At 37.0% G+C, this 144,179-nt stretch overlaps 1 protein-coding gene across 2 annotated transcripts; it reads left to right on the top strand.

Moving 5' to 3' along the window:
* The first annotated feature begins 59,440 nt into the window (after positions 1–59,440).
* Bche (butyrylcholinesterase) lies at positions 59,441–135,785 on the top strand. 2 transcript variants are annotated; one of them, XM_042279161.2, is made up of 5 exons: positions 59,441–59,676; positions 64,589–64,694; positions 66,937–68,464; positions 123,409–123,575; positions 131,528–135,785. In XM_042279161.2, exons 3-5 carry the CDS (start codon positions 66,945–66,947, stop codon positions 131,650–131,652), a joined length of 1,812 nt encoding a protein of 603 aa, XP_042135095.1. In that variant the 5' UTR covers positions 59,441–59,676; positions 64,589–64,694; positions 66,937–66,944; the 3' UTR covers positions 131,653–135,785. The 2 variants fall into 2 exon arrangements, with proteins under 2 accessions (XP_042135095.1, XP_006972718.1); XM_006972656.4 differs by lacking the exon at positions 64,589–64,694 and having other exon boundaries at positions 59,544–59,676.
* Positions 135,786–144,179: the final 8,394 nt, after the last annotated feature.

The raw sequence follows: 144,179 nt of genomic DNA, 5'->3' as shown, positions 1-144,179 counted from the left end.
ACAGTCTACTCATTACTTCACTAGTTTCTATAGGCCTGTGTGATTTAATGACTCCACAATGCAACAGATGTACAGAATTTCTTCCCTAACTCCTTTTACATATCCTTCTGCCATTTATATAATATCAGAAAGCTGATGAAAAAAATGATTAACAGTGGAAAAATAGAAAAGTCGTTTTTAGACTTTCAAACCTTGCCACTATCTCAAATAAACGTTCTTAAGTAACTAGACATTTTGTTACCAAAGGTCAAAAACTCCCACTCTTTTGAACCCTTTCTACTTTGAAATATTCACATATTTTTTTTCTCTGTGACCCTCCTTGGATTTAAATTTATCATTTTCGTTGACAACAGCATATTTATCTTCAAGTTTCTACCTAGCTTTCCTCTCTTCCCCAACCACATTTTTACAGGCCTAATCTAAAAGTCTTCTCCAGGTTATGCATTCATAAGGGATAGCTCTCTGAAGAACCATCACAAATTGTTTCTTTGATGTTTTATTTTGAAATTCAGGATGGCATGTAGAACAATGACTCCCCAATGCTGTGTGAACTCTAACTCTGCGATGTGAGGGCAGTTATTTTATGTTGCATAGTTTCTTAGGTAGGGTTACTAATACTGCGATGAAAAACCATGACCAAAGCAACTTGAGGAGGAAAGGGTTTACTTTACTGCCCGTTGCATGTAATAGTTTGTCAGCAAAAGCAGTGACAGCAGGAACTGAAATAGCGCAGGAAGCTGGAGACAGAAGCTGATGCAGAGGCGATGGAGCAATGATGCTCACTGGCTTGTTCCTCATGTCTTGTTCACCCTGCTTTCCTACAGAACCCAGGGCTATCAGTCCAAGGACGGTACCACCCACAATGGGCAGGGCCCTTGCCCATCGATCATTAAGAAATTGTCTTATAGCCGAATCTTATAGAGATCTTTTCTCAATTGAAGTTCATTCCTTTCATATACTTCTAGCTTGTGGCTAGCTGACATTCAACTATCCAGCACACATGGTTAAGGGTTCGAAGTTATAGCTGTCTTGAGACAGAGAGACACTGCTTGATACATGTGGTTCTCATTTTATCACATGGTTCTCAAAAAGGAAAAGCTGAGGATTCAGTTAAAAAAAAAAGAGACTATAAAGATGGAAGTTGAAAAACTATTTTCCCCAGAACATTTCCTTAAGAAAAGAGAAAGCAGAAAAGAATACTTTGACTTTGGCCCGTCCCATTCTGTCACTTTGGTCATCCAGAATTGCATGGTACAAAATTGTATTGCTTTAGACCATCCAGTTTGTAATGATTTGCTGTGGTGTTAATAAGAAACAGGCTTGTGAGGTTCATCGCAGACCACAGAGAGTAGGAAAAGACACACATGGGAAGTAGATGCAGTAGCTAGTCAACCATGGAGCTCTGTGTCTGGTATCAAGGCATACGGACATGAATAACCACCACAGCTTGACTGGAATCTGCAACATACTCCAAGCTGCTCCAGGATTTGAAAACTGTCTGACCTCATTCCTAAATTTTAAGCAGTTCTTTTTTCCCATTACTTCTTGCATTATTGCTGGGGCTGTCCCAGGCATATATTTTCTTATTCCCTCTCCTTTGGGTCTTCTTAGTGGCTCTAGTGACTTACAAGAGCCTCATGGTTTTCACTGATGCACATACCTGCACAATGTCCTTCCTGCTTATCTTTCAGTTGTGCTTCTGAATCTTGGCCTTTCCTTTATGTCTCTAGTTTAATTTCTATTCAAACAGTCTAGATAATGCCTAACAGGTTTCTTTTGCTGTTGTTTAATTTATGTTCACTTTAATGCCTCTTTATAGGTCAAATTTTGGTGAATGTTTTCTGCACTTAGCCAATTTTGAAAGAAAATTGATTTAAGGTACATTATGCTTACAATTACATTTGTTTCCATAACATGATTATGAGAACTTTGATGTCTGGAATACAATGTTACATAATATATAATATATTATTATATAGAATGAGACCTGTATCATTAGATTGTCATTTGCTGATTCAATGCCAAATAGTGCCACCGATCATGCTAACATCTAAGACGATGAGCAAAAACAGTTTTGACAAGCATCTTAATCAAAACATTTTAATGTAAAGCAGATGGATCCCACAAACTTAATTATGAAATATATTCATCATCTGGGAGAATATATGTCTGAATAAATACACATATTTTTACTTCTCTATGAAGCATGTATATTTTACTTACTGTGTTCCAAGTTGAACAAATATGTATACTCCACTGGATCACTCCACAAAATTATGTAAAATGTCAGCACTGATAAATATTAAATTGTGATATCAATGATGTTTTTCAGAATTTTAGACTCATCTCATGTGCTATGAGTGAGATTATAGATTTCTCTCTGTTCAGATTTCAAGTGATAATGGATTTCTATTATTTCATAAAGAACATATATTTCTCTTGCATAGTTCAAAGATTCTCCAAAGAAAATTCACATTATCCAATGCTGTACACATAGTTCAATGCTTTATCGACAGAAAAAAATCCTTGAAAATAACTTTGATACTGTTTTGTGATCCTTCCCATTTCATTGTTTATGCTACCTTCATAATTAATTGATTAGACAGAAGTAGAATATTTAATGCCTCTTTTAAAGTGAGTAAAGACTAGTGCTGTTTTATCAGCTTTGAAGTTAAACAGATAAGAAAATAATGTCCTTAGGCTGCTGTCTAGTTAGTAAACTACAAAAAGTAATATAGTATTTTTACTCAGAGGGTATTTTAAAAGTATTTTAAGTGAGTGCCTACTTATAGTTGTTTTAAATAACTAAAATAAAAAATGAAAAAAAAGCAAATAGATACTTCAAAAAAGTTCTAAAAATGATAGAACATATGACAAATCTCTTGGGACCTAAGTTATTTTTCCAAGTTTTTTTCTTTCTGCATTCCAGACACAATGATAAAAGACCCAAAGACAAAATAATAGTAAACTAGTGTGTCAACTCCACTGAAGCCCTTCGGGAGCATATGGGAGGACAATCCCCCATTGTGTAGTCTTACCTGCACTCAGCTAATTATATCAGATATTGTTGTCAGTAAGGATGCTTCCTAACAAGTAGTTTCTACTTATTCTAAAAAGGAAACTACCCCATATATAAAGAATGAAAGTGAGATATCAAATAAATGCTGCTAGGACATCTTGCTGGCTGTGACCTCAGTTAGTCATGAAAATCTGAGAACAAAGAGAGCATTGTTTAACAGCACACTTGCAAGGCCAATGACTGTCAGATAGTCAAAGTCAGTAGTTAACAAAGCACATGTTAGGGATGAACAAAATGGGGCTTCAACTGCTGTAACTACTATAACTGGGTGGGCGAAATATGAACAGGACCTGATCATCTCACTGGATGGGCAAGGAATACATGCAAGGGCATGAAGTACTTCCATTGGTTTAGCCCGTGATAGCCCAGCAAAATACCAATCCCAACAGATGCACCTCAACCTCTGTCTGGTTTATGTTATAAATCCTAGAAAATAAAACCTAAATAAAACAATTTCTTTTTTTCCTCTGTTGGAACACGCTCCTCATGCTGTGGGATGTTTTTCTGCATGCCGTGAATATGTGTTGCCCTGAATATTGGTTGATCATTAAAACTGTATTGCCTATGGCTCAAGTTTCTTGCTAGCTTGCTCTTATAGCTTAACCCATTTCTATTCATCTATGGCTTCATGGCTTACTGGTACTTCACATCTTGCTTCTCCTGGCAGCAGTTCACTTATTCCTCTTCCCCTTTCTGCACCCATCTCTTCAGATTGAAAGTACCGCCCAACCTTATTCTGCCTTGCCATTGGCCAAACAACTTTATTTATCAACCAATCAGACAAACACATGTTCAGAGCATACAGAAAGACATACGACAGCATTTCCCCTATTGGTGAAATTATTAAGGCCACTCCATGTAGTTAAAAGAGAGGTTTATTTTGTGGGATAACTCACAAGTGAAGGGATAGGTAACAGGGTCTAGGAAAGGTGTGGTACAATCAGGTGGTGTTCTCTTGAGAGATATGCTTGATCTACCTCCAGCATCCAGGGCCTAGGAACCAAGAGAGCCAGCGCATCCAGATCTCAAGTCTTCAGGGTCCTCTCTCAGCCCCGCCTTGTAGGCATGACAGTTACCGAAGCCTCATTGGGGATTGGAACTTTCCAGATCAAAGCTGGAATGGCTACACTTCCCCCTTTCTGTCTAATTAAAAAAAGATTTTGACTTTAACATAGTAAAATTGCATATCATGGAACAGTTATCAAGCAAGAATTATAGTTATAATATCTAGTCTATTTGTATTTGGCAAAATTAAAGAAAATATTCTATCATTTATCCTATATTTGTGAGTCTAAAGTTTCATATTGAATTTATCTTTTATCATAACCAAGGAAAATTATAATTATCTAGTCTTCAACTATATCAAAAACCCTAAAAGGATGTAATAGTACCTGAGTAAACAGGAAGTGGGTTGCAAGCAACTTCTAAAATTCTAGAAATGACAGGGACATCTAGCTACTTGGACAGTCATCCAAAGTTCCTCTGTAATGTTGGGGCATCTATCTTCAGCCTATAGGTCTAGAGTCTCTGGCATAGCTTTCAGTGAAGCAGGAAATTTTGAGGACTGTTCTGCCCATTCTGGCAAAGTTTGTCAGTTGCTTCTCCGTATGTCCTGTAGAATGTCTGACATTTTCTTCTGCAGAGCAGGAACCCAAAGGACCATCTCGCCTTGCAAAGTTTGGTGGTCACCTTCCTATAGGTCCTGAATGTCCAGTTTATACAGCATCTTGTCAAGCACTTGAGGCAAGGCCACTTTTTTTGCCCAGTGGCTAACTTTTGCCACAAAGAAAACAAACTCCATAATGAGTTTCTTCAATGCCCATGATCCTCTTTGAAGTAATCAGTGCTGCCAGGAGCAGATGTGTCTCATTGTCCTGAAAAGTCCAAGTTCTTAAAACATTTTAAATGCCATAGTTTGTAGGTCATTGAAGTATTTGAAGACAATCTATCTATCTGAAATACATCTCTGCATATCTAGAAAACTTAATTAACATGACTATAAGTTGGAATATCATAGATGACTATTAATTTATATTTTAATTATATATTATAGTTCTAAATGAGCCGCATAAACATAGTACCCTAAACAAGAGTAGAAATATATATACAGTATAAGAAAATTAACTTTAAATTTGCAAAGGATAACTAGATTACAACACACAGCTCCAGAGAAGCTAGCTAGCAAGGAGGACCCTAAGATGGATGAATGGATCATCCTGGGAAGGCGAAATAGATTAGATCTCTATGAGTAAACTGGGGGTGAGAGGGGCAATAGAGGGTAGGGGTTGGGGGATGAGAACATAAGGGAATGAGATGGTCAAACTGAAAGAGGGATGGATTGGGAGAGCAATGAAAGAGATATTATGATATGTGGAGATGTCATGGGGATAGGGAGAAACTTAGTGCCAGGGACATTTTAAAAGCATAACTAACAAATATGAAAGAATCATCTGGGTTTGAATTTTGTTGCCCTTAAAGCATTGTACCCATGTCTAATACTTTTTAATGTATCTGCCAGCTGACGTAAGTGCTGCAAGGGCAGGATGTGTCTGGCTCCATACTTAGTTAAGCCTGCAAACACGCTGAACTCTGTGTCTAGAATAAGGTTATGTAGGAGGTGGGAAGGTGTATTTGGGGAAGCATAAAGGGGAACAATGGGGGTTGTATGAAGACTACAATATATATTTTAAAATATGGTGTATTTTATAAAAGTGAAAAATAGGAACCAACAACAAAACTGTTCATGTAGCCTGGTAGAAAAACTCTTTAAAGTATAATAAAAACAGCTTGAGCTATTCAGGGCCACTTGAGTGTAATCAACTTGGTGGACTCGCTATGTTGACTCGCAGATATCTGCCTGTCAGTGCCTCTTCAGTGCTGGGATTAGGGGTGTTTGCAGCCCCTCCTGGGTCATTATACAATTTTTTTTAATGCTTCAATTTTAGTTTAATACATTTTTAAAACTTAAAGACAAGATTTGTTGTTGTATGCTTAAACTAAATCAGCTTTTACAGTAGAGTATGTGACTAGTGGTTTTGCTTAGCTTTTCTGTTCTGTTTTTGGTAGTGACTTTTCTACTTCCTTCTTTAAGGAATCTGAACCTGTCCAGTGTGTTAATAACTTTCTCATTATGATGACTCAGCGCAATTCTACTATGCTGCTGAAATTTAGATTCCGTCTTTTCATTTCAGAATAATATATTTTCATCTCAAAGTGCAGACTTTAGAAAATAGCCATCCCCAACATGGGGAAAGTTGCTATCTAAATGTCTTCTCATTCCATTGCCTGAATGTTATTTCAATTTTATTCTTTATGACGGCGAGCTGCAATACATACATGCCTTTAGTCTGCCAGACTGGCACCACATTGCTGATGTATTAGGTGAATGAAAAGATCTGTAGTGCTAAAATTCATACAGGCCCAAGCATGACTGAGCTTTCGTTAGTATAATTGTCCAACTCACCAACGGAGAGTTACTGTGACATTTTCCTCGAATGTAACCCAATGGATTAATTTAAAAATTGAAAGAACCTAGGAAGCTTTGTTTTAAAGATTTGCCTCTGAATAAGGAAAATAAATTATCCCAATTTGATTTTATTGTTAAACATTTTATTCTTGGTACTTTGAAAATTGTAGACCATGTCAAAAACTACTAACTTTAAATTCACAAGAACACTACTCTCTTTTCTGTCTCCTTTTCTCAGTGCTCTGAAATTCTGAGGATTCATTCATGTGATGACAATTACATTCCCTATAAACTCAAAATAAGTTAGTTGACTGAAGATTGAGTAAAAATTTTAAATCTGATGTCTTTATCTACAAATAAGTTTGAAGGGAAGAAGAAACTATGGCAATAATTTTACTAAAAGTATTGATGTGTTGAATAAATCCAACAAAATATGGATTCATGAAAGACAAATTTAATTAAGGAAACTTTAGAGCATTGAATATTAGGAAATTTTAATAGTATCTCTTATCTTGTGTTTACACTGAGCATACATGATGCACATCCAGAAGTTCCCAGAAAAGTCCATAAGCTAGCATGTGTAATTTCCCATTCTGATTTAACTCTTTGTGTTGTGCATAGTGAATGACTAACAGATACATTTAGTTATCCCAATGCATTGGTGAGAAGAAAGCTTAGGATCTGTGATGCAGACATAGCCACATGCAACCGTGTTTGTCACATTTTCCTGTTATGAAGACAAATGCTCATGGTAACTAACACTAAATACCCTACTTGTGTGCTGAGAGTTTGTTGAAACTGTGGATCCATACTTTTCTAATGCTTTAATCATGGAAATGGAATACCTGTTCCTGACCTATCTGCTCAGGTTGTGTGGGGGAAAGCAAACTGGGAAAGTCTGTTTTTCAACTGAAAATACGTGATTTGTGAAGTTTGCATTATAGTCGAAGATGAACATGGAGATTTTACTTTCAAAGAGTACCTTCAGCACTATGACAAAGAAATACACAGAGAGGGAGCTGCAACAGAGACAAGGCTTCGAGTTGGTGTCCTGGACAGAGGCTACAAAGAAAAAGAGGTTTTGAACACTTGATTATAGAGCCAAGCAGGTTTATTTATTTATTTATTTAAAATATGCTTAAAAGTGGAGTCAAATCTGTTTCCCCTCCTTTACACTACCAAATGTAACAAAGCTAGAGAAAGAGCAAAGTTAATGTGCGGTGACATATTCAGAACCACAGAAAGCTCAAAGTCAGAAGTAATGACTTAGACTTCACGGTTATGACTTTTTAACATATGGATTATTACTGATTTCTACTTAATTGATCTGATTATTCCCTTGATACTTTGTGGCAGCATTTGTTACAATTATTTTATTTAGAATGAATAACTCAGTGTCTGACATCTTAATTTAGGGGACATCTGTCAGTCTCAGTGAGGGCTGATTATTGATCTTTTTAACATCAAAATGTTTAAAATTTAGAGACAGCATATAAGCATTCTTAACCATTTTCTAAATTATGCCTTTATAACAAATAAAATATGCTATGTTATTATGGATAATATATTTTAACCCCGCTTTTTAATTAAATATTGAGCAAACACTAAAATGTATTACCCATAACATTTTTCCTTGCTGAATTCCATGTGATTGTTAGGTGTTTCCTTAGGTGAAATAAGGTAATACGGATTCAGACCTAGATATTCTGAATGTTCTGCTTCTGGTTCTATTTGTGTAACGTCTGCTCTATACACAAATATTTTCATAAATGTCACCAGTAATATATTTTGAAGATTTGCACCGAAGTTTCAAAACAGGAAGACTTTGGTGAAATTAACACTACTAGTAGGTAGCCAAAATGTCAGTGAGAATTCTCAACTAACACAAAGGATAAGCAGCTTTTGATTCATGGCTCCTCGCAGTGTTCTTTTTTAAACCCCCTCTTCCTACACATTCTTTTGATCCCTGTTTTATCTGCTGCACAGATGGGAGTGTTTTATTGCTTATTTGTTAAATAGGGAGGAAAATGACTGAGGATATCTGTATTGGACTAAATTAAAAATAAGTTCACATTTAATAAAATGCATTATATTCCTTTAATGCCACTATGTTAAAGCAATTTTAAGATAATGGCAGTAGATATGCATTATTTATATCCCTTTCATGATGATACAAACTATAAAATTTGAACAGTTCTTTTTCTTTGTCTTAAAATTTTTCATGTTTTAATATATTTTTGAGAAGTTCATCCAGTATATTTTGCTTTTATCATTTGGCCCAGACAACCCCTCCCGGATTCTCCCCGAACCTGATATCTACCCAACAGGATAGTTTTTATTCTCTCTTCTGTTTTGTAGCATGGTTGCTTGACTCCAAGGAAAACATACACCCTGAAACTGTGCTATGAATTTCAGTGAGTTTCTTCTATTGCAATGATTAGCATTGAACATTAGCACAGATATGTTGTTTTGAGGACCACAGACTGCGTTGCCCACTGAGGCAAATTTTTCATGTCCTGAGAAATATTGGATTTGAACAGAATATAAACCCTAAGTGTAAGATTGTTTTCAGCTGAAACACCACAGGCATTATTTATTTCTTGTAGATAAATCCCAGTTTAAGCTGGGAAGCCACAATAATACAGCGCATTTTAGTAAGGATACAAAGAACTTGTGTTCAAAGTGTTAGCCCATAGGCTGGCACTTGAAGAGAGCTATTAAGGTCTTATATCATCATCATCATCATCATCATCATCATCATCATCGAAGAACAGACATGGTGAGCATTTCATAAGTATACTTAAAAGATTTTCTTACTGCTTATTATTTCTTTTTATAATATGCCACTTAAAAATCATTGAAACTTTGATATTATTTAAAACTCAATTTCCTCTTATGTTTTATTTGAGCTTGCAGTATACTGTTTTGTTTTTCTGAGACCTAAAAGTCTTTAGAGCTGATTTTTCAGTAACAACTTTCATTTTTTAAATATTGCAGATAGCTAAATTATTTGACGATTCCCCCAAAATATTAAGCTATATCTATCTGAAAAAAAAATTCATCTGGGATGTTCAGGAAAAGCAAACATTTTTTATAAAACGTGAATTTAAATTTATATTTCCTGTCTTATAAAAATAAGACCTTTCAAGGCTCCTAGATGCTCCCTAAGAGAGGACCTACGTACATAGTTCTTGATTATCCTGCTGTGTCCCAAGAGATAACTGAAGATCTAAAGTCTACTGCTGGTGTGTGTGTGTGTGTGTGTGTGTGTGTGTGTGTTGTACACTTGTGTACGTGTGTACGTGTGCATGTATGTGTTCATTATGTTCTATCATGATCTACCAATAAGGCAAACTCTACCTAAAATAGAAAATATATTGCCTTCAAATCACATGTGGCTGAATGTTTAAGATTCATGTTTAGTCAGGGTGCATTGAGTGAGAAGTGATGAAATTGTTACATTGCTCCTAGTCTCTGCATTTGACTGTTCTAAAGTTTCAACTCATTTTTTTCTAGGTGGTGTTTTCACTTGCCCCACACATTCCCACAAGTAACACCTAAGGGACCTAAATCACTTTCTCACAGAATTTGTATGGTGGGATATTGTATGCAGTATTCGCAGGCCTGGATATACAGCATCTTTCTCGATATGGGTTATCTCCACTCATAGCCCTACAGGAACCATTTGTAAAGTTGCATGAAGTATACTTAGGTCATGGAGGTGTTTTCTATCCTGATTGTGCTTTGAATTTATGGTTCTCACATTGATCAATTGTTTTTTAGCTCTAAAACTGATGTTATGAATAAATTTGCTGAGACTAAATTTTCTCTATTAAAACACTCATTGATCCATGGCAAGATTTGATATATGTTCTAAAGTAGAGCTCCACATAGGTTATTGTTGTTGACAGAGATATGTTCCAATTTTTTACCTCAACCAAAATGGATTAAATCAGGAGACTTGATGAGGCAGCAACCCTGTTATATAGTTGTAGATAAAACAATTACAAGAACAGGATTGATAGGGAAAATTTAAACACATACATAAAAAATGGAAAAGTAATGTTTTTTCATAGCTTCAAATATCTTGTATTTTGAGAATAGTTCTTTATTTAATCAATATAGAGCATATAGGGTGTAAAGAAAAATTCTATACATTAGTTACCTCACCAACCCTCCTAAAAAGATTGAGAAAAGGGCAAAAAAGGTCAAAATATCAGTTTCACAAATCTAACCTTGGTGGATATAGTTTAAATGAAAACAAATGGACTTATTACTCCTGACCTGTGAATGACTTGGGAATAGTTCGTAGGGTGACTCTGAAGACTGTAGAGCAAATCCTATTACTGTTTCCTGTCTTGAACTTTGAGATCACGATGGAACAAGAGACAAAATTCTCCATATCTTATGTCCTTCTGTGAAACAGAGAAATGCTCTCCAACAGTCTCGCAACTGGGTGAATACTTGCACCTGTTTGAATACAATATGAGGCTGGTGAGATGGCTCTGTAGATAAATGTGCTTGCCAGGCAAGCTTGGCAACTTGAGTTCTCACTCTGAAATGGAAAGAAAATGTAGCCTGTAAATATTCCTGGTCTTGATGGGATTTGAAGATGTTACTGGTCCAAGTCCTGAAAAGCATGTAACATGTACATAGATAAGGTTTGTTTTGTATAGCAGAAGAGTCTTATGCAAACTTCAGACAAGAGTTGTTCCATGTTCCACAATCAAACACCAACATGGAAACCAAATAAAGTCATAATAATTGTTACATGCTGATGCCAAACCCTGTATGCTATGTCAAAAGTTGTATTAAAATAAATGCTGGCGGTGGGAAGAAGGAATCGATTCCCCAAACTTGTTCTTTGACCTTGACATGTATACCACCCTGTGGTGGTATTGTGTTCCCCAAAATATTGTGTACCTTAATAAACTTATCTGGGGTCAGAGAACAGAAAAGCCACTAGTTAGGCAGTGATAGCACACGCCTTTAATCCTAGCATTTCAGAGGTAGAAATCTCTCTGGATCTCTGTGAGTTCAAGGCCACATTGGAAACAGCCAAGCATGGTGACTTACGCCTTTAATCCCAGAAAGAGAGCCTTTAATCCTAGGGAGTGATGGTAGAAAGCAGAAAGGTATATAAGGCGTGAGGACATAGAAGCATTTGGTTGGTTAAGCATGTGGCTGATTAAGCATTTGGCTGGTTAAGCATGTGGCTGGTTAAGCATTTGGCTGGTTAAGCTTTCAGGCTTTGAAGCAGCACAGTTCAGCTGGGATTCATTCTGGATGAGGACTCAGAGGCTTCCAGTCTGAGGAAACAGGACCAGCTGAGAAACTGGTGAGGTGAGATAGCTGTGGCTTGTTCTGTCTCTCTGACCTTCCAGTATTCACCCCAATAACTGGCCTCAGGTTTGATTTTATTAATAAGAACTTTTAAGGTTCATGCTATACCACCCCATAAATACTCACACACACACACAAAATCAATAAACAAATGAAACATTTCTAAGAAGAAAACCAATAGTTATGTTTCTAGAATTAAGGCCAAATATAAGACCAAGGGACTTGGTTAAATGTAATGGAATTGTTGTTATTGGGGGTAGGTAACCAGGAACAGGTATCAGTCATAGAAAACAGCAACTAAAATATACTAGTACATACAGCATACTACTCGGGTTTCAGCTCTCTGTTAGTGGTCTAAGTTCTCCAATGACACCTTTTTGTTCAACTGTAAAGCAAAATCTCCATTATTGATCTACATGGTCCAACAAAGGGAGCCCTTACTTTTACTTTCTGTAGAGCTACTTACTTCTCATTCAGTCTGTCCCAGAAACACTTGCCTGTTTGCTCTCCATTAGGAACAGTATGCTTGACTCCACCTAAATAAACCTTTATCTATAACCCTCATTTTCGTTTGAAATCTATTTTTTACATCAGTTTTGATTATCTCAAGGTTCTGTATATGGGAATGTGGCAGTCTTGGCTAGGTTCCCCATGTAGACTCGCACAGAGTTGGCTGAAATGAGCTGTCACTTGGGCTTAGGAGGAGGGGCAGAAAGAATCTGCTCGTGAGCACAGTGTTGGCAGAATTTAGCTCCTTTTTCTGATGTGTGTAGATGGCCATCTCCTTGACAACTGTCAGGCAAAGGTCACTGTCAGTTCCTAGACGCTACTCCTCATGCCACTCTCTCAGTGTTGAATCATAATAGATCCAATTGTCTATGATTCTTTTCTTTCTTAAAATGTGTGTGGCATGTTTACTTTGTGTGTGTGTGTGTGTGTGTGTGTGTGTGTGTGTGTGTGTGTGTGTGTATCTGAAGAGAGAGAGGTGGGAGCCATGAGTGCCCCATGGTCAAATACAGAAGTCAGAGGGCCGTATTAATTTGTCATTCCTCACTTAAGTCTAATTAGAAAGCTGTGGTTACTACCAAGGTATGTGTGACACTTATACATTCATTGGGCTTTCATGCCATGCTGCTTGTTGATGTTGTTCATAGACATCATAGATATGTAGGATTGTTGTTTGCCTCTGTCCTTTGGAAGCTTACATGGTGCCTTTTGGTTCTATGAAGGCTTGTCCTCAAGGTAGGGGAATTTAGATCAGTTCCAACTCAGTTTCTCTAGGCCCTATGTAGCACGAATTGTTAGAAGGTCTTATTAATAAGAGCAAACCTGGAACCAGGTATTGGGGTGAACACTGGAAGATCAGAGAGACAGAACAAGCCACAGCTAACCTCACCTGGCCAACTTCTCAGCTGATCTTGTTTCCTCAGACTGAAAGCCTCTGTGTCCTCATATCCAAATGGCTCTCAGCTGAACTGTGCTGCTCAAAACCTAAAAGCTTAACCAGCCAAATGCCTCTAATTTCTGGTCCTCACACCTTGTATATCTTTCCTTTCTGCCATCACTCCCTGGGATTAAAGGCTCGCTTTCTGAGATTAAAGGCATGAGTCACCATGCTTGGCTGTATCCTTGAACACATGGATTTCTGCCCCTGCAATGCTAGGATTAAAGGTGTGTGCTACCACTGCCTATCCTAAGTATCTAGTGGCTTTTCTGTCTCTGACCCCAGATAAGTTTATTAGGGTGCACAATATTTTGGGGAACATAATACCACCACATCCCAGAGTAAAACTCCAAAGGCCTTCCTGCTTAGATGTCTCTCTGACCCTGGCTCTGTTCCTAAAGATTTTACCTCAGGTTCTGGTCCCTTAATGTTAGTGGTTACTTTGGGTTATAGTTGGACTACTTGTCTTTTCCAACAAAGGGTATACATTACATCATTTCTAACCATCCACGCAGAGAAAAAAATCTGTCATCTTTCTAAAAAGGAAGAACAGACAACAGCTCACTGTACATTTGAAACCTTAAAAGATTCAGCCCTTTGTGTAACAACTTACCATCTACAATTTAGAACGTATTACCAGGTTTTAAATTAAAACAAAAAGGTTTCTTCCAGGTTTGATATGTGGAAGACAGAACATAAGGGAGAGACATTTCCCTTATTCCTATTTTATTATCTTATTTTCTGTGTTCTGTCCTCTGACTTCTAAATTGCATGCCTTGGGCACATCAGCTTCATGTCGTGTGGGTCTGGTTCCCATGCTTTCCTTTTCTGTATGTTACATTTCCAGAGCAGGTGTGGAGTACAGTATTAAAATGTACCATCTGCCAAAAGGTGCAGTGGTGATCACTGAATGGGAGCCAGGAATGAAGCTAGGAAGGGATGGCTTCCAGGTCCCCACTGGCTCCTGTGTGCTATGGAAGTTAGGAGCCAAGAAAAAGTAACTAGATTTGAACCTTTCATCAAAGCAAGACTGTCATTCTGGAAGCAGGAAAGATCTATTTTTAAATCTCAGTGTCATTTGCCAGTTGTGCTAAGATTTGAGACATTCTCCTACCATTTGTCATGTGACTTAACAATGTTGTTTGCCAGCTTCAGCTAAAAGACTCTGAAACCTTGCCACACTCTTGCGACCATCCCAACCTCTTTGGGTCCTTGATATATATGGAAATCTCTCCCTTTGTTAATAGATAGCTGCGGCTGGGTTTTAATCAGAGAGTTTGTACAGCTGGGTGATGGGACATCACTTCCAGGTTTAGGTTATGCTGTGAAAGACCCACTCCACCTTGCTTGCTCACTTGATTTTGAATAATTCCTTGCTGGCTGGTAAGGTATGCAGACACGTAGGAAAGCCAGCATCAGGAAAAAAGAAACACCTGGAAGAACCTGGAAAGCCTCAGCTGCCTAGAGTGACCTCTGCCCCTGGCTAGCCAGAAACTAGGGCACTCTCTCCAACAGATGCCAGGAGATTAATTCTTCCCAAAGCCAAGGCTCACCTTTGGCTGTTTTTCTTAGTCCTCTGGATGAAAACGCAACCCCAGTTGCTGACTCTTCTGCAGCCTTAAATCCCAAGTGACTAATAGATAAGTTGGGATCCAGACTCCTGACCCAGGAGTACTTGGAGAAAACAAAGTAATAAACCAACAAAGAACAAATACCTAAATGTTTCTCTATTGGTAGGAAAAAAGAGTCAGATTCAAACCAACTAAAATCAACCAATCAATCAATCACCACCTGTCACAGAAAAATCTTAAAGAATGTTGTCATATTATTAATATCCATACTGGGATCTGTAGGTCCTCAGATGTGAGCCCCCAGCCCATGATCGGCCTTTGCTCCCTGGATGTCTCAAGATGCAGAGGAACTGGGGAAACATTGTCTTGGGCAGAAGTAAGCAAGGGCAGAAAAGACCTGGAAGACTGTCAGAAGACAGCTTATTTATTGAAATAATGTACTAGCTTACATATAAAGGACTAGCTTATAGCTCTAGTCATGGGTGGCGAGGGGGCAAGAGACAAAAGAACAGGAAATGCACCTAATTTTCATGTGCGGACCCAATGGAGGGCCGGAAAATGTTAACAATCCACCAATTCAAACACCGTTGCATTCAGGAGGGAGACAGGGAGCCAAGGCAGACACTTTCCAGGCTTATCAGTTTGCAAACTGTTGGTCTGAGGAGCCAATTTTCTGGCAGGGAGATGGAAGCTTAACTGACTTTGTTCCTATGGGGTTAAGTGAGCCCAGGCCTGATTTGGATGGGGAGCAGTTCTGCTTATGCCTTTGTTCTGAGAGTTGTCTGGGGTATGGTCAATGCTCTACCATCCTTTCTCTGTCCTGGGGGCCCACATCTCCTCCTTTGTTTTTGGGGCCATGCCACCAAATGTGTCAGTATAGTCTATGAGAATAGTTTGATATTGTTCCAAAATCTGCTTGGCAGTGATTTTTAGTAACTTGCTTTTTGAGAAACTGTTCAGGCATGAGTCGGGAAGGAAGGGTGATCAGATAGCTGCCATTAGGCGTATCAGGGGCAAGAAGCGTCAGGCAATGAGGGGTTGCAGTACCAGGAGGCAGGGGCGTTGAGGGTGTATTGAGACCTCAAATTGTTGTGGAGGTCGAGGAGGGTCTTAATATTTTGTTCAACCAATCCCGATTCATTTAAATAAAAACAACATTCCTTCCCCAGAATGACACAAGTCCATCCCCCTAATTCTGCTGTCAAGAGGTGGCACATGCCTTTAATCCCAGCACTTTGGGAGGTAGAGCAAGATCCAGGTTAGGAACCAAATCTACACAGAGAAAACCTGTCTCAAAAAAGAAAGAAAGAAAGAAAGAAAGAAAGAAAGAAAGAAAGAAAGAAAGAAAGAAAGAAAGAAAGAAAGAAAGAAAGAAAGAAAGAAAGAAAGAGAGAAAGAGAGAAAAACGAGAAGGAGGAGGAGGAGGAGGAGAAGAAGAAGGAGAAGGAGAAGGAGAAAGAGAAAGAGAAAGAGAAAGAGAAGAAGTCTAGAGCCCTTCTATTTTGTAGTATAACTCCAGCAAGGGTGATCATTGGTCAATGGAGGGCACTCAGGATATAGCCATGGTGGCTGCCATGGCTTCATCTAGTTCGTCTTTGGTGTGCTCAGCTACCCAGCTAGGTGGCAGGTCTGTACCAAATGCCCCTTTAGCTGTCCCCACTGCTTCCAGCAAGATGGTAAGCCCCAGTCTGACTAGCAGAGGGGTGAAAAATTTTTTTGTTGTTTTGTGGAGTTGTAGGGTAGGTGTGCTGCCTCGTCTTCTTCATATAGATATGCCTGGGGAATAATTAAAAGAGGAATGCAACACTCTTTAATTGTGAAGTTGATTCATGAGCTTATAGTCCTCCCCACCCCTACATGCACACATACCAGAGGAACAGGAGAGGACATGGGATGTCCCCAAGCTACCCACAAGGCATAGAGTGGGGGGGGGGAGCCCTTGAAGAAGGAGATTCCTTGTAAGGATTGATTCAAGGGAAGATGTGAGTCTGAGGAGGGAACATGTAAGATAGTGTTAGCAGGTACCGTGGCTAAGAGGGGATGCAGAAAAGAGGCACAAAATAAATATTGAGAGGCATTAAGATGTAAGGGTTAGCCGGGCGGTGGTGGCGCACGCCTTTAATCCCAGCACTCGGGAGGCAGAGCCAGGTGGATCTCTGTGAGTTCGAGGCCAGCCTGGTCTACCAAGTGAGTTCCAGGAAAGGCGCAAAGCTACACAGAGAAACCCTGTCTCGAAAAACCAAAAAAAAAAAAAAAAAAAAAAAAAAAAAAAAAAAGATGTAAGGGTTAGCAGGTCAGTGGCATACTGGACATACTGTAACCAAGACAAGGTGAATTGAGCATTTCTTCTCAATTGTGTTTCCTGATCAAGAATATGTTTATGTGTTAGCTTGGATTGGGAAGCCTGTACCAGCTGCTGAGAAATATGAATATTAGCAGAGGGATTTGTAGCATGACCGGTGGGATGTAGTTTCTGCACAACTCTTGCTCTCCATTTCACCCCAGGAGTCATCTATAATAATGGTGAGATGGTTACTTAGATTTTAAAACAGGCTGTTTCTGTGGGAACTGAGTTTAGTTTTTCAGGAGCAGTTACGGCAGCTGCTGTAATAATCCTGGTTCATGAGGCAGTCCACTTCCCCTTTGTAACTCTTTGTCAATAGGACTTAGGGGTTACAAAGGTAGAGTTAGGATAGACAGGAATAAGAATAGAGCTGTGGCATCCTTGGTTGGAGAACTGACTAGGGAGGACCTGATTTCCTTGACATCATAGGTTCCCGAATAGAAAAACTCCAGTGGTGGAAGTTAGGGAAAGAGTTAGGGGTTTGAGCAGTGATGAAATAGGCTTGTAATATAACAAAGACTGCCATTAAAATAGAGAGAGGTTTGAGGAAGGCACATGTGTTGTGTGGCTGTCACTAGGTCATGAGTGTCCTTCCAGCTGATCTGGTTCCTCTGTCTCCTTTTCTGTCTCCTCTGTCCCTTCCAGATCAATGATAGGCAGGCCATCCTCTTTGCAGGTAGGGAGGTGTCAGACTTTTCATGCTGGTACCCAGATAGGCCAAGACTGATCCTGTGAGAGTCCATAAGCAAAGCCCCTTCCTATTGTGAGGAAATGGTCAGGTCCCTTCCAGATCCCATCTAGGAGGTCCCATCTAGCTTGTCCCTGGGGATTGTAAGGGATTCCCTGTATGGGGAGTAACTTTCCCATGGAGAGAAGGTTTTAAAGTGGATGCTGGTGAATGTGGGGACATCATCAGTTTGGGTTTGTTATAGCAGGCCCACAATGCTGAATGAAGAGTACTTATGATATAAGTTTGCTAGAGCTTTCTCCAGTTCGGGCAGTGGTCCATAGGAAGTGGGGTACATGGGTGACATCAATCTGCCAGAGGGCATTGACCTTGAGGCCTTGGGGGTTAACTCCCATAACACATATTGAGAATCATTAAAAACGTAAAAAGATGCCAGAGAAGTGTGGTGTGCAATGTCGAGAAATGCTGGAACCTTGTCAAGCAGCAATGGTCACCATTTGATCCACATCATCTCCTCTTTTTTTTTTTTATTTTTTAATTTAGACATTTGGAAATCACGGTGAAGAGACCAAATTGGGCTTGTCAGTCATGGGAGTATGACTGGGAGAAGGATGGGAATATGAGCACAACAGCTAGAATAATGCCCAAACTGATAATGAATGACCAAAAAGGTTTTTTTTTATGTCACAAAAGAATTCAAGAAATTTATAAATCTTTGCACCACCATGGATGGTGAGAGATATTGTTAACTTATCATGACTTAATCAGCAATTTGATCACATATGCTTTGTAAATCCCTAAAGAAATCAGAATCATCCCACGTGCTCCAAAGATGAGTCTGGACTTGAGGGCATGCAGCCTCAAAGGATCCACAGGGAAGAGGAATGACACAAATCCATTTAAAATTTAGGGCAGGGCATGGGAGCCATACCCTGTAACAGACAGGGACCTTGGGAGGCCGGAAGAAACTGGCAGCCATGTCCAGCATTGATAGGTTGAATAGGCACCTCAGCCTTTTGTCCCAGGTTTTGAAACAGATATACATTAGGGACAGAAGGTATATTTGTAACTTGGTCCTGGCAGCTAGGAGAGGGGAGTTCCAAGACTAAGAAAAGGGGAAGAGTTCCTACTCCCTCTGGAATGGGCAGGTGACGAAATAGGCTGTTGATCGACAGTACATACCTAGAGTCCACTCTACTGTGAGAAGTGGATTGCCATTGATTGCAATACGTACTGAAATCTGCATAGTAGAAAATGCAGTTAACTGGGGTCTGTAAAACAACTGAAGTAGACTCATGCCTTTGAGTCCTAGCAAAAGCTATAGCTCACAGGCATCCCCGATTTTTTATCACATGAGACCTTTTTTTTTTTTTTCTGTATCCTAGACTATATCATAGGGTTTGCTACAGTGACTTTTTAATCTAAGAGAGGCTGTGAGTTTGTCATTTTGCTGTAAAACTGGGCCAGGCCTACTAGATTTATTTTATAAAGTTGAGGCGAAGAAGTATCTAGTTTATTAATATTTCACTATAGTTATTATGATTTTAAAAACGAAAAATACTCAAATACCTAAATATAGAATAATGCAGTAATCATGTAATAGTCTTTACAATTATGCTTATAGTCTAGTGAGATAAGTGAAAGAATATTTATTACTCTTTACTTTTGCAGTATTAGTCTACTGAGAACTTTTAAGTCAAATCATTTCCTACAAAAAGAAGCAAAGATAGCAATAGCTCTTTAAAACTGTTGAAACATAAAAGTATATTACTAATGGAAAATGTATACGAAATTGGTATTGAAGTTACAGGAAAAGGAATGTGTTAATTTACTGTGGTTAGCCTTGATGGAAGACCAAAGTTAGATTTTAGTAATGGCAGCCACCTACTCTACCTTATGCATTTCCTTGGATGAGTTTGTTTTACAGTACTAGGGATTGAAGCCAGGGTCAAACCCATGATAGATCAGCACCTACCACTGAGCAATGTTCCCAATCCTATTGATTGATTTTAAAATAATATGAATAGTATCTACCATAGACGATGACATATGTTATAGGTAAAGACTTAAATGAAGTTCATGACATATTTCACATGTAGAAAGAGACAATATAAGTATTTGAGTTAGCCCTAATTAATATTAATGTTGTCATTTGTATGCACACATTTTAACTCTCTTGAAAAAATATCTGTATACATATGAGTGAGAAAAAGTATACCCTTTACATGTGTGTATACAGGTGCTCATGATTGCACATATGTGTGTAGGGGCCAGCAGAGGTTATTGGGAGTCTGCTTTATCACTTCCCTTCTTATTTCCTTGAGATGGGGTCTTTCACTGAACCTCATGCTAAGCTGACAAACAGCCAGTCTCGGGAAGTCTCATTTCTCCACACTCTTCACCACACACCCCCAGTGATGGAGCTACATGCATGTATGTGAACATGCCTAAAGTTTTATTTATGTACTTAGGGTTTAAACTCAGGTCCTCAAGCTTGCAAAGCAAGAAAACAATAAATTTTACTTACAGAACTATCTCCCCAGTATGAAAATTTGATATTATAGTAGAATTTATAATCCTGGGACAAGCATTGTCTTTTTAAATAAAGAAGAAGAAACATTCACAAATATCCACATGCTACTTGTCACAAGGAAACCAGAATTCTAAACATAACCAGATATCTTCAGAAAGTTGAATTAAATTTCCTTTAGTATAATTGCCAAAGATCAGTCTGCCTTATAAAAAGATATTTATTCTCATAGCTCCTGAAACTGTTGACTCAGGACTTTGATAATATAAAGATCTGTTTCTAGAAATGCATTACAATTTGGTTGTAGAAAGTAACAGTGATTCATTTAAACTTACAGATTAATTTACTGTCATGATAGTATTGAAATTCAGGTTGTGCTGCAGGCTTCTAGAAATTAATTGGGAAAATAGATGGTGGGTCAGTTATATTTGGGGCTTGAACAAGATATGAAAGCCAAAGAAGCACTATTAAAGGTGCAGAAGTGAAAAATAATGAGTGAAGTGATGATATATACATACATATATACATGTATATACTTACATATACACATATAAACATATATATATACATATACACATATGCATCTATACCTCTATGCATTTACACATTGTCTATACATATATGCACATATACACATGTATGTATATACACATACATGTATGTATACATAAACATACACATGCAACCACACATCATATACGTGTGTATATGTACATGTATGTGTGTGCTTCAGCACTGAATCTATTCAAGTACTCCTTCATCATTGTGTTGAAATATTTTCATTAGTTACTTTCACTTCAATCAACTAATGCACTTTTGCTTTCAAAAAAGGATTAAAGTTATGATGTCATTTTAATTTCACATCCAGTATAAGAAAATCTACATACATATTTTTTATTTAGCACTGTTCAACATTCTGAAACTTGGTTACTTAATTCAAAGTGCTATCTCAGAACAGTTCCAGAGAAGTCATGCACTGCTTATGTTTTTAGAAATGCATAGTCATTGTCTAAAATGGCAGGGTTTGTGTCTATTTATCCAATCAACAATGGATGGAAAATATTTAACAAAACTAACATAGTACTGAGTATTTATCCTCATTTCCTTGTTCTTAGTCCTCAAACAGTTTTGCATCATTATTTATACAGCATTTACATTGCTCTAACTCTTATGAGCATGTAAACTTGGTTTAAGAGCACCAGCCAATCATATTGGGTATAGGAAAGTATTTTCCTATTTTCTGTATGAGTTTGAGATCCTAGATGTTTTTATATTCATGAGAGTGCTGGACATAGTTGCTATAAATATTTGTGCTCCACTATGTTGGCAATTTATATAGGATTCCTCATAGACATAGTGATATATAGGAAAGAAAAGGATATATACATTCCTGGAGACATCAAGTACTGAGAAGAAATCAATAGAGGTGAAGCATGAACAGTTGGGACATGGTGACCAGATATTCAATAAAATGTTCTTTGAAGTGTTTCTGTGAAGATTTTGTTGTTACGATTACATTTACATGGCTGGAGGCTGTAGAAAGCAGAGAGTCTTCAAAATGTAACAGTTGGAAACTTTATGGAAGAGTATCTTGTCTCCTGCAAGAAGGGAGGAACTGTGCTAGCAGGTTGCCTTTAGACTCCTCTCAAAATATTCCCAGCTCTCCAGCCTACAACCTACAACTTGCAGTCCTTGAAGATTTCACTCTTTTCAGGAGAGCCAGTTCCTTTTTCAGAAGGCATGTACATTGTTATCACACACACACACACACACACACACACACACACACACACACACACACACACAGAGAGAGAGAGAGAGAGAGAGAGAGAGAGAGAGAGAGAGAGAGAGAGAGAGAGAGAGAGAGAGAGAGAGAGAGAATTTTTCCTCTGGTGAGCTCTTGTTAATATGATTAGCTGTGTCATCATGAACAACTCATGCAAGATGGATAACAATTCCCTGGCCATAATGCAAAAAAAGGTGGATGAGTGGTTTCATGAAAACCTTACAGCCAGATTTTCTGTGAATTATAGTGTGTGTGTGTGTGTGTGTGTGTGTGTGTGTGTGTGTGTGTGTGTGTGTATGCACACAAATGTCTGTGTGGAGGCCAGAGAAGGATATCAGATGTTCCTCCCTATTGCTCTCCTAATTTTCACAGATCTCTCATTAAACCTGTGGCTAGTCTGGGGACTAGCAAGCCAAAGTTGTCTTCCACTGTGCTGGGGTTACATCTGCAGGCAACCACACCCAGATTTTTAAGAGGTACAAACTTGGGTTCTCATGTTTACATAATAAGCACTTTTACCTACAGAGCTCTCTCATCTCTCCATCCATGTGAACATAATTTTCATGGTGTATTATGAAAGCACCATGAAGTAGAAACTTTGAGATGGCTGCATTATATTTCCATGTTTGACCACTTGTATTTTAATCTTTTGTGCATGCTAAATGACATTTAAATTTATTCAAATTGAAAATATGAAGATTATTACCCATATTATATATCCACATGCATATACTTTGTTTCTAAAGAACCTAATTGATATCTTTATGATACTCTCCTGAATGACTGAAGGCACTCACACATACAATCCTTTTCAACTGAAAATTTATTAAAATCCCTTTTTATGTGTTTTTAAATCATGGGTTGATCATGAAAACTCATAATTGATTATCATCTGGTTAAGGGTTATTTTTTTCAGTTGGTATTCTATTTCTTTTAAATAGTTATTCTATTTGCAATATTATTTTGCTTTTAAAAAAGCAAAGCAATCTATAAAATATTGTCCTGCAAGTGTGAACAAACACATTTAAATAAAGACACAAAATAGTTTATTTGCCTGAAAATCCATCCAGGCTGGCAACCAAGGTTTTTAAGCAGATGGTACTGTGATAAATTATCCAGCACGCAGAAGTCATGGTATGAACGTGAAACTTTGCACAGATGCCTATGATGGGATGTTCATGATCACACAGCACTTGTACATTCAGAGGATGACAGAGCCTTCTGTTAGAAAAGACAGTTAAATGGCAAGTCTTTCTTAGTCACATTTAGTCATGCTCCTTTTGTTCAAGTGCAAAATATTCCCTAGTGAATATATGCACTGTACTTAGTGTTTTCAATACTTAAAGGTAAAACAATACTCAGAGAAAACTTGGTTGAACTGATTCAGAGTTTATGCATTTTAATTAAAAAAAAAGCTAAAAATACTGTGTGCTTAAAGGTAAACAAAACACAGCTTTCCAGATTTCAAGACAATTTTGATTTTCAACTGCAAACCACTCTAGCCTATCAGGAGAAAAAAAAATCCTTTATCTTTTTATGTGAAGGATATATTGTTTCATTTGTAAAATAAATGCTAATATCAAGATTTATGAATTTTGTAGCTACATCAACTCTCCATGAAATATAGGTTACAGATTAACAGATAAAATGGGCCATTCAGAACAGAGAGCTTTTGTGCATAGGCACAAGGCGGATCAGACTTGATATGGAAAGGACTTGGAGATAATACAAACAGGGAGCTAGTGACTTAGACTGTTGAGTGATGGTTCCCAAGGAAGATAAATCACTTGACATAATATGAATAAAAATAACTGGCAGCAGCACTGGTCAAGATGAGTTTCTGGTGCTTTAACACTAAAAATATATAAATCTTAAGTCTGAATGCAGACATTGAGTTTCTTTGGATAACATATGGAGAGCTTAAAGCTTGTAACACATTCCAAATGTTTATACTTACACTTGGTCCATAGTCTTTACGTCTCATGCACTACTATCCACACAACACACCTTTTAAAATATATATTCCGATCACCCATTTTCCTCCTCCAAACTGCTCCCAGATCCTCCCTCCCTAGCCATAACCCACCTCCATGCCCTTGGTTTCACATTCTTAAAAGAGCAAAGAAATAATAGAACATGAAGCACATGTGCACACACACATACCACACACATACATTTAAAAACAACAACAGCTGATAAGAATAAATATTACACTTGATTTTAGCCAAAAGGCTGTATAGCTATCTCCCTGGGAAGGGAAAATATAATAGAATTTGTGGGTGGACTGGGCATAGATGGGGAAGTGAACAGGAGGGAACAGGTAGGAGTGGGTGGGGGGAAAGAGTAGTGGAAGAGACAGTTACAATTGGTGGGGAGGGAGTGGCATTTCAGGGGTGAGATAGAAACCTAGTGCAAAGCAGACTCCCTGGAATCTATGAGGGTGACCTGACTGATGACCGCTAGTAATGGGGGATATGGAGCCTGAAAGATCATCTTCTATAACCAGATAAGGCCTCCAGTAGAGAGAGGGACTGGGATACCAACCCAGCCTCAAAATCTTCAACCTACAAATTTGTCCTGCCTGCAAGAAGTGGTAGGGTAAATGTGGCACAGAATTTCTGGCAGTGGACAACCAATGACTGGTCCAGCTTGAGACTCATGCCACAAGAGGGAGTTCACAAACAAACAAACAAACAAAAAGTCAATGAAGTGATTCTTAATGATATTCTGATATACTAGTATAGACCAGAGCCTAGCTTAATCATCATCAGAGAGGGTTCATCCAGCAACTGATAGAAGCAGATACAGAGACACACAGCCAAACAGTAGTCAGAGCTCTGGGAATCCCAAAGAAGGAGAGAGGAGGGATTGTAGGAGACAGAGGGGTCAAGGACACCACAATAACACAGCATAAGGAATCAACTAAACAGGGCTCATAGGTGCTCACAGAGACTGGGGCCAATATTAGGGAGGCTGTTTGTATCTGGCCTAGGCCCTCTGCATATAGGCTATGGTTGTGAAGCTTGTTGTTCTTGTACAAATACTAACATTGTGAGTGGGGTTTGTTTCTGACTCTTTTGCCTGCGCTTAGGACTCTTTTCCTCTTACCGGATGGCCTCATTCAGCCTTAATATGAGGGATTGTGCCTAGTCTCATTGTGACTGGTTTTGCCATGTTTGGTTGATATCCTTGGGAGGCCTGCCTGTTCTTTTCTGAAGGGAAATGGATGTATGGATCTGGGAGAGAGAGGAGGTGCGGGGGGGGGGGTGTGGGAGGAGGGCAGAAACTAGAGTAGGGATGTAATATATGGCAGAAGAATCAATTAATTAATTAATTTAAAGAACAACAACAAACAAACAAACAAACAAACAAAAGGCAACCACAAAAACAGAATGACACCTTGAAGGAGGATGGGTCCCATAGGCTCAGACCTTTGCATGCATGATCCCCAGTTGGTGAGTTGCCTGGAAGCATTCTAAAGCATGGCCTCCATGGAAAAGGTGGATTCTTGATGGAGGAGGTGTGTCTATGGGGGGGTTGGTTGGTTTCAAAACCCCATGCCAAGCCTGGTGTCTCTCTCAGTGCCCGCCTGCCTGTGGGTGAGGATGTTAAGCTCTCATCTGTTTCACCTGCGCCATGCCTGGTACCATGCTCCCTGCCGTGATGATAAGTCACTAAGCCTAGGAAACTGTAACTTCCCAGTTCAATGCTTGTCTTTATGAATCGCCTTGCTCATGGTGTCTCCTCACAGCAGTCAAAGAGTGATTAAGTCAAACAAAATACACAAGCAAAAGTAAAGGAAATTGGAATGTTCAAATTTCATGATATTTTGTTTCCTCCAAGGCACACTAGTGTTACTTTCGTGTTAGGAAAGTTGTTGTAATAAAAATTTACTGGACAATTTAAAAGTTGTGGGATATATATATATATATATATATATATATATACATATATACACATACACACAATTTGTACTTCAAAGTAAAAATATTTTCTTCAAAATATTTTTTAAATGCTCATAAAATTTATTAGGGGATGAGTTAAATAGGGATGGCAAAAAAAGCAATTCTCTCCTATAGTTTTTTTTTTATTTTGCTGATATTTCCTTTGATAGATTATTCTCATGCAAAAGATCTGTGTTCAGTGGTTTTAAGGAAACACAAAGCCATCCTTGACAGTCTCCCCAATGGTTTTAATTGCATAGTTAGTAACCATTGGATTTTTCTGAGATGTTTTCAGGGACTGAACAAAGTCAATGCTTTCCCTATCACTGAAACCTTGTTTTCCTTTGGGTGTGCATAGCTTATGTAACACATGTCCATGGGCGAGGAGACCAAAGAACCATCTCAAAGGAGTTTCTTTAGGAGCTAGCTACCTTGTTTTGTTTTACTTTGTTTGAAACTGTTTCTTTACCTTGTCAGATGGGGTACTCTGGACAGACAGCAAGCCCTAAAGGTTCTTGTGCCTAGAGCTCCCCAGTCCTCGCATTACAACTGTGCAGCAGTATATCAGCTTTTCTACACCAGTCCTGGGGACATAACTGACGACCTCATGTTTGCAACGCCAGCACTTTCCTGACCAGGCCACCTCCCCAGTTCACATCACAATAAGGATTGCTGACTGTTGACACTCTCCTACAGAAGGAGGGGATGGAAGGGTCACTGGACCTGTGCACTTAGCATCTAGCCTTGTCTTCTTTTCCGCGGTCGTCATCACACAAAGTCTACCTGAATTTCTAAAGGTGCAAGATTTAGCAAAAAAAAAAAAAAAAACTCAAAGGTTGACATGAGATACCAGGTGACTGCCACAGAAATTAGAAAAGAATTTACAAACAAAAAATTTTTCCTCTTTTTCTGTCTAAAATGCTATTTTTTATTAAATACATGTTAATGATAACATACAATTTCAAAATGGTTTAAAATGAATAAAATATTTTATTATTATCTACTTTTTATATTAGTACAACTAATAATGAGCCCAAATCACACACAAAGGAGTTGTATTCTCAATCCTTTGTGAGTGTACAGAGTCCAAAATTCCAAAACTTTTAACATCATGCCTTATTATATTCTAATACTTTAGATAATTGCCACGTTTCTATGTAAGTTTTAAAACTTAGTGACCAGGCTTCCCTAAACTTTGTACTTCCTTCTGCTGCTAATCTAAAAAAAGGAAAATATAGTTAAGAATATTTGATATTGGTATCTTTTCTGATGCTGTAAGAATTTTTCCCCAGGAGAGATATAAACAATATCTACCTGCCTCCCTATAATGTCCCTGTGACAAACCAAAGTATGATTCTAGTAAAGTCCAACTTGGGGAACCCAGGGATTTATTGGGCTCACTTATTTCACATGGGGGAGGGACTGGGGTCAGGAATATGAGTGACCTTCAGGCAGTCCTTCTGGAAGATCTACACTTCGCCTGGACATATGGCTCACTGTGGTCACTCAGTTGGAACCCCTCTCCAATATACTTCCCCAGATGGTATACTCTAGTCTCTTCCTGAAACCACTGAGTATCCAAGTACTAAGGGTAAATTTCATACAAATGGCTGGGAGTAGGGGTTGTACACTCAAGTGAGGATCCAGTGTCCCTCCCCATCCTCCTTTTAGAAGGAAATGCTAACAGTCAACATTTATGGTGGACACTTTCAAGAAGGCATGGTTGATCTCATGAAGATGGCAACAGTTTTGCTAAGAAGACCACATTCTGCTACCCCTGACATGTGTGTATCTATATTAGGAATTTTAATATTCAAGTTATTGTGCTAAATATTAGGGCTAAAGTTTTAATAAAACCCCATGTCAGTCTCAGAAGAACACATTGTCCTGAAGCTATTGCATAGTTCTAAACACAACAGGAGGTTAGGAGTTCATCACTTTATGACATTTCTGACTCAAGGTGATAGAGTGTTTCACCTATAAAGCAGGATTCCTACAAAATCACAAATAGTCTTGCCCAGTCATCCCAGAAAGGAATATTTGCAGAGATAACCTATCTCCCAAAGTAATCTGTCTTCCTTGAAGCAGACAATTCAAGGAAACAGAAACTGCAGAATAAGACTTACTCCACCCCTAGTCTCATGGCTGCAAACAGTAGCCCCTCACCCTGTCCCTGAAAGGGTCACAGCCACCTTTTCCCCCAAAAGACATCTCCTTTCCCAAGGGGGAGTTTCTGTCCTTCTCTCTTTAAAATAAACAGATCAGTCTGCTGAAGTCAGACTTCTGTCTTTTTCTGCCTTCTGTCTATTTATGTTGCCTGAAAAATCCAATACATTATTTATGTACTACTACTTTTCACATAGGATGTTGTACCTCAGCTGCCTTTTCTTTCCAATAACAATGAATATCAGGCCTCGTCTATTTGAGTTGCTCTTCTTAAGCTATGCGTGCTGCCAGAGAATTTTGAAGTTTAAGCCTGGTGTGGTGGTTTTGAGCTCCAGACCATATTCTTTTCCTGGCAACACTAACATGTAAAAATGAGCTTGTTGTTCCTTGGAATTCAAATTACCATATGAACAGTGAAGGTTTTTAGGCTTTCTTCTAAGTTCTTCTGCCAAAGGGGAAAGGGAGCCCCCTTGGAGTTCTTAGTCTTATTAAGAGAATAATTCAAGAATGGACTAAAAAAACTGCTCAAGGACAATTTCACTGGAGTTTAAAAGAAAAAGTGCTCACAGTAGTCAAGCCATAAACCTCAACAGGAGAACAACGGAAGAGGAAATACAAGTACAACCACATCATTGACAGTGGTATGAAGGTCAGGTATGGGTAGAGAAGTAGGGCTGTGACAGAGAGGGAAGTCCAAAACTTCACAGAAACCCGAAGTGTAAAGAATGGGGCTTAAATTAGAGATAGACAAAAAGAAAGAGAATGTGAACTTTTTTCAATAACTCAAAACAAGAACAACAAAGCAGACCTACAAGTCCCATAAGTTGCCTGGCTAGGGCCCAGTAAGATACACTAGGGGCGAAGACTCTCAGAAGAACAAATACAGCATCTCATTAAAGGTTCAACTATTCCACCTATCTTTAGAGTGGCTTAAGGTGAGCCCGCCTTCTTGGGCATGGTCACTCCAGTCCCAACTACAATCTTAGGTCTCCAGCCAGATCAAGGACTCCTTCTCTTGACCAGGAGTTATTTCCATTTACTTATTTTTTTTTCCTACTCTAAAACCTCCCTCGCTCTGGGTGGAAATGTTATATTCCCAGCTAGCCCGCATGGAGATGGGAAGAATTATTATCCCCTCAATGAGATCAGCTGCTTTCCTTCCCAGAAGCCTGTTCTCAATGCAGAAGAGGCTTGTAGCTGCTTCTATATAAGGCAGTGTCCCCATGAAGCCTTTGCCTGGAGCTGTAGAGCTTGCCTACTGTTCTGAGTTAAGAGAGGAAGCAGAGGAAGCTTACACATAATTCTCTTGAATGATATTTATCAGAATGAGAGGGGCTCAAAGTCTTGGACTGGGCCTAGAAGGTGAGACGGGGAGCATTCGACAGAAGCAGTACACTGTGTGGAGTTTTAAACATTAAATGTGATGGGATTTTAAGGAGGAGGGTCTTTCTTTAGACCCCATAGAGGAGCTTCATTAAGAATGAGCAGGACAGAGAAGAGAGAGAGACAGAGACACAGAGACAGGCAGAGACAGAGACAAAAAGAGACAAAGAGAGAGAAACATGCTGCAGAATGTAGCTGGATAAATCTTTCCCACCCGCTGGTACCCGAATAACCAGTCAGAGCCTTAATATTAATTGCAAACTGTTTGGTCTATAGCTCCCTTATTAACCCATTTCTATTAATCTATGTTTTGCCACATGGCCATGGCATTAGGGGTCCGTTGGCATGTTGTGTGTGCTCCTTGGGCAGCAGGCTGGTGTCTGCTCTGACTCTGCCCTCTTCTTCCTGTATTTCTCTTGGATTTCCTGCCTGGCTCTTATCCTGCCTCACCATAGGCCAAAACAGCTTCTTTATTAACCAATAGTAGTAGCACATATTCACAGCATACAGAAAGACCATCCCACAGTAGCAGTGATAACTGGGAGAGGAAGAGGTGGTGGGGAGAAGCCAGAGGAACCTCCACAAATAGCATATATTATATAACCACTCAGTCAGTACCTCTTAGGAATCTCAATGAGTCTCCTAAACAAGGACAAGTCTGAGTTTTCTAACCTTTTAGTGGTGGTGGGAAGCTTTACATATGTGATTTAGTTCAGTCTAATGTGTGTATATATAAGAGCATGGATACAGCTTCAGGGAGACATGGCCTGACTCAGGCTACTGGAACTGGCCTAAAGGAAAGGTCCACACATGTTTGAACCATCCCAATACTGTGGGATGTCTTTCTATATGCTGTGAATATGTGTGGTTCTCATTGGGTAACAAATAAAGCTATTTTGGCCTATTGCAAGGAAGCTTACAGCCAAGAGGGAAATCCAGAGAGAACAAGGGCTGAGTCCAGGAAATGCCAACCTTCTGCCCTAGCAGCAACAAGATGCCTCCAGAAGAGTAATACCACAGCCACATGTCAACACATAGATTAACAGAAATGGGTTGAGTTAAGTTATAAGAGCTAGCTAGCAAGAAGCCTGACCCATAGGCCATACAGTTTGTAAGTAATACAAGCTTCTGTGTGTTTACTTGGGACCAAGCAGTTGCTAGGATGCTGGTGGGAGAGATTCCTCTGACCATGGGGCTGGGCAGGACCAGAGAAACTCCCGAGCTACATCCCAGTGCTTGGAAAGGATGTAGCCTATTGGTGAAATTATTAAGGCCACTCCACATAGTTAAAAGGGAGATTTATTTAGGGGTGTAACTTACAAATGAAGGGATAGGTAGGTTGCAGGTTCTGGGAAAGATGCAGCACATTCCAACAGTGTTCTCTGGAGCACTCTCCTCTGTCTACCTCTAGCATCCAGGGTCCAGGAAACAAGAGAGGATGGTGCATCTAGATCTCGCGTCTTCAGGGTCCTCTCTTGGCCCTGCCTTGTAGGTATGACAGTTAACAAAGCCTCAATGGGGGTTGGAACTTCCAGTTCAGAGCTGGAATGGCTACCCACTACAGTAGCCGGGGTGACAATGTGCATTTCAGTACAGCTCAGCATACAAAATAAAATTTTGTTACAAATGAAGGAAAACAAATAAATGAAAAAATTTAAATTTAGTATAGGAGAAACAAAGAACATTTTAAAACTAATATTAACCTGTTAGTGGTTGATTTTAAGATTAAAGTCTTTGATTAGTCAAAGTTGAGCTCTGTGAAGAGAATGAAAAATTCTCCAAAAGCAAAGGGGAAGAAATTGAACACAGCAGGCCTTCAGTTCACACTACAAGATTTGAAATAATGTGGAAGCTGACATGTGGCTAGGTTCAGGAAGTTGGACCCTCACATGGTCTGAAACACAAGTTAGAGGACACTAGAATAAGATATAAAGTCATGGCTGAGGTGTGTCAGCAAAAAGAAGCAACATCATATTTAAACCTGGCTTGCATTGGACCAAGAAATTTACAGTTCTGCTTGGCATCCATGGTAAGTGTCCACACCATCTTCCACCTGAGCATAGGCTTCATCCATGTTGTCTCAAGAGGCATGAAGGTTATACTTCTCAATATTGCCTGGCAAGGGACAAAGCAAACCACTTTCCAAAAGGTTACTAAGTGATCGTCCCATAGACTCGATTCTCACTTTTGCTGTGAGATTGTTCTAATCACAATTCCAAATTGCTGATGTGACACTTCAGTGTTTTCTTGCACAAATTTTGTAAGTCTTCTGTGTAACACACGAATATTTGTGAGGCTAGATTAGTACCTACTATACTTCAGCAAATACTTCAGTGTCTCAGAGTGGATGTTCATGACAGACCTGTTACTAGTGAGGATTTATATCCATACCATAGAGTTATTACCCATCCCTAATATAAGTCCTAGTTATTTAAACCCTAAGCAACGAGTCTATAGGAACACACACACAAACACACACACACACACACACACACACACACACACACACACACACACACACACACAGCCTAAAGCAGAAGGAGATTATTGGACATATGTATGAACAGAAAGGGAATGAGGACAGAGAATACAATATTTAAATCCCCCTTGGACTCTGAATTTGTAATATATCCAACCACTTTTTAGGTATAGTATTAATACATATTTCCACAGCTTATTCTCCAAATACTGTTCTCTGGAAATAGTTAAAAGTCCAGAATTTGTAAGAAAATACTGGGCATTTTTAGGCCAGAAAGGAAATTTACAGCTGGAAATGTGGACATCACATCCCTTTGGAGATGTCTTAGGAAGCTAAGGAAGCATGCCAGATGATGTCTTACCATTATTATTCAGGATATGAAGACACCTGTATTATCTGGAACCAGATTCAGTTATGCAAATCACAACTGGAAAATGATTTGTAAGTGCTCAGAGAAAGCTTAGCCTAGGCTAGTAGAAAGGTATTAGTACAGGAAGTGAAAGCTGTGCAGTGAAATTCAGAGTCACTGAATTAGAGTACTTTGAGGAAAGAACCCAGGAATCTGTTTGCCTGGTAATTCCAAGCACTCAAGTGCTTTGGCAATGATTATTCTTTGTGAATCATATTGCCCTCTCGTGGTCACATGTGGGAATAACCAGTAGTTTCCAGATTTTACATAGTCAAATTAGAGTAATAATTGACCAGTGGACACCCCCCCCCCAAAAAAAATTAAATGTTGCAATATTCAGCTTTCAAGTTATAGGATTAAGTGGCACTCTTACATGAGAATGTCTTTTCCAAAGAGAACACTATTATGAGGGGTAGGTTGAAAGTACGACATTTTTCAGATTAAAGCAACAGCCATACATGTGCAATAGCAACTCTTCTGTGATATAGCACACACCGTATCAGAGACAAATAAAAGGCAACTACAGATTAATTTTAAGTTTTGAAGTGGATATGTTTAGTCTGTGTAGATATAACAGTGCTACATATTTTCTGAAAGTTTGAAGGTTTTTTTCAAATACCAAGATGAACCTTATTTTTTAAGAGCTTTTCACCTTAAAAACTACAGAAAGGATACAAATTATATACATATATATATATATATATCATATTATATCATATTAGTTACCTTCCCATTCATTTCTTAAGAAATAAAGCTTTAAGCAGTGAGAGGAATGTATTAGGAATGTAAATTCACAGAATAGAACTTTGATGTGGAGGAAGTTTCTGATAAGGGATCCCAGTTGGAAACAATGAAAGGAAAAATTAAAAATGAAGATAGGAAGGAACAAGAGTAAGAAAAGGTTCTGTTCCCTGATTCACTGTAACCACAGAAGACCAGAAATAGCAGCTTGGCTTGTAGATTGAAAGAGTGGTAAACATGTTAAGAGCCAGTGTGAGACAAGCAGGAGGCCCACAAGCACCATGCTACCTCTTTGAATATGTGCTTATACCAAGAAAACCTGTAGCCTACAAAGTCCCCAGTGCTGGAGTAAGAAAGCCGCAGAATCCAACAGTCTTGTGATCTATCACACGTGGGGCCACATAGGGATACTGAGTGCTGCCTGAGAGTCTAAAATCAGCTTTGAGCAAGGGGAGCTTGGCAAACACCAGTTCAGGACCAAGTGATTGAGCTAATCCCTGAGCACACAAGAGTGTGAATGGCTGTGTTCTAAAACACATGGAAACTTGGCTTGGGACCAGGAGTAAACTTTCAAATGTCATGTCGAGAAGAGACTATTTGAAGACAGTGTCCTGATAATATTGTTCACTTTCTATTTATAGAGTACGTAAGGGAAAGACATTATCTTTCTATAAGAAAAGAAATTAGAATATTAGGAAATATAAAGACCATTCTTCTCATACCACCAAGAGAAATGTGTTCTTATGAGACAATGAAGTCAATTATAATAATAAATTTACATGACCAAAGTTAAAATATGAAACTAAATACAGAAGGCCTTTAAACTGTCTTTCCCAATAAGCTGGTGTTTTCCAAGCAAAACCCTCTTTGCAGCAAGCAATCCACTTTGGTAACAGCTTGAATGAGAGGATCAATTTTCTATCCAAAGCAATTTTGTATTTGTCCTTACATAAACGCACACTATTTATCAAAAACAATAGTTCTAAGCAATTTATGTACTGCATAAGAGCGGCCTTATGCTATGTTTTTTAAAATAGATTTTTTTGTTCTCATTCTGGAATGCCTTGAAATAAATCTGAAAAGAAGCTAACACACTCAAGAAGTTCCAGAGACTATTTTACAAAAGCCAATAAGACTTGTTTACCGAAGTTCAGCTGAGTAACAAGGCATGTGTGATTTTCCAGCACTGGCACCCATTCCAGGCCATCAGATACAGCACACAGCCAAAGTTTGAGTGCAAACAATCCAAGATATGCTACAGAAAGGGATACCAAATGTGATAATAAATGCCTTCTATAAAAACAAGACTTACTCATAAAAGACATTCTTTGTGGACAGATAACTCACAACGACAGCTTGTGAATTCCAGAATTCTTTAGGCTCTTTTTCTGCTGCCTTTATTTCTGGGCCTGCTGCTTTTATTTCTGGGCCAAGTTTATAATGTTAACTGATCATCACCATAAGATGGTCAAGGATACAATTCAATGCAGAACTAGGGAGCTTGGGATTGACAATGGCATTTGATAAAGAAAAATAGTATACCTAGAGGTGTACAGACAAGAAAAGAAATATCACATGGTAAAGATAATCCAGAAAAACACATGGTTCCATAGTCAACTTTGCAGACTTATTCTTCTACCAAAGTTTCTGAACTGCACATAATTTCAAAATGCAGCCATTCATCTACTTGTAGGTCTGCTTATGCAGGCCTGCAAACATTTCATTGTCTTTGTCAATTTGTCTGTAGTTCCCTCTGGTAGGTGACATTGCTCTTGAGCAGTAATCAATTGATGTCTCTGTGCCATCTGGCATGCGGTTGCCAAGCCCAGCTGCAATGCTGTGAGACGAAGGGAGAGTGGCAAGAGGCAGGGTTCGTGTTCATCACCGTATAACAGTTCTGACTACAGAGTCAATAGGTCCTTCCTCTGCCAGAGCTGTCCCACGAACTGCTTCATCTTGATAAGTGATGCAACACCCGGGCAACTCACTGTAAAAATGGTGAAAATGATTTATTTCAATGAGTTTTGAAAATGCTGCTATCTACACAGTGAGTTTAGCAGTAAGACTACGTTTCATGTTGATGAATATAAACGTGTCACTAATGCCTATATCATTGTATCAAAAAATCTTATTGAAAATTTTAAGTTCACATTTGCTCCTCTTTTCTCTGGTACTGCATATATTTCTCCTTAATTCACATGCACCTATCAGTATAGGCCTAAATAGTTTATCACTATATTCCTTAGAGGAAAATCCAGTGTGATTAATAATTATGTCTAGGAAATTAGGGGTGTCATAGAGAAATATAGTTTGTACCATATGAAATATAGCATTCAATGAGAACCAAATCTTACCAAAATAGTTTTCAGAACATTACTGATACTTAGATTTCAAAATACTATAAACAATCTGCTCTTCTTGAATGTGGTGAATTTTAAACAAAAATTTGTTCAAACCGAAAGAAATTAAGGTACTCTCTGCAGTTATAATGACTGATGAATGTGTGCCAGAATATTCCACAAAGTATTGCTACTCTGCTCCTGACAGCCACAATCAGCATAACCCACCTTAAAGACATATGTGATGAGTTCAATAATATCTTTTTGAATTTATTATCCCAGATCTTTTATTGCTTTCCTGAGACAAAAGATTTACGTCTACCCTTCAAATGAATTGTTTTGAGAGTATCCAGTTGGAATAACAGTGCTTTCGAGAGCCCAATGGAGAAAGGTGCTGACAAAACCCCATGGTAGGTAACTAGCTACAGCAGATGAATAGTTTAAAAGGACATCTCCAGCTATGACAAACACTTCTGAACTGTTCATTTCCTCTTTTAACAACCACAAAAACTGTCAGAGGAAGGAGGACCCTACACATCTAACACTTTGAAGGAAAATGCTTGACACGTTTTATACATTCATTAATCTTGCAAATGCTTCCAGATTTTTCTATTACTTATCTAACAAGTTCCAAGACACTTATATGGTGCTAAAAATGAAATGATAAACATCATCATGTTCTTCTTTCTAGTCTAACATGGAGACTAGAGACATAAGAAACCTAAGCTTTCGCAAAGCTGCATGTCCTCTCTGTTCTCCAGCTACCACCATCCCTTAATCACATAATTTAACAGCAAGAACCTTGGACAAGTTTCACTTGCAATGCTGACTTTAAGTGACTTTGTTGAAACATAAGAAAAACAGAAACATGAGTAATTATACAATCACCTAATTTTCTATCAGTGCTTCAGTCTTTCATCTTGTCTGTTGCTATATCCATGTAACTTATCTTAATAGTTTAGAAATATAAGTGAGCGGAATTACTAGCCATAGGGTTCTCTAAAGCACACATTGCCAGTTTGTGACAATAATGACCAGGCTCCTGTTCTGATGTGTTCCCATCTCTGTGACAGCTGATCAAAATGAAGGTTTCCAAAGCATGGACCACAAATGCAATGGTATGTGTGAGCATGCTCAGTCCAGACATAATGGAGTTAAGGAGGAAGGCCTGATACAGCAGCATTTTCTTTCTCTTTCCTTCTACCTACTAATATGGAATTTGACTTTTTCTTCTTTCTTTAACTTCTGGATGTGGAGAACCTCCTTTTAAAAATGTTTTTATTATTACTGTGAGAATTTCATACAATGCACCAATGCACTTTTATCATATTTACTTCTCTTCCCCAGTCCCTCTCAGATTCATTCCCACACCCCTTCCATCCAACATCCTCTCTCTCTCTTTCTCTTTCTCTCTCTCTCTCTCTCTCTCTCTCTCTCTCTCTCCCTCCCTCCCTCCATCCCTCCCTCCCTCCCTTGAGAAAATCCATTCACTGTACTTTGTGTGGCTTAAATAATCTTCTCTGTGTACCTGCACCGGAGATTGATCTGACTACTAGGACTCAGACCCTTAGAGCAAACTGAACCTCCCTCTCCCAGCAACTATCAATTACTACTAGCTCCTCAGCTGTGGGACTGACTTCATGCCCACTTTTCCCACTCCACGATAGGACGTTGCCTGGTTTGAGCTTGCACAGTTTATATGCATGCATGCAAGTCATAATTTCTGTGAGTTCATATGTGCATCTGTGCTATGGTAGATAGAAGACGGTTTTCTTGAACTCCTCCTCTGCATCTTGTTCTTACAGTCTTTCTGCCCCCTCTTTCACCACAATTCCTGAACTTTGCAAGGAGGGCTATGACATAAATGGCCCTTTTAGGCCTCTGCAGTTCCTTCTTGTCTGTATGCTTTTTCCAGCTGTGAGTGTCTGTGTTAAGAAAAAAAAAATCTACTGCAGACACCAGCTTCTCTGATGAGGTTTGGGAGATGAATTATCTACGGGTACAATGATAAGTCACTGGGAGTTGTCTCCATACTATGTTCATTTAGCAGAATAACAGTACTAGGTTCTTTTTAAGGGTTTATGGCCTATTTAACCATAAGTTTTTGGCCCATATGATCATACCCAACATGGGTTCCATCTCACACCAATCAAGCTATTCTTACAATATTAATTCCACTATTGCATCATTGGTCAAATCTTATCAGGAGAGCTATTATAGCTCGCAGGGTTCACAGATGGGTAGGATTAATGATTATTTTTCTCCTCTAGTAGCCTGTGCCACATCATCCAGCACTATGATAGCTAGCCACTATAAAGCTTTTAGGTCAGCATGCCCTTGATTTTCCACGTATTTATGTCTCAAATGTGTGATATCTTTAGCAACAGGGTTGTAGTCTCAAGTGCTAGAGGGTAATAAAGAACAAAGCAATAGCCTGCGATATTAGTGGTCTATGGGACTCCATTAGCTAGCAACCCCAAAAGAGGTAACCCATTCCTATTACCACAGGTATTATGTGATAGAATGTAGTGTGGTGTCTAGGTAGAGAATTGTCCCCCTCTTCTAGATGGACCCCGTTGAAAATATTTATAAATATATATGTACACATTTTAGGAAGCGTCTACCATAAGTTTCCACATGGCTCTTTCAAAAGGCTTTTAATGTTAGCTATCCATCTCCACCTTGCCCTCTTTACTCTCCCCTCCTGTGAATTCCACTATTGCACCAGTGGGCATATCTTATCAGGAGAGTTATTATAGCTCACAGGGTTCACAGATGGGTAAGATTAATGATTATTTTTCTCCTGCAGTAGCATGCATGACATCATCAAGCACTATGAAAGCTAGCAAGGAGAGATTGCTTCAGTCTCTTTCCCCTTTGCCTTTCCTCCCTCCTGCACCTTCCAAGTCACCCCCACCCCTTACCCCTGCTGCGTTCCCCACAGTTCTAAAACTGCTAGCCTCTTCATCTCTGATTATTAATGCTGTGTCTACAAATATATTCATATAGTCTGTTGAGTCCATTTTTTTTTTTTTTGCTATATGTGTGTATATGGTTTCAGGGCCAACCTCTTGGTGTTGGACAATCAATTATAGGCTCATCCCTGGAAGTTGTTAACTCTTATCATCTTGCAGAAGTCATCAATTGTCTGTAGCTCTTTGGCTGAAGGTGGATCCCACGACGAAAAGAATCCCTTCCTCATTAGAATGGCTATTGATATTGCCATTGTTCAGATCTTGTTCATGAAGCCATTTCTCTGAAGACTGCTTCACATCAGACTTTCTGGTAATTTGGATCTTACACTCTTTCCACCAACACTACCCTGAGGTGTAGATGCAGGAGCTATGCTGTACATGTGTCCATTGACCATCCTCCATTTTGTAATTGAGTTGTTTGCTTGATGTAAATTGTTTGCTTTCTTACATTGAGTGTTCTTTGTATATTCTAAATAGTAATCTTGCATCCAATGTATAACTAGAAAAGATACTTTTCAGGCTGGGCGGTGGTGGCGGCGGCGGCGGCGGCGGCGGCGGCGGAGGCGCCTTTAATCCCAGCACTCGGGAGGCAGAGGCAGGTGGATCTCTGTGAGTTCACAGGCCAGCCTGGGCTACAAAGCGAGTTCCAGGAAAGGCATAAAAGCTACACAGAGAAACCCTGTCTTGAAACACACACACACACACACACACACACACACACACACACACACACACACACACACACACAAAGATCTTTTCCCCATTCTGTAGGCTGTCTCTTTATTTGAATGATGGTGTCCTTTACTGTATAGAAGCTTTTTAGCTTCATTGGTCCCATGGATCAATTTTTGGTCTTAATGCCTGTGTTGATAGATGCTGTTCAGAAAGGCGCTCTCTAACACCTGTAAGTTAAAGTGCATTCCCAACTTTCTTCCCTCTCAGATTCAGGATATCAGGTTCAATGTCGTCACTCTTAATTCATTTGGAATTGAGCCTTTCTTTCTTTTTTTCACTTTTCTCTTATGTTTGTGGTTATAATATAATAACATAATTTTTACCTTACCTCTTCTCTCTGTAAACCTTCCAACATACTCCTACTTGCTCTCCTTTTAAATCCATTGTCTATTTACTAATATTATATGCATATGTTTATATATGTAAACATATATATTCATAAATATAACCTGATCATTCTGTATAATTTTACTTGTATGTATGTTTTCAGGGCTGACCACCTTGTGTTGGATAACCAATTGATGTACTCTTACTCAAGAAAGACTATATCTTCCAGGACATGTTTCCCACTCTGAGAATTCTTTAGTGGCTTGTAGTAGAAGCCTCAAGGTTTTTCTCCCTTTGGTGTATCTATTGCAGCTGTGCTTGTTCAGCTCATGCTTAAGCAACCATGACTTTATGGGTGAAACTTGTAGTTTCTGATGTTACTAGTAGACAGTCTCAGAGCAAACTCCCTGACTCTCTGGGTACTGCAGTCTTTCAGTCTCTTTCCTACAATGTTTGCTGAGTCTTAGGTGTTGAGTGTTTTGTAGATGAATCCATCAAGACTGGTGCCAGAACTCTGCGTTTTGATTGGTTGTGATTTCTGTTATAGTCTCAATGAGTGTAAGAGAGTCTGTTATAGTCTCAATGAGTCCTCATGAGTGTAAGAACCACACTTCTCTGTGGATGTGAAGACTAACATTTGTGAGAGTTGAAGCATAAGTACCTAATTTCTTTCTTCTACCGATAGGTATTCATTTTGACCAACACCATTGGTCAAAGAACCTAATTTTACTTCAGTGTATAGGGTTTTTTTTTTTGCCTCTTCATCAAAAATCAGTAGCTGTAACAAGGTAATGACATACACAGATCATTAGTTATATTCCATTGATTTATGTATTTGTTTTTATGCTAGTACCATACTTCTTTTATTTATTTATTTTTATTTATTTGTTTATCTATTTTTTTATTTTACACACCAACTACAGTTCCCCCTCCCTCCCCTTCTCCTGCTTCTGCCACCTTACCCCACCCCCACCCCCCATCTACTACTCATAGAGGGTAAGCCCTCCCCCATGGGGAGTCAACACAGGCTGGCACATCAAGTTGGGCAGGACCAAGTCCCTACCCCTTGCATCAAGGCTGAGCCCACCATAGGGCATGGGCTCTAATAAGCCAGTTCACATATTGGGGATAAGTTCTGGTCCCATTGCCAGGGGCCCCACAAACAGATCAAGTCACACAATTATTACCCACATTCAGAGGGCCTAGTTTGGTCCTATGCAGGTTCCCCAGCTGTCAGTCCAGAGTCCATGAGCTTCTACTAGCTTGAGTCAGCTGACTCTGTGATTTTCCCCATCATGTTCTTGGACACCCCCACCCCTTGCTCTTTAATCCCTCTTCCCTCTCTTCAACTGAACTCCAGGAGTTCAGCCCAGTGCTTTGCTGTAGGTCTCTGCATTTGCTTCCCTCAGAGTTACTGGATGTAGGTTCTATGATGTTTCTTAAAACAAACAAACAAAAAAAACAAAAAAAACTAGATCTTTATCTCATAACCAAAGATGAGAGATTGTAATAGTTCTAGTAATTTTTTATTGTACAGAATTGTTTTAACTGTCCTGTTTTTTGTTTGTTTGTTTGTGTGTGTGTGTGTGTGCACACATGCATGTTTTTCCTATGAAATTTTATTTTATTTCAATTTCTGTGAAGACTTGCATTAGATTTTGATGGAGATTGCATTGATTCTGTAAATTGATTTTTGACAGGAGAGGATTTCATAAGCGGTTGCAGATCAGATAGGGATAGTTGCAAGTTCTGAGCCTAAAAGCAAAACTTTGGCAACCTTAAAAGATTCATGTTGCCTATCTTCAGAATTCTGTGGAAGGCTCATCAGGTCCAACGAGAGGCTGGTAAGTACCATATACATTAGTCAGAGTGTGAGTGGGCAGTATTTTGTGGAGATAGGGGGTAACGTGGCACACCTTCCTCAGTTTAGGTGAGTGAGGCCAGACTCATGGTACCTATCTGGCATAAGAAAACCCATATGCCATGCAGTCCTGAGGCTTTCTAGGTAGTTTGGCAGACTAGCTCTGGGAGTCTCTCCCTGGAGTTACAGGTCACAGGGCTCACAGGGTCTCACCGTCCCCTATATATCTCTTGATATCACATTTTTCTCTCTATAGTGCCATTATAAATCAAAATTATAAACTTGTCTGATAATGAAATGTGGTTTAGAAAGTTTTCAAAATATCTTTAGCATCAAATAAAGTGGTAGACAATGATTGCTTCCATTATTACCCATCCAGGTCTAAGCATTTTTGGTGTTTATAATAACTAAATTTAATTTTTTAATGTTTCTACATTTCCTATTTTCAAGGTTGAAAATACAAGGCAGAATATTTTCTTAATATTATCATAAAATCTCATTCTTAAAATTTATGTAAGTATAGAAGTTTAAATCATTACCACCTATAATTTGAACCCATTATTATTTTATCTCTTTTTCTGGTAATTGCACTATCAGTTGCATTATTTTTTGCTTGTGCATAAAAACATTCTGCTTTATTGTCTTCTTTTTGTACCTAGTGACTTCTTTTTCAAAATAAATATTAATTTAATTTTTCCATTCATTTTTAATATTGTATTTTACTTTTAGTTTCCTGCTTAAATTTTCCTTCTGAAAACCTTGTGAGATTATATTGTAATTTTTGATTTATGGGTTAAACATTCTTAAATTTTTTCAAAGATACCTCACTTCCCATATTTAACATATATATATCCACATTTAATTTTCTACCCTTTTTTACATATTTCATCTTAATAATCATCTCCTTATATTTAATTTGCTGTTCCACCACTTTGCATTTTATTTTTATAGTGCCCTTCATTCCTCTTTTCTTCCCTTCCCTACTCCCCTACCCTCCTCTCTCTGTGTGTGTGTATGTGTGCGTGTGTGTATGTGTGTGTGTTACTGGGGATTGACACCAACAATTTGTACATGATCATCAGGTATGTTTTGCCACTGAGTTATATATCCAACCCATTGCTTTGGGGGGGGGGGGTGTGCTTGTGTGTGTGTGTGTGTGTGTGTGTGTGTGTGTGTGTGTGTGTGTACAGTTTCTTTATTCTTTTAAAATTTGCATATATGGGAGCAGGAGAGATTGTTTATTTGGTAAAGTGTTTGCCATACAAGTATTTCAATTCCCAGATCCCATCTCTAAAGCTAGATGTGGTAGCTGCTATAATAATAGCTGATACTGTAACTGAAATGTACATTAGTGAGTTGGGATGGTCCCTGCTCTCCCACTATGAGATGCTAATATGGGAAGTAGCAACAGGAGAATTCCTGGAATCTCTTCAGATAGCTATCCTGTAACAAGGAGCAGAAAAAAATGGTGTATGTGTGGCGTGTGTGTGTGTGTGTGTGTGTGTGTGTGTGTGTGTGTTTGTACTGTCTCAAACAAGAAGAAAGCAAGGAATAACATCCGAGGTTGTTCTCTGGCCTGAATGTGAGGTCATGGGATGTGCACACTCTTGCACATACAAATTCACAGACACATCTTAAAATATCATATAATTCTTCTATTTTATTTTGCTATATGCCCTTATATTTGCCATCTGAGTCTTTTACTTGGAACTGCAATTCCCACCTGCTGTCTTGGCTGGCCTTCCAACATTGGGCTTTCTCAGCAACTGTGACCTCATATCTTTAGCAATTCTTGGTGTTTTTATTATTGGATTTTTCTTTGTGTGGGTTTTTTTTTTTTGCTTATTTCTCCCAGGAGTCTCTATAATTTCATTGTCTAGGGATTGTTTCACAAGCATTTCTTAGCTTTTACATTCCACTTTCATAGGAAATATACATTCCAGTGTCTCCTGCCCTTTTAGCATAAGCTCCCTTATTTCTGTTTAAGGTAAATAAAGAACTTTTCCTACTTGTTAGGGTTCAAGTGGACTTGCTTGTTGGTGTGTGCATATGTGTGTGTGTGTCTCTCTCTCTGTGTGTTTTCATACCAAAGGAAAACAGCTTATACTGAAATTTTTCTACTGAAACTACATTCAGTTTAATTCATAGCTTATTTTAAGTTGACGTTTCAATTTCTGACCACACGAAAATCAAAGCAATTTCATTGTAACTAATAGGAATTACAGCACCAGGTCTCCACGATAAAAATGTCATGTTAATAAATTAAAATCTCCCCAATCCTCTAATACAGGGAGGAAACAATGTTAGCAGCCTTATGCATAAAGACAAAGGTATACAGCTATACATCAAAATACTAAACGCTAAACCAGAGTTCCACCACCAGTAAGCAATTTATGGCAAATTTCTGACAGCACAAGCACAATGATAAGAAACAAGGCAGGGGTCTATAGTAATACATAGAATATAGTATATGGTCACTATACAACAAGCTTTCCTTTGCATGACTTCACATGATTTTCCTAACATAAAATGACATAGTAGAGACAAAATGCATATTCCTCCTATGAGATTTGCACTGGGTGCATCAGAGAAACAGGACAAAAGAAATATAGAGACATAAATAGATCATAGATATAGTTTGGTGATGTGTAGTAGGACGGGCCCATAGCATTGAGGAAATTGGCTTAAACTAGTTGCCAAGGCATGTACATAACGTACTTTCTTATGAGCCAACCTGGAGTCTGCCCTAGGGCCTACCAGCAGGTGCTGTCAGAGTTCCTCGTCACCTGATCATGCTCAGCCAATGAAGGGTGCCCACACCATGCCACCAGATTGGGACACAGCTTGGGTGCTGGAAGGAGAGTAGATAAGGCCTTCCTAATTATTGAATAAACAAGTCTGCTGTTTGCCTTCCACTGACTCCTGGTATCTATCATTGACACTCTGCCATCTCACCCCTCCCCGAGGGAGCCATTAGAATCCAGCAACAGTGACACACACACACACACACACACACACACACACACACACATCTATATTAATATAAAGACAGATTTAAGAAAAAAAAAGCTATCATCGGAGACTCACTCGTCTGGCTACGAAGAAGTCATACAGCATGACATCTGCAAGTCAGAGCTAAGAAAGACAGTGGCATAATTCACATTGATATGAAGTCCTAAAATTCAAAGAAAATGAATGATCTGGTAATTTCTAAGAGGAGGTTGGAGAACTGAATGGGGATGGTGCAAATACCATAGTTAAAAACCAGGAACTGTGCTATCTGATGTCATGTCAGAAAGTGAATGTTCCCACTCAGGGAAGGCTAATGGATGCCTCTCTCTCACATTTGTCTTATTTTGGGTGGTTCCTCAAGGGACTGAAAAGTTCAGTTCCCATTAGTGTGCAGGGATCCTCATTGCTCAGCCTCCTGGTTCAAATACTAAATCCTTCTGGAAACATCCTTATTGACTGTCAGAAATCTTGTTTTCTCAGACTAGGGTATCCATTAGCACAACCAGTTGACACAAACAATTGACCACTCACATCTTTTCCAAGTTTACTGATGCCAGTTTATGAACACTAAAATCTCATGGTTTTATCAATGTACATACAACTGTAAATTCGATGTGTATGTGTATTATAGAAAAGTATTTGTGAAGATCTTTTGGTGTGAAACACTGATCTGTATGTTTTACGATACACTTGTCTCTTAAACAGAGGCAAGGATCTGATTTCATAATAATTGAGATCTCCCTTTGGGAGATGACTCAGAGGGTAAATTGCTTGTTATGCAAGCATGACATCTTTTTTTTTTCTTTTATTTTTCTCTCATACATTATATCCCAACCACAGTGTCCCTCCTTCCATTCCTCCAAGTCCTCTGCTGAACCCTCCTCCACCCCAGATCCCCACCTCTTCCTTTCTCTTCAGAGAAATAGCAGGCTTCTCAGGGACATCAACCTAATACCACATAAACAGTTACAATAAGACTAGGCATAAACCCTCATATTAAAGCTGAAAGAGGCAATCCAGTAAGAGGAATAGAGTCTTAAGTACATGCAAAAGAGTCAGAGACAAACCTCACTCCCAATGTTAGGAATCTCACAAGAACATTCAGCTATACAACTATAACATATATTCAAAAGACCTAGGTCAGACCCATATAGGCTCCCTGACAGTGGCTTCAGTCTCTGTGAGTTCCTAGGAGCCCTGCTTAGTTGATGCTGTGTGCAATATTCTCATGGTGTCCTTGACCCCTTTGGCTCCTGAAATCTTCCCCACTCCCTCTTCTACAGGGTTCCTCTGGCTCCACTTAGTGTTTTGGCTGTGGGTCTTTGTATCTACTCCCATTAGATGACATGTTGAATTCAGTCCCTAATTTCCATCCAAAACCTGTCCTGGCAACTCTCTGCAACCCCAGAGGTGAGGGGAAAATAAAGCCAGATCTCAGGTACTCCCTAGACCGTCAGACTAGACGAAAGAAGGAGCCCCAGGTTTAGTGAGAGATTTTGTCTCAACAACTAAGGTGGAGAGTGGTAAAGTACACATTTGATCTCAGGCCTTCAGATGCACATACATAAGTTGAATGTGTCTGAGATTCAAAAGAGTGCTTAGGCATCATTAGATAGGTCTCAAACTAAAAACTACTACTTTGAAATAACAAATGAGTGTGCTATTGCCTCAACATCAGTAAAGCAGCATGCATACATTGAAAAATATACCCTGAGTAAATCTATTTTGCACAATAAAGGTGAAGTTCATGCAGAGCTGAATAGTGTTTCCATTTGTGTGGTTATACTTGGTTGTGCTAAAGTTCTTACAATCCAGTGCTCAGTGGAATGTCAGATGATAAACACATCCTCAGTGCTCCAGTTCTAAAGCAGCTCATATCACTGACTTTTTGACACTATTGTTTCATATCCTTTCCACAAACAATACATTTGACATCTGTAAAGTCAATTGAAGGTAATCAAATAAAGGCTCAATGAGCAACAAAGTGACATCTATCTAGAAATATTGTAATGATGCCATGACAGAGACAACAGAAAGCTTGTCACAAGGTAGAAAAGCCACCTGAAGAGACAAATTACCTTAGTTTTGAAAGTGAGTCTGTGACATAAAAGGTGCTACTTTTAATTACAGCAGAGCTCCAAATGACAAAATGTGTTATGTAAGTTTACTTATATTTAAATTTGTTGTTACGACTTTTTCAAGTTACAAAAATGAATAAGGAAGGATTCCAAAATGTTTCAGATTCTCAGTTTCCAAACATAGTCATTTAACCACTTCATTTTGTATTAAGTAAAATTCAGTGTTCGTTTGTTTTTCTCCAGTGTTTCAGGTCCAATTCTGAATAGACTTGTAGACAATGTCTCTCAAACATGTAGACTCCTAGAAATGCTCACAGGTGTGCACAGTCCATATGCACATCTGGTCCACAATTGTTGAAAATTTTCTTTATGAGTATTGAGTATCTGAATATTATTAGCAGAGATTTACATCCCATCAAACTTTCTCAAAAGTCTTTAGTACAGACAGCCACACATCACACCTTATCTTTGGGGTACTCCCCAGTGGGAAGATATACGTTCCAACACCAAATTCATAGTTAATCATTTCCCATTCACCCTTGTCTGTCCAACTGTATATAGCATTAGTAAGCCTATCTCAGCTCATGATTCTTTGCTTTCATTGTCCTCAAGTTGATTTCCTGAACATTTACTTCATTTCAGTTGTGTGAATTAGGTAGGTTTTCCTTCTTCTGGTCCTAGACAAAATTTAACTATTTTCATAATTTTGAATACTAATGTCACTTACTAGGTCATCTGAGTATAGACAGCCTTAATTTAAATGTGTTTTTTTTTTCTGTTGCAATATGTAGAAATAATGGTTATACAAAGAATACTTTCCATTGCTGAGAGCTGCAAAATATATAAGCAAATATTTGCAGTTAAGTCACTGTGTGCTGACTATATAGCCAAGTCCACTGCTGCTATCAATGTGTTTGTGTGTGTGTGTGTGTGTGTGTGTGTGTGTGTACATATGTGTATACATGGTGGGGTCACATTCTTTATAACTTTTTGGTATACATTATAACCTTGATGTACTTTTTAAAACAAAATAATTTCAATTATTCTTTTCTGAGTTAATATTCATAAAATTTAAATTTCAAAAACTGACCAAAATTACCTGAAAATCCATATTTCTGACAATAAACCACACATTCCATTTGACCGTGTCCTTAATATTTTGTCAAGGCATCCACTCAACTAATATTTCACTATTTTGATGAAAAGACTGGGCAGGAACACCCTCATTTTATGAATTATTTATTGCAAGTGTGATTTGCTTATTTTTTCATATAAAGTAGAATTTGAATCTCAAAACTCAAGAGTGAATAAATGAATGATTCTAGTGAAATGAGAGAGATGTGGTGACACTGTGTACCTAATATTACAAAATTTCCAACACTGGTGATTCTGAAATTGGCTCAGGTTGAGTTATGGAATTCAAAATGAGGTCTGCATGGTTTCTCAGGAATGTCAGACCAGCTCCCTCAGTCACACACCTTGTCAAGTTTACCAATTGTTAGTTCTTTCCTCAGTCAATATTTCATCAAGTCTGTGAATCCTTGTTTCTAACACATGTTCTCTGTACAATTGTTTTTTCCTTTTTAAAATCAGAGTTGTCCTTCAATAACAGGACAATTTTGTTTTATAATCTACTTATTGCACTGTTTATTGAATTAACTTTCTATTGCTCAGCCAGACAAAACCTGAAATTCCTTCTTTAGAAATAAAGCTTCATAATATTGCAAATAAATTTAAAGCAATGCAGAAAAATATACACATGATTTTATACACAGAGAGAACACACACACATTAGCCCTCTGTCCTTCATCTGCTTATTCAACTCGTCAAATATCAATACTATTCTTTCAAAAGTTGAATTTGGACTGAAGGTATATAGACATTTTTATCATCATGTGATTTTAAATCATATTGGATATAGTCATTGTATAGTAATAGGCATTTTAAATAAATTACAGATTTAAATTTAAAGTCATTGCAATTGGTCTTAGACTATATGCAAATACTTTACCACTTGAAATAAAGTATTTGAAAATTTGAATATTTTAGTATCAATGAGTGCTATTTAAATATTTTTCACACAGAGAGAAAAATAAAGAAAATTTATTAAAATATTACCATGTGACTAATATGCATACCAACTACATGAGTTTTATCAATATTATCTAAAATGCTTATAAATTTGAAATTATACAAGTACTTAAACTTCATAAAAATTACAAAGACTTCTCGATATTCATCATAATGAATAGACAAAACATGCTTGATCATAAGGAATATCATTTAAAAGTTACATTTTATCGAGTGAGGAAGAGTGGAAAAATTGAAACAAAAATATTTTTCCAAAGACATGCTAGTATTTATATTACTATTTCAATGAGAAATGTCTACATTTGTAAAAGAACTACATTAGATGGGTTACAGTGTTGTCTTAGTTAGGGTTTCTATTGCTGTGGAGAGACACCATAACCACAGTAACTCTTTTAAAGGAAATATTTAATTGGGGTATTGTGGAATTTTATTTTAAGGTGTGCTATATTTGTTCATTCTGTGGAACATTTGTTTAATGATGCAAAGATGTGCTGCATTCTTTTATGTTGCATTTGTTTAGCGCTGTGAAGCTGTGTTGCTTTACCTGTGTAAAACACCTGATTGTTATAATAAAATGCTGAATGGACAATATCAAGACAGGAGAAAGGATAGGTGGGGCTGGCAGACAGAAAGAATAAATAGGAGGAGAAATCTGAGAAGAAGAGAGGAAGAAGCCACCCACCTAACTACACAGTCAGATATGGAATAAGAAGGAAAGAAAAAATATACAGAAATAAAGAAAGTAAAAACTCAGAGTCAAAACATAGACAGGACAATTTAAGATAAGAAAAGCTTGCTAGAAACAAGCCAAGTTAAGAGCAGGCATTCATAAGAAAAAATAAGCCTCCATGTGATTCATGTGGGAGCTGGATGTCAGGTCCTCCAAAGAGTAAAAGAATAAAAAACCAACAACAAGGTGGTGGTTTGCTTACAGTTTGAGAGGTTCATTCCATTATCATCATGATGGGTAGCATGGTGGCATGCAGGCCGACATGGTATGGAAGTAATAACTGAGAGTCTTATATCTTGCAGGCAATAGGAAGTCAGTTGAGACACTGGACAGTATCCTGAGCACAGAAAACTTCAAAGTCCACCCCATAGTAAAACACTTCAACAAGGCCATACCCACTCTAACAAAGCCACACCTCTTAATAGTGCTACTCTCTATGAGACTATGTGAGTCAATTACATTCAAACAATATTCATTAAACCTGTTAATAAGCAGACAATGACATGAAAATATTTGATAGTAGACTGGCTAGTTTTATGTCAACTTGACAAAAGCTAGAGTCATCTGAGAGAAGGAGCATCAATTGAGAAAATGCCTTCATAAGACATTTTCTTAATTAGTGACCAATATGAAAGGGCCCAGCCCATTGTGGCTGGTGCCATTCCTGGATTGGCAGTGCTGGGTTCTATAAGCCAGTAAACAGCACCCCTCCACAGCCTCTGCATCAGCTCCTGCCTCCACATTCCTGCCCTGCTCGAGCTCCCACCCTCATTGCTTTTGATGATGAACTGTTATCGTCTCCTCTAGTTGCTTTTGGTCATTGTATTTCATCACAATAATAGTAATCATCACTAAAACAAATTAGTCCCATCACAATCAGGTATTGTAGTGAGAGATATGACCATGGTTTTGAGATGAAATTTTGAGAGGAATTTGGAACTTCAGACTAGAAAAGCCATGGAGTGTTGATAGCTCAGTGGAAAGCTCCTTAGGAGCTTGCAAGGTTAGAATTCTGGGAGCACTGCAGAAGTTGGAGGCCTGGCTTGTGAAGTTACACTTGGGAGTTTCAGGACTCTATCAAGGCCTTTTTCTAATTTGAACTGTGATTCTCTTTTTCTGGCTAGCTGGGGTTGAAGAGTCAGCTATGATTAACCAGCACCACTGAGGTGATCCCTTTGCATGACAGGAACAATTGATGCTGATTAGCCTGAGCTAAGAAATTAGCAGTGATTAAGAAGAGAGCAGCATTACCGAGTTGAAGTCATATGGGAAGTGTCAGGGTTAGCACACAGAAGGTGTGTTCCAGAAGTGGCCAAAGTTGTACCTTGTGCTGGCAGCCAAATTTGGTAGCATAAGAGCTACTCAGGTGTTTCCGGTTTTGAAAGCATTAAAGGATAATGGAGAGCAGCTGAGGCTTTTCACTGTGTGGCAGGGCTGGAGTGAGCCTATGAGAGGCGATTGGTGAAAGTGCAGTCCAGTTACAGCAAGGGACTCCAGCAGTTTCAGAGATGCCAGCACCATCGGATGACCACCAAGAGCAGCAGCAGCAGTGGAGTGGAACCAGCCACACCCTAGAAGACCACATGTGTGTGCTGCAGAAAGAAGAACTGGAGAAGTGACCCAAGCTGCATGGAGGAGCCAAGAAAATCATTAGTGATTCTTAGATAATTGCTTGTTATTTTATACTATTGGAGTTTGGTTATGCTTTGTTCAGATTGTGACTGTGCTCTGGTTCTTCCCTCTTGAAATTAGAAAGTATTTAACTTGATTTTATTTTTTACATGAGCCCACAATTGAGAGATTTTGACTTTTAAAAGTGACTCTAGGGTTTCAAAAGAGACTGGATATTTCTAATGGATTAAACTTTCAATGTGTTTGAATTTGTAAAGACTGTGGAACCTTTAAAGTTATTTATGTTTTTTTTTTAACGTTAGATCTTGGCAATGAATGGAAAGGAAGTATTGTAGTTTAACAGTGATGTGTTTGTTGACAAGGGGTCAATTGTGCTGGATAGTTTTTTGTCAACTTGATACAAGCTAAAGTCATCTGCGAGGAGGAAACCTCAAATAAAAATATGTTTTCCAAAGTGGCTGTACAAGTTTTTACTTCCACCAGTATTGGAGACATGTTTGTTTGTCTTGCTCCACATGCTAAAGGCAATGAGTTCAAGGCTATTCCCCACTTTCTCTTTCATTAGGCAGTTTCTCAGAAAATTGGGAATCATTATATGTCAGGAATCAGCTGTACCATCTCCTGGGTATATACCCAAAGGATGCTCTATCCTATCACAAGGACACTTGCTCAACCATGTTCATTGCTGCTCTATTCATAATAGCCAGAAAAGGGAAACCACCTAGATGTACCTCAAACAAAGAATGGATAAAAAATGGTACATTTATACAATGGAGTATTAGCTGTTAAAAACAATGGCAACATGAAATTTGCAGGAAAATGGATATGAGTAGAAAAAGTCATCATGAGTGAGGTAACACAGATCCAGAAAGACAAACATGTTATGTACTCATTTATAAGTGAATATTAGCTCTAAAATAAAAGATAACCATGCTATGATCCACAGATCCAAAAATGTTAAGTAGCAAGGAGGGCTCAAAGGGAGGATGGAGAGTTCTCTCTGGGAATGAAAATAGAATAGATTTTGCAGGTGGTGGAGTTAGGAACATGAGGGATCAGTTGGGGGTAGAAAATACTGAGAGAGATGACCAGAAGAATTAGGGGCATTTGGGAGGCAAGGTAGAAACCTAATCCAAAGAAACTCCATGGAATCCATAAGAATAAGCCTAGCAATGACTCCTAGTAATAGGGGACATGGAGCCTTAACTGGCTATCTTCTATAACCAAGGAAGCCTTCAAATGGAGAGATTGGGACACCAACCCAGACACAAACTTTCCACCTACAGTTTGTCCTGCTTGCAGAATATTCTGGGAAAACAGCATAGTAGAATAGTTATCAGAGAGACAAGAGAGCCTTCATCTAGCAACTGATGGGACCAGACACAGAGTCCCATAGCCAAATATTAGTCAGAGTTTGGGTGGTCCTGCAGAGGAGAAAAAGGAGGGGTGGGAGGAACCAGAGGGGTCAGGGACACTACAAGAACATGGCCCATAGAATCATCTGACCAGGACGTAAAGGGGTTTGCAGAGATCAGGGAGCTTGTAGGAGTCTGACCTAGGTCCTCTGCTGTTGCTGGATCCTAATGGCTCCCCTGTGGGATATGGTGAGAAGGCACGGCATCAAGGGCACAGACACCAGGAGTCAGTTGAAGACAACAAATTCTTTATTCAATAAAGGGGAAGGCCTTATATACCTTTCTCTCAGCACTCAAGCTGTGTTCTAATCTGGTGGCATTGCATGGCTGTCCCTCATTGCCTGGCATGATCAGGAACTCTGACAGTGCCTATTGCTAGGCCCTCAGGAAGACTCTCCTGGATTAGGAACTCTGACAGCACCTGTTGTGAGGCCCTCAGGCAGACATCAGTTTGGCTCATAAGGAAGTATGTTATGTGCCTATCTTGGCAACTCATTTGAGTCAATTTCCTGGACCCTATGGGCCTGTCCTACTGCACTGTGCATATAATTTTATGGCTGTGCAGCTTGGTGTTCTTGTGAGATTTCTAACAGTGGGAGCAGGGGCCATCTTTTCCTCCTATTGGGTTGCTTTGTTCAGCCTTGATATGAGGGTATGTGCCTACTCTTATTGTAGCTTGTTATGCCATGTTTGGTTGATGTCCCTTGGAGGCCTACTCTTTTCTGAGAGGAGATGGGGAGGTTGGGAGAGGAAGGAGAAGAAGTGCATTTGGAATATAACATATGAGAATAATAAAAACTAAGATTGAGTAAAGAGTAAGCAAAAAAAATGCCTTCATAAGATTGGGCCACAGATCATCCTATAGGATATTTTCTTATTAATGATTGATGGGGAAGGACCCATTGTGAGTGGTGCCACCCCTGACCTGATGGTCCTATGTTCTGTAAGAAAGCAGGCTTTACAAGCAATGGGGATCAAGCCAGTAAGCAGCACTCATCTGTGGCCTCTGCATCAACTCCTGCCTTTAGGTTCCTGCCCTGTTTGAGTTTCTACACTGATTTCCTTCAGTGATGAACAGTGATGTGGAAGTGCAAGCCAAATAAACTCTTTCTTCCCAACTTGTTTTTTGGTCACTGTGTTTCATAGCAGCAATAGAAACCCCAAATAAGACAGATAGTGTTTTGAAAGAGCTTAAGATGGCTTATGTGACATTAGATCACAGAAGAATCAACCTCCCTACCTTACAAATTAGCTGAATGTAAATCCCAGATAAGGCATATACCTGGTTAAATTTCACATCACGGAGCGGGGGCTGTAAATCTCCCAATCAACTGCGGGAGACCAATTAGGAATCTGTGAACAGATCTACTAAAGTGAAAGCAGAATTCTGACTTTATGGATGACTAACTAATGTACATTTTGACACAGGAATCCTAAGACAAATAAACTGTTGTGTTTCAGCAAATTTAAACCAATAAAACCAAGTTATAATTAAACAGTACAATATTATCCCACCGTGTGTGTGTGTGTGTGTGTGTGTGTGTGTGTGTGTGTGTGTGTGTGTCTTTCTTCTTTTACATTGTCTACTCAAAACAAAATACTTTCTCTTCTGTCTTAGGCCCTAAGCAATCAAGTTTCAGTGTTAACTGTCAGATTTTGATTCCTATGCTTTTGTATTTGTAGAAAGCACTTGCCATGGCTTGTCCTTAGGGGCTTCCTGTGGGTACTGGTTATCTTGTTACTATGCTAAGATTTTATCAGTTGCTGATACCTTCAAATCTATTTTCAGAACTTCCTTTAAACTATCTTTACTCATACACATAAAACAGCACAACCCCCTTTGTTGTTCCTTTTCCCCTAACCTCAAAAAGTCTGTCTTATCCCTCACTGAAGGCACCACCTATAGATATTTCCACAATAGCTGCCCCTGTTTTCTCAAAGCAATTCCAATTTAATAGCTGAAGACAAACCCATTTTCAAACACATGTCAGATTTGAGAAGGAATGTCCATTCCATTAGGTCCAGAGACATATGAAGATTTATGCTGCATGAGGTGCAGCCTTGAAGTAGGGGGAAGGGCTTGGACTTGCCTCTACTGGATGTGCCTTCCCATGGGAGGCCTTGCCTTCTTATGTGGGGGAAATTGGGGGGTGGGTTGGGAGGTGAAGGCTGGGGGGGGGAGGAGGGAGATCTTTGATTGGTTTGTAAAATGGATGAAAATATTTTCTCAAACACACACACACACACATTCGCACATGCACACACACAGACTTATTCTGACTGCAGACATTTGTACGGTTTATGAGAACTTTGGAAATTCCTATTCCAAAGTCTGTGGAGGATGTGAAAACTGAAAATCTACTTTGCACAGGTCACATTCATCAATTTAAATTCTGAGAAGATAAACAAGGATGACCCCACTGTAACCATTACTGCACAGATACCTAAAGATACTATTGCTTGCTAGTCGTATTGTCTACTACTATTACTGACTATGTATGTTGGTTGCTATCCTAGTCACACTAGCTAGGAAATGGAGGCAGCTTAGATGTCCATCCACTGATTAGTGGTAAAGCAAATGTGGTATATGCATACAATGGAATTCTTTTCCAGCTATCTATGATGATAATGAAAAATTTGTTGGAAAATAAAATTGGAAAAACATATTAAGTGAGATAACCCAGGCACAGAAAAACAAATAAGTCACCAAGCAAAACCAAAAGTCATGAATCTAGGAAGGGAATTTGTAAGGATATCCAGTCCTCGTGTGTGTGTGTGTGTGTGTGTGTGTGTGTGTGTGTGTGTGTGTGTGTGAGAGAGAGAGAGAGAGAGAGAGAGAGAGAGAGAGAGAGAGAGAGAGAGAGAGAGAGAGAAGAACTTGACAGGTATGGGAGTGTGGGTATTATAAAGGGGCAGGGCAGGGAGACTACCCAGAATACATGATAAATATATGTAATAAATTGTCAAATAACAAAATTAGCCAATAAAACACAATAAGATAAGAAACAAACATATATACTGAATATAGTGAAATATCCATATACAGAATTTTCTATTGTAGCTATTGGCACCTTGCATATTAGAAAACAACATTGATATTTTGTGATATCAGGCAGGTCGTATAAACCCTTTGTGGCATACTTAACTCAACTAGAGAATAAGATTAATGGCAGTTCTTAGTTAAAGATAATTGTTACTTTCTTATTTCCTTATTATCATGAGTTTTAAATTAATTAGGATATTCAGGGCATGTAGAAAAATATTTGAAAATAAAACTTATTTTCCTTTATGACTTGCATTGTTGAAGCTCAAACCCAGAGCCTTATTCATGCCCTGTGAGGGTTCTATTACTGAGCTCCATCCTGGCCCAGAAATACTACTTATTCCTTCATATTGCTATCATCATTACAGAGGTAAAAATAATTAAGCACATCCATGAGATAATGTACCATTTAATCATTGAAATATTTCAATAGATAGTTAATATTGTTAAATGAATAAGAAGTGGGAATATTTACCATAAACTATTTGACCACTCTTATGCAACTATGTAGTATGAAGGTCATATTTTCTTGCACTGTCGTATGTGAAATACAAAAATCTTTAAGATTTTTCTTAGTAATGAATATTTGATTATAAAATATATTATTCTTGTTAAAAAGAAATAGAAGGTGAGAAGGTAAAATGTCACACATAACATGAAGGCAGAAATGAGGCTATTGGTGCTAAGAGATAAAGGAAGGATAAGAAAAAAGGGAGAGAGAGAAAAAAACAAAAAAAAAGTTCATAAAATGCTATGGAGAGACCTAATTCCTTGTAATGTAATTAAAAATACAGAACAACCAAATATATCAATAAAAGGTAAAGATCAAAATACTTTTGTACATGACATTGCCTAATCAATGAAATGATTCACACACTGTCAAGTTTTCCGTGCTACTGCTAAGGAAACAATGAACCCAGCAGTAAATGAATGATGATAATACCTTAAACCTGAAAGGAGCTATGACTGCCTACCTCAATGTGTTCACTGAGGGCAGCTGACAGGACTAGCCTAAGCATTAATAATGAGAAGTCAAGAGTTCCGGGGGGTGCTCCACCAGAACCACTTATAACTAGCACAAAATACTTGGCAGTCGTACTGACAAATCACAAGGCTATGAGGTCACAGCATGAAACTTGGCCAACTGACTCAACAAGCCCATGACACATGATTGATATCATCTCACTAGAAGCATGAGAAAAAAAAGATAACAGCACAGCAGCAAAGCACCTGTTGTGTGTCAAGGCACGAAACAAAGATCAATAACACAGGAAGAACAAATGCTTTAGGGGTGAACTAAGGTAATGCACAGCCAAGTAGCATAGCTGAGAAACCAAGACACAGATGAACCAGTGGTTCTGGAGCCCAAGTGTTTCACTGAAGAAAAAATGCTTAACAGAAGAAAAAAGAGCAGTTTCATAATCACCAAATTAGCTTGCTAGTTTAAATATACATTACATTCTTCTAGTAAGTGATTTTCTTATTTTCACAACTGTTTTGAAAAAATATCTGGAGTATATATATTGTATAAAAATATTTACATTGTATAAAACATACAATATGGAGTAGACATGACAGGATGCAAAAACTATAAGATAAATTCACTCAGTAAGATCAGGGCTTGAGCTTAATTTTAACTTTATGCTACTACAGAAAACAGTGCAGTAGAGCTGTGTTGGAAGAAGTATTGACATTTGGGTTTTTAAAAAAAAAAATACATTCTGAGGCTAAAGAGATGGTTCAGCAGTTAGTAACACTTGTGGCTCTTTTAGAGGACCCAGACTTGTTTCTCAGTACCCCTGCGATTCCTGTAACAAGTTGTAACTAAAGTTTGAGGGAATTCAACAACTTCTGGCCTGAGAGGACAACATACACGCATACTTATGTAGGCAAAACATTCATACACATACATCAAATAAAAATAAATGAAATCTTAAGAAATGATACGTTCTAAACTAGTGGATAGTTCAGTGGGCTAACCAAAGGACTGTTTTAAATACAGCTACCATAACTTTCAAAACATTGTAAATTGATCGTATACTTTAAATTTTTTTTCTTATTGTTAGAGATAAAATTACCTCATTCTCTCTTCCCTTTCATCCTTCCAATCCACCCACATAGCCCTCCTTTTTCTTTTTCAAATTCATAACCAAAACCAATCAAGAGGTTGATTTGTAGAGCCCATTTCCAAAGGATGTGACTACAAAACACTCTAAACCCAAGGCTCAGGGATCGTTACAGAAGAGAGAGTGGGAAGATTGTAAGAGTCAGAGGATGAGGGAGTTAGCTGTGAGACTGCATCTCCTAGTGATATCAGAAGCTACTCCCATAAAACCTCACCAACATGACTGCCTAAATAAGATCCGAACAAGAACAGCAATAGATGTGCTAAAGTGGAAGAAGGAAAGTCCATGAGGCTTCAACACTACACAAGGAAGCAAGGAGAACTAAGAATTGCTGAGAATGGGAGAAATATCTGTCTCAGGAAGAACACATCAGTTGTTTATACAACACTATCAAATGGTCAACCCTGAAAATATACAAACAAGTAACATTATACAGACTAAGCAGACTGTACTTACGTATTTAGAAATATATATATATATATATATATATATATATATATATATATATAACAGTGTTTATAGAAAGGAATTATGTACTTCTTTTTAAGAGTTTGTCCCGTGGTTACCAAAGTCATATGTTATTATTATACATTTTGAACTGGTGATTGTAATGTTTGGCATGTAATCAATATTGCCTAAGTGACACCGTCCAGAGAAAAGATAATTTCAGCTACTAAAAATGTTTGTTATTTGGGAAGCATTTGATATGAAATGATATTGAAAATATTTTATTTGAAATTTTAACTCCAAAAGTTCTTAGAACTAGCAACATAGCAAGATTTTGAGATTTTAAAGATCAAATTTCATGGCCTGAAAATTTGAATAATCATGTTAAACTCATGCTCATTAGGTTAATATATTATATGTAAATCTGAGTCACACAGAAATTGTCCAGAATCAAAGTACTAGTTCTTGTATGTACATGTTTGAAATGTTAACAACTGTTAATGACAAAAGTGTGCTTTTCTACAGACCCAGTTACTCTGTTTAATCTGTAGTGAGCCCTTAGCTGAGAGATTTAAAATTGAAAACTGACATTTACAAAAACTTAAAAGTGCAACTGTATGGAGAATCAGCCATTAAAGTGTTCCTTGAAGTTTTTTTTTCTTATTGTTTTGCAAAATACAAGTGTAAAGTATGATAAGCTTGAAACATAAAAATATATGTTCACTATGCTCTCAGTACCTGACTGGAGATGTTCTTTTAACTGTTTGCTGAAGAACTTTGGACTCTTCAAATGTATTATAAACCGTGGCTTTCCCTCACATATATTACGAACAGGGACTTTGGAGAAGTTGTCAGGAACTGCGAATTCTGTAGGGCTTAAACAAATGTTGAGGGGCAGGGTACAAGGCGGGATCGTCAGGGGTAAACAATCCTTTGATTTTCATAGTTTATATCTAGATTGCTTATTTTATTTCCTATTTTCTTTTTTTATGCGGCTTTATCACCACATGATTTTTCAGAGATGAAAGGTACACCCGCTTTCAGTGACATTTCTATAGAATAGTGTGTCCAATGTTTACTGCTGTAAAACTCTGAAATGGGCAAAAGAAAACAAAGCAAAACACAAAACTTTAAAGTCCTGCTGGTGTCAAGTAACTCGCTCAGTTTCTATTACCCAGGCGCCTCCCTGCTCTTTCTTCTCTGCAGGAAGCCTCTCTGTGTTGGTAGAGGAAGACCCCCCAGCACTCTCCGAAGGCGTGGTCACCACTGCCTTCATGCCATTAGCCTCTGAACAGATGTCAGCCAAGGAAGCCGGGCCAGCGCCAGATCAAGTTGCTGCTGCCAGCTCTCGCGAGCTTTGTCAGTAAGAGTTGACTGAAATGTCAGAGCTGGGCAATTCACAGGCAGGGCGGCTGCTGCATCCCGCCTTTCCCCGAAGTATTCTATGACTGCCACTTTGCAAACTTCGTCATCCTTTTCTGCAGTGATTCGGGTGAGTTGATCAGAATTTACACCGCTAATGATAAGGTTCCCGTGGAGATCGGGCGGAGAAAGGAAGGGTATTTCTTCACTGTTTGCGGAGCCCTTATGGTGCTCCATTGGGAATAGTCCCTGGCTAGCAAGTGGGACCAAGGAGACAGGCGAGGAGGAACTGCATCAGAGCTTTCTATTATTCCAGAACCACAAACTCAGTTCCTTTCATTGCCGAGGATATGCTGAATTTGTTCAACTTTGAGTGAAGAGACATAGTACCTGTGGAGTCTCTTTCTTATTGTTTATTATCTCTCTAAGGAGACTTATTTTAGGCTATGGTTACCCTTTAGTGCAGGGTTAATCAACTTCTTAACAACAAAAGTACTGTTTGGGCAATCTTGACTTTTCCCCAATATCATCTCTTTTGCAATGATATGGATTAATTTTCTTTTATTACTTAACAGGGCACTTTTATCACTCAGCGTTTTTCCCCTGAAACTTTCACAACATCATTTGGCAAGCAGAAAGCAAAAGTTCCTTTTATGTCAAAGAAAATCTATTTCCTAATTTGATCTACAAATAACTCCTCTGCCATTATTGACCACTTTTGAGTGTTTAATCTGGACTAAAATATCTCATGTTACCATTATTTTATTTTTGTAGGAATACTAAACAAATAGAATTTTGGCTCATCCTAGATTCTTGGAAACATGTCATTATTTTTATGGCATCAGATTCTGTTCAGTCATTGACTATAAAATTTATGAGACCAAAAGAAAATTGAAGTACAAACAAAATCATTTTATCAGATTCCTATGGGCGGGCTATACATTTTTTTCATAGGAAGGTACTCTATATTTGAAGAATGTATTCCAATTAGCAGGCACAATTTTTCCTTAATATAGACTATAGAATATTTGTGATAAATATGACTATAAATCATTTTGATAAAATCATATTTTTGAAGTTAGCAGACTTTTAACACATATCTTGATGATTTGAATCATAACTCTGGAGTTTTTTTTTTAGGTAAAATACCATTGCTTTAAGATGCCAAATATAATGCTTAGAGATTTTAAAAGACATATTTATTCTCTTTTTTCTGTGTTGTTCGTTGATATATAATATCCTGCATCTTTAATTTTACGGAGAAATCTGAAACCTATTTCATATTACATTTTTACTAAAGATAAGTGGAAAAGGTCTCATAGGGTCTATGAATGTATTCTCCTCTATAAATTTACTTTTGATTTGATTCATTACTTGGTAACAAGTAATAATGTAGTTTACATTTCATCATTGTCTTTGTTTTCATATTTTCCAAAGTCTGCTTATTCTTACAAAAATCGACTGACTGTTTTGTTATCAAATTTGGAGGCCACAGCCTTTGCCTTAAGCACGTTTGGCCACACAGGTCCTTATTAAATCAATTTAAAGAGCTAAACTAATAGTGGAAGGGAGAAAAGGAAGATGTATTCTGTGTGATCACATCGGGAAAAGGGACAAAGCTTCCCCTCCCACCGTCCATCTTTGCAGCCCTGAAGTGAGATTCAAGTTTCAACAGTGACCCAAGACTGTGCCCATCCAAGCAGTCCTAGTTAAAGTGTGGTCCCACCTAGGACTGAACCATCATTGTCCAGGCTTCAATCCCATTCTGCAAGGTGGTCTCACAAGTTGTTGGAGTTGTTTGGAACCTCTTTCAAGAATGTACTTTTCTTCTTATAGCATGCATTTCCTGGGGGAAATTCCCATTTCTCTGGGTTCCATTGTATTGACAGTATGAGAGTCAGGTGGAGAGAGCCATCTTTAGGTCCTCACAGCCACAGATGGTAAAGAAATGTAAATAAAAAGACCACAAGCAGAGAGAACGCAGCTGCCAAAGAAAACTCCCCAAATTTAGTAATTTAATATTCAGTTTACTAATGTAATCTTGGGAATATCCACTGTGACTTTGATTAGGAATAGATTTTGAGTTTGCAGAACTCACCTGCCATCTTCTGTCTACTTGGATGTCTGAGAAAACATTCAAAGCTCTGTGGAAGACCAGGATATGGTCCATTTATGACTAGATTTCCTCAATACGCTCTTCACTTAGCTTGAAACAAAACAGATTTTGATTTGGTATAGAGACGTAGCTATTTTGGTCAAATAGAATTTCAATGCTGATCTTAGATCCTTCTAGTACAATCTAGATAGCACTTTCCCAGCACATTTTAAGAATCACCATTTCAAAATAAGATCCACATATTTTAGTGATATTTTTAAAACAGGAACATGATACCTAGAGAACGCTATCAAGAGCTTTTAGACTTTTTTGTTTTACATATTTCCAGGCTTGTCCATTACTTTAAACATTTGACAAACAAATCATTTTTACAAATAAATGGTAATAAATAGGTTTTTTTTATATTTGTCATTTTAACAGGTCCACATCTTTAGGTATAATGACATCATTTATTTTCTCATAAAATTGTCTGGGGAATTGAGATTTCAATTTTGAATTTAAAGATTTTTATTTTTTTAAAGATTGTTTTTATGTTTTCTTTATTAAGAGTTTTTTTTTTAATTCATTTTACATACCAATCACAGATCCCTCTCTCATTTCTCCTCCTACTCCCCCACCAGCCTTCCCCCCTCAAGCCACCCCACATTTCCTCCTTGGAAAAGGTAAGGCTTCCCATAGGGACTCAGCAAAGGCTGATACATTCAATAGAGGAAGGTCCAAGACCTTCCCCCTTCATCAAGACTGCAAGGTGTCCCACCATAGGTAATGGGCTCCAAAAAGCCAGCTCATGCACCAGAGATGGATCATGATCCTACTGCCTGGGGGACCTTTAAACACACCAAGCTACAGAACTGTCTTTTTTTTATGCAGAGGGCCTAGTCCAGTCCCATGCAGGCTCCACAGCTGTTGGTCTAAAGTTCATGAGTTCCCACTAGCTTGGTTCAGTTGTCTCTGTGGGTTTCCCTGTCATGATCCTGATACTCATTGCTCATAGAATCCCTCTTCGCTGTCTTCGACTGGACTCCTGGAGTTTGGCCTGTTGCTTGGCTGTGGATCTCTTTATCTGCTTCCATCAGTTACTGGATGAAGGCTCTAGGAGAGCAATGAAAGAGTTATCTTGATAGAGGGAGACATCATGGGCATAGGGAGTTCTAAGGAAGTTCCCAGGAATCTATAAGGATGACCCCAGCTTAAACTATTAGCAATAGTGGAAAGGGTGCTTGAGCTGGCCTACATCAGTAGTCAGATGGGTGAACACCCTAACTGTCATCACAGAGCCTTTATCCAGTAACTGATGCAGGAAGATTTTTTTAAAAAGAGGTGATATGACCTTTTTTTATTTTAAAAGTTAAAGTTTTAAAAAGTTTAGAATTTGTAAAATGTTAGCAGTAAAATATGATATTAAGTAGCATTTGTTAACTTGAATTTGTTATCCTGATAGGTTTTTTTTTTTCCACTTCTAACACCTATTTACTTTGGCCTTATGAGTAAAATCTCCTAATCTCTTGGAAATATTAACTACTATTTCAAGGAATGAGCTTATCTACATTAAGATAGCTGTATTCAGTGTGAAAGTTTGCCTCATTTTTTATGATAAGCATGTTTCCCTGAGTTTAAACTTTTATTTTTTAGCAGTTGTCAGTTGCACCACAATATGAGAGGGGCAATTTTATAGAATTTTAAAGTATAATTAAAAACAAGCTAATGAATTAATTTTGACATTTCTTTTTATTTTTGTTTAGATTGTTTGAGTATGTGATAAATAGACATCGAAACATGTCTTTAACAGAGAAGTGCAGAGTACCAAGGAAAAATGTTAGATTGTGAAAATAATAGAATAATGTTGATTTAAGTGTAACACATGTAGACTGTACTGAATGTGAGGGTATTCAGCATTTTTTTATTTAGCACTGCAGATTTATTAATATAGAGTCTAACTTCTCAGCAGGTAACATGAGAGGAAGAACTGAACTGTCATCCTTACATAAAGTTATGCTTATGGTGGCTGTTTCTAATGTTATACTTTACATTATATACAAGAAAAGCTCATAGGTATCATTCTTGATAATGTGTTTCTAATTCATATAAACAGTGCTCTGGAAATTTAAGATCCATTGGAGGAAAATGGATATTAAATTACAGAAGGAAAAAGCTATATAAATATAGCTAATGTGGAAACACTGCAACTTTTTAGGTGTGATAGTAGCTGATCTGGAACATTTAAAATTATCATAGTTGTTAATGTAAGTTGTTAACACCTTACAAGAAACTGTTGAAGAAATGTTTGTGTGTAAGTACAGTTGTGCACATGTCCATCTGTATGTGTTCATGTATAGTGTGTTTGTGTGTGCACAAATGTGCTTATGTGTGCACAAGTGTGCTCACATGGTCTGTGGAGGCAAGAGGTTGCTGTTAAGTGTCTTCTTTAGTCACTTTCCACTTTCCTTTTGGAAAGGGTCTCTCACAGACCCAAGTCTCACAGCTTCAGCTTGATAGTCTAGCCACCAAGCCCCTGGGATCTCCTCCTGGACTGTACTGAAATCACAGAGGGGCACCACCATACCTGGGTTTTCTTTTTCTTTTTTTTTTTTTTTTTTTTTTTTTTTTGGTTTTTCAAGACAGGGTTTCTCTGTGTAGCTTTGCGCCTTTCCTGGGACTCACTTGGTAGTCCAGGCTGGCCTCGAACTCACAGAGATCCGCCTGCCTCTGCCTCCCGAGTGCTGGGATTAAAGGCGTGCGCCACCACCGCCCGGCTTCTTTTTTTTTTTTTTTTTATGTAGAAGTTGGGGGATCTGAACACAAGTTCTGATTGCTCAGAATGCCCTTAACTTACTGAAGCACCTCCCCAGCCTCTAAACTAAAGTTTTAAGTTATTAAAAATTACTAGAAATTGAAAATTTTAACATTCAATTTATGTTTGTATAAGAATATTTAAACAAAGCCAAGAAAACAGCATAGATCATCTTTCCAGTGCGCTGAGAAGGAGCCTGCACTACTCTGCACACCCAAAGAGAAGCAGCCCGGGGTCACAGGTGAGCTTGCTGAACTGCGCTCAGAGCAGATAGGTCCGGGGCTTGTCATTTTCCCTTGACGAAGCTGGTTTTCAAAAACAGAAAGAGAAATTCCATGTGCCTCCTTTTTTCTTTTCTGTTTATTTAAGAGAAAGGGCGTTGTAGTTAACAGGAAAAAAAAGTACAAAAAGCTATGAGGAACAGTAAATAATCCATACCTCCTGTTCAAAATATAAAATTGCCTTAGTAACTGTCAGATTCTCAGATATTTTATATTATTATTCCATGTAGTTTGATTATCATACCTACAAATTACACTCACGGTGAATACAATACTTAAACGTCCCATGAAACATACAAGAGTATGTTTCAATAATACATTTAATGGATCTTAGCCCATGCTCAATTGTATCAAAACAGAGGATATTAAAAAACAAGAAAAACATTTAACAAATGTCTTGATTTTAAAACCTGAACTTACTACCATAGCAATCAACTTAAACATAGACTTATTTACGTAAAATAAGTCTATTTTGGATAGACACAGATATTGATAAAATTATGCAGAGATGAAGTCATTAAATATTGGGTTCAAAATAAATGTCATTATGGTATGATTTATTTACATATTTGTTAGGAATTGATCACTAGATTTCCTGTGAGCAGGGGTAAATGATATTGTTTGAAAATTAGCATCTTCTAGGTATAAAGTGTGGGAAGAAAGATGGCTTGGTAGGTAAAGGGTGGAAAAAAAGAAATTCTGAGTTATCCTCTGATCTTCAAATTATACTGTGACACCTGTATCATATCCCACATTTACAAAAAATAAAAGTAAATTAAAAAAATATTCTTCAAGGTCAGGGAACATAGCTCTCACATCTGTTTCTTTCTCATGGCCTACCAAAATAAACTTGATTATACACACAGAAAGCCATAGCAAATGGTTGGTGATGACAGGATTAACTTCCTGAGCAGGGAGGTTGGATTTAAAATTAGAGCATTAGAAAAAGTAACAGAAGGACTGCGCATTTGTTAGTCCTGGCCATTGTTATGTGGACAGAAGCCAGTGCCTGTTAATGAATATTTTAATTGTGTTTCTACAACTATATAAAATGGCATTGATTCTTTTTAAATGACATTTACATTATATTTTATTTTCCTTTTTATCACATGGAGTTTGGAAAGTTTTATTTCAAAGAAACTCATGTTTATGTTATAAATTTTAATAAAACTATGATGACTCATGTGGCCTTAAATAATTATTATCTATACCATAATATTAAATACATTTCCTTTTGTATTTTACAATTTACTCTAGCCTCTTCTGCTTACCCAGTAATTTCTCAGTATCGGTCCTCTGATTTCAATGAATTTCTACACTATTAAAAAACATGAGTATCCATAACTCTGCTAACAAACGTATTTCACTATTTACATGTGCTTTAATCAGTTTACAAATTAATTGTTGTTAGTCTTGTAAAAATTCCTTCTAAGCCAATATCATTTCCCACATAAATATCAGCTGGGTCTCCCACCAAGGAGATTGTGATTCAAGCAGAATAGCCTGAAACAAACAGGTAGCAAAATTCAACAACCTGTATTTTAAGCCAGAGAGAAAGCTGGCTTCTTAGTGTTACCATTTACAGTTAAATGGCAATAACTTATTTTATTACTTACCATGCTACAAGTAAATTGTCTCAATTCCCTTTTGAGAATAAACTGAGATTGTATAGATGAAACGCATTCTTTTTAAAAAGGGGGAACTATGAGAAGAACCATGGAACAAAGGAAGGCAGTAGATGATTGTATATGTTCTTAACTGACTTCAGAGTTTTGTGATATATTATCCAGACACACTATTCCAAAAACCCTTGTATTTTTCTCCTCTATTCATGTAGAAATTACTCCTGACATATCCACCCCTAGCTATTTCATATTTGATATGGCTATGTGTAGTGAATGATAACATATGTACCTGGGACAAACTACCTTTTTACCGTGCTGAAACTTCTTACAGATTTTTAACAATGGTATTTCCAAGGCAAGATCTTATATATTTTCCTTAACATGTTTTTCTCTTTTAAGTGGAGAGAAATACACTTTCTTCTTAGTACTTATCCATATCCTTGGGTTGGTAACATATTCATCAGGTCTTATACGTTTAGGGTAAATAGGAACTACGGTATTTTAGTGAATTATCATCATTGGACAATAACATGGCATCTACAAGACTGTTAAAACCCTTTGCTTACTTTTCTCTTAGGAATCAACATGCAGACCCAGCGCACCACCGTCGCACAGACCCACTTCCTCATGTCCTTTCTACTGCTTGGCATGCTTTTTGGGAAGTCACACGCTGAAGAAGACTTCATAGTCACAACCAAGACGGGAAGAGTCCGGGGGCTGAGCCTGCCGGTTCTAGGTGGCACGGTGACTGCTTTTCTCGGAATCCCCTACGCACAGCCTCCTCTTGGAAAGCTAAGATTCAAAAAGCCACAACCCTTAAGCAAGTGGCCTGGCATCCATAATGCCACCAAATATGCTAGCTCTTGTTATCAGATCATAGATCAAACCTTCCCAGGCTTCCAGGGGTCGGAAATGTGGAATCCGAACACAAACCTCAGCGAAGACTGCTTGTATCTGAACGTTTGGGTTCCAGCACCTAAACCGAAAAATGCCACTGTCATGGTATGGGTTTATGGTGGTGGCTTTCAAACTGGGACTTCCTCTCTACCTGTTTATGATGGGAAGTTTCTAGCTCGGGTTGAAAGAGTTATTGTAGTTTCAATGAACTATAGGCTAGGTGCCCTAGGATTTCTAGCTTTACCTGGAAATTCTGAGGCTCCAGGGAACATGGGCTTATTTGATCAACAGTTGGCACTTCAGTGGGTCCAAAGGAACATAGCTGCCTTTGGAGGGAATCCTAAAAGTGTAACGCTTTTTGGTGAAAGTGCAGGATCAGCATCTGTGAGCTTACATTTGCTTTGTCCCCAAAGCTACCCTCTGTTTACCAGAGCCATTCTGCAAAGTGGATCTTCTAACGCCCCCTGGGCAGTAAAGTCTCCAGAGGAAGCCAGAAACCGAACTTTGACCTTAGCTGAATTTGCTGGCTGCTCAAAAGAGAATGAGACTGAGATGATTAAATGCCTTCAAAATAAAGATCCTGAGGAAATTCTTCTGAACCAAAGGTTCGTTCTCCCCTCTGATTCCCTCTTATCGATAAATTTCGGTCCAACGGTGGATGGTGATTTTCTCACTGACATGCCCCACACACTACTTCAACTCGGACAAGTGAAAAAAACTCAGATCTTAGTAGGCGTTAACAAAGATGAAGGCACATCTTTTCTAGTGTATGGTGCTCCTGGTTTCAGCAAAGACAATGACAGTCTCATCACTCGGAGAGAGTTTCAAGAAGGTTTAAATATGTATTTCCCAGGAGTGAGCAGCTTGGGAAAAGAAGCAATCCTTTTCTACTATGTGGACTGGTTAGGTGACCAGACACCGGAAGTCTACCGTGAGGCCTTGGATGATGTAATTGGAGATTACAACATCATATGCCCCGCGTTGGAGTTTGCTAAGACATTTTCAGACCTTGAAAATAATGCCTTTTTCTACTATCTCGAACACCGATCTTCCAAAATTCCTTGGCCTGAATGGATGGGAGTTATGCATGGCTATGAAATCGAGCTTGTCTTTGGCTTACCACTGGAAAGAAGAGCTAATTATACCAGAGCTGAGGAAATTTTGAGTCGATCCATGATGAAATTTTGGGCAAATTTTGCAAAATATGGGTAAGTGCTGATTTCTATAATTGTTACCTAGTTTTGTTTTGCTTAGCTTTGCTTGACCTCTACTGCAGACTTCATTAAAAGCATAGAAACATTTCCAGTATTTTCTCTTTGTATCTCAGCTGCCTTTGTGTCTCATTATGTGGTGAATTTCAGCTCTTTGTTTCTCAGTGCTTAAGAAAAATTACCAGAGAATTTTCTCCTAAACTATTTTCTGATTTCCTTTCCAAAACGTTGCAAAATACTTTAATGATGTTAACTAAAGTTTGGAAATAAATGCTGGTATCAGAATTACAATAATGAAAATGCCTTTCAACCCACACGATTATTGTTTTTTGAGGTTACCAGGTTTAAGAAAGAGGAGGAACAGGTCCTCCTATTGTCTAAAGCCTGGGACAGTGGCATCTGATACAGGAGTAAATGATAAGTTTCGAATCCCCAGTTATTGGGTACCCACCACTGCCGCCGCTGGTGTAGTAACCCAATCAAACTGATTGATAAATCCAGGTTTAATAAACAGAGCCAAGCAACTTCAGGGCGACCTTTTGGAAGGCAGGGGAGCAATCACATGGCAAATATGGCGGCCAGGTCTCTAGTAGTCTATAGGCCTAGTCTTGAGCAGCCTCCAGGGTAGGAGATGACCATTGCAGGGCTTTCTGAGGGGAGCGGCTACTGCTTAGCAGCCTTTTAGAGGGGGCGGGGTCTGGAATGTGAGAAGGAAGAACTGTGGGGGCGGGGAAATGGGGCCCCAAGCTGGAGATCCCCAACATCCCAACCTTTTGGGGTGTATATGGACATCGGTAGTGCTTCCACCTAAACAGAAAACTTGTCCCTATTAGGAATATGAATGGGACAAGAAGATGAGGTAATTTCCCTACCCCTTTATTCTCAAAACCCACAGCACTTAGCATTTTGCTGTTTTCCTCCAAAAGAGTCTTTCAGACCTTTTAGGTAACCTGCTTCACTTGACTTTTGAGGTCGCTCATGTTTACCTAAATTGTTTTTCTACTGGAAAAGTTGTGTGTGGCTAGGTTTCATTTATCTTTGTGGTGTTGCCTGGAGTCTTTAAGAAAATACAAGCGGTTCCCTAGTTACTAATGGTTCCACTGAGGCTTTTTCTACAGTAGGATAGGAGTTGATTCTGTTCACTAGAAATCATACTTTGGATCTTTCTCTTTCTCTGGGCTAGCAATGTGAGGAATGATAGTCTCTCAGGATGCTGGACATCGCTGGCAGTGAGAACACAGCTCCAGCCCACACACTGCATAGCAAAGCAAGCAGCCAACACTCCTGGCATCCTACCTTGCTAAGCTACACTGTTTTCTTTAAGTCTATTTTCAGTATTCCCTGATTGCAATATATTTATCAGAAGATTACTCCATCATAAACCAAGAAGCATGCATAATGTCTTGGAATCCACCTTTCCTTTTCTTTTTAATAATCTTTAAGACAAGCTTTACATATATAACTCAAGCTACATAACTTCACTTCAAAATCCTTCTTTCTAAATCTCAAAAATGCTGGGTTTACAGGGGGTGTTCTATCATACACGGCTCTGGAATAAATTTTCAAATGTGTATTAATGTGTAAAAATAAAACCTTAGTTATGAAATGTATAGATCCAAATAACTGAGTGCATTAATAAGAATAGTAAAATTAGGAATAACAATATATTTTTGAAATCAGTACTTGTATCAGTCGTAACCAGATGGATTTGTTAATACCATTAATGATACTTCAAGACAATATTGATAATATCATTCATTTCTGGTTTTTCCTTTCTATTACATTCTTATTTATTTAGTCTCTCTCTCTCTCTCTCTCTCTCTCTCTCTCTCTCTCTCTCTCTCTCTCTCTCTCTCTCTCTCTCTCTCTCTCTCTCTGTGTGTGTGTTTGTCCATGTATGCATTTGTGGAGGTTTCAGAACAATTTACAGGAGTCAGTTCTCTCCTTCCAGCATGTGAGTCATGGGGATGGAATTGAGATCATCAAGCTTGGCTGCAAAGCCCTTATATCCTGGGTCATCTTGCCCACTTCTAGTTCTCATTTTTATCCTCAATTTAGACTTCCTCACATTCCACAGTGCTGTGCCTCATTCTGCAGTATCTGTTACTAGTAATAATGCCAATCACTATTGCCTCTTATATATTCTTTGTAAAATGAAAACCCTCCTGCTAAGCCTTAAGAGACTTCCACATTCTTCATTCTTCTTACCATGCATATTCACCCACAGAATTCAGCTGCTTGTAGGACATGAATTTTAGGAACGCCTAAAATGTGAAAGTGCACTGTTCTCTATGGCTGTGATCTGGCAGTCTCCCAACACCTCAACAACACAGGTTCTGTTTACTGAAAGGTCCAGACTAAATACACTGCTTCACCTAGCCTCTTTTCACTTTCAAGAGCAGTTGCTCCAGACATCTGTAACTCTCAAAGAAGTCATGGGCTTATCCATATATGGTCATTCAATATATATATATATATATATATATATATATGGTTCTTGAAAAACTTGTCAGTTTCTGTGGCTATTCATCAAAGTACTAAAAGATGTATATTACAATAAATATTTGTCTAGTTGCTTAATGAAACCTCGTAATATAATTTTATTTTTCCATATATGCCAGTTATTCTATATTATCTGGTGTCTCAATATGAGTCCGAATTTTTACTCAAGGAAAGGAGTACTTGTTTAATAGCTGTGTTAGAGTTACTTTGGTCTCATTTTGTTCTCCCTCCAAAGGCTATGTCTGCAATGAGTTATTTGCATATGTTTTTCATTTTTCTTGCAATTCTACAACTTATAAATTATTAAAGAGAAACAGTCCTTCATGCCACTGATGTCTGTAATTTTTAAAGCAGTTCATATTTTCATGTTAAAATGGAGGAATTTATACTTCCTCTATTCACATTGAACAGTGTTAATAGGAGATGTTTAATGTCTTATTTATGATACGCATAGCATCAGATCAAACATGAGAGTCTTTGACACTTAATGGGATAGTTTAACCCTAATTAAGTACTTCTCTGATGAGTGTGTTTTCCTGGGAAATAAATGATGGCTGACTTATTAATTATAATGTGAAACTTATAGAACAAATCATAAAAAGATAAAATAACCTTACAAAGTGGAATAACCATACAATACATTAATTGGTAAGATCATTTTCCTCCGAGTCCATAGTTGTAGATGGACAAAGGAAAAATATATCATGAATGTTTCCAGATGAATTGAAAACAAATGTAATCTTAAGTGAACTTCAGCAGAGGCAAAGGGACCAAGAGTCAGGTTAGACATGCTTTGATTCTAAACTTCTCAAGGAGGGACAATTTGCCTCATGTACCACCCAGCTGGACTGGGAAGACACTGAACACTGTGTCCATTTTTGTGTGGTGACAGCAGGTAGCAAGCATGACATAATGCCTAGGAGACTTCCCCATACAAACACTTATTATTTCAAAATGTTAGAAGCACCAAGGTGGAGACATGTGATAGCCTATACTTCTTCACAGTCCCAAAATGTGGTTTTAAGAAATGAAAAGAAGGCTGTGGCTCTTTGAAATGTTGACACCCATTCTGTCAGGAGATCTGAGCTCTTTTCTTTCTATTAAACTCCATGCATTAGCCTATATTAAAGAGAGGTGGAGTAGGACTTGAAACTGTAATTATCATTTAGGAAATAGGATTTCATGTTTCCACCACTGTTCTAATCAATTACTCTTACATGCGAGTTAAATATATGTGTGTTGCTTATGAGCTTCATTGGGATATAATTTTCATCCACAGTTCGATAAACTCTGACTAATATCTATAATTCATCATCCTGCAACCCTGTTCATTTTGTGTGGCTTTTTGTTATTTATTTCTCATGCCTGTTCAACACATGGTATAAACTTAAATCTGACAACTTTTGCTGTGTCCAATATGCCTTTAATAAGACTAACAACTCAAAAGGGAGCTTCTCATGCCTGGTGTAGGTGTTTTGGGTAGACTGTCTTTGGCTCTTAGTGGAAGAATTGTCAGTATTGATGAAGACTTTTAGTTTAGCGTGTGTGTGTGTGTGTGTGTGTGTGTGTGTGTGTGTGTGTGTGTACTATAGTTGATTTTTGTTGTTGTTTAATTTTATGTGCATTGATATGAGATTCCCCTAGATCTAGAGGTACAGGCATTTGTGAACTGCCATGTGGGTGTTGGGAATTGAACCTGGGTCCTCAAGAAGCACAGCCTTGAAGGAAAGCCAGTGTTCTCAACCACTTAGACATTTCTCTAGCCTTGTATTATAGGTTTTTAAGGTATAGTGATATGTGGTGATATTGTGTCCCCCAATGTATTTTGCACCCTAATAAACTTATCTGGGGTCAGAGAACAGAACAGCCACTAGACAGACATAGGCCAGAAAATGGTGGCACACACACCTTTAATCCTATCACTTGGGAAGCAGAGATCCATTGGATCTCTGTGAATTCAAAGCCACACCGGAAACAGCCAGGCATGGTGACACATGCCGTTAATCCCGGGAAGTGATGACCGGAAGCAAAAAGGTATATAAGGCGGGAGGACCAGGAACTAGAGGCTGGTTAAGCTTTTAGGCTTTTGAGCACTAGTTCAGCTGAGATCCATTTGGGTGATCAGAAGCTTTCAGTTTGAGGAAACAAGATTGGCTGAGGAATTGGTGAGGTGAGGTTGGCTGTGGCTTGTTCTGCTTCTCTGATCTTTCAGAATTCACCCCAATACCTGGCTCCTCCGGATTTATTATTATTAGTAAGACCTTTTAAGATTCGTGCTACAATGACAGTATGAATCCTATGACTATCCCTTAGTGTTATTTTGCCTTGCTTCCTGCTTCTGTATTTATGACCCCTCTCACCAAGTAAGGCCCATCTTTTCTGTTGTATGTATTTGTTGTTACTTTTATAAATAATTTATTTATTTTATTTTATGTTGAGTGTTTCATCATCACGTATGTGTCTTACACATGCCTGGTGATCTTGGAGGCCAAAAGAGTGAATCAGAAACCAGGAATTATAGTTACATCCAGTTATCAGACACCATGTGGGTACTAGGAACTGAACTCAGGACCTTTGGAAGAGTAAGAAGTGCTTTGAATTACAGAACAAACTTCACAGCCCATTTTTTTTTTTTTATCTGACACAACCGGCTTCAGTTTCTCAGATCATACCACACTTTGATGACTTGTCTATAAGGATTTTCCTGCTCAGGAATATTATGAACAGTTTGTGTGATGTCTTTGTTTAATACTTTGTGCTGTATTTCTCCCTTTGGAGATAAGGGACACGGGGACTAAAGGGATGTCACATCCCCAGTATTCTGCATCCTCAATGACATTTGGAATAATCAGGCATATATATATATATATATATATATATATATATATATATATATATATATGAATTTATGAAAATGAATGGAAATATATATATATATTTCAAGTACTGTACAGAATCTCATGGTGATTTAATTCTGTGTGTGTGTGCACTAATGATTATGTGTAACAATTTACATATAAAATATGTGTATATATGTTTGTGAGTATAAGATTCAACTGCCTATGCCGGTCAGAGGCATTATGTCTTTAGGAGATGGATATAGAGGTTGTTGTGAGCTACCTGATGGGATTCTGGGAAACAAATTCATTTCCTCTGTAAGAGCAACAGATTCTCTTAAGCCCTGAGCTTAAGACTACAAGGGTCTGTGTTAGTTGGATTTATTTGACATAGACTTAGGGAATATGGTCTGGGTGTTTTAATATTTTCTTCTAGCCTATAGCTTGATTTTGAGTTATTTAGTAGATTTCTTAAGAGTTCAAAGCACAGAAAATTTTAATTTAATTATTTTCCATATCATATACAGAGTCTCCATTTTCTTTTAAAAAATAGTAAAAATTAGGTACTTCTTTGCCCGTTTAATTAACCTTGATAGACAGATGACCAAATTTGTATAATATGACTATGTGAATGTGAAGACCATTTTTTCTTTCTGGTAAGCGACATTGTAGCTATGAATATTTAGATTTATTTTTATTTTGTGTGTATAAATGACTTGCTGTGTGTATGTGTATTAATTCAGAGGGATGCTATTCATTTATTAACAGCAATTGCAGAGGACAAAGCAATGTTTTTATTAATAATTTTCCTTTTAGAATATAAATCTATGCTGAGTTCATTGAACATTTATCATTGTATATTTCTGACTGACTGTATACTATTATCAAATAGTCCTCTGAGTCTATTTAGTTTAATACATAGATTTGTCAAGTTAGTTGAATGTATTTTATAGCACATTTTACTGCATTATTTAATTTTCAGTCTATCTGTATCTTCTAAAGTATTTATTTGGGGGCTGGAGAGATGGCTAAGAAGTTGAGAACTCTTGCAGCTCATTTATAGGACCCAGGTTCAATTCCTAGCAATTACATCAAGAGGCTCACACCTGCCTGTAACTCTAGGTCCAACGGCTATGACACCTCCTCCTGTTCTCAGTGACACTGGCACACATATGGTGCATATACATGCATGTAAGCACACACATGTATACATAAAAAATAAAAATTAATAAATAATTAATAGCACAGGGCATAGGTTAGTACTTAAAAATAGCCTTTTATATAGTGTGACTAATTTATTTTTCAGTCAATATAATCATTAATATAACTTTATCTACAACTGCTTCTTTTTATAAATTATCGATTCAAATTATTTCTTTGTTGCTTATTTGAATTCAGTAAATATTTTCAATATTACATTTTATTTTATATTGACTTTTTAATTGGCCCTAAGATTTGTTTTTTAATAATTGTTTTAGGGCACATAGTTGATTCTGATAACTGCCTTATTATATTTAAATTTGTTTCCATTTCAGACTCACAACAACATTTTCTTCCTTTCAAATGAATGCTTCCTTTTAAGAATTCATCTTAATAATTTCCATTCATTTTCATAAATTCATAAATGCAAGAATCCTATAAAAGGGTGCCATGTATTCACCCCTTTATTTTCTTTATTCTACTTACATGTTCACAAGAATGTTTAAGACTATACTTCAATGTGTGTTTTAAATCGTTATTTAATATGAGTAAATATGTAACGGGAAAAAAGAACAGTCCTTTATATTTATTCACATATGCTCCATTTCAATGTTTCTTTATAATTCCACATAGATTCAAAAGCTCCAGTACATTTTCGTTTGGTACACCAAAGAATGCCTTATAGGTTATCTCATTGTATGGATTGGCTTAGTATAAATGCTCCCAGTTGTCTTTTATTTGAATTTGCCCATGTTTCTCTCCCACTGAGGAATGTTTTTGAGGATATCAAATTTTTGCTTTGTGTTTCATTTATTTATTTAGATAAGTTTGAGGTTTTTACTGCTCTGAAGAGACACCATGACCATGGCAAGTCTTATAAAGGAAAAGATTTGACTGTGGCTGGCTTACAGTTCAGAGGGTTAGTCCATGATGGGAATCATCCAGCCTTCAGTCAGACATGGTGCTGGAGAAGGAGCTGAGAATTCTACATCTTAATCCACAGGCAGGAGAAGCAGACTGTGTGACACACTGGGTCTAGCTTGTGCATATGAATTTTCAAAGCTTTCACCCACAATGACACACTTCCTGCAACAAGGCCACACTCACTCCAACAAGGCCACACCTCCTAACAGTGCCACTCCCTGTTGACCAACCATCCAAATACTGTAGTCTGTGGGGACCATGTCTATTCAAATTGGCAACTTGGAGAGAGGGAGAGGGAGACAGAAACAGACATAGAGACAGAGACAAGGAGAATACTATGTGTACATATGCTGGGGTAGTTAACAATGCTTCAAAGGGCTCTCTTCTACAAGGAGATGGGAGTGAAAGTAGCTCGATGAATAGCTGATGAAATACCAGCATCAATATTTCTCAAATAGGACATAAAATATGAGTTTGGGAATAATATCAGTGGACCCCTCCATCCATAAATTCATATCATGGCAACATACATGAACAATGAAAAGTAAAAGACAAAAATAAAATACTGGCCAGGCGATGGTGGCGCATGCCTTTAATCCCAGCACTCAAGAGGCAGAGCCAGGCGGATCTCTGTGAGTTCAAGGTCAGCCTGGGCTACCAAGTGAGTTCCAGGAAAGGCACAAAGCTACACAGAGAAACCCTGTCTCGAAAAAACCAAAAAAAAAAAAAAAGATGACAATATAAAACAGGCTTACTTCCCATGCAAATAGAAACCAAAGAGAAGGGCCTGGATTGGAATGAATAGACATGGCCCCCATAGACTCAATGGTTAGTCAATAGGGAGTGGCACCATAGCTCTGTGAATTTACTTCACTTGTATTTCTATTTTTTCAGATTAGCTATTAATTTCTGTGCAAGTACACTGTGTCTTATGCTTTATCTGTGCTTTTGTTCATCTGGTTATTTCACTATTTTGCTTAACTTTAGTTTTGATTCTGAATTATATACTCTTGTTTTGCTTTAGGAGTGTTGTGCTTGCTACTTAAATATTCTTTACTTCTTAAACATCTTAAATGATTGATTTAACATTTTTGTGCCTTCTAATATCTTGGCCATCATGGACTAGTTTCTATTTTCCCATTTTTATTTTTCTTAGTATTTTTTTTTCTTTTTGTATTTATAATATGTTCTTAGTTTTAAAAATTATAATATAATTACATCATAGCTGTCCTTCCACTTACTTCCCTCTAACTCCTTCTCCCTGGTCTCTCTCAAATTCATGGCTTCTTTTTCTTTACTTGTTGTCATATATTCCTACATATATAAGTATGATCAGCCCTGAGTAATTTCCCTGTTTTTTAAATTAATATTATTGTTGTTTGACAGCTTATTAAGCATTTCAATCAAACCTAACCCCTGTTAACTCCATCCTAAATCTTCCATTATCTCTGCACAATGTACATTTCCCTCCCAAATTCATGTTCTCTCCCTCTCTCTCTCTCTCTCTCTCTCTCTCTCTCTCTCTCTCTCTCTCTCTCTCTCTCTCTCTCTCTCTGTCGGTGTGTCCCTCTCTCTCCAAGTTGCCAAGTTTGTTTGGTACTACCTGTATGTATGTGAGTGTAGGATCATCCACCATGCACCATAGTATAATTTAGAATATAATTTTAACTTATATGCAGGAAAACTCTTATCAAGATCTGAAAAATGTGTTCACTAGAATATTCATTTTTACTCAACATATAGCTCAACACTTAAAATCATTTTCTTCCCTAATATGTATTCAGCTGTGTCTCACTCAGGTTTCTGTCAGTGTGATAAAACGCCCCAGAAGACTTGCTTAGGTAAATGGTCTCAGAAGTTTCAGATTGTGTGATGTGAGTTGGCTTTGTTGCTTTGGGGACTATATCAAGACATTTTATCATGGTGTGAAACATGTTGTAAATCAAAGAGTTTCCTCTCACAAGAGAAAGAAAGTGAAATGAGAGAAAAAGGGAGCTGGAGAACCAAGTTCCAATTGAAGATTTGACAGTTAGTGTTCATTTTCAACCTAATTGAACTTAGAATCACCTAGGGAATTGCAGAGGCACACTTCTGGGTGTGTTCTTGAGATTGTTTCCAAATAGGATTAAATGAAGAGGAAACCCGATCCTAAGTGTGGGTTGTGCCATCTCATGGGCTATGATAAGAACAAACTAAAAACAGTATAAAAGTGGGTGGAGTGCCAGCATTTCTTGTATTTCTGATTCCTCTCTGGTCTTATGTGAACAATCTCCCCTACTGCACATTTTCGGTGTCCCAATTTTCTAATGACCTGTGTGGGGCCCTGAAACCATAGGCTGGATCTCCTGAAACCAGGAGCATCATCAATCCTTGCTTCTTTCAAGTTGTTCTGCCAAGTATTTTGTCGCTCTGGCAAAATGTAACCCATACTTGTAGTGCTGCGCTTCCTTTCACTAGATCCAGCTTCTAAAGATTGCAGCACTACCTCACGGCACATGCCAGCAAGAGAGCCTTTACGCATGTTCCTTTGGCAGATACTTAATCAAATCACAGATGTTTGTTGTATGGTTTATTATAGTGAATCTATATAAAGTCAAGAAAATTACAGGTTTATCAACTTGGCAGAAATTGAATTTTAATAAATCAATACTCATGGAGGATTTTACAGATACTGGGCTTAAGGATATTTTGTGGTAACAAGATACCCCGCCTCAATGTGTTTCTTTTTCTACTGTTAGTATTCTACCTAATTAAATATTAAGTATTAATGGAATATTAATGATAGAAAGCCAAATTTTTCACAACTTATTTATTTGTACTCAATTTTTTTCCAGTTCTCTGTATTTTCTCGTTTCTGTTTTCTCTTCTGTGGTATGGTCACTCTGGTTAATCTCTCACACTTATACTTTGTATATATTCAACTCAGTACTCACCCAAGATCTACAGCGAGCTCCTTCCAAGAAATCTTGGATGTCTCATGTCTTGCTTCTTCTGCTCTGGAATTCTGCACCCTGTACTATTTCTTCAGTTACCTGAAACTGTGGTTTCTATCTCTTTATCTCATTGAAATGCGGTTACTCAACCTGATCATCCTTCCCACATCTCAGTAAGTTATTTTCAGTAAGAACTTATGGCAAACATAGACTTGCCTCAGAGTTTTCCTTTTCTCAAAATGCTTGGGTTTGGGTTATCTACACCTCAATTCCTGAAAATCATTGATTTTTTTTTCTCTTGTCCACTTTTATAATTGTTGATTACAGGTAGGCTAATCGAGCTTTAAGCTTTAATCATGAGTGAAACCCAATACCACACCTTTACATATCTCATTCAGCTACCCAAACATCACTCTGTTACACTTAAAGATTTTATTACAACTAGGGGGTGACTCACACAGTAGAAGGGTTGCTTAGCAGGGCTGGTGTTCCAGTCTTTTCCTACTCTCAACATAGTTTTGTCAAATATTTATGAAAACTCTTTACATTTTATTTATTTTAAAGAAAGAATTGAAAAAGATGCTATTCTAGTTACTGTGATATAACACCAAACAGTAATACCAAGCCAAATTTAGCTGAAGATTCATTACAAAATAAGAGCTCATATAATTTAGACTTTTGTCAATCACAAGTACTGTTATTTATGCTTTACTTACTCCTGTTTTTCTTCTAACCCCATTTCTAAATTATATACTTTTTCCCTATAAAAAGGGCATCTCAGTATACACACAGCATTGATATATTAAACATGTTTTATTATTAACAAAGGTTTGGGATTTATTCTTTCCATTTAAAAATTCAAGTTTTTTTCTATTAGGCATAAAATACATAAGCTTATTTTCATCTAATATTAAACATATTTTCTCATCTCCAAATAAACAAACATTAACTTTCCTGACATAGAATTACTTAATTATTCAATTATATATTCAAAAAGGAAAAAAATTGAAACTGATTAAATTGACTTGCTTCTTTGTTTCATAAATAAAGGTCAGTATTTCCCTATCTTTTTTTGTTACAAATTAATGTTATGACACATCATTGCTTTTTACTTTGGAATCATGGAAACAAAATTATACTTCACAGACTACATTTGAATTCTATCACAGCATACTTGGTGGTGGTCACAGAGCACATCATTTTGCTCACCTTCTGTGTTGTCTTAATATATGGAACTTCATCACAGAAGTAATAATTTATTAATTGTAAGGAAAATATATTTCTTAACAAACATTCCACTTATATGCCTTTAAAATAATTTAAAATGAATATAGGAAGTTCTTGATTTTTTTAAATGTGAAGATAATGAGTTTAAACCATGTTGTATCAAGTAAATATGAAGGCAACTTAGAAAAAAAAGAGTTTATTTAGAAATTAGAGTTTAAGAGGGTTAGCGTCCATGACCATCATTGATGAGGAGCACTGCAGCAGGCAGGCAAGGACGATGCTAGTGAGCTAGCTAAGAGCTTGCATCCAAAACAGAAGCAAGAGGTAGAGATTACTAACACAAAATGGTGTGCTCTTTTGAAACCTACCCCTACGGACACACCTCCTCCAACAAGACCATACTTTCTAATCTTTTCCAAATAGTTTTACTAGTTAGGGAGGGACCAAGTAATCACATACACAACCCTGTAGGGGCTATTCTCATTCAAACCATGACAGCAATCATCCACATAGTAATATAATATTAGAAATTACAGATTTGAGCCTGGCAGCGGTGGTTCACGCCTTTAATCCCAGCACTCAGGAGGCAGAGCCAGGCAGATCTCTGTGATTTCGAGGCCAGCCTGGTCTACAGAGCAAGATTCAGGAAAGGCACCAAAACTACATGGAGAAACCCTGCTTTAAAAAACAAAACAAAACAAAATTATATATACATACATATATATATATATATATATATATGTTACACACACACATCTCACATACATGCAGAGAGGAGTCTTTATATTTATAACCATAACTTTATGACCCAATGAGGAATAAATCTGTAAAACTGTATTTTCTAAAATCTTTCACGTGAAACTACTTTATATTTTTTTTGTATTTTAATTTATTAGTTTATATACAAGAAATTAATTGGTAGAATTATGGTAATTCTTCCACTTATTTTGCAAATGGATGCATTTTTTTCTGTTCTGTTTTACTTCCTTCATGCAATCACTCAGTATTTTAACCACAATGGGAGAGCTGGGAAAAAGTCTGAAGAGTTCTCCTATGCCATCAAACCAGGAGGAGGATTACTTTGTATCCACACTGAGGGTCCTGCAATCACATGGACTTCTTCAGCAATTCGTGGGCTTTCCATTTAATCTTTGGCTTGATTTTCATTGTGTTTTTACCTTAAACAATATATGTTCTAGAACTCCTTTCAAAACATTGAAACCAAAGCTTAATAGGAGATATCTTTAATATGGGAGAAACTAATTAGTTCAAGATAAATTGAATGGTGGTATCAGCCCGATAGGGTACGCAATGTGTTATTATGAAGAAATGATGAAATAGTGAAATTTTCTAATTTTTAGACTAAAACATTGTAGTCTGTGGAAGAAGAGGATTTGGTGCTAATAGGTGACAGAGCAGAGATGAACCAGTACTTTCACTTTCTTATATTATACCTTTACTATGAATTATTAAAAGCATTCATTAAGTGGGCTTAGAAAATGGATTTGGTTGCAGACTTGTAATTTAACATGTTAGCATGCTACTGCCATCCTTGTTAATGTTTCAGAGATAAGGGCAGAGAGTAGACTAAAATTAGACATCATGAGATGTGGAGAGAAGTTTAAGTTGGTGAAGGACTGTCAGCTGGCCGTCTATTTCAATTTTTGTCAGACGTATAATTAGATTTTGTGATAGATAATAGCTCATTTGGTTTCCAGACTGAAGAAAAATATCCTTACCCTCTGATTCTGTAATTATTTGTGGTATATTATCATAATTAACCTTAACGGAGTATTTTGATGATTTCGCAGAAAGACCATGTCTGAAATCCCCATGGATATACTTTGTTCCTACCTTGACAGTTTGGATGTTTTACTATTTTGGCTCTCTCTCCTCCTAGGAATAGGTGAGGAATTACTCAGAAATGGATGAAACAATAAATGCTAACTGCAGCATTCCTGGAAGTTCTTATAACAGAATATAAATGTAGGAAAAAAAACCCGATGCATTAACAGAACTTATTTGAAAAGGACAAATTGTATTATGGGACAATTTAAAGTTTAGCTCACATTGACTAGAAAGCTATTTCAAAGAAAATCACTATTTTACCATCAATAATAGTAGAGTAAGAAGGGGGAGACTGAGATGTTCCCCTCCACCAAAGACTGGATCCATGAAGAAGGGTATAAGACAAAATATGCTTCAATGAATATTTCAGAATACACTATTTTTGTACAGTAGGGGAAGATGCTATATTAGTATAAGAAGGCATTTTAAACCAGACCCCAATATTTATTGCATCCATTTACTTAGAATAATGTGATTTGTTTCTTATACTTCTCCAAATATTGCCTGTATTTTGAAAGTATATAATATTCAGCCCATTTGTAATTATATCCATCTTAATATTAGAATTAGTGCCATATTTTAGAAGTAATTATTTGAGATATACACATAAAATAGATTACAGAAGATCAAGAGTATGCAAATGATAGCTTTGAATATGATATAGTAACATAATACTGTAGTCAAATGTTACTATAAATATTTTACTCTCTAATATAGCACACATTTCTAACAAGCAGATCTGTTTAATATGTGTTTAATGAGACTGATGAGTTTCAAGAAATTCTTCCTTCTCCAATGTCCTTTTCCACTCAGTAACACCTAATATCAGCATTCTAAACTGTGTTAAGTCTACAAATCTCATGGGTTCTTTCCTCCTTTATGTCATAGTAATAGGTGCTATTATATTAACCTGAAGGCACTAACTATTGAGTTTTTTATAAACGAAGTGTTAATATTAATGGGGTTATAACTTTATTTTTTTTACTTTTTATAATTTAAATATATTTTGATCATACTCTTGCCCATCCTCAAGTTCTTCCAACTCATCTTCTTTCTCAAAAAGCAAAGCAAAAATCCAACACACACACACACACACACACACACACACACAAATCTAAAATGCAACAGACACCTGAAACCTAGAAAATAAAATACAACATCCTTCAAATTTTAAGGAAAGAAAAGAAAGAAAGAAAGAAAGAAAGAAAGACCAAATTGTAATCAAATAAAAGCACACATATCACACACACACACACACACACACACACACACACACACACATACGCACACACCATAACAAAACAAAACTGTGGAGTCCATTATTAGTTGGTTAACTGCTCATGAACATGATATCTGCACTGGAGTTGTTGATATACCTAGTATCATTTCATCGAAGAAAACTGATCTTTCCTTCTCCCAACTGATATAAATATCAGTTCTTTTGTTGACCTTTACCCTATTAGCTAAGTTTACATTCATACATTCATTTTTAAAAACAAAATAAAAATATAAGTTAAAACAAAACGACCTCAGGATGATTTTTTCTAGATCCATCCATTTGCCTGCAAACCGTATGGTGTCATTGTTTTTCTCTGCTGAGTAGTATTCCATTGTGTATATGTGCCACAATTTATTTATCCATTCTTCAGTTGAAGGGCATCTAGGTCGTTTCCAGGTTTTGGCTATTACAAACAATGCTGAGGAATCTGGATGCAGACATCCACGGCTGGGCCCCTGGTGGAGCACTGGGAGTCTAATTAGTGAGAAAGAAGAGGGTTTATATGAGCGAGAATTGTTGAAGCCAAGGTTGGATAAAGCACAGGGACAAATAACCAAATGAATGGAAGCACAGGATCTATGAACCAAAGGCTGAGGAGCCCCCAACTGGATCAGGCCCCCTGAATGGGTGAGACAGTCATTTGGCTTGATCTGTTTGGGAGGCAGCTGTGCGGTGGTGCCGGGTCCTGGGCTCATTGCATGAGTTGGCTGTTTGAATCCTGGGACTTATGCAGGGACACTTGGCTCGGTCTGGGAGGGGGAGAATGGACCTGCCTGGACTGAGTCTACCAGGTCGATCCCGGTCCTCGGGGGAGACCTTGATCTGGAGGAGGTGGGAATGGGGGGTGGGCTGGGGGGAGGGGGAGGGGGGCGAGAGGGGGAGAACAGGGGATTCTGTGGCTATTATGTTGAACTGAATGGTGTTGTAAAATAAATTTAAAAAAAATGAATACATGAAAAATTAAAAGGATTATAAGTGCCACAGGGACAGGTTATAACATGAAAAACAAACAAACAAACAAACAAACAAAAAACAACCACACCAAGTCAAACAAGACAACAAGAGAAGGCTAAGAGCCTAAGAAAAGACACAATAATCAGAGATCCGTCAGCTTGCACGCACAAGAATCCCATAAAAGCACTAATCTAGAAGCAATAATATGTACACAGAGGACCTTATGCAGACCTCTACAAGCCCTGTGCATACTGCTTCAGTCTCTGTGAATTCAGATGGGCTTCGTTCAGTTGATTCAGAGAACCTCCTTTTCTTGGTGTCCTGTGTCCACTCTGGCTTTTACGTTCTTTTGGCTTCCTCCTCCACAGGATTCCCTGAATTCTAAGGACAGAGATTTGAATAGAGACATCCTACTTAGGGCTGAGTGTTCCAAGGCCTCGCCCTTTCTTTATATTATCTGGTTGTGGGTCTCTATATTTGTCTCCATCTGCTGCCCGAGGAAACTTCTCTGATGATGATGGTTGAACAAGGTATTGATCTATAGGTACAGAATATCATTAGGAGTCATTTTATTAGTACATATTTCAGATCACTATTATTTGTTTTTGTCTCAGATCCCAGGGCTATCTAGTCTTAGGTTCTTGGTCACACAAGCAGTATCAGGTATGGGTTCTGTCTCATGGAGTACGCCTTAAGTCAGATCAGTTATTGGTTGGTTATTTCCACGACCTTTGTGCCATTCTTGTCCTAGCATATCTTGTGCATGGTATACTATTGTAGACAGAGGGTTTGTGGCTGGCTTGGTGTTTACATTTCTCTTTTGATAGTTTGCAGAATACCTTCCTGTAACAAATATACTGGAACATAAAAGTGAAGGCTTTCTGTAGGCACCAGATTGATATCTGTCAGTGAATTGTGTATGTGTTGTCTCCAACAATGAGACCTTTCTGACAATTTGTGCAGAGAAACTCAGTCTTAGTAATGGCCTGGAAAGTTTAGAGATTCCCATGGAGTGCCTTTGGCCAATAACTCAATTGGATGTGACCCAATACCTGTACTGGATGCTTCCTTGGGTGACAAGAGATGGACAGTTAGGATTCTGTTTCCCTCATTATTCGTTGAGTTTATTCAGATTGCCTCCATATATACATACATTTTAGGAAGTTTCTACTGAACTAGGTTTCCATATGACCACTCAAATACACCATATTTCATCCCACAACCCATTCTCTCCTTCCCACCCTCACTTGATCCTGCCAATCCAGACATTCCTATTCATCCATAAATATCTATTCCATTTTCCTTTCCTAATGAGATCTGTCTGTTCCCTCTGGTTCTTTACCCCTAGCCTCTATGGTTCTATGGAGTGTAGATTGGTTGTCACTGACTAAAAGCTACTATCCACATATAATTGAATGCATAAAATATTTGTATTTCTAGGTTTCAGATACCCCACTCAGGATATATTTTGCTCTACTTCCTTCATTTGCCTGCAAATTTTATGGTGCGATTTATTTTAACTGCTGAGTAATGCTCCATTGTTTAAATGTATATTTTCTATATCCATTCTTCTGGTGAGGGACTTCTAGGTTGTTTCCAGTTTCTGGCTATTCAGAAAGCAGTAATGAACAAGACTGAACAAGTGTCTCTGATAGGATAAAGCATCTTTTGGGAAAAAGTCCAAGAATGCTATAGCTAGATTTCAAAGGAGATCAGTTGCCATCTTCCTAAGGAACCACACTGTGATTTCTGCAGTAGCTGTGAGTCTGTACTCATATTAGCAATGTATCAATCTTCCTCTTCCTCCACATCCTTGCCAGCATGATCTGTCACCTGTTTAGTTGATTTTAGCTTACACCATTCTGACAGGTATATGACAAAATTTCAAGGTAGTTTTGATTTGTCTTTCCTTGATGACTAAGGATGTTGGCCATTTCAAGTGTTTCTAAACCATTTGAGTTTACTCTATCAATAATTTTCTGTTAGACCTGCACTCCATATTTTAGTTGTGTTACTTGTATATATTTTCTTCATATCTAGTTTCTAGAGTTCTTTATGTATTTTGGATACTAACCCTATATTGGATGTGTAGTGGATAAAAATCTTTCCCCAGTCTGTAGGCTGTGAATTTGTGTGAATGATGGTGGTTTTTGCTGTACAGAAGTTCTCAGTTTCATGAGGTTCCATTTAGTATTGTTCTTTTTTGTTTGTTTGTTTGTTTTTTGTTTTGTTTTTCAAGACAGGGTTTCCCTGTGTAGCTTTGCGCCTTTCCTACTCACTTGGTAGCCCAGCCTGGCCTCAAACTCACGGAGATCCGTCTAGCCATGCATCCCAAGTGCTGGGATTAAAGGTGTGTGCCACCACCACTCACCTTAGTGTTGTTCTTATTATTGGTGCTAAGGGTACTCTGTTCAGAAAATATTTTCCTGTGTTCAGGGCTGTGACCTACTTTCACTTCTTTCAGGTTCAGTGTTTCTGGTTTTTATGTTGAGGTCCTTAATCCATTTGGAGGTGAGTTTTTGCAGGGTGATTAGATATAGACCTATTTGGATTCTCCTACATACAGCCATTCAGTTTGACCAGCACCATTCGCTGAAGATGTATCTTTTTCCAGTGTGTATTTCTGGCTTCGTTATTAAAAAAAAATCAGTCCGTAGATGTGTAATTGTGTGTCCGTGTCTTCAATTCAATTCTATTGATCAGTGTGTTTGTTTTTATGCCAGTGTCATGCTGTTTTATTACTATAGCTTCAAATTTGGGATAGTGATACTTCAAGCAATTCTTTCTTTATTCTGGAGTGTTTAGCTATCCTGGCTTTTATGGGTTTCCATATGAGGCTGGAAATTATCCTTTCAAGATCTGAAGAATTGTGTTGGAATTTTGATGGTGATGAATCTGTAGATTGGTTCTTGTAAGGTAACCAACCAATGCTGCTCTGCTATGTTATTTCCATAGATGCATGGGAAAATTTTCACTATTCTGATATCTTATTTAATTTCTTTCTTCAATGATTTGAAGTTTTAATCACACAAGTATCTCACTTGCTTGGTAAGAGATACTCCAAAATATTTTACAATTATTTGAAGCTTTTGTGAATGATGTTGTTTTCCTGATTTTCTTCTTAGACTGTTTGCTATTTGTATATAGGAAGGCTACTGTTAATTTTGTATCCAGGTACTTTGCTGAATGTGTTTATCAGGATTTCAAGTTTCCTAGTAGGATTCTTCTGGTCACTTATGTTTACTTTGATATTATCTGCAAATAAAGATACTTTGACTCCTTTTTCAATTTGTATCCCTTGATCAGTTGTCTTATTGTTCTAGCTAAGACTTTAAGGACTATATTTAATAGGTATGGAGAGAGTGAACACCTTGTGCTCTAGATTTTACTATATTTGCTTTGAGTTTCTCTCCATTAATTAGATGTTTATTATAGGCTTGCTGTAAATTTCCTTTATAATACAACTTCACATTTTGTTCATAAAATTAGCCATATTTTTGCTAGTAAATAATGTTTATGGAAGCATGAAATTGCACATTTTTTTCAAAATATTTTTGACATAAATACATCTTTTCATAGAAACATAGCTAATCAGGTTAGTTTTTTTCTGTACAATCATGTCACATTATATTTGTGTTTTCATCCTTACAGTTAATCCTTCAACAATTTTTTTAATCCCATGTCCATCAAATATTTCTGAAACAATATGATTTCAGGAAAAAGAAAAAGAAATAAACAGACCAGAACACAATGAGGAAAGTAAGCAGACAATTCTTCACTTTCAGTTTGTAATCTAAAACCAGGAAAAAAAGACAGGAAATCATTATATGTAGTTCATATCTGTGATTTCACTCTGTGCAATATGAGTAACCTGCAATTACCTAAATCCTTAAGTGCAAAATTCCAGAAAGAAAATATTAATTAATTGAAAATTGAAGGTCTAATCTTATGATATTCTGTCCCACTGAAGACATCATTTGTGTTCTTTGCACGTGCCAAGAATATTTGCACATCTCTCCCCATATTAGTTGTTTATTAGCCTTCTTGGTTTTCAGAATTATTGCACAAAACTAGTGCTTCTAGGGCTGAGGATGCCTGCTTAGGTGGCATTGCTTAATGCTGGCAAGAGTGACCAAGTTAACTACCACCCTTCTTTTCACTATGGAGATAAGAAAAGTAGATATAACGCTTGTTCAAGATAGACCACTCAACTATACTCTCAATTTAAGCATATTAATATATTACTTCATTATTAACTATTATTGTTAATTTCCTACTGTGCTCTGATTTACTGTGAAGTTAGACATCAAACTCAGAGTCTTTTAATTGCTAGGTAATCAAAATATCACTGAATTACCTCTCCAGTCTCTCTGCACCTAATTATAATTGAAACATTATCATAAAACATATGTGTAGGGGAAAATATATACAGAATTCAATATTCCCTATAATCCCAAGCATTAGCTGAGGTTCTTAGAATGTACTCATGGACTACTGCAACATACCTTACAATGATAAGTTTTCTGAAAAAAAGTATATTAAACCCAGTTAAGGGCAAAGGCCTTAATCAATGTGAAAACCTACTGCTAAAGTTACATACAGCCAAAAGACAGAACTAATTATGTGTACATGGATGAAAGCATGTCTCAGCAGAAAGAGAAGCCAGGACGAGACCTATAGCTAAACAATGTTGAATGCTGCAGGTGCAAGAAAGCCGGTATGGCTGTGGGAAGCATGTGAAGAGAAAGCAGTAGGAGAATTTGCATAACAATCTGCTGTGGGACAGTCTGTATGTCAAATTGCTCTGATTGGTCAATAAATAAAACACTGGTTGGCCAGTGGCCAGGCAGGAAGTAGGTGGAACAAGGAGAGAGGAGAATTCTGGGAAGTGGAAGGCTGATACAGGGAGACACGGCAGCCGCCGCCATGACCAGCAGCATGTGAAGATGCCGGTAAGCCACCAGCCACGTGGCAAGGTACAGATTTATGGAAATGGATTAATTTAAGCTGTAAGAACAGTTAGCAAGAAGCCTGCCACGGCCATACAGTTGTATGCAATATAAGTCTCTATGTTTATTTGGTTGGGTCTGAGCGGCTGTGGGACTGGCGAGTGACAAAGATTTGTCCTGACTGTGGGCAAGGCCAGAAAACTCTAGCTACAACAATCGAACCTAGATACATGTCTAAAATGCAGTCTGAGTTGCTTGATAACATTGCACAGTTACTTGGCATCATTTCATATGAAATTGGTAAAGGGGTTTAATGACTAGTTAAAATACTGTGAAGCCCAGTGAGACATAAACGGGTACCAAGAGACCACAGGGCCCATCTCGGTGAGAAATCACCTGGACTGGGTACAAGTGGAATGGAATGGTCAGATTCCAGATATACTTTAAAGAAATGTCCAACAGGATTTGCTGTTGAAATGGATCTAGGATATAAAAATAAATAAATAAATAGCTACCAAAGAAGAAAGATATAATTTTATAAATTGGAGACCATGTTGGACAGATGTGCTTGAGATGGTACAATCTAAAGTTCTATTTCACACACTTTAAGATGCATGAAATATTAAAATTATTGCTATAACATAGAAACATAGAATTTTGAAATTTGCAAAAGAGGTAGGATAAATAAACTAGTTTCTAATAAGCCATGACATAGGTTTATATCACTCATTGAATTTGCAGATAGACCAGGTATGTTTAAAGGGAAGAGGGAAGAAAATGAAGTAATAGAGAAAAATAGAACAATTAGAAGGGCTGGAAGAGGACATGGGAGAACCAGGTATCACTGGCTTTGATTTGATAAGGTTGTTCTGAGGGCTTGTAGGTTTAAGGTTTGAGCTTCATTCTGATGATTTTAGGGATACCTGAATTTTCAAGAGGTAGAACCTGCTAGGCAGTCTTCAACAACCTGTCCTCAGAGAAGCTTAGAAAGTTTCCATGAGATGATGCTGTAGAAGCAATCTTACCCTGTGTGGTAAGAGCATCCTCCTGATGGCAAACTCTGAAGAGCTTAGCTGATGCACACTCCTTCCTGTAAACTTTCAGAGCCATACGCAAAATACATGCATTTTCTTATACAGTTACCTGGATTCAGGTATATTGTTACAGGAATAAATATAAACTGATATTTCCCCATAAGCAAATGAATACACCAATTGAAGAAGTGACTATATGAAATGTAGAAAGTGAACAGCAAATGCCTAGCACGTTGTTTGATGGCACTTATGGAACTGCAACAGTGAGGTTCTAAAGTGAATAAGGAGAAAAAGACATTGCAATTTTTGTCAAGTTCTTCAGTGAGCTTTCTTCTGAGTCAGAGCAGAGATGTCAAGTCAAGGGATTCGAGGACAAAAGCTGACAGGAAGTCTCTCTTTGTTTTCACTTGCTTATTACCAGTATAGTGGCACATTAGTGTTTTACAGAAATGGTATAATTAATGCAATTAATTTAATTTCATGTTATTATCATAACTGACTGCCTCGCTTTATTTAGTCCTTTACATTTAGAAAGTAATGCTTATAGATAAAATTCAAGGCATTTAATTACAACTGAAGCTCTCAGTAACTTGGATTATGTGGAGTACAGAGGAGAGGAATCAGGTGAGACAAACACAAGAGAAAACAAATAAAGCACTCAGGTATTCTAATCTGACATCAAACATCTAATCTAGACATTAAAAAATGACAGGGATATTTATTTTATATTTTATTCCAGAGGAAACAAAATGTTTTGTGACTCATTGACTTGTCACATGTCCTGAATTCTAAGACCTTCCCTGTGACTATTTATTATTCACTTTTCATTTATGATGGAATATCACTTATGCACATAAAGTATTGAACTTATAAGTCCAGAAGATTCTTGCATTTCATCCTCCTATAACTGGAAAGAGAGCTAACTAATAGTTTTCAGTTTAGGCCAAAGCAGAAAATAAAAAAAAACATTACACTAGAATTGAATTATCTCAAACTAACAGCAAGATAAGAAGCCAAAAAAAAATGAAGATGGGGAAAAATAAACCATCTTACCTACACTGTTATTAAAGTGGGCAGAGGATATTGCCCCCCAAACTACAAAACACATAGAGTCTTTAATATGTCCTTGAACATTCAGGATAATGTAGTAGGAACCTTAAAGAGTCTTATTAATAAAATCAAACCTATGAGCCAGGTATTGGGGTGAAGCTGGAAGATCAGAGATACAGAACAAGCCACAGCTGCCTCACCTCACTGGATCCTCAGCTGGTCTTGTTTCCTCAGACTGGAGGCCTCTGAGTCCTCATCCAGAATGGGTCTCAGCTGAACTGTGTTGCTAGAAGCCTGAACACTTAACCAGCCAAATGCTTAACCAGGCCAAATGCTTCTAGTTCCAGGTCCTCACGCCTTATATATCTTTCTGCCTTCTACCATCACTCCATGAGATTAAAAACTCACTCCCTGGGATTAAAGGTGTTTGTCACCATTCCTGGCTTTTTCCAATGTGGCCTTGAACTCACAGAGATCCCATGGATTTCTCCCTCTGGAAAGCTAGGATTAAAGGCGTGAGTGCCACCATTTTCTAGCCTCTGTATCGAGTGGCTGTCTGTTCTCTGACCCCAGATAAATTTACTAAGGTACACAATATTTTGGGGAACACAATACCACCACAGGATAATAGTATGTCTTCTAAAGAATTAATATTTTAATGTAGAATGGATATGATTACAATTAAGCCTGGTCCTTAATGAAGGTGCTTTTTACTTCACATAAAATCAAACCTAACCTAGCTTATCATGAACACAGGATAGTTCAAGATATTACTGACCGAAGACCCATCATTTTGAGATACAGCCTTGTTCCTCCCACTGGTAGCAGTTTCGATGTACTAGCTGCTTACATACCCTGGCTTACTGCTTAGTACTTCATTTCATTATCACAGCAGCACTCATCACCATCAGCAGGTGGAAGTAAGATTGGGAGTCTTCAAAGCTTACAGTGCTCAAAATTACACAGCTTTTAGTCAAAACCAGTGCTTCAAACTGAATTATGTGTGCAATGGAGAAACCAAGGTACATCTTCCCTAAACTTTGCTCTGTTTCTAATAGAAGTTCTGTGTATCATTTAGGGAAAGGAAAGAGGCAATGATACCATGCATTTTCACCTTAGTGTCCCTTTCTCTAAAACCAGAGCACTAATTTCCTCTTTTTTTTTGATATTTGAGAAACTATATATAAAATACCTAACATTCTGGTTTAAATGGTATTTCCAAATAAAATATAGGACATCTGCTTAAAAAGACAAATAAAAAGGAATAATTGTTAATAAAGTAACATCTCATAATTCTCTGCAAAACATTCTTAAACTGATTCTGACTGGAAAGTGCTTTACTAAATATTAGCAAATTATTTGATATTTCCACTTTGGGGGAAATTAGGGGTAGAGTGTTAACACAGCATGCTGGTGGCTGTGGATTCAATACTTTGTACCACAAAATCATAGATGATAGATAGATAAATAGATAGGTGGTAGATGATAGATAGATAGATAGGAGATAGATAGATAGATGATAGATAGATAGATAGATAGATAGATAGATAGATAGATAGATAGATAGATAGATAGATAGGAGATAGATGGATAGATAGATAGGAGATAGATAGATAGGAGATAGATAGATAGATGATAGATAGATAGATAGACTGACCTAGAATTGATAGACAGATAATACATTTTAAAAATGCTTGTGTCACATGATAGAACTATTTACTCTCCTTTTTTTGTTAGTTTCTTTGGTTTTTTTTGCTGTGCTAAGGTCAAACCTAGGCCACCATATATGTTAGGCAAGTATTCGACCTCCAGCTACATCCTCAAACTTGACCTTCACATTTAGCTGAATGTTTGTTTTGTTTTGGAGTTTTGGCAGCTCTGATGAACTCAACTTTAAGCTAATAGCATAGAGAAAATAGAAAATGGTCCCTAGGAGCCAGGGCTTGGTAAAACTGAGCAAAGTGTCAACGAAAAAAATTAGCAAAGTGTACAGAGGTCATGAGAAAAAGAGAAATATGCATCAGGACACTGCAATGGGAATTGATTCTGACAATGGGGTCACCCCAGCAGAGGTTGAAGAACAGGGACTGAAAGGTGACAGAATTCCTCAGTGCTGTTCAGTATGTTCCAGGAGATTGTCCTAGGGGCTCAGGAGGTCTTAGCATGAATAGTTCAGATTTCCCAGGAGTCTTAGTGAGTAAAGGAAAGAAGGATTAACACTGACGGGCAAAATAATCTGAACTATTAACATTATGAAAGAGAGAATGGTTCACATTCTTTAACTGGAGTTTCTTAAACTCTCCAAATTGTTGTGAATTTATTGGTTTTGAGAATTTTCTTTTCTACTGGAGAAAAGATAATTCCTTGGAAATGAATGTTTTGTAAGAGCTATTTTAAAAGATGTTGAACCCTGAAGTAAAGAATGAGAGGAAAATGGAAAACAGAAAGTTGAAACCAAAGTACTTGCAGAATATTCAGAATAACCCCTACTAGAATTTGCAAGTGTGGTTTTCATTTTTAAACAATCAGTTCCTAAAATAACTACTAGTACTCTGTTTACTTAGGAAGTTTGAGCTGTTGGAAAACAAATTATTCAGACCTTGTAGCATAGGGATCCACCTACACTTATTAAAAGGAAATAGTTGCAGACATTAAAGAAATCTCTATATTGCAAAAATGTGTAAATTTTCAAATTACACAGATCTTGATATTGTCTTCTTAATCAATTTGGGGTTCAAATACTCTATTAATTCCTCAGGTTTATAATGAACTATGTGTAAATTAAAACTGCTTAAATTTTATCATAGATAATCATTAGTTATTTTCTCATTTTTTCTTTAATTATATTATTTTTCTACCTTCAATGTACTGGAGAGCATATATGTAACAAGTATATGGAATAACATTAAAAATAATTCCTATTTTAAATTAAAATTCTTTTCATTTCTCCTTTCAATAGGAACAGAAATTTGCTTTGAAAATAATGAAATTTTATTGCTTTTTATTCTTTCTTCATCCAGTAGATACTTGGATATAAATAAGTGAGACAAAATACTAGAACAAATTGCTTGACCATAATACATCCTTAACCAAGTTTTCCGTGTAACTAAGATTCAGTAGCCATTATTTTTAAAAGAGGGATAACTTTACAGTTTATTGATATGCTGCATGAAGTTTTCGCACAGTGACCATACTAGAAAAATAAACATACATACACATATTTATAAAGGAAAAATAATAAGATGGTGAAAATTAAAAATGTATTTTCACACTTTAGTTAGAAACTGAAGTGTACTCACTTAACCAGGTGGAAAAATAGAAAACAGAATAAAGATGTGATTGTAGCAAAATGAGGAACACAATATTCTCACCACTTAATACCTAAAATTATGAAAATTAACCCAACATAAAAAAGTTATCACGGATACATTCAAGTTTCTTTCAAACTTTGTGGTATCATTAAACAACCATAGGGAACTGATGTAATATAACTCTGAAACTGTTGTTTAATCCATTGTAGTCTAACTTAAGTTTATCATGTTTAATTTCTGGAATTATATTTAAAACCCTAATCTAGAACAGCTATAACAACACTGGATGTTGAGAACACTCATGGAACGGTTGAAAATGAAATATATATATAGGAATTAGAGAGCTGTGGAAGTCCCATTACATTTTTATGGTGTCAGGAACACTTCCATTAGTGACAAACAATAGAGAAATCTGGACCATCACCCATTTGAGTGGATAATGTTTAGCACATAGAAGGCACGCTCCAAAGGACACCTTTCGCTCCCCTACTCCCACCAAATTAGGTTAGGTACCTGCAGAAATAGGTGGCTTCTCGGTGCTGTGTGAAACAACTGAGGAAGTGAAAATTTTATTTGAACTCTGAAGGGACACTAGCCCACTCGAGCATGTGGCTCTGGCAGGGCTTGCCCTTCTCCCAATTTTGTTTGCCTTGATAAAAATCATTAAATGTTCTTCAGAAGCTAGCTCCCAAGCTCTGCTTCCTTATTTATACACTTCCTCCTCCTGAGGCTGACTACCAAAGTCCAACTATGAAATTAAACTCCAGCAATCAAAAGCACTTTTTTGTTTACCTAATTAACATCCCAATCAAAATAGCCTACTGCATCCTAGCCTAATCTAACATAGACCTCCTCTTTTTCTCTTAAAATTACACCTGCAAGGTCATTTTCTGCCTAAAACTGTCAGAAAGCAGTCACTTTTAACTTTTCTTCCCCAGTTAATTAAAGATCGGTCTGTGAAAACAGGTGTTTGGGTGTGGCTTCGTCTCATCAGAGGTCAGGGAACCCCTGCTGTATGGGGATCATCTTGAGCTCAGTTCTCAGAAGCTATAGTCTATGGTCTCTTGGCTCCATTGTTTATACTGTGGTGAGGCAAACACCTCACTCTGGGGAGAAAGTAATGTAACCAAGCCAAGGAATAGAGAGAGGAGGGCCCAGAGAAAAGAGTAAACCTTTCAAGACATGTCAACAGTGAGGTAGTTCCTCCAAGTAGTCTCTAGCACCTCTGAGTGGTACTTTAAACTATGAATGCAAAGCCATCCATGAATAACCTAGTGTTGAGGCTGGAGCCCTCCTCTAAGCAAAGATGCACTAGAAAGTATTTCATACCCTGAGGTTGGGGAAGCCTTAAGATGCAAATCCTAATGTGTGCATGCAACGCAGTGCTTCTTGGTATACATTATTTATTAAACACTTTTCATTGTGGGAACCTGTGTTAGACAACTAGCTATATAGAAATTATAGTGGTGGAAACTTAACAAAAATATGTAAAATCTTTATTTTTCTTAGTTCAATAGTTTTCTGAAATTGTTAATTTTTGAACAAAACAGAAGATTAATTTTAAAATAAATAAACACTACTATATTGAAATAAGAAATACCAATATAAGCCATGCATAATAATCAACCTCTCCATTTATTTGAAAATATGCTATGATTGTTATAATTACTATAGAATTTTCTCTCATATAATGAATGATGACTAATTATCATACAGAGAAAATGTCTTACACTGTGTCAGAGTACCAATGCCCAAGGTAATTTTGTCTTTTGTTTATAGCAGGACTACAAAGATGAGCAGACATTTTCCTACGTCCCAGTTTTTACTTATTTATTGATTCATATCTATGTAATCTTTTTGTAAGGATAAGATTTCTTAATTTTAGGTATACAGCTTTTGAAGAAATTATATCTCAAACTAAATATCAATGTTTTGAGACTAAATAAAGACCTAAAATAGTCATTTTTATTAAATTCAGTTTTTCCCCCAAGATAGAATTCTTTGTCTCTTCTTGAACGTCTGTGTTCACAGTCTGTACAATACACTTGCAGAAACTCTAAACTATTGAAGTGAATACATTGAAAAGAAGTGATAGAGATGACCAGTAAAAGAAGAAGGGAAAAAGAGGAAGGGGAAAAGCCATTTGAACTTACCAAAATTTTAGTCCTGAACTAAGTGTCTTCACCCATTTAATTTCAGAATAAATTTTCTCAAAAATAATGTTTATACATGCACACACACTCACACTTAATTTGGTCAAGGTTGAGTTACTAGACATGGCAGGGAAACTACTTCTCCCCAGATTCTGCTACATCACTGAGATTTTATCACTCTAAATAGCAGAGTTTTCACTGCTACTTTTAGTCTGTACTGTGGAGAGGATCACATCCAGGTCCTCTGCAAGAGCTAGTGTTCTTAACTCTTGAGTCATCTTCCCAACACCATCAACAGGGTTTAAGACAGCTAAACCTCATTTTCATGTATGCAGATACTTTTGTCCTACACATAGAGATAACTCCAATATATTTCTTATTAGACAAAAAGGTTTCAGGAACTTATTTGTGATACCAAGGTGGCTTTTATTATGAGAGACTGAAGGATAAAATTATGTGTACTATGTGGAAAATTGGGCAACACAGTGCAACAGTTTAATTCAAGAAGCATAGGCTTTGTTATGAATGCACAGAATTTACCAGATACTGGATGGTTTGAATTACCACCTGAAACCGAATGACCTTATGCAGTCTGATGTTTACTTTATTCTGTCACCTTGCAGTTCAATTACTAAAAATGAAAATTATTAACAAAGTTCTAGTTTCCATTCTTCCATCACTGGAAAATGAAAGTAAAAAAAATGACTTTTGAAGGAAAATAGTTATTTTAGAAATAGAGGTTTTTATTCCACTTCTTTACCATATGAACTCAGTGACATGGCATTATTTATAGTTGCTTCTTTAAATTACAGAGTTCTACCCATGTTATTCTTCCCGTCCTAATGAAATGATGGAATGTTGCCTAATCAATCAATTCTAACATTAAAAGGACCCATTTTCATAATTACGATGATCAGAACAGTATTTCTTCCATTTTGAGTATTATTCAAACATATTAAAATGAACTACATAATTATTATAATAAAGATGCAATTATATCATTATTTGGGCATCTGGTTCTAGTGCCTTTTGTTTTATCCAACATGAATACAAATACATTCATAAAGCAGCTTTGTATTAAATTTTATGTCACATGCGCATAGTACTTTATAATTTAATTAATTTAGCAAATATTTACATAGTATTACTTATAAGTCATGTATTTGGCTGCATGGCATGCTGTGTGCATAAATATAGTAGTGAATAAGCATTTGTCAGTATACTGAGGATTGTTCTGTGGATAACTACAGAAATGTGTGGAAAACACTCAGCAACTTCAATTGAGTCCTGGAAGCTGCAGGAACCTTTATCAAGGAGAACAAAGGAAAATACTTCTGAAGAGGAACCTGTACGTGAAAAGTCATGAAGTGATCCAAAAGATAGAGGAAGAAAACACTGGAAAGCAGGAATGTGGAAAAACTAACCTGGAGAATTGTAAAGAAAGCAGATCATGGATTTCTACATTTTGCTAGTTTAGGATATCATATCAAGGATGCCATTTAGAAGTGATTTTTTTTATTAGTTACTGTCAATAAGAAATGCTGACAAATTTCAGTTGTAGAACAGATACAAATCATTTTGTCTGTCAAAGAGGGAATGCCCTGGAAGAGACAAGTAAGGTGAGAGGGGCAGTGACGAGGAGTTGTGTTGCCTGACCCAGGACAACAATAATCATGGTCTACAGTGAAGGGTATACTGAGAGTGCAATGGCAAAGTAAACATGTTTGGAGATCCTCAGTGAATGCATTCTGTGGGCCTTATGTGTTCCTTAGGTAACTGTGGAGACAGTGTGAGGAAAGGGGGACCAGTGAGTGTTATTTAGAATCTGATTCAGCAAGTCAATATATTTTACTGACTTAGGAAAATCTCGAGCACTGAACAACTGAATAAGAAGTAAAGTGACATCATCATCATCATAATAATAGTAATAATGATAAAAATAAGGCATGTATTTTTGAAGGCAGTAAAAATAAGTTCCTCAAAAAGAAATTTAAAATATTGACAGTGTAAAGTCTGTAAACACAGCTTGGAGATTTATTGATTAGGTCATGGTTGCCAAATTAGCTAGTGGTGTTTTAGATTTTGGCAACTCCTATGATGAGAAATATCTGTCCATCTGCACATAGGTACATGAATACACAAACTTCATATCACCTACTTGCCACAAAAAATGTGATAAAGAAAAATAAAAAAATCTTGAAAATATATGCATATTACCTTAATAATCTATACTAAATTTTAAACTAATCAAAATTTTCTAAACTTTCCAAAACCTTCATGTATTCCCTCTAGGAAAGACTCCCATTATAACAGGAAAAATTCACTGTAGCTGGACATTTTAATATTTTCTTACTCCTCAGTTTTACCCAAGCTGGCTGTTCCTGAAGGCTCTTTCACTCCTGCTAGATATCTTTATTCCTTTACTTGTACATGATGTCATGGTCATATATGTCTGAAGGCTTATTCCCGTTCCTAAAATATCATCCTTGTTTTTCTTTAACTTTGTGTGACTGCACCACTGTCTTCTCCATATCATATTAATTGCAGAATGCTACTATCCAGCATCCTTCTCTCTGCTATACCCCGAAGGCATGTAGGAACTTAAAATCATTTCAGAGTTTATGCAATAAACTATCCAAAGCTTGAGGTTTTTTTTCAATCATTTTTTCATCAAGGAATCACAATAGAAAGAAATCTGAATATGTAATCACTGATTTGTACACACACACACACACACATATGCACACACAAGCAGGCAGGGGGGAGATACAGGCATAGAGATATGGTAGAGGGAGCAATAAATTTTAATGTTTCTCTCACATTAAATGTTCCTACTCAATCCAACTTTTTATATTTTCTAAAGAATATCAGTACCCAATTTTACAGATCAAACATTCTTCCTCAAGTCACACTTTTAATTAACATGCTTCTTATACTAAAGACATAACAGACTGGAATGATGGTGATGTGATTATGAGTGCTTGTTTCTTGGGAATAGAACCTGAGTTCCATCCCAGTACTCAAGTGAGATTGCTCAAACCTGTAACTCAAGTCCCAGTCATCTCTATTAGCCTCCTCATACACTTCACACACACACACACACACACACACACACACACACACACACACACACACACGACTACTCAAAGACAAAACAGTAAGCAAACATTAACAAACAAAACACCTAGGAATCAACTACTTCATCAAATCAATCAACCCACAATTTTTATCCAGAACCAGGCATGGTGTTCAGACCTATAATTCTAGAGCTTGGGAGGTGAAGGCAGGAAGAGCAGAAGTTCGAGATCATCCCCAGCTGTATAGATAATTTGAAGCCAGTGTATTCTACAGGAAAACCTGTCTCAAGACAAACAAAAAGGATGCACAAATCTCTACATCCCTCCAGCTGTCAGGTTTGCCTGGCCTGTTCTTTTCCCTCCATATCTACATTCATGTAAGATTTAATGGAGCCCCATCCCCTATAACTATATTAAAACTTTATATTTTTTTCTAATGCCACATTTCTTTTTTCTTCTTGACAGTAAAACTTGAAAATTAAACACCTCTCCCTATTACCTATATTTCTCTTCTTGTTCTGCATTTTAACTAGTCCACTAACCCAGTCACCTCATGTTACACACTCTCATAGTGCCAGGGTCAATTCTGCATTGTCAGTTCATTTGATTGTTCTCAGTTACCTTAGTTGTCCATTTTCTTGGCTATCACCAGTGTTCATTCCTGGCTCACTCAGTTACTGAATCATTTTCTGCAGAGTAGTCCAGAGACTGTCGAAATCACCAAGCTTCACTTTCCTTTTCTGTTTAAATTTCCATTACTAGGCTGGATGGGTAGCTCAGTGGGGATGGGAATTTGTTGCTCCTCTAGAGGAACCAAGTTTGATTCTCAGTATCACAACGTAATCACTTCTAACTCCAGTGCCAGGGGGTCTGATATCTTCTTCTGCACTCTGTGAGAACCTGCACTCAGATATGTACACACATGCTCTCAGACGCACACATGTACACACACACACACACACACACACACACACACACACACAAACACAAACACCTTAAATAAAAAGAAATATCTAAATTTTTTTTCCTTTACCATTCTTGCCTTCCTCTCATCTCTAAAATGTACAAAGCCAAGTTTATTCCATAGACATTTTCCTTGTTATTTATTTCCATGTTTATCTCCTAGGAAATATAATTCCATTTCACTATTCTTAATGTAAGCACTGATGATATCCACCGTTACAGCCACAGCTTGAATTTCTTTCTGAAACCCTAGGAGTAATGCACAAATTCCCTTAGACGTTTTTAATAAACATGTCAAACTTTATATATCTAACACATACTTTTAATAACCTCTTTACCGAGTTCCTATTCTCAGAAGCAACTCCATTCTTTCCCTTGCTTATGCATAATCAAAACAAGGGCCAGTGAGAAGGCTTGTGTAGAGGCTCCAGATACCGAGCCTGAGGACCTAAGTCCAATATCTGGGATACACGGGGTGACATAATGTAAGTAACTACTGCAAGTTTTCTTCTGAGCTACACACACACACACACACACACACACACACACACACACACACACACATGAATTAAAACAAATAAAAACAAAACCACACCCCCCAAAAAATAGAATGAGCATTGATGATCCAATTTATCTGTTTTCACAGCAACGTTTTCAATAAATTCTGCCCAGCTGACTTTTCAAAATACAATTCATCTAAGTCCTGTCCAAAACAGCATGTTTATAGTTGTGGTATTCACTGGATGACGTATAGTATGGCCTGGTTGTTACATAAATTTAAGTAGTAACTGTAGAGTTGATTAGATGTGGCAATGTTGCAGATCTTTCTAAGTAGGAATAATGCTCTGATTTTAGGAGATATATTCCGAATTGTTTAATAATATAGCATTAGAGTTTCTTAATATAGCATGAAAGAAATGCAATACGTTTAAAAACTTTACTGTAACATTCTACATAGTTAATATTTACATTCCCAGGTCCTAGAGGTATAGGTGGCTTAGAGGTTAAGAAATTTGCTGCTCTTGAAGACGATTAGAGTTCAGTTACTAGCACACACATTGCGTGGTTCCCAACTGCCTAATGCCAGCTACAGGGAATCCAGTGCCCTGCTCTAGCCTCTAAAAGCACATCTTCACATGTGTGCATGCCCTGACATACAGACACACACATACATAGATAAATCTTTACAAAATATTTCGTGTTTCTTTGCTTTCTCTTGTTAATTATTAGTTGATTTTCTCCATAATCATTTTCTTTCACATTAGGTAAGCAAAACATCTATCTTGCCCATAGGTCTAATAGTTCTTATAAAATTCTTGTGTCTATAATAAATAGTCAAAGGGTGGTTGTTGAAATATAATAAAGAACTGGACGGATTCTGATTTCCTCACTCTTCTCAGAGCTTCCTTTTCAGATCTTTCCCAGCCTCATTTATAGTGTTCTCTCTTAAATAATCTTCTTTATAGCTATGTCATAAAACATCATAGGTAAACTCATAAATTTATTCATTGCTTTGTAAATGTCTCATTTACTAGTAGCTTAAAACCAAATATTTGCTGTGTTTTAATCTTTTCCTATAATATATCAGCAAATGTTATCAGGTCTGCCTCCAAATGCATAACAAAATAATCTAGACCTCAGTCTGTTCACAGTCACATGCCTGATTTAAGGCAGCCTAGAATTTTGTCTGATATTCTGCAATATCAGTCACCCTCTCTTTTCTCATTCTTGCCACTCAGTAGGTTAGCCCCTCATGGTTATAGGAGTGATATTTTCTAATGTAAGCCAAATCTTATCACTTCCTATGTAATAATTTTCCTGTGACATTTCATTTTGTGTATAATAAAGTTCAAATTATTTTCACTGACTAATAAATTTCTATATGACATTGTTTGGGACATTTTGTCCCTTTGTTCATCATATTTCTGTCATCTTAGCCCCTTATATCACTAAGTGAAAATTAAAATATGTAGGTGCTGAGAAGGTGAATCAGTCAAGTAAGTTCAACTTTAACAACAGTCTTGTTGCAAAGCCTGTGATTCTGAACAGTGTGTCCCACAGTCTCTCACAACCAGGTGGCAAAATTACATGAAGAAGGTGGTGCATGCATAGATAACATTGAAGGTCATAGCATAAGTTTCGTAGTAATCAGAATAGTAAGAGTATATATATATATATGTGTGTGTGTGTGTGTGTGTATATATATATATATGTAATAGTGTGGAGGAAAACAGCTGAATGTAATAGTTATTAGTTTGTGACTAGAGCCTATCAAAATGTTTCATATGAAATACTGTGGAGTCATGTGAATTCCCACTAAAGGATAATTAAAACCAAACATGAGAAGCTTTTCAAGGGAGTGGATATATAAGAAAAGAAATAATTGTGATATGACTGTTCATTACAACACTTAAACACCAAGGTCTTATTTGTGGAACACACTGGAACAGAAGATGTGACAGTGATTTTGAATAACATTTGTGTTCCTTGAAATTTCCAGTTTATCATACACAGTTTTAAATACCTGCAATGGATTTACTCCTCAGTGTCTATCACAAGAGTAAGTGAATAAATAGAAAATTCTGGAACTAAGTCCGTCAGAAATTGCCGTGTGGCTGTTGGTTGCCACTTCTTTCTCACTCATATGTCCTTCTCCATTGAGATTATTCAGTAACAAAATCACGTGTACAGGGTTGGTTTTCAAGGAGAGCAGTTCAGCAATTTGCTAAAACAGCACGAGAAGAGATTCAAAGAGCTCAGCTAGCAGAGTGTGCAGTGGGTTTTTATACATTCAGTAAGGGAGCAAAATGCAGAAATCACTTCATCAATTTTGGACAAGATGTCAGGGGAACTTACCTTATTTGGGCATAGTCTTTTCAGTCAGACCCCGACAAAGTCTGAGAGTTAGGTGTTGTTGTAACAAAAGTAGTAGATCCCTAGTTTGTTTACCTACTGAATTAGATTGTTATTTCCTCTTGGTTTTTGTTTGTTTGTACAGAAGAACAGAAATAGTTTTAGAATAATGGTCATCTTCATAAGAAATAGAAATATAGCCAAAATAGGTTTCTAATTACACAACCCAAAGTGATTAACAACATGGTATAAAACAATGGAAACAGTAAAAAGAAGCATTTATTTATATTTAATATTTTAATTAAAATCTACCATGTGGATTCCTGTACAAGGAACAGAAAAAAATGAGAGGATTTAATAGCAGAGGCATATGTGGAGAAATGAGCTTCATAAAATGTAACCGAAATGATGTATATAACTCAATAAACTTTTAACATAGCAATACTTGTATTTTGATAACTTTTAATCCCAGTAGTATTGAAATCATTCACATCAGGTATAGAAGATCTAAGCACACATTTATGTATGCGTTTCTTGCTCCCATTTCCATCTCCATTTTTATTGGTATTGTATTATACTCCATCGGAAAAAGCAGGAATAGCATGGAATTAGACAAAGAAACACTTCATTTTAAAAGCCATGATTACAACGTTTGCCATGTGTACTAAACTCTTGTCTGCTTCCCTATAAAGTTGACATCACATGTTTATTCTGAAAATGTATATTGGTATCACTAAGGATGCTTGCAGATATGGGTATATGAATGAATGTCTGCAAGCAATTGTTACCATGTATGTAGATGTTATGGATGATAGTCATGGTCATTTAAACTGTTGTGGACTCCCACTTCTTTATGTTCATCAATATAATGCACATTTATTAAATATTTGGAAGTTCATAGACAGCTCTAAATATTTGCAAATAAAATACAATACATTTCTTCTTTGTAACTGCTCTAAAACCATTAATATCTCTTATTTTATAAATAAAACTATTGATTTAATAGATAATTTAGTTAAATTTAAAAATATGTGCAATAAATATAATTTGAAATAAATTCTGCTTCAACTCAGTTAAAAATTGCATCTAAGCTATGGTATCATAAAGTAACCCACCAGGGCTTGGGGAAATGGCTAGGTTGTTTGGAGCACTGGTTACTCTTGCAGAGGACCCAAGGTCAGTTCCTAGCACTGACATCGTGACTCGCAATCATCTCTAACTCCAGGTCCATAGGGGCCAATACTTTCTTCTGGCTTTCATGAGCACGTCACACATATATAACATGCAAGTAAAATATTCATACACATAAAATACATAATTCTTTAAGAAGGAAAATACTAGCTCTTATTTAATTAGAATGAAACTTAAACAATGGATGCATATGATGTTAGGAGAAATTCATTTTCTAAAGCTCTGTCTCCAATATCATAAACTCTTCCACTCCTTAGAATAAAAGGTAATTTAAGATTTCCAATGAAAAAATACTCTTTATTTATATTTTATGACTCATCTTTTATTCATGTCTCATCATTCTGTTTAGAATATGTTCGAGATTGCCTGGATGCAACAATATTTATATAGCCTTAATCATAAAACAATAAAAAATTTAATTACAAATAGATTTTTTTCCTTTGCCATTTCCTCATATAATTTTGCATAAGATTCATGACTGGTTTTTAAGATACACTGTCTTTAAATCAGTAAGTTATCAAATAATACTTTTACAAAAGAGTTATACTTGTAATTATTTCTATGATATATTTGTCTCGAACTAAAGAAAAAAAGTACTGTGGTAATTTTATTTCACAATAAACATATGAGGTAGACTTTATTAGGTAACTTGAATTAGAAATTACTCAGAGATCAATTGAACACAGCCTCTAAAGACCCTGGGAGGGGCTGTCTGAGCTATATTTAGCATCTGTGAGGAAGCAAGTCCAGTGTGTTCATCTTCTCATGTTTCAGTTGAGCAGTCAGAAAGCTGTAGCCAAAGTCAGTATCAAAGATGATATCTTTTCAGTGTTCTCTTATTAGGCATGTGATTATTGCTTACAACTGAGTAGCTTTTTTAAATGTAAGATAGTTGTTTGTGATGCTTGTATAGGGGTTGGGGATGTGGATCTGTAACAACTATGTCATCAATGACAAATTGGACATATTTTTCAGTGCCCAAGGAAGAATGATAGTGAATGAGTTTGAACTTAATTATATTATATATTTATCACTTGCTATTAGGAAAAAAATACAAAAACCACTAAAAAACTACAAACCTTCAATGCATAAAATTATATATGTGTATAAACACACAATGAATGCATTTGGCAATGGTTAGAGCCATTCTGTCAACTGACATACATCTCATTATGGACAGTGAGCTAACTAAAGCTAGAAACATTTATGATGATATTGCAAAGATAATAAAACATTGGGTAGTATATATATCCATCTTAATTCAAGGAAACACCTAATGTACTAAAAAGTTTTAACACTTATTTTTGAGCAAAAAATAATATTCATCTCACAAAAAGAGAAAATAAAAAGTTATAGTCAGAAAGAGTTAAATAATCTAAACACCACACCTTTTGATTTTTGAAATATTTAGAATATATGCTAATCTAAATTTAAAATGGGATGTCAATATTTTATAAGATATGATACAAACTAATTTTTGGTAAACTAATTACCATTACTTAATATGTTAATTATCAGTAGAATAGAAAAATAATCAAAAATGACATGGTGTTCTATAAAGAATGCATACAGTAAGCTCTTTAAAACCAGAATTGGTGCCTATGAACCACATCAATAACCAGGATGCCATGAAGACACGAAGGGTGCTATACTGGCATGCATAAACTGGTGGTTACCAGTAGCTCTCTAAGTGAACTTGGACACTCTCAACAAGAGGGAAATTATGCCTGGTACTGAAAGCCTAGATAACTTCTCACTGCAATTCATGGTTATTAGAGAAGAGTCTATGGCCACAGATTTACTACCCAGCATAATTCCTAACAGCAGTCTATTAACATTTGTCCTTGTACACAAGACAAATGTAGTCTTCACCCTTATCGAGGAACCTTCTCTTTGCAACAAATGAAGACCTTTACATAAAACCACAACCAATCAAATGTAAGAGTTGTGAAGCCCATTCCCCATCGATACATCTACAAAATACTCTGACAGCAAAGGTTCAGGGGACATTGCAGAAGAAGGGGCAGAGATTTAGGGATTTTGCTGTGAGATTGCCTTTCCTAGTAATGTAAGAAGCTACATCCGTAAAGTCTCACCAACATGACTGCACAAATGTGAGCTGAACAAGGATGAAATTAATGGACACGCCAAAGTGGATAAGAAGTCTTTGAGCCTCAACCATACACAAAGAACTATAGGATCTGAGGAAATCTGGGAGTGAGAGAGGTGATCTTCCCCAGAGATGAGTATGTCAGCTGTTTGACCAGTGCCAAAAGGTCAGCCTTGAAAACACACATACGAATAAGATTTTAAGGACAGAATATAACATAAACACACACACACACACACACACACACACACACACACACACACACACACAGCACATACACTTGTGCAATAACAATTAGTGAGAAAATAGTCCAGCCCATGAACTTGAAGGAGAAGAGAGAGGGATATTTTGGAGGCCTTGAAGGGAGGCAAGAAGAAAGGGAGAGATTTTGTCATTACATTACAATCTCAAAAATGAAAAATAAATTATTTTATAAAAATCCATGGACAAATTTCTAAGACATAAAAAATTCAAATCTAGATGTTGAAGTACACAATTTTTATACACTTAAACACTTTTGATGTAGATCTCACATATCCTCAAAGTACATCTTATTCAGCAGAAATATCAGTTTTTTGAGAGAAAAATAATTAGTATTTTCCTTCTCATAAATGGAGGGTAAATGTTAAGCTTCTATAATGTATAAATATTTTATAGCGTTTTTATTATTATCTGCATTTATTCCGTGTGTGTATGTGCATGCATGCACACTTTGATGCATGTGCCATTGTGAGCATGTGGAAGTCAGAGGACAACTTGCAAAAGTAGATTCTCTCTTCTCACCACATGTTTTTGTGATGGAACTCAGATTTTTAGGCTTAGTTGCAAACACTTTTATCTCCTTGCTGGTTCATGATGTTATTTAGTATAATCCAATGACTTTGAGGTTCTGTTCAAAACAATAAATCTCATGGCTTATTTGCTTACACAAGTACTCTGGTCAGTAAAATTTGTGTGAAACAGACTTCTATTAAGCATTAACTGTTCTAGGACAGAAGAGTAAACAAAACGTAATAGCTGCTTTTGCTCCATTTACAGCTAGAAAAGTTGAGATAAATATAATGACCTCTTACTAATTAAAATGCACACACCATACACATAGGCAACACACAAGCACATACACACACACACACACACACACACACACACACTCAAGGTAAAGGAAGGAAGGAAGGAAGGAAGAAAGGAAGGAAGGAAGGAAGGAAGGAAGGAAGAAGAGAGGGAGGGAGGGAGGGGGAGAGAGGGAAGGAAGGAAGAAAGAAAGAAAGGAAAGAGAAGAAAAGAAAACAAAAACTTTTTTTGTTGTTTCAAAATAAATGATACAACATGCCCAAATTACCATTTAAAGCATAATTTGGTTTGGGTCTCTCTTGGGAACATTCAGTTTCCCAAAACACTTCTGACTGTTCCAGCATCCCTGTAGAATGGAGATCTCCCAACTCTAGATCAAAGTTACCAGGACGTTTTCTTGGCATTTCCTCAGCTTGTTCCTGACACTGCGATCACTTTTATGGCACAGACTAGAACAAATAGACATGGGGAGCAGAGCTGAAAGAACTCAGCAGACTCTGAAGAGGAGCCAGTTTCAAGCTGGCCCTTGTTTTCTTATCTAAATTTCATGCAAAGTTGCCCCTTTAATTTAATTAGTGCTCTGTTCTATTAAGTAAAAGGGCATTAGAACGTTGCAGATCACTGGGCTGGAGTTCCTTTGGAGGCATATGATTGCATTCAAATAGTGACATTTGCTTTGCTGTCACTGAAAAACTTTGGTAGACACCAAAGTAGCTAATAAATCTGGATGCACTTGCCAAGTTAATGAAAAGGGAAGGAATTAGTGAAGGAGAACATGAATGTTGGAGAGAAATTGGAAGGGAAGGGAAGGGAAGGGAAGGGAAGGGGAGGGGAGGGGAGGGGAGGGGAGGGGAGGGGAGGGGAGGGGAGGGAAGGGAAGGGAAGGGAAGGGAAGGGAAGGGAAAGGAAGGGAAGGGAAGGGAAGGGAAGGAGAGAGGATGGGAGGGGAGGAAAAGGAAGGGAAGGGAAGGAGAGAGGATGGGAGAGGAGGGAAAGGAAGGGAAAGAAAGAAGGAAAGGGGGAGGGATGCAAAGATGGAAGGAGAGAAGAAAGGAAAGAAGGATTTTGCTTATCTTCCAACTGATTTAGTATTCAACCCAATTCATTTATCTGGAGAGCTGGGGGGAGGCTAAACTGCCTGACACTCCTTTTTAACTCCCTAGCTAATAAAACAAACCCTTCTGTCAAAACACTGTGGCAGGAAGAGCAGAAAACAATAATTTCCAGACCAAGGGCTGTGTGTAGCCATCATAGCAACAGTACAGGAAAGATCTCAGAGATCTGGGTCTGGCAGCCAACCCTCTGTCCTTCCAGTGGATGAGCAGCTCACAATGTTGAATGCATCCCAATATCTACATGAGTACCAAGAAGCCATAGAAATCAACTTGTTTTCAGTACACTACTTAGTTCCTATAGCTGAACATTTCCGACAGTGAATTATATAACAAATGTCTTTCAATGTTAATTAAGGTTTATATATTCTCACAAAATATAGAAAAGTGTATTTTAAAGTGGGCATATGATTTCCAATTATATATTTACAATGAAAATAGTACTTGAGGAAGGTCAGAGTTTTGGGTAGATTTTTAGCTTGAACTAAAAAAGGAAATGTGTTTTACTTTTTGAAAGGAATAGCTTTTCTTAACTAAGATGGTTTAAACAATACCAACTAAAAATTCAGGGAAGGTTTTACTGGTAGGTTCTAGAACAAAAAGAAACATGACTATAGTCATGTAAAGTGCTTCATAGAGAAGTTGATCAGCGTTGTGCTCTTGAAGGGTGAATACATAATTGTTTGCTCATGGTCAGCAATAAAGCTTCATTTAATATTTTGCATGTCTTCTGTAACTGTAGCTATTAATTACCCTCAAACACAAAGGCAATATACAGCTAAAGATACATTCTTTCTAGGACCCATTTAATTTAATGAAATCTGTTCTCTTTTACTAAACTCATTGGAAAGAGTTTTTCTCATTTCCCTTTCTTAGAAAGTTTGGCACATCGATGAACCTTGGGTTTTGATCAGATTATTTACCTGGATTACAATGGTTCTCTCTCTCTCTCTCTCTCTCTCTCTCTCTCTCTATATATATATATATATATATATATATATATATATATATATATATATATATATATATGTGTGTGTGTGTGTGTGTGTGTGTATACATATATATATATGTATATATATTATACATATATAATTATAGACATATAATTCAAACTTTTCTGGATCTTCCTTTTCTTCCCTCCCCACTTGTTTCCCTTCCATTTCTTTCTCTTGTTTTTAAAAGTCAATACTCTCTAACTCCTCTTTGAAATTAAAAACATTTTTAGAAATAATAAACCAGTAATTTAAAACAATCTCATCACATTTATTTACTGTTTTATTAATGTGTGTGTGCGTGCATGCATATCTGTTTCACACCATACATAAGTAGGTCAGAGGATAAGCTAGGGAGCAGGAACTTTCCTCCTACCATATGAGTTCTGAAGATAAAACTTAACTGCTGTGCCATCTTACAGGACCCAATAACAAAATTTTATGAACAATAAAAACGTGAGTTCTACTCATAATATTTTTAAACACCAAAGGTAACCGTTAGTGAATTTCAGAATTACAAGTTGGTAAGATTTTACATTACAATTATTTTCTTTTGAGAAATGAGGTTGTTGACTAGAAAAACAACATGTAATGTTTAACTAAGAAAGAAACTAACAGAATAATGAATTTAGGTAATTGTTTTTCAATAATTATCTCTCTCATTCCCAAAATTTGTAGTAGACATACCAGGATATGTAAAGGCAAAGATAATTAAAATGAGCTCAGTGTTGATTGATAATTCTATTAATTATAATCTATGTTCCCAATAACAGAGCTTGATGTACATATTTCTATGAACTATAATTTATTCTGCCAGTTTTTCACTTGCCAAAATTCCCATGAACCAGTGCATTATTATGCAATCTAGTTATTGTTTTATTACTAATCATCTTGCCATTCTTACACCAAGAAGGAAATATTTCCAGTCATTAATCCTGCTCTAAAATATAGTGAGCCTACATGGTGGATGTAATTGAGCATTGGAAAACTGAATTAAAGTTTCCATTTAAAAACAAGGTTAAGAACTCAAGACGTGGCTTAGACAAGAAAGGCACCTGAAGACAAATTTACCAGAATGAGTTTAATCCCTGGACCAAAGTGGTGGAAGGAAATACATGACTCCAATAAGCTACCCTCTGATAGCCACACACTGTGGCAGACACACCAATACATAAATGAATAAATAAGCAAAAAGTGCCATTAAGATTTGTTTAAAAGGGTGGATCAAAACACACATATGACATAGGACACAATGTATTGTATCACATAAATATTGCAGATATCAATACATTATTTGAAGACTCCACATTATTTTTAATTAATTTTAGAACAGTAACATTTCTAACACATTCCTCAAATACCAACAATAAAGAGGTTTTCATTTCCATTTTCTAAAAATATTTCATGTTTTATGAATGATGCTGAATGTACTAAAAATATAGCCAAAGTTTTGCAACTGATTTACTCAGTTCTCATGGCAAAAAGCCTTTGGTAGATTGATATTGTATGCCTAGGCATGTGATGGGCACTGAGCATACACAAATAAGTAAGATGTGATTTGCTCTGAAACTCAAAACATAATTCTTGTTGATTTTAAAGGCCATTGTAACATTGTACTTCATTAATCTGTTATTAAATTATTAATTAAATTTCACACAATATTTTATATTTTATGTGTCTAATACTCAAATTCAGAATAGGAACATTCATAAATGTTTAAGATAGTGTGTAATCGTGTTTTTTACTTACTATACACTGAAGGTTTTTTTTTCCACCTCTTAAACTCATGTGTCGGATTCCAACTGTCCACAGAATAGTGCTAGGCGGTGTAGGTCAAATTCTCAGGAATGAAATTGATTTCCTTGTGCTGGAGAAAAACCAGTGCTCCTCCTTATGGCTTTTCTCATTTTAATGAATTATTACATTTATTCTAAATAATGCTAAACTAAAAAAGGTTTAACACTACTAAATCTTTTTAGCACACTTATAAAATTGGGAGAAAGAGCAGGTAAATGAATATGAACCAGGTTGTGGGCCCTTGAAGGACAGTGTATCTGCTACTGCGTCTTTCCACGCTTCAGAATTTTGACATTTGGTTTACAGTATGTTGCCATGAAGTATGAACAAGCTAATTCTTATTATACATGTATATGTATAAAAATTTAAAAAATATTTGAATCATTCTAGATTCTTTAATATTAAGTTTAAAATGGGTTATTTTATAAATGATTCATTCATGGGTTAATTTTATAAGTGTGCTAAAAAGATATAGTAGTGCTAAACATTTTTTAGTTTAGCATTATTTAGAATAAATGTAATAATTCATTAAATTGAGAAAAGCCATTTTTGACAGATTTTAAGTATTGGAAAGATTTTAGAACAATTAATTATATGAAATCAATAATAAAACTTGGTCAAATTTATAAATATATCACAGTAAGAAAAAAATTCTTCTAGAAGAATTTAAAGTGTATTTGATGACCAAATTAAACCTAAGGAGTTTTGTTTATGAAAATGGAAGCACTGTAGATGGTCTTGGAGGAAATCCTACTTTTTTACTTCTTTTTTGTGGTTTATCCTTTTCTGTTTAAACCAGAAATGTCTCTATAAAGTTACAGTTTTGTCTGCTGATGGGCTTTCAGGTTGGGATTGGATCAGGAGGATTCTGACTTCATCTGTCAATTAATCCATTCTTAACTTGACAAGTAACTGCATTTGTGGAAAGTGAATGAAACGAAGAAATACTAAGGAGATGCACTTGAGAAATAGTCCAGTTGATATGTTCTGGGTGATTATACCTTGCAATTGGTCCATACTCTTTTTTGATTCAAGATACCCAGCGTCACATACTCTGCCTGGTTCCAACACAGTTGTGTTCTACCATTGCACAGTCTCAAAGCAATGGAGCCAGTTGGTCATAACGTGAACCCTCTAAAACCATGAAATCAAATAAGTCTTTCCTCCTTTAGTTTTTTTTTTCCCCCCTCAGGTCCAGCTCTAGAAAATTAACAGAATTGGGGTCTCTCCTCCTGCAACAGCTTATGCCATGTGTTTATTTTTCCCATGTGTGTAAAGACAGAATATGAGTTTGTTTACTATGTGCAAATTGTTTTGCCTGTTCATTATATAAATATGTCAAAATAACAGAAACAATGTGTGAAAATTTTCATTAGCTGGCAACTATGCTAGTTGAGAAATGAATGCCTTATTTTCTCACGCTCACTTTGCTCAATTAGACTCTAATTATTCCTTGATGGCACTAAATTCAGTGTATCACTTTGTAAAGGTGAGAGTTCACATATACTTTATATTCTGTTATTGATTATTTTTATTTAAGTCTGAAATTATCATGGGAAAATAATGAGGACCTGAGGCATATTTTAGTATTATCTGAAGCCTCAGTTTTTTGAAACAGAATTCTTGGTTATTTGAACCGGAACCTTTCTAAAGGTGGAGAAATTATCATCTTGGGAATTTATACTTCTGCTTGTAGTTTTCATGTGAGAACATTCACACTTTAACTGTTAAATGGGGTTAATTAAAAAAATAACTGTTGTGGTGCTTTTTATTCATAAGTAACCTCCCTTCATATGATTCAGGCATAGCTTCATTCTGGAAATAAGAAAATCAAATGATGCATTGCATGGGTCTTAGGCTTTGAGGAGAAAGAAAAAAGAGAAACAGGAAGACAGGGAGGGAGAAAAAAGACTTAAAGGGAGAGACAGTGCAGTGCGGGGGTGAAAGCGGAGAGCAGCAGAGGATGGAAGGAGGGGGAGCATAGGATAAAACAATATGAAATGATAAAGGTGACTGCTCCCATGTGATTATTAGGGAAGGACTCCCTGAGGATGTGAGATGGAAGAGCTTGAATAATGACCTGAGGAAAACAGATACTGTGCAAACTGCAAAATTTGCATTTCTAAACACAGTGTCCTTATTCAAATTAACACATTGAATCACATCGTCGGTGCTTCTAGGAAAAAGCTATATTAAATACAGTGTGAATCATTTGGGATGTAAAGGTTCTGTCAGTGAATTTAGATAAATCACTAAAATTTAACTACCTACATACCATCTCCATTTGGATCTTAAATTTAGTGTGGAATTAACTCATGAACAAGTGACCATAGCTTGTAAATCCTTGCTTCTATTTTCTATTTTTAAATTTATCATTTGAGTTATGCATTTTGGGGAATATCATATAATTATTTGAAAAATGCATAAAATAATGATTAAATAATGGACACTTTCATTCCAACTTTTAAACTTAAAGGTAATAAGAGGGGCAGTGTGATAGCTCAATACACGTGTACAATCAGTTACAGAATTCAACATGGTATTTCCTTAGCATTATAGTGTATGTGGATTCCTGGAAACCCTTATAGGTTAGTATAGGTCAGTACCATCTGTAGTATGAGAGCAATAGTTGCCTTGCCTTACTGTAGAGCAGCGAGGCTTAGTGCTCACACTTGCTCTTCCACATTCTTATTCTCTAACCTTCCTCTAGTGACATTCTACAACTCATTCCAGCCCTTAATGATGGTAACTCTATGCTCATATCACAACATTTTAGAATGCCCAAGCAAGAGAGAATATAACACACCTATCTTCCTGTGTCTGAGTTATTTTACTTAACATCAAATCTTCTGTCTCCCTCCATTTTTGACAATTTGTAGCATATCTGTCTTTATTTTAATGGTAAAATAACATTACTTTGCATATATACACATATAATATATTAATTATTTTTTATCCAGTCTTCTATAAATGAGAATGTATATTGATTCCATGTCTAAACGTGTTAGTTCAATTTCAGTTGTTGTGACAAAATGTTCTAACAAAAAGCAACTCAGGGAATAAAGGGCTCATTTGAGCTTCCCATTCAAGGGGAAGTGACAGTGGTAGAAGCCTGACACAGCTGGTACCATCACGTCCAGGTTAAAAATATCGAGACAAAAACGCATGCATGCTTAGTATCCAACTCCTTTTGCCTATTCTCATACTGTCCAGGGCCCAGCTAGATAATGATGCTGCCCACTTTCAGGCTAGGTCCTCCCACATCAGTAAGACAATCAACACAATCCATGCAGACATGCCAACAGGCCAAATTTTCGTCAGAGATGCATTTTTTTCCTCATAAATCATGCAAATCTGGACAAGGGATACTAACAACCTAGGCACCTTACTTAAGCTTGTTGACCATACTGTTACGTTCCTTTTACTGTTATATGCATTGTTGATGGTGTCATTATTCATGTGGTGGAGCCCATTCCCTTCCATAAGAATCGGGCTGTCACAATGAGTGGAAGTCTCAGCTTTCTAAATGAATGACGAGTCTTTTTTACAGATCCAAACAATCCCAAGTCTCCAATTATCAGTATAGCTAGTCCCATTTAGAGTCACCTTTTGAACCAAAACTATCACATGGATATGATGATAATTTCTTATGGTACAAAGTATCAGATATAGTGTGAGAATCCAAAAATGTAAGTTAACTATAATAAAGTTATGGACTGTGTATTTCAAGTAGCTAGAAGAATTTTAACTATATAAATGATAAGTATTTGAAGAAATGGTTATGTATGCAGTGTATAAATGTATCAAAGAATTACATGACACCTCCTTAATATGAACAGATTTATACATCTATATTAGTTTAATCCTAGAATAAATAGCTCACTATTTATTTTACATTATCTTCTACTATTCCAAAACTGAGACTCATTCCTCTTTTCCTACTTTTCAGTCTCCATTTATAGTCATATCTAATATACCATGCACTTTTATTATTATCTCATTGCCTCAATTTCTTATAGAATAGATATGTCAAAATTCTTATTTTGTCTGTTCAATATCCAATGATTAAAGTAATATTTGACATAGTGAATGATTAGAATTAGTGAATTAATTGAATGAATGATTGATCGGATTCAAACTCTCTAATAGACCCTCTAGTTCTTAACATAGAACTGTACTTATTTATATCTTTGAAATATGAATGCATAAATATTTGAATATTTAAGACATTATTCACAGTATTTCTGTCTTCCAAATATTTAACCAACTATCTAACTAAATATTTCAAGTGGCTCTTCAACTCATAATAATGACCATGATTACATTTTACTAGAGCTTAATGCACATTCCAGTATTTCCACTAAAAATTAGCTACTTAATATAATTTTACATGTGTTTTTAAGTAGTATTCTGAAGGTTTTGTGTGTGTATGATATATGTGTATGTGTTTGTGGGTGCACATGCATGTGTGTATGTGTGTGTGCATACACACACTCATGTGGGTTAATTATCTCCTGCTGTCACTTTCCACATTATTTTGACACAGATCTCTTACTGAACTTGAAGTTAGCTGATTCAGCTAGACTTTCTGGACAGCAAGCTCCAGACTCCTGTCTCCTGTCTTTTAGCACTGGAAGTTACAGAAGAGCTGCCACAACTGGCTTTTCATGGACAGTATTGTGTCTGTGCAACAAGCACTTCGCTGAGGTCCATTTCCATACACCATAAGTTATATATTGTAATTCTTCTAGATTAGGACTGTATTTTGTAAGAAAGCTGCAAGGTAAAACTAATTGCCCACTCTTTTTTTTTTTTTACCAAGATACCCTAAATTAATACATGTTTTTTCTTAATCTATTTCATAAAGAAGTTATGAAATATCTGCCCATATAATTATAACAGGCAGGGTATCTTTATGTACAAAAGGATTAAAAAAATAACCTCTTTGGATGGTTAAATGGGCTATGTCTCATAACCTTTCACACCTACATAATAGAGAGATTATAATAAATGAGCTTTAGAACATTTTGTATATCTCAAAATGAAAAAGACCTGGCAATAAAAATAAAGGATAGCCTCCCGCTTCTTGAAATGTTTTATGCTATACTCACTTTCAATTCTTTATTTCGTGACAAAGGCAGAAAATGTTTTATAGAAGTAGCAGACTCAAGATGTTGAAAAGCATTTCATAAGTGAGATCTGAATTACATCCTGTTTCAGAATCGTATGTCTGGGAAATACACTGCATTTCACAAGTTTTTAATTGATGCAGACAGGAAGAGAATTATATCTCTTTTCAAGTTTCAATTCTTGGGAGATTTCTTCAAATTACAGCATAAAAAGTTCTATTGCTTGAATAGCTGCTTCAATCATGTTTTTGAAAACCATTTCTGCATACATAGGCAAAGGAAATTTATTACCTCCAAGTTATAACATGGGACATCATAAGTCATTTCAAAGGACAAGCTTTTGCTAATGAACACTGATGGTGCCATAAGTGTCCTGCTTTCGAACACAAGAAAAAAGTCAGCTCTGTCTCAGCCGCCAATTGCATAAACCAGGAATGAGTGTGCAGTTAACACATTGCCATAAGTTAATTAGAGAGGACTTAGAGGGAAAGTGAACAGTTTAGTAACACAAAATTGCCATTCAGAATCGCACCAGTGGTTCCTCTCATTTAACAGCCAGCCTCCAGCAGCTGGACCTGTTGGTTTCTACAGCTTTTAGAAAAAGGTAAAGGACTCCATGATTCTCCCAAGCTGTGTGCCATCTGTGATCAGGCCACATTTTCCTCTTGACCTCCTTCAAATGATACCCTCAAGCTGGAGGTTTCAATTCTAGAATGATATTGGTTTAGCTTAAATAACTCTGGTTATTAATAATCCTTTCTAAATCATCCAATTTCAACATAAAATCAACTAGTCCATCGGGAAGTTATTTCTTGCTAAAGCTCCTAAATTCATGCTTGAGTATGCCTGTGCCTGGGATGAAATGTGCATTCATGGTGCTTATTTAATACAAGCTCTTGGCACAATGTGCCTCTAGATAACTACTTTGGATGAACACCAGCTTTTCTTCCAAACTTTCTTCATTTCAGTGTTTCCTCTCAATCTCAAAGTTTTGTATTCCCTAACTTTGCTTGCAAATTTCTTTGGAAAAAGCACACAGACAAATAGCCAAACGAATGGAAACACATGAACTATAAACCAATAGCTGAGGAGCCCCCAACTGGATCAGGCCCTCTGGATAAGTGAGACAGTTGATTAGCTTGATCTGTTTGGGAGGTATCCAGGCAGTGGGACCAGGACCTGCCCTCAGTGCATGAGTTGGCTGTTTAGAACCTGGGGCTTATGCAGGGACACTTGTTTCAGCCTGGGAGGAGGGGACTGGACCTGCCTGGACTGAATCTACCAGGTTGAACTCAATCCCCAGGGGAGTCTTTGCTCTGGAGGAGGTGGGAATGGGGAGTGGGCTGGGGGGAAGGGGGGCGGGAGAGGGGAGAACAAGGGAATCCATGGCTGATATATAAAATTAAATTAAATTATAAAACTTTAAAAAAAGAGTAGAAACATAAAAAAAAAGTCTATGGAATGACCATCTACAGTTCCTAAATGAATGCTGAAGTCTTTTGTACTGTTTGTAGAAGTTCAACTAGAAATTTTCTTCTGTAATTTTGCATAAGGAAAATAAAACTAAGAGAAAGTTTCTTATTGAATTTCTTATTAAACGGATTTCTTATTTCTATCATTTCAATCCTCTCTTTATTATAGAAATACATGTACTACATAGGCTTACATAGTATTCTAATTACCACATCAAAAAGAGTCCACACATCCCTTGAAGAACAGTTAATTTCTACAAGTGAAAACTCCCTGTTTTCTAAGGTTGCCTTGTACAAATATAACAACACTAATGTCCTAATTCTAAACTAGTTTCTTGGCTCTTATCTTTGAAGACATTGTCCTCCCTCCTCCTCCTCCTCCTCCTCCTCCTCCTCCTCCTCCTCCTCCTCTTCCTCCTCCTCCTTCTTCCTCCTCCTCTTTTTTGGACTAAATAACAGATTCAATGTTCACTTCTATACTAACTCTTTACCCTCTCTGGGTTTCCTACATATGTTTCTGGCTTAGGTTATTTTCCCCTCATTATTTCCTCTCCTTAATTTACCCTAAATCTCATTCCTTGGATGATTTCCTTTCAAGTTTGATTATTCTTCTCCTTATTAGATCTAGTTTTAGAATAGCTTTCAACACTGGCTTTTTACTTCCATAGATGTTCTTATTCACTAATATTTTTAAAGAAACACAGATGGGTTCTAAAGAGAATAGTTCTAACTCCTACTGAATATTAATAAAATATTTATTAATTACTATTAATATAATATTAATAGAATAATTGAAAATATTAAGAAATGTGCTTATACCATGTTCTTTAACTTTGATCTGGACTCAAGTTGGAATTATTGAAATGTTTATTACAAATTTACTTATTTATTTAGTGTTTTTGTGTGAGCATGTGTTCATGAATGCATGCGTGCATATGTACATGTATGTGTTTGTGTTCCATGCCTAATCAATGTGTAAGTCAAAGAAGAGCTTTCAGGAATCAATTCTCTGCTTGAACTATGTTGGTCCCAGGGATCAAACTGAGGTAATCAGATTTGGGGGAAGGTGTCTTTACATGCTGACACATCGTCTTGGCTCTTATAGAGAATTTTTAAAGAGTAAAACAAAGGAGAAATAAGAGGCTTTTAAAATGAGGCATACTGCTTTCCTAGGAGAGTAAGATCATTGCATTGCATAATGAGGACATGCATAGTACCAAATACAAGGAGTATTGATAAGAATTAGCAGAATATCCTTGAGGCAATACAGATTGAGACAGTGCTGTTAATCTGACTATAAAAGCTTAAGTCTGAGACATGTACAGATAACAGGATAAAAGTAACATTGTCTTTTTTGAGTGTGTTTAAGTGAGAATCAAGAATTATTTTGGATATAAATTGGATTTGGTGTATTTTTTTTTATTTTGGGTGGTCCATAAGTGTTGGGGAGTAGACCTGAGAGGAATGGGAAGTGAGTTTGATCTGGGTGCATTGTATGAAGTTCCTAACTAATCAATAAAAATATCATGTTGTAAAAAAGAAACATTTTACTCAATAAAATACTGGCAAACAGACTCCAAGAACACATCAGAACAATTATCCACCATGATCAAGTAGGCTTCATCCCAGGGATGCAAGGGTGGTTCAACATACGAAAGTCCATTAATGTAATACACCATATAAACAAACTCAAAGAAAAAAACCACATGATCATCTCACTAGATGCAGAAAAGGCATTTGACAAAATCCAACACCCCTTCATGATAAAAGTCTTGGAGCGATCAGGAATACAGGGAACATACCTAAACATAATAAAGGCAATATATAGCAAACCAACAGCCAACATCAAATTAAATGGAGAGAAACTCAAAGCAATTCCACTAAAATCAGGAACGAGACAAGGCTGTCCACTCTCCCCATACTTATTCAATATAGTACTTGAAGTTCTAGCCAGAGCAATAAGACAACATAAGGAGATTAAGGGGATTCAAATTGGAAAGGAAGAAGTCAAGCTTTCCCTATTTGCAGACGACATGATAGTATACTTGAGTGACCCCAAAGATTCCACCCAGGAATTGATAAAGCTTATAAACACCTTCAGCAACATAGCAGGATACAAAATCAACTCAAAAAAATCAGTAGCCCTCCTATATACAATGGACAAAGAAGCTGAGAAGGCAATTAGAGATACATCACCCTTCACAATAGCCAAAAATGACATAAAATACCTTGGGGTAACACTAACCAAGCAAGTGAAGGACCTATATGACAAGAACTTTAAGTCCCTGAAAAAAGAAATTGAAGAAGATCTCAGAAAATGGAAAGATCTTCCATGCTCATGGATAGGCAGGGTTAACATAGTAAAAATGGCAATCTTACCAAAAGCAATTTACAGATTCAATGCAATCCCCATCAAAATACCAACACAATTCTTCACAGATCTGGAAAGAACAATACTCAACTTCATATGGAAAAACAAAAAACCCAGGATAGCTAAAAGAAACCTGTACAATAAAACAACTTCTGGAGGCATCACAATCCCCGACTTCAAGCTCTACTATAGAGCTACAGTAATAAAAACAGCCTGGTATTGGCATAAAAACCGACATGTGGACCAATGGAATCGAATTGAAGACCCTGACATTAACCCACACACCTATGGACATATAATTTTTGACAAAGAAGCCAAAAGTGTACAATGGAAAAAAGAAAGCATCTTCAACAAATGGTGCTGGCATAACTGGATATCAGCGTGTAGAAGGCTGCAAATAGATCCATATCTGTCACCGTGCACAAAACTTAAGTCCAAGTGGATCAAAGACCTCAACATAAATCCAGCTACTCTGAACCTGCTAGAAGAAAAAGTAGGAAATAGTCTTGAACGCCTTGGCATAGGAGATCACTTCCTAAATATAACACCAGTAGCGCAGACACTGAGACAAACAATCAATCAATGGGACCTCTTGAAACTGAGAAGCTTTTGTAGAGCAAAGGATACGGTCAACAAGGCAAAGCGACAGCCTACAGAATGGGAAAAGATCTTCACCAACCCCACATCTGACAGAGGACTGATATCCAGAATATATAAGGAACTCAAGAAATTAGACATCAAAAGGACCAACAGTCCAATTGAGAAATGGGCTTTAGAACTAAACAGAGATTTCTCAACAGAGGAATCCCAAATGGCTGAAAGACATTTAAGGAATTGCTCAACTTCCCTAATCATCAGGGAAATGCAAATCAAGACAACTCTGAGATACCACCTTACGCCTGTCAGAGTGGCTAAGATCAAAAACACTGAAGACACTTTATGCTGGAGAGGATGTGGAACTAGGGGAACTCTCCTCCACTGCTGGTGGGAATGCAAGCTTGTACAACCACTTTGGAAATCAATATGGCGCTTTCTTAGAAAATTGGGAATCAATCTCCCCCAAGATCCAGCTATACCACTCCTGGGCATATACCCAAGAAATGCTCAATCATACCACAAGAGCACTTGCTCAGCTATGTTCATATCAGCATTGTTTGTAATAGCCAAAACCTGGAAACAACCTAGATGCCCTTCAACTGAAGAATGGATAAATAAATTGTGGCACATATACACAATGGAATACTACTCAGCAGAGAAAAACAACGACATCACACGGTTTGCAGGCAAATGGATGGATCTAGAAAAAATCATCCTGAGTGAGGTAACCCAGACTCAGAAAGACAAATATGGTATGTACTCACTCATAGGAAGATGCTAGATGTGGAACAAGGATGACTAGACTGCTACTCACATCACCAGTGAGGCTACCTGGAAAACGGGACCCCAAAAAAGACACGGAGAAATAGACAAGATCTACATGAATAGCCTGGTCATGAGTGGGAACAATGAAGGGCGACAGTCGAGGGAAAGAGTGGGAGATCCTAGCTGGATCAAGAAAAGAGAGGGAGAACAAGGAATAGGAGACCATGGTAAATGAAGACCACATGAGAAGGTGAGAAGGGGAGGAAGCAGAGAGCTAGGGAGGCCCACGGAGATCCACAAAGATACCCCCTCAAAAGACTGCTGGCAATGGTCGCGAGACGGCAGGAACTGACCTACCCTGGTGATGGAATGGCCAGACACCCAAATAGTGGTGCCATAAACCCCATCCAAGGACTGAAGAATCTGAAGGCAGACATCCACGGCTGGGCCCCTGGTGGAGCACTGGGAGTCTAATTAGTGAGTATGAAGAGGATTTATATGAGCGAGAATTGTTGAAGCCAAGGTTGGATAAAGCACCGGGATAAATATCCAAATGAATGGAAGCACAGGATCTATGAACCAAAGGCTGAGGGGCCCCCAACTGGAGCAGGCCACCTGAACGGGTGAGACAGTCAGTTGGCTTGATCTGTTTGGGAGGCAGCTGTGCATTGGTGCCAGGTCCTGGGCTCGTTGCATGAGTTGGCTGTTTGAATCCTGGGACTTATGCAGGGACACTTGGCTCGGTCTGAGAGGGGGGAATGGACCTGCCTGGACTGAGTCTACCAGGTCAACCCCGGTCCTCGGGGGAGACCTTGATCTGGAGGAGGTGGGAATGGGGGGTGGGCTGGGGGGAGGGGTGGGCGAGAGGGGGAGAACAGGGGATTCTGTGGCTATTATGTTGAACTGAATGGTGTTGTAAAATAATAATAATAATAATAATAATAATAATAAAAAAAAAGAAACATTTTGCAAAAATTAAAATATTTTTCTGTGTTACACATAAATGCATGCACTGAATTTCAGTTCCTATAGATTTCATTAATAATGTGGTTGAAGAAACTAAAAATGATGTTCATTCATGCTTGAAACCTTAAAGCCCAGTTCAATTATTCTTGCCATCATGAAAATATGGCCACAGATTTTTTTAGTTATTGTTTGAAATTGATTATCAATTTAAGAGAAAAATATTTTTATCCAAGAATGATTTCATAAAATCTATAATGTGTTTTTGAATATCTAGAGATCCCAATGGAACCCAGAGCAATAGCACAATGTGGCCTGTCTTCACAAGTACGGAACAAAAATATCTAACCTTGAACATAGAGAAGCCAAGAATAAACTCTAAGCTCCGTGCTCCTCAATGCCAATTTTGGAAACTATTTTTTCCTAAAGTCTTGGAAATGACAGGTATGTGCTTTTTCCATTTGCTTTCTTAATAGATTGTGGGTTGTGCAAAATTAGGGAAAAATGGATTATTGCATCCTGAGATAGTCTTTACTTGATCCTAGCTCAAATGTAAAATGTGATTTAAGTGATAGTTTTCTAAATAGAGAGAGAGAAAAAGAAATTGTAGACTTGGATGAAAAGTAATTTATATTTATGATCAAACTTGAAAATGTATGGAATCATAATTTAATGTTACTTTAATAATCATGTAGTATTTGTTCATAATTTAAATGTTTTATTTACATTACAATAGAGGACACTTTTTATTAATAAAAACAGTAAGTGATTTTAACTAGCCATCATATAGCAGGCCATTTCTATAAAGCTCATTATCAAGTCTGTGTTAGATATAAAAAAAATGAATAATGCTGATTTCTTTTTCAGAGAATTTGGGTTAGTTTAAAAAGAATAAGCATCTCAAAGATGTTGTTAGGATGTTTAATATGCTCTTTGATCATCAGACATTGATTACCAAACTTCTAATTATGTCTTTCATCTGTTTGAAAGAGGTTAATGATATATCTGTGCTCTGAGTCTGACTAAATGTTCTGTGACATAATATATATCCAGAGATGAGTCTCTGTGTCCCTTGGCAGAGCAACAGTGCTGTCCTTGTGTTCTGTGGGTGTCAGTAACAATGAGCTAACTCACTTAATTTGCCAAGAAACCCAAACAGATCCCATTGAACATACCACAAACCACATATTCTAAGCTCTACAAGAGCTCAGCTTAAATAAGAGGATTGGGGTCTACTTTGAAGAAATAGTAATGAGAGAGTGAGGAGGTGAATGTAAATGGTGTGCTTCTTACAAAGCAACAGAGGTGTTGTTCAAACACAAGGGATCTATGATAATTTATTTATTGATGTGCCATGGTTGAAATACCAGCAATTTTGAAAGTAGGATGCAAAAATCTCTACATGAAAAACTTTCCTGTCACAAAACTTCAGTTTGGCTCAACTGTGTCTGTGTCTGAAAGTAGCAGGCATCTCTATAACTTAAGCAAAAGTTTGTAGAATCCTAATTTGCTTTGGGTTAGTTTTAGAGCATCTTGAAATATAATTTTATATTTAAATATTAAATTTCTAGTGTATTCTGAATATCTATCCAAATGTCTTTAAATTGAATATATGTTTTAAGAGGCTTCAGGAGATGACTCATTGGGTTAAGTACTCACTGCCATAAGCATGGAGACCTGAGTTTGGATTCTCACTACTAACTTTAAAGCCCCATAACCCCTCAAAAAAAGAAATATATATATAATTAACTTGAAATAAAACAAACAGACTATGAAACAAGGGAAGGCAAAGCTCGGGGGTCTGAAAAGCTGAATGTGGTAGCTCCCAATGCTACACTGGGCAATGGAGACAAAGACAAGTAGATCCAGGATGTGGGTTTTCTAACTGTCCAGCCTATCTAAAATGACAAGCTCATACTTCAATGAGAGATTCTGAGTTATATATATATATATATATATATATATATATATATATATATATATATATATATATATATATGATGGAAGTGATTGAGGGATTAAGGAAGACACTCCCACATCAATTTATGAACTACTTTTACTCATACCTAAATTATCCTAAATTATCAGCCATAGATATTCCAGTTCACACACAAGCGCACACACACACACACACACACACACACGAAAGAAACAGAGACAGAGAGAAAGACAGAAAGAGAAAGAGAGAAAGAGAGAGAAATTAATAATATATCTACATACATATTTTAAAGTTTAAGACAAATAAATTTTATCATTCTGGGGACAATGTATTGATTTAATATTGTCTTATTTAAACAAGTTTTAGGTTATAGTCTTTGAGATTTATAAATAGGTAATGTCCGGAAAATTACAAATGTAAAAATATATTCAAGCTATACCTTACATTTTCAGGTATTAAAATGTGAATGTTTTTATCTTTAATGTTTCAAATATTATAAGACTTGGGATGAAGTTTTTTTCCAAAGATAGATCTGTAAACAAAAGAAAATATCAGAGAATTGCTACTGACTGCCTTTCTTGAAACAAGAAATGCTTACTCCACTTCACTTAGAAAAGCAATAAGCTTTCTAAGCACCACTTCAGCCATCGTTTACATTACAGCAATAAATGTTCTCAAATTCAATGATTCCTAAGACTTGTTTAAACACATAAATTCCAGCACTTCACTTTTAGATTATACTTCAGTCCATGCCTGGCCATTATGGCCTGAATCTGCAAGAAATAAAATGTTCAGTGTTTGTGCCAAATATTTTCATATTCATATTTTCTCTGAGAATATTATAATAAGTACTCATACTTATTTTTAAAAGGAGACAGAAGTAACCCACTCATTCTCAAAAGTAATAGAAATACTCTTTCATTATAACTGTAACATAAAAATTAATAGAAAAAATATACTATGTTGTTTCTTTTTTTAATCTTTGTGGGGGGCTGCCTCTCAACTCCCAAATAAATGACACACAGAGGCTTATTATTACTTATGAATGCCCAGCCTTAGTTTGGCTTGTTTCTTGCCAGCTTCTCTTAACTTGAAATTATCACGTCTATCTTTTGCCTCTGGGCATTTCTCATTCTCTTACTTCTGTAAATCTTACTCTTATTGTGTTGCTTGCTGTGTAGCTGGGTGGCTGGCCCCTGGAGTCTTCCTCCTTCTCTGACTACATCTTCTTTCCTCCTAGATTTCTCCTTCTATTTATCTTCTCTGCCTGCAAGCCCTGCCTATTTCTCTCTCCTGCCTCACTATTGGCCGTTCAGCTCTTTATTAGACCATCAGGTGTTTTAGACAGGCACAGTAACACAGCTTCACTGAACTAAAGAAATGCAACATTAAAAAAAAGTAACACACCTTAAAACAGTATTCTCCAATATCTCCCCCTTTTTGTCTAAACAACAACAAAAAAAAAGGTTTTAACTTTAACATAATAAGAATCTACATGGTAAGAAGAATTATGAAGTAAAAATTACAGTCACAATATAATGAAGTCTAGTTAATTTGTGTTTGGCAAATTAAAAAAAATACTCCATTGTCTATCCTATCTTCATGAATCTAAAGTTTTATACTTAATTCACTCTGTCATAAGCAAGGAAAACTTCAACTATATCTACCCAGTCTTCAATTCCATCAAAGACTCCAGAAGGATAATATTCTTTGAGTAAACAAAAAGTGCATTGCAAAAAACTGCCAAAACTCTAGAAATGACAGAGATATCTGACTGTCTGGACAGTCACCCGAAGTTCCTTCTACAACCTTGGGGCATCCATCTTCAGCCTACAGGCCTAGCGTATCAAGCAGACTTCTCATTGAAGCAGGAAATTTGAAGGACTGTCTGTCCTGCCTGGTATTTGCAAAATTTTCAGTTGCTTTTCTCTGTGTCCTGCAGAATATTTTACAGACTCTTCTGTGAGGCAGGGAAATTGAAAGACTGTCCTGCCTTGCTTTGGCAAAGTTCAACAGTCTTTGTCCTATGTGTCTGCATGTCCAGTCTGCACAGTACATTGTCTATAGTCAAAGGCAAGAACAGTGTCTTTGCCCAGTGTCTAACCTTGCCACAATAAAAGCAAAGTCCATGAGGAGTTTCTTCAATGCCTATTATCTTCTCTGAAGTAAATTGATACTGCAAGGAGCAGATGTATCTCATTGTCATGAAAAACTTGAAATTAACAAAACATTTTAAATGTCATATTCTATATATCTATTTAACCTAGAAAACATACCTAACACATCTACAACTTTGAGATGTGATTGAGAGAGTGGGGCCTTCATCTGTGGCATTAGTGAGTGTTCTTATTAAATAATATAAAATAAACTGAGAATAAAATAATAAAATAAAATAAAAACCTGAGATAGCTTCCCAATTCCTGGAGGTGTAAGGACACAATAATGAGGCTGTCACTTATGAGCTAGGAACAAAATCCTCACAAAAGTTATGGTGACCTAAGCTTTGATTTTTATCCTCAGGAATGCCAGATATAAGTTTCAATTGTATTAGGTGTACTGTTGTACTGTATCCCAAGGGACCTAAAATACCCCCCTTCCCTCTGTCTATACAAAATAATTTCAGTTTTTCTTGAAATGGGCTCACTTTTTTTCTTCCTTAAACAAAGAATAGTGATCAGCTTCATAGAAAAGAGAACCTCTTATTTTCAGATAAGACACAAATGTGGAAAGAAGCAATGATACTAAAAAGTGAATTGAAAAAGTTAATTTCTGTACAGCCTCCCATGACAGTCCACATCGGGTTTTCCCTCCCCACCACAATGAAACATCAAATAAACAAGCAAAATTGTTTTTATTCTCCAACCCATCCACAGACCCAAACACACACAAATAAAGCAAGCCATTCCTGTTTTATGTCTAGAAAAATAGTTCGTGTCATTTGAAGCAATTTCAAAGTATCCAAATCACTCATAGAACCAAATTATATGAGAATTAAGTTTAAGGGCTGGAGAGGGCCCTGCAGTTAAGAGAGTGTGCTGTTCGTGCAGAGGACCCTGTGCTGTTTCCAGCACTCATGTTGGGCAATTCACAATGGCCTGGAACTCCAGCTCCAGGAGACTGGAAGCGGGCTTCTATTCACTACTTGCACTCCACTCACATGCACAAAACCCAAAAAGACCAACAAACAATGCACATAACCAAAATAAATAAAATAAATACATTTAATCTAAGTGTCTTAGTACTAGGTAGCAAATTAATAGGTTATGTATCAAGATGCATAAACAATTAAGCTTATTCATATATGTAAAGTCAAATTATATTTATGTTCCATTAATATACTTTAAAAAAATCAGATGGAAATTGCTAACTTATTTATGAAGAACTTTTCTGCTTTTAGAAAATACTCAGGTCAAAACTATCACTTAAGTTGAATTCACTTATGGAAATTCTATTACAAATATTCAAGTGTTCTGAGCATTGGCATGGTAGTATTAGGCAGTTATTATCTGTAAAATAAAGGCAGAATTATCGGTTATTTGTCATTGCATAAGAAGTTTTAACTTCATTATATTCAATTGTATTTATAAACCATTGGCTTTTTATAAAAATTTAAAAATTTTTCTGTTTTGTTTAGTTTAAAATTTTTTCTATCCATTTGAAGATATCAATATGTTGTAAAATTATATATTGGTATGAATAAGACCGATGTAACACTCTTTCAGAATATCAATTACCATTATTGCTGAAAACAACATAGGATGCTTTATTTGGTGGGTAGCTGGGTGGCAACTAGCAGGATACAAATACATGTATTTAATACTAGTGAACAAAAGGGGCCATGAATTTTAAAACTAGCAAAGAGGGGCATTTGGGAGTGTTTGGAGGAAGCAAAGGGAATGATGAAACAGTGTAATTATATAATAACTTAAAAAACTAAAAATAATTTTCTAAAAGAAATAGGATTTTAAGATATTGGTTAATACCAAGTACATAAAATACTTATATTCAAAACAAAAATGTCATCAATTATCCACAAAATATTAAGTGTTGGAAAGAGATAAATAATTTCTAAATAACTGGTAGATTCAAGTAAATTGCTATCCCTATATGGTTTGCATTTAAAAAACTCTTGCACTATTTTGGGCAGTATAACCAGCTACTGCATAGAAATATGATTTCCCTTCTTTTCATTTTCATCCATTAATATGATAACTGTTTATAGAGTATATGCTCTGTTCCCTAGCCCTAGGAAGGGACTGAGCTATCCGTGAAGCCCTCATAAGAATGATGCATGCTCACTCACAGTGAATTGGCAGAGACACGATCCAGGATCGTGGAAAGCTATTAAGAGAAGACACCTGCACTGAATCTTAATAGGAAGGCATTCTGGAGAGGGGAGCCAGAAACCAAGGACCCGGGACGAAGTGTCCTGTGCACCATGCTAAGGAATTTAAATTCTATCTTAAGCACAGCTGCTTAGTAATTTCAAGTGGAGGTCTGACAGGTCTTGGTTGTTGATTCCTGGATGTATTAGCTTTCGCTGCATGCAAGGCTCTCCTGCTTTGCATTATGACACACATCCCCACAGTCATTTCATTCCCCAGGCAGTGCTACTTTTGTTTGCCCGTTCCTATCAAGAACATGCTAGCTTTGCTATTTTCATTTTATTTGGACGTTAACATATTTCATTTCTGTTTTTTAAAAGTATTCCAAATACACTTTTCTCTAGTATGAAAATATTTAATGTTAAGTTTGTCTCTGACTGGTATTTTTTAATTCAAGAAATAGTATACAGATGACTAAAATTCTGCACTCAATCTTTCCTCTTAATATGATTGATAATTATAAAATAATTTTATTTCATATATTTCAATATGATCTTTTCTGGGAAAAATCATGAGAACTGTTAATTTTATGGATATTGATGATTTTATCTTATTCTTAATGAACTTCAGCATAGTGCTTGGCCATGATTACTTCTCTGGTCATTATTCATATCTATAACATTTTTTCTTTAATTTATGTTGCATATTTGTATAGGTTTTACGCTTTTCAGTGTTTCTTTATTTGACATATATTATTGAAACTAACAAACTGAAGGCGATGGATAAACACTCTTTGTTATACCATGTTTCATGTCACAAATGAAGCAATTTTATTTTCCTAAAAACATTTCTATATAGTGAACACTATAGGGCATTAGTAGAGGGGATACATAAAAATACTCTTTACACATAATTCTAGGGATTGCTCTTCAATAGACTTATACCTCTTCATAAAAGGTAATCATTCCATAATATAATACGATGCTCTTTCATATTCCAACATGTAAATCATAAAGTATTGTCACTGTAACAAGAAAATGAAGAAATTTTATTATTATTTATAATTCTCTCTGTAAGTTAGAATTCTAACAAATGGAAGATATCCATAGATACATCCTTATATACTGAAGAAAATTCTACCTCAATATTTAATATTTATCAGTATTTTACTATAAATTTAATACCAATCTTCTACTTTCTTCTTCACTTTTCTAAATGTTTTAGTGTATCCTCCTAGGCACTCTGTTTTTTAAAGTTACTTTTTTTCTTTCACACAAATAAATATATACATGTGGAAAAATGGTTCATGGTATAATCATCAGATGAAACTACATATGACTCACAAACTACTTCAAGGTCCATATCTTCTTAGTTATCTTTCTGTTTTACAAAGGAAATATTAAGTTGCCTTCTTCTGGTCAACAGTGTAAACAACTGAGCATCATATGGAATGAAAATGTATTTTAGTGCCGGGCGTTGGTGGCGCATGCCTTTAATCCCAGCACTCGGGAGGCAGAGCCAGGCGGATCTCTGTGAGTTCGAGGCCAGCCTGGGCTACCAAGTGAGCTCCAGGAAAGGCGCAAAGCTACACAGAGAAACCCTGTCTCAAAAAACCAAAAAAAAAAAAAAAAAAAAAAAAAAAAGAAAGAAAATGTATTTTAATGAATGTAAAAATCTCTATGGAATGATAATTACAAAATTATCTTTATATATCAGTAAATATTTACATATATAGTTACTTCATCTGAAGATAATACCCTAGTGTCTGTGTGTGGGTAAATTTTGTATTATGAAGTTTTTGTGATGCTTAAAGTGTTCATTAATAGAAGTAATATCTGCATGTCTTCTGAGAAAATAATGAAAGAATATACAATATAAATCGACACAATACAATTTATATTTCCCCTTTATTTTCACTTTATACACATTTTAGTTACATTATTTAATATACTGTATAAAAGTTTATTAGAAGCTTTTCCCACAGTTATAGTAGTTGATAATACATAATGAAAAATAAAGCCTTGCTATGCTGCACACTTGCAGAAAATGTCATCTATAATTAGAATAATTTTTCAAGTAATATAAACAGAGATTAAACTTTAGATTAATGCAATGTGTTCCATGTTTTACAGGAAATATTGATGAAACAGAACAAGAGTGGAAAGCAGGATTGCATCGTTGGAGCAATTACATGATGGACTGGAGAAATCAATTTAACGATTACACTAGCAAGAAAGAGAGTTGTATGGGTCTCTAATTAATAGATTCACCCTTTATAGAATGTCCATTTTCCTGTAGATGAAAGCAAAAATACCAGTAGCTCTCTTTGCATATACCAAGAATGCTATTATACAACCAAAGGAGAAATGCCAGAGGAGAATATTGATTCCTCACATCTTTCACTCAGTATTTTACCTAATGTTTCAGAGCCGAGTCACTAGAAGTTGTTTTTATTAATTTTCAGAATATAAACTTTGAGAATTAATTAGGTCTATATTAATACAACATGCTACTTTGATCTTACCTTCCTGAATAATATTACTGTTTTTACCTAAAAGGTACATACCCTGTTTTTATTCACTCCTGTATTATCAGAATCATATATATAAAAGTATCTTAAAAAATGGAATCAGATTTTGAAACACTGATGTTACCATTTATATTAGTTTTTCCTATAATTTATTTACAAATCTAGTGTTAATATGAAATAGTAAAACAACTAAAATTTGGCTATTAATATATAGAGAGCCAAGGGAGAATATAAAAATAAGAGCCATGGTATCTGGGAAAGGTTACAGTGAAATAAGATATGACTAGCACAAACTTTGGAATTTTATGTACTATTGAAAATCAAACCAATTTGTTATCGTGCATAAGAAAACATGTTTCAGGCATCATTTCCTGAATATGACTTTTCATATGAAACAGGTCCCATCCAAGAATTCCACAGCCAAAGAAAACACGGGACTCCTAAAAGAGAACCCTTTGCCTCCACACTGTGGTGTGGGGTGGACAGCAGAAATCAGTGTATAGCAATTCTTGGATGTTGTACCTTTAACAGATTTACAAGTGAAACAAATAATTTTTTTAAATTACTCATGAAATAAATGTAAGTGAATCTAAACTCTGCATCACATCAGTCCTCTCTAGGGTTAATACATGAAGAATTGTTACTATAGCATTAAATAAAGTCATATAGCTGTCACGTTATTTAGGTGAATATTTTGGTTCATGTCTCAAAATATGACAAATAATTAGTAAGTCTTCGATTATAAAAGAATAAGTGTAGCTAATCCAGGCAGTTTAGAACATTATTTTGATCAATTATTTATATATTGCAAAGTGTAATTTTTAGTTGGTTAGTGTTCAAATTTTGATTTATACAGACTAAAGCAGTAAGTCTCATTTCTTTAAAAAATATCCTTGTTATATATTCTAATTTTTGAAAAATAGTATGCTGAAGATTATAAAGACGGGATAATTTAAAAAGTGAAGTAATTAAATTCTTGTCAATCTGATAATGTCTTGGATAATTATTAAGTGACACAATTATCCTAATGCCTAATAAGCAGGACAATCTACACATTGCTGAAGAAGACAACAAAATCAATAGTGAAATTTCATAGCCTGGTTGTCTATACTGTGCTCAACAGCACCAGTCCTCTTTATAAACTTGTTTGCAAAGGATAGTATGTAGAATGAAAGTGGATTTACCTAAATGTACTGAATGTAAAGCATTATTTACAATCCTTCTACACTGCCAAAGAATAAAGAGAATTCCATCATCAGATCTAAAAATGCATACAAATATGTATTAGGGTTCTTTAATGGGAGAGATAAAATGAATACATATATTAGAAAGGAATTTATTTGAGTGACTTAGGGGTTATATATTAGTAGTTCAATAATGGCTGCCTCATACTAGAGAGGCCTAGAATATAGATGTTGTTCAATACACAAGGCTGGAAGTCTCAGCATTCCCATTCAGGTGCTGGAAGCCTGGAGAAATCCTACAGAGCTTCTGGCCCTGAGTCTACTTTGAAATCCCAAAGAAGTAGGTTCTAATATTAGGGAAGGGATGTCACATCAACAGGATAGATGAACTTACTTTCAAGAATTAGGCCACTCAGGTAAAATGCAAAATTTCTTTCTTCCATGTCCTTTCATATGAGCTACTACCATAAGGTGCATCATACATTTAGGATGGATCTTCCAGTTTCAAATTCCCTGATCTAGAAAATCATTCATAGGAATGTCCTGAAGCTTGCAAATCAGTTTGACTCCAGCTACCGTCAAAATAACACCAAAATTAGACATTACAAACCCATCCCTTGACAGCATGACATACAGCCACATTTCCTTAAGTAATGCTTGATTTCCAAATGAAAGCAATAATCAGGTCATAATTACACCTAACATTCTATAACTGTCCCATGCACAACTATAAATGTATTATCTATTTTAGAATAGTTAGCAAAGTCCCTTGAAGAATGCTTAGTCTTTTGTGTCTTTCAACTTAAATATGATAACACAGATTTACAACACTTAACCAATGATATTATCTCAATTGATGTTACAATGCATGATAAAAAAAATAGAGGGAAGAAATTGCAAATATCTGTGTATACATGCAAACATGTTCTTTGCATAATAAGACAGAAATTCATATCAATTACAATGATTTCTGCAACTGAATATTGGCCAATATTTATAACTATATTTCTCTACTATCTGTTTTTTTTATTTCCTCCTCCCTTATCAAGCAGCTTACCTTTATGAGTTTCCTAGAATCTATGTCAATTAAAAACAAGTATCCAACAGGCTATGCAAATCTGATTGTTTATTTTTCCTCAATGCATAGTTACTCTAGTAAAATGCCACAGGTCCTTCTATAAAAGGGCAGGAGAAAGATTAACAAGAAAACTCTTCAATATGCTAACACAATCCTAATTCAGGGGATCCTGGCCTTCCCTTCATTCAAGGAGCTCTAGGTTTTCTAGGGCTCAGGTCTAGAAATTGACATACAGAGACGCCTTATTGCGACAATACAATTTATCCTTTCTTGTATTTGTTCTAGAGTTTTCCCGCTTCCATAGATGAAACAAACACTTAATAGGCTTCTATCTATTTTGTTCCTGGAAGCAGCATGTTTCATTAGCCAGTACCAAAGGTTCCCATGGGTCAGACCTTTACACTCATTGCTTTGTGTGTGCTGCCCATTCCAATACCTAGTCTTGTCTTACCTTTGACAATTCAGTGGTGCCACCTGATCTCTGCAACTCAGAGGCTCAATTAAACCCATTATGATTAATTTATCCATTGAGCAGCAGCATCTTCAATCCTAAGATCTGACACAAGGAAAAGAGCAACGACAAAGCTGTTCAAACGTGCTGATGCCTGCCTCAGCGTTTTCTGTGCTATATTTTCCATGTCAGCCACTCACCTTTTTCTATAGTGAAAGGCATGTATTCTTGACCTTATTACAGTGAAGGAAGAGATTTTACACGGGTTCTCTACTCCAACATTCCAAATCCTAGAGTCTTATCATCAACAATAGGCCAAGATACAGCCGGCATATCCAGATCCCTCTAAGTAGAATACCATTTGAAAACTACATCAGCCTACCAATCATATAAACCTTTGGTACTCCTTTTTAACTATGAAAACTTCCATATTAAACCCAGAATCACCACAAAGAGGGTCTATATCAATAATCTTAGCCTGATCCAGTTTTATGTTCCTTCTACCACAATCCCACACCCTTAAGATCCATTCTCATGAGTATTACCTTGACCTCTACTTGAATGAACTGAAACGTTCATTAATTTTTTTTAATAATGTAGTGCCCCTCGCAGACCTCACTACTAGGGCCACTCTTAGTCTCCTTAAAGATTACAGATAACAATTAGTAGGCACCAAGGGACATCTGTATTGTCTTACCTAGCATTCCCTTTAAGGGAGGTAATTTTGAGTTCTGTGTACAATACAGGTTCAGTTCTCTCAGGCAACGATGGAGAGAGCAATACTAGGAGGGATGCTTTTGGGGTGTATGTTCTTATAAGAGTGGGGAGACAACTTTCTCAGGTGAGATAATATAGTGGTTTGAATGAGAATGCCCCCTTCCACCCAGGATCAGCTATTGATGGTGTTGTTTGGGAGGTTTAAGGGGTACAACTTTGCTGGAGGAGGTGTGTCACTGTGGATAGGATTTGAGATTATATAACCTCATCATACCTCTAGTTCACCCTTTCTGCTTTGTGCTTGTGTTTGAAGACCTAAGCTCTCAGTTTCCTGTTACAGCCACCATGCCTGCTGCTTGCTACCATGCTTCCCACTGGGGACTCTTATCCCTCTGGAATCATAAGCCCAAATAAATGCTTCCTTCTATAAGTTCCCTTGGTCATGGTATTTTATTACAGTTAGAGAAAAGCAAGTTCATGTGTGAATACACATCCATTTATACAAAGAGTCTCTTAACTTCTATCATACTTACTAAATAGCTCCAAATGGTAGAAAATAGAAAATGAGAAAGATTGTATGATGATCACATGATAGTCATCTAACTGAGCATTACAATTAATGTAACATTTTATTATGAAGTATATAGTCATTATATATATATATATATTCATATAGTTATAAAACATAAATACACTTAACACTTCTCATATGTTACATTAGAGCCAGATGTGGCAAATGTTGCAAACATTTTGATATGTCATCAACACATGCTAATGTCATTGAATGTTTTATTTATTAACTAATTGAGAGAAAATAGTTTTAAAAGTTCTGCTGACCTCATATAGAAGTATACAAACTTTCTCCCAGCTGTTTCTGAGTTTTGCCACCCGGGGAATGTTATCTTTCTCAAGATCTTGGGAATCATCACTCTGAAGTGGAAACGTTAGAAGTGTGTTCCCATCTCTGCATCCAAGAGTGAGAAAGCCAACATTGGACTTTGAAGGACACAGATTACCTTAGTGGGTTATATAATCATAGGAAAACCTCCCTGAGCATTGTACAACCTGTAGGTCAGCCTTCTCCATCCTTCTTCGGTGCCATCCCACTGGATTGCCTCAGCACTTTCAAACCTCAGAGTCTTTTGTTCGATGTCTCTCTTATAATTCAGTAATCTCCAATAAAGTCATCTTTGCCCTTTACCTTTAGCTCAAGTTTTACTTTAATAATACACAAAATACCAAATCCAACACCTCTTGAGAGGGCCCAGGTCCACCCCAGTTTTAACAATTTCCTGTCATCATGTACTAGAAAAAAATCACCTGCAGCAGCCATCTTTCAGAAATTGTGTTTCCTTTGACAATCAGTTGAAAAGAGCAGTCGAGTCCAGTTTTTGAGTGAACTTTTCCCAACATCTACTAGATTACAGTCTGATGATTTACATAACTGTTAATGTGAACACCAGTTTTACGTTTCAGTACTTTTTTTTTTTTGTTTGTTTGTTTTTTTGTTTTTTTGTTTTCCGAGACAGGGTTTCTCTTGTGTACCTTTGCGCCTTTCCTGGAACTCACTTGGTAGCCCAGTGAGATCTGCCTGCCTCTGCCTCCCGAGTGCTGGGATTAAAGGCGTGCGCCACCACCGCCCGGCTCACATTTCAGTACTTCTTAATACTTTCTAGGTTTCTGTTTTGCTTTTTGGTTTTCTTTTCTCCTCTGAATCAAATTCACATTTTCATGGTTATATGGTTTTCCTGATTGATTGCCGCTAACAAATAAGCTTTTTACTTGGGTTTCTTTTTCTTTTTCCTCTGTTCCTTTCTTGTTCTCCTCGTATTTTTGGTGGTTGTTTGTATTGTTTCTTTTCTTATTTTCTCTCACTAATGCAGAGAAATAACTCAGGTTCCTTGGATGATAACCTAGCAATCAGTGGCAAGCTCCAGGCATATGTTTACATCTGTACTGTGAAGCTAGTCTATCTTAACTATGCCTAGAGATCTTCACTGGCAAGAACCTTTCTGTAGGAACTGCATTTATTTCTGCATTTGAAATAGCACATTCTGTTCTTAAACAGGACTTCGAGAAAGATGTTTTAGTATATCCAAAATAGGACTTAGCTGTTTCCCCATATGTCATTAGTCTATTGCCTCAGTTTATTTTTAGTTTTACAGGATCCTTGCTTTCCAGAGGCTCCTGAACATCATCACTTTTACTTTAGGTGATGTTCTTTTTTGTGTGTTCTTTCTTTCTTTACAACACTGTAATGTGATAATTTGGAAATTGTTATTTTTTTTAAGGAAATAAGTGAATGAAAACTCAAATGCTAACATCTGCAGTGGCATTTCCATTTTAAACTAACTGTGTGTATAATGTTCTGCTTGGTAGGTGAATTATCATTTCCACATAATCATGAAAGATAAAATTTTAATAATTTCCCTTGGAGATATCTCTTTGAAATCGTGTGCAAAATACTAAGTAAGAAGTTAGCGTCACACTGTTCCTTCTCATGTTTCATGTTGCAAAAAATTTCAAACACATGAATTGAGTACAATGCTCTCCCTTTGTTAATTGGGTGCAGCCAGCTAGAAAAGCACCATTTACTTATCCTGATACCCACGAAAGGTACTCGACTGAGGGCAGCTTCAAGTCCCAGAGTATATAAGGTGTTACATATTTGTTTGACACAGTCATATTATATTATACAATCTCATGTATATTACTTTAGTGCTGTAAAATATTCTGAGGTTTAATGTTCCTTCCATTACCTACATTGTTAGGCTAACTTTTACTGTTGTCTTTCACTTAGAAGAACACAAACTTAATCTGTTATATACTAAGGTCCTCATGATAAGTATTTGATACATCAGCTCACTGTTACCATGCCTATTCACAGGCTTTTGACTCTAGCAAAATGTGTTCACTGTAGCTAACCTCCTGGTAATTTCAGTGATGGAGCCCTAAGGGACACTTTTCTCTTACATTTACACCAATCAACCAGATTTTAAGGACTGCTCCAGAAGTCTCTACAAGATTAGTGTGTAGACAAGTGTGTGGTGCATTTTCCTGACTAATGATTGATACTGGGGGCGAGAGGGCTCAACTCCCCATGGACAGTGCCACCCCTGGGTAAGTGGTCCTGAATGATATCAGAGAGCAGCATGAGGAGGCACGGGAGGAGGTCTTTAAAGTAGTGTTCCTCCATAGACACTGCTTTGACTCCTGCTTACAGATTTCCATCTTGAGATTGCCCTTGTCATTCCTCAAAAGATGGTGACCACAGATATGTAAGCAAAATAAACCCTTCCTCCAAAATTGGGCTTTTTTCCTTCATTATGTTTTGCCATAGCAGTGGAGACCATGACTGGGAAAGTCATTTTTATCTATGTTACAATCACTTCTTTTCTATAAAAATGCCAATTACATAGGGACTCATTTCCAAATATATATTCTTTGAAAAAATAAACATACCAAAAATCTAACTTGTGGTGATATATTATTTGTAATCTAGGAAATAAAGCTTGCCTGAAGATCAGAGGACAGAGCTAGTCACAGAGTTAGACATAAAGGCCAGGCAGTGTTGGCATACACCTTTAATTCTAGCGTTAGGGAGGCAGAGGCAGAGATCTGTCTGGATTTCTGTGAGTTCAAGGCCACGCTGGGCTACATAAGATTAATCCAGTCTAAAATAGAAACAGAGCCAGGCAGTGGTGGCACACACCTTTAATTCTAGCACTTGGAATCACACACTTTTAATCCCAGCACTAGGAAGTTTGAGACAGGAAGTGATATGGCTGGGCAGGGAAAGGAATATAAGGCAGGAGGAGACAGGAACTCTTGCTCTTTCAGGCTTAGGAGATGGCGTGGTAAGAGGTCGTGGCTATGGCTTGTTCTGTTTCTCTGACCTTTCAGCTTTGACCCTGATATCTGGCTCTGGGTTTTAATTATAAGACCATTTAGGATTTAGGATTCATGCAACACTAACTATACTGACTCTATCTAACTTCATTCCTGATTTCTATACATGCATATCACTTAATGTCTATGCTTTAGAATAAAGCTTACACGTGTCCTTCAAAACATGACATTGGACAGACTGAACATATTTTCACTTGTCATCTAGCTACTATTCTTTTTTTTAATCAATATTTTAGGCACTTCCTTCACAACAGTGTTCACAACAGAAAAGCTTTTTCTCTTTTGTTGCCCATATTTTAGTGACTTGAAATACATAAACACAAAACAGAGAGTTTTTTAATTATGGAACATTAATCCACGAATAAATATAGTTTTGGCAAACTGCAAATAGCGATTTGTAGTGGGGAAAGTCCTATCTGATAAATTGACAAATGACAATGAGGGTATTAAGTTATACAAGCATGGGTGAAATACCAAGTGAGGCCTCCTGGGAGAACTAAAATATGATGGTAAAAGATGAGGTCAGGGGGTGAGAAGTGTAGATTGGAAGCCACTGTCAAGTTTTGAACACATAAGTAAGAATATTTATTTTAGAAGGATCACTCTGACTCCTGGAGGACTATACTATAGGAGGGCCAATATGGGAGTTGAGGAAACTTTTGACCTATTCAGACAAGAGAGGATTGGTGGAGAATATTATTTAAAGGTGTGTTGCTTTTGTTTATGTTGCATTTGTTTAACTCGATGAAGCTGCGTTACTGTGCCTGTCCAAAACACCTGACAGTCTAATAAAGAAATGAACAGCTAATAGCAAGGCAGGAGAAAGGATAGGTGGAGAACAATCTGGGAGGAGCAAAGTAGGCATAGAAGGAGGAGGACTCCAGGGGCCAGGCACCCTGCTACATAGCAACCATGGAGTAAGAGTAAAATTTACAGAAGTAAGAGAACAGGAAAAGCCTAGAGGCCAAAGATAGATGGGATAAGTTAAGTTAAGGAAAGCTGTCAAGAAACAAACCAAGCTAAGGCCCAGCCTTCATAATTAAGAATAAGCCTCCCTGTGTGTTTTATTTGGGAGCTGAGTGGCAGGCCTCTACAAGAGCAGAAAACAAACAACAGCAGAGGATGGTAGCTACAACTTGTAGTGGCCTTTAAAGGAACTAGAGATGCTATGTTATCAATATCTCTAAGCAACTGAAAATAGGACTTGCCAAGAGAGGGAGCATAGAAAATAGAGGCAGCATTCTCCACTTAAGAAAACTGGTTGAATGGAGTTTACATCTTCTGAGAAAGTCAACTCTATTGGCTAGGCAGGTCTGATGAGAAATGAGAATTTGAATTAGATCTTCTTAAGCATCACTAAACACTCAAGAAGGACTCCAAGAATGCTCTTGTTAAGTGAGCGTAGAGTCTAGGGGATTATAAGATTAGAAATATGATTTAATTAGGGATATTAATTAGGAAATTTGGTCTGCGATCAGGAAATACAGGCAAGACAAATGGCATTTATGTCTGGACTTAATGTAGATGTAGACTAAACAGGGCTGGCATTGCAGCACGGAGATGTTGCTTGGTGTTTCTGCTTTTGTTAAGATTCATTGGTTATTTCCAGTACTGTCTAGAACAACTTTTCTATTGAGTTACTCACAATAGTACACCTGAAGTTCACCAACAATTTTAATAATATATTTGCTTTATGAAAGATAAACCATTCTTTTCATTGCTGAGAAAAATCTTTTAGTTGCTGTCTTAAGTAAGTGAATGCCTGTTTGAATTTATAATAGTACTATTAATAAACGTTCCTCTCAATTCTATGAAACTCTTTACAAAATAAGTGTGATAGTATTAAGATTTTGATTTTTTTTTACATAAAATACATAGCTTCTGTTTGTACACTCAGAGGAAGTGTGCACACATAAATACAAGCATATGTGTAGAGTGAGCTGTGGGTTCTAGATAAGATAAGGACATCCTAATTTCTGAACATCTCTGTGCTATAGAACAAAGGCTGTTTTGCACAAGATGCTGAGTGAAACACTTGGATGCTTATCACCAAAGTGAGGTCAAAGAATGATCACATAAAGGGTGAAACTTGACTTAGTTGGAACTGTTCCCTGGGAACCTTTCTCCTTGCCTTGCCATCCCAGCTTGTCAGCCTTGCAGGTGAGCCCAGTCACCAATCCTAGTAAATTTCACCACTCAGGAGCAGGCCACACTAGCCAGAAGTGGTGAGTGACCCTCTTGCAGGTGGAATTGCCCCACTCCCTGGATTCTGTATCCCAAGACCCCTCCCAAAGCCCACACCATCCTGCTTCATCACTGGTCTACTGCTGGACCCTGCCCCCTCCCCCGCAGGTGGACTTCCACCCTTCAGGAGTGGGCCACACTAGCCAGAGCCTGTGCAAGTTACACCAGTCAGAATAGGCACAAGCCATACCAGCTTGAACAGACTCCAGCTGCTCAGGTCCAGGCCACAGCAACAAAAAGAACAGAGACCTCCTGCTGCACCAAAGTTGAAGCTAACTGCCACAAGGCCAACTCCCATCTTGAACAGAGACTCTCAACTAGACCAGATGTCATGCTGGTCAAAAGAAATCCAGGGTACAATGACTAGAAAACCAAAGAAGAAGCAGAAACCAAAGAACAAAACACCCATCCAACAAACTACAAGCTTAGGGATTAGAACTAATCATCCCAAATCCAGATGCCTAAACACCAGTGTAAAAATACAGTCAACAACATCCAGGGCAATGTGCCATGACCAGAGCCCAGCTATCCTGTGACAGCAAGACCTGAATGTTCCAATGTAGTTGAAACACAAGAAAACAACCTCAAAAACAACTCTTATGAAGAAGATAGAGGTCCTTAGAGCAAAATTGAAACACTCCCTTAAGGAAATGACTTAGTTGGAGAAAGCAATGACTACTACCAGAGAAAGGAACCATATGGCTCCAAGCTAAGAGTGACAGCAGAAAGGACATGGGATTTGTTTTCCTGTAGAGCCTATGGAGAACAGAGAGAGGATGGATGTCCATCTTAAACTTTGGTTTGACACAGTGAAATATGAGAGAATACTTTTTGTTTAAGCCTAAACTTGTTCTATTACAAAAGCCTTGGGAATGCGGGCAAACACAGACACAGACACAGACACACACACACACACACACACACACACACACACACGGATGTGTGTATGCATATAGACACATGTGTGTATCTCCAAATATATCCCTATTATATTTTAAAATATTATTTACTGATCATAATGTCACAGTGTTGTTTAGCTTTCAAGTATGTGTGTTTGACTGTATATTTTTTGTTGTTTGTTTCTTTTTCTGATTTTAGTAAATGCTATCACAGTCTGTAATGCCTGTCATGGACTATACAGGACTATAGGCTGATAAGGAGAAACCTTATCAGGTTTCAGGGTTCATCAAGGAAGTTAAGACATGATTTTACATAAACAACATCTACAGTTTTGTTTGAGAGATACCTAAAAAATTGTAGGATTGTGGCTGGGAAAGGAATAAAGCTACATAAAGGATGGCACATTCTTACTGACATATTTTTAAATAACTTTATAGAGAAGAATATTGTTTCAATGTAGGCAATCTTTATAATAAATTTTGTTAAGTTTAGTAAAATTTTTAACTCAGTTGCTAAGAAACTTCCAACAAACTCAAGAGTAATAGAATCTGTTCTATTCCCTATTATTTTCCTGTCCTTCTATCCTTCTTCAACTAACACTTCCGCTGAGAATTTCATTTCTTTATATTGTACTCATGAACCTTGGATTATTTACTATAATATGTGTCATCTATTGAAAACTTCAGAGTCCTGTTTGGAGTGCCACAAACTACTGAAGAAATTGACTTCCGTCCTTAGTGTTCTTAAACTTGTTAATAAAGTACATAAGAGCAGACTCAGAAGAACTTCTGAGGGTAATTTCAATAGAGCTGAAGGCGGGAGGCGGGGGAAATAGGACTATGAAGCTGCATAGTTTGCCAGTTGCCCAGAGTGGTGAGATGCAGAAAAGGAAGAGAAAAACAATTGCTCTTTGTAATCAGTGCCATGGCAGAAAGGGGAGGAGCAACTTAGAAAAACAGCGTGAAAGCCAGTGTGTCCAGGAAAACATGCCCAGGCTTTGACAAGCATCTGAAAAAAAAAAAAAGCTGCATTTTTTATTTTTATTTTTTTTTGTCTGAGGACTCAGAAAACCAGACAGACAACAACATTGCTGAGGTTAGGCGGCATAGAAAGCAAGTATTCTGGGAAGGAAAAGTACATTATTTCATTAAACAACAACAAAAAAAAATGTTCCTCTCATTTCTTTACTATTTGCTTAAAGTGAATCAGCCTTCATACTGGGTGGTCCTTTAGCAAAAGTGATGGCTTCTCCCAACGGTATTAACTTTTAAGGAAGTAGATAATGGCATGTTTCCACACAGAGGTAGATTGGGTTCTTTTAACTGGAAGTAAGCAGCATTTCTTAACGGACCTCCAATGCTACTGTTGCATTTATATGTCTAGCAGTGTTTAAAACTCTATTATTTAGCATACCATTTGTAGGAAAATGCTAGAGGATACAAAGGAAAACATAGGATATTACAGAATAAATACCAAACCAATCACTAGAAAATAAAAACGATGTAGAAGAACAATATAAATTGAGACTAATTCCAGTCATGGTGGCACATATCTGTGGTTCTGAATGTGCAGGAGAACCAGTCCACAAGTTCCAGGTAAACCTGAACAGCTAAGTAAGAGATGCTGCTTAAAAACACAAAGGCAAGATGTCACTCATTGATGGTGCACTTTTCAGACCATGAAAAAAAAAGATAAGAAAAAAAAGACTATTGTGACAATTCTATTGTTTATTATCCTTAAATAAGGGTACCTTAAGAACCGAACAATAAAT

Source organism: Peromyscus maniculatus, chromosome 6, assembly GCF_049852395.1.
Source record: "Peromyscus maniculatus bairdii isolate BWxNUB_F1_BW_parent chromosome 6, HU_Pman_BW_mat_3.1, whole genome shotgun sequence".
In the NCBI taxonomy this organism is placed as follows: Eukaryota; Metazoa; Chordata; class Mammalia; order Rodentia; family Cricetidae; genus Peromyscus; species Peromyscus maniculatus.
This window is presented reverse-complemented; position numbering and strand designations above follow the sequence as displayed.

Coding starts and splice junctions, on each gene's coding strand:
- Bche (XM_042279161.2), top strand. CDS start 66,945: ATGCAGACCCAGCGCACCACCGTCGCACAGACCCACTTCCTCATGTCC. Junction 68,465..123,408: donor GCAAATTTTGCAAAATATGG/GTAAGTGCTGAT, acceptor TTGAATATCTAG/AGATCCCAATGGAACCCAGA. Junction 123,576..131,527: donor TAAAGTCTTGGAAATGACAG/GTATGTGCTTTT, acceptor CATGTTTTACAG/GAAATATTGATGAAACAGAA.